At 34.4% G+C, this 109,581-nt stretch overlaps 14 protein-coding genes and 5 pseudogenes across 17 annotated transcripts in view; 10 read left to right on the top strand and 9 right to left on the bottom strand.

Annotated features, from left to right (window-relative positions):
* Positions 1-14,615: 14,615 nt before the first annotated feature.
* On the bottom strand, positions 14,616-17,223 carry LOC145612509 (cytochrome P450 CYP82D47-like; annotated as a pseudogene).
* Positions 17,224-19,329: 2,106 nt separating this feature from the next.
* LOC145610833 (cytochrome P450 87A3-like) lies at positions 19,330-22,089 on the bottom strand. Its single transcript, XM_081666112.1, has 9 exons — positions 21,887-22,089; positions 21,402-21,723; positions 20,990-21,139; positions 20,640-20,891; positions 20,463-20,552; positions 20,260-20,338; positions 19,817-19,923; positions 19,600-19,727; positions 19,330-19,441 (listed from the first exon to the last, which is right to left on the bottom strand). Exons 1-9 carry the CDS (start codon positions 22,087-22,089, stop codon positions 19,330-19,332), a joined length of 1,443 nt encoding a protein of 480 aa, XP_081522238.1.
* A 2,058-nt stretch (positions 22,090-24,147) lies between these two features.
* LOC145610831 (quillaic acid 3-O-glycosyltransferase CSL1-like) lies at positions 24,148-27,912 on the top strand. The gene is made up of 8 exons (XM_081666111.1): positions 24,148-24,747; positions 25,009-25,107; positions 25,427-25,567; positions 25,679-25,891; positions 26,009-26,114; positions 26,355-26,536; positions 26,829-27,176; positions 27,316-27,912. Exons 1-8 carry the CDS (start codon positions 24,157-24,159, stop codon positions 27,910-27,912), a joined length of 2,277 nt encoding a protein of 758 aa, XP_081522237.1. The 5' UTR covers positions 24,148-24,156.
* Positions 27,913-28,754: 842 nt separating this feature from the next.
* On the top strand, positions 28,755-29,846 carry LOC145612071 (24-methylenesterol C-methyltransferase 2 pseudogene; annotated as a pseudogene).
* A 1,538-nt stretch (positions 29,847-31,384) lies between these two features.
* On the top strand, positions 31,385-33,902 carry LOC145611438 (large ribosomal subunit protein bL34c-like). The gene is made up of 2 exons (XM_081666769.1): positions 31,385-31,654; positions 33,533-33,902. Exons 1-2 carry the CDS (start codon positions 31,459-31,461, stop codon positions 33,793-33,795), a joined length of 459 nt encoding a protein of 152 aa, XP_081522895.1. The 5' UTR covers positions 31,385-31,458; the 3' UTR covers positions 33,796-33,902.
* A 1,050-nt stretch (positions 33,903-34,952) lies between these two features.
* LOC145611265 (uncharacterized protein YNL011C-like) lies at positions 34,953-47,489 on the bottom strand. Of its 2 annotated transcripts, none has more exons than XM_081666578.1 (14): positions 47,246-47,489; positions 45,584-45,700; positions 44,993-45,125; positions 44,505-44,601; positions 43,361-43,404; positions 42,322-42,478; positions 40,849-40,920; positions 39,977-40,054; positions 39,493-39,594; positions 38,680-38,727; positions 38,132-38,257; positions 37,009-37,101; positions 35,699-35,865; positions 34,953-35,608 (listed from the first exon to the last, which is right to left on the bottom strand). In XM_081666578.1, the coding sequence occupies exons 1-13, from the start codon at positions 47,475-47,477 to the stop codon at positions 35,773-35,775; spliced, it is 1,392 nt and encodes a 463-aa protein (XP_081522704.1). In that variant the 5' UTR covers positions 47,478-47,489; the 3' UTR covers positions 34,953-35,608; positions 35,699-35,772. The 2 variants fall into 2 exon arrangements, with proteins under 2 accessions (XP_081522704.1, XP_081522705.1); XM_081666579.1 differs by having other exon boundaries at positions 34,953-35,610; positions 35,721-35,865.
* Positions 47,490-48,241: 752 nt separating this feature from the next.
* LOC145612193 (uncharacterized) lies at positions 48,242-53,769 on the bottom strand. The gene is made up of 2 exons (XM_081667571.1): positions 53,193-53,769; positions 48,242-49,299 (listed from the first exon to the last, which is right to left on the bottom strand). Exons 1-2 carry the CDS (start codon positions 53,720-53,722, stop codon positions 48,444-48,446), a joined length of 1,386 nt encoding a protein of 461 aa, XP_081523697.1. The 5' UTR covers positions 53,723-53,769; the 3' UTR covers positions 48,242-48,443.
* Positions 53,770-56,752: 2,983 nt separating this feature from the next.
* On the bottom strand, positions 56,753-62,885 carry LOC145611314 (ubiquitin-like modifier-activating enzyme atg7). Its single transcript, XM_081666634.1, has 14 exons — positions 62,567-62,885; positions 61,196-61,413; positions 60,921-61,112; positions 60,778-60,832; positions 60,548-60,642; positions 60,260-60,446; positions 60,027-60,132; positions 59,772-59,916; positions 59,532-59,690; positions 59,213-59,401; positions 58,416-58,601; positions 58,195-58,310; positions 57,792-57,951; positions 56,753-57,148 (listed from the first exon to the last, which is right to left on the bottom strand). The coding sequence occupies exons 1-14, from the start codon at positions 62,715-62,717 to the stop codon at positions 56,975-56,977; spliced, it is 2,133 nt and encodes a 710-aa protein (XP_081522760.1). The 5' UTR covers positions 62,718-62,885; the 3' UTR covers positions 56,753-56,974.
* A 990-nt stretch (positions 62,886-63,875) lies between these two features.
* Positions 63,876-68,477, bottom strand: LOC145611489 (transcription factor bHLH30-like). 2 transcript variants are annotated; one of them, XR_014106393.1, is made up of 3 exons: positions 68,344-68,477; positions 68,088-68,189; positions 64,545-64,684 (listed from the first exon to the last, which is right to left on the bottom strand). XR_014106393.1 is itself a non-coding variant. In XM_081666819.1 (2 exons), the coding sequence occupies exons 1-2, from the start codon at positions 66,422-66,424 to the stop codon at positions 64,202-64,204; spliced, it is 774 nt and encodes a 257-aa protein (XP_081522945.1). In that variant the 5' UTR covers positions 66,425-67,597; the 3' UTR covers positions 63,876-64,201. The 2 variants fall into 2 exon arrangements, 1 of the variants encoding a protein (XP_081522945.1); XM_081666819.1 differs by lacking the exons at positions 68,088-68,189; positions 68,344-68,477 and adding an exon at positions 66,134-67,597 and having other exon boundaries at positions 63,876-64,684.
* Positions 68,478-68,530: 53 nt separating this feature from the next.
* Positions 68,531-70,983, top strand: LOC145611488 (cytochrome P450 CYP82D47-like). The gene is made up of 2 exons (XM_081666818.1): positions 68,531-69,430; positions 70,006-70,983. The coding sequence occupies exons 1-2, from the start codon at positions 68,735-68,737 to the stop codon at positions 70,648-70,650; spliced, it is 1,341 nt and encodes a 446-aa protein (XP_081522944.1). The 5' UTR covers positions 68,531-68,734; the 3' UTR covers positions 70,651-70,983.
* A 1,390-nt stretch (positions 70,984-72,373) lies between these two features.
* LOC145610830 (cytochrome P450 CYP82D47 pseudogene) lies at positions 72,374-74,205 on the bottom strand (annotated as a pseudogene).
* Positions 74,206-81,513: 7,308 nt separating this feature from the next.
* Positions 81,514-83,469, top strand: LOC145612503 (cytochrome P450 CYP82D47-like). The gene is made up of 2 exons (XM_081667862.1): positions 81,514-82,428; positions 82,846-83,469. Exons 1-2 carry the CDS (start codon positions 81,514-81,516, stop codon positions 83,467-83,469), a joined length of 1,539 nt encoding a protein of 512 aa, XP_081523988.1.
* Positions 83,470-84,048: 579 nt separating this feature from the next.
* LOC145612572 (cytochrome P450 CYP82D47-like) lies at positions 84,049-85,710 on the top strand. Its single transcript, XM_081667921.1, has 2 exons — positions 84,049-84,978; positions 85,090-85,710. Exons 1-2 carry the CDS (start codon positions 84,049-84,051, stop codon positions 85,708-85,710), a joined length of 1,551 nt encoding a protein of 516 aa, XP_081524047.1.
* A 1,400-nt stretch (positions 85,711-87,110) lies between these two features.
* Positions 87,111-88,999, top strand: LOC145610829 (cytochrome P450 CYP82D47 pseudogene; annotated as a pseudogene). The gene is made up of 2 exons (XR_014106309.1): positions 87,111-88,082; positions 88,373-88,999. The product of XR_014106309.1 is annotated as a cytochrome P450 CYP82D47 pseudogene (transcript).
* Positions 89,000-89,681: 682 nt separating this feature from the next.
* LOC145612576 (cytochrome P450 CYP82D47-like) lies at positions 89,682-91,443 on the top strand. The gene is made up of 2 exons (XM_081667923.1): positions 89,682-90,635; positions 90,823-91,443. The coding sequence occupies exons 1-2, from the start codon at positions 89,682-89,684 to the stop codon at positions 91,441-91,443; spliced, it is 1,575 nt and encodes a 524-aa protein (XP_081524049.1).
* A 666-nt stretch (positions 91,444-92,109) lies between these two features.
* Positions 92,110-94,381, top strand: LOC145610828 (cytochrome P450 CYP82D47-like; annotated as a pseudogene).
* Positions 94,382-95,676: 1,295 nt separating this feature from the next.
* Positions 95,677-97,514, bottom strand: LOC145612466 (senescence-specific cysteine protease SAG12-like). Its single transcript, XM_081667835.1, has 2 exons — positions 97,049-97,514; positions 95,677-96,429 (listed from the first exon to the last, which is right to left on the bottom strand). Exons 1-2 carry the CDS (start codon positions 97,503-97,505, stop codon positions 95,870-95,872), a joined length of 1,017 nt encoding a protein of 338 aa, XP_081523961.1. The 5' UTR covers positions 97,506-97,514; the 3' UTR covers positions 95,677-95,869.
* Positions 97,515-103,334: 5,820 nt separating this feature from the next.
* LOC145612097 (cysteine proteinase COT44-like) lies at positions 103,335-104,988 on the bottom strand. Its single transcript, XM_081667467.1, has 2 exons — positions 104,462-104,988; positions 103,335-104,232 (listed from the first exon to the last, which is right to left on the bottom strand). The coding sequence occupies exons 1-2, from the start codon at positions 104,931-104,933 to the stop codon at positions 103,664-103,666; spliced, it is 1,041 nt and encodes a 346-aa protein (XP_081523593.1). The 5' UTR covers positions 104,934-104,988; the 3' UTR covers positions 103,335-103,663.
* Positions 104,989-108,098: 3,110 nt separating this feature from the next.
* Positions 108,099-109,581, top strand: part of LOC145610827 (uncharacterized) — a 3,112-nt gene continuing 1,629 nt past the window's right edge. The window contains exons 1-3 of the mRNA XM_081666110.1: positions 108,099-108,434; positions 108,540-108,749; positions 109,515-109,581. The exon at positions 109,515-109,581 is cut by the window's right edge and continues 426 nt beyond it. Of these exons, the coding sequence (XP_081522236.1) occupies positions 108,099-108,434; positions 108,540-108,749; positions 109,515-109,581 (613 nt within the window). The remainder of the gene's footprint in view (positions 108,435-108,539; positions 108,750-109,514) is intronic.

The following is a 109,581-nucleotide window of genomic DNA, read 5'->3' as shown; positions in this document are numbered from 1 at the left end:
AATGCTCTTCGAGAATGGAAAAGTTCAACCTCTCAAACCAAGACCATTTGAATCACTGAAAAGAATAGACAAATATTATTGTTCATATCATCAATCAGGGGGACATACAATAGAACAATGCTTCAAGTTTAAGGACTTGGTCCAACGTTTGATTTATGAGAAGAAGCTAGTTCAACTTCCACTGGGTACTGTGATTAATGGAGTATGGGACAGTGATGATGAGGATGTTTACCTTAAAGATATTGAGGAGACTCCTCTATCAACAATATACCCAGTAAGTGACATTTGGGACGAGGAGGATTCGCCCATAGATGTCCTCACTAGGTCCGGGAGAATACAACCTCCCATTTCAACACAACCTATACCTTCTATTCAGCAAATTCCCGTGCCTATTATAGAAGACAAGGATGTTGTCAAACAGTTAAAAAAGACTAAAGTGGAAATGAATGTATGGAAACTTTTAGCCACATCTCGAGAACATAGAGTTGCAGTCATGGATGCGTTGGCTAAAGTAGGCATAGATTCGGACACTACTCCTGAGGGACTTGCTAACTTCCTCACGAGTGACCTTCCAAGTCCAATCAATTTAGTCACTTTTTCGGATAAAGATCTACCACCGGAAGGTGACAAACACAATAAAGCTCTAAACCTCACAGTCATATGCAAAAGAATGAACGTCCCCATGACTCTTGTGGATAACGGTTCAGCAATCAATGTGTGCCCACTTAGAACCGCAAGAATGTTGGGAATAAGAGATGAGGATTTATCCCCATCAACTCAAGGCATAAGAGCTTATGATAACTCACGTCGTCAAGCACTAGGGACAATTACCATGAATATAACGGCGGGTGCAATTGAGCATGCCACTACATTTCAAGTAGTAGATATCAAGGCATCTTTTAACTTGCTATTGGGACGCCCTTGGCTTCATGATTTAAAGGTCGTCCCTTCATCTCTTCATCAACAAGTAAAGGCCATAGTTGGAGGCATTCCAATTACCATTGATGCTTCATCTATGAGAATCAAAACAGTAGAAAATCCACTAATTAATGTGGAACATGATGAAAATGATGAAGATTTGTGGGGCTTTAGCGAAGAGGTCTCCTTAATAGAGGAAGATGAAAGGACCCCTCTTCATTACGACCTCCATTCAAACATGACAACGAATGCTATCCTAAGAAAGCAAGGACATTTTCCTGGAATGACTTTAGGAAAGAAGAAAGGAATAGCTAAACACATGGGCTTACCTGGCCTCCCTAAATTGGATACTTTCGGACTTGGTTTTGAACCAACTCGCGAAGACCTTAAGCGGGCCCAGGAAAAATCAAGAGCACGAAGAAATGCCCGCACACAAAAAAGGGAGATACCCATGGATCAATATCCTCTCACTTTAAATGGACAATTTATAAGAGAAGGAGAGGACTATCCTTGTCATGAATTTCCCGAACCCTTCGTTGTAAATGGTATAAGACAACCTGGGTTCGAAATCTTTTTGGATTGTTGCTTCCTAGACGAGATCCCAGCTCCAATTTATAAGGAGAAAGCACCTCCTTGTTTCGACTTTAATGTCATGGGACTCCTCTTTGGAAGAGAAAAGAATGAATCAAGATACACGGAGGATGATTCTTCACTTATCCAAGCGGTTCTCCAAAGTGAAAGTTTTGACCCCTCCGAATTTATCACTCCAATAAAAGATCAAGAGCGTGGATGGCGCAAGACGGTGAAGGTAACCATTACAAATGGAAAGAAGATTTCAATGACTACAGGACAAGGACCAATGTTCGAAGAATCGTCTGAGTCGGAGTCTGAGTTAGAGTCTTCCCCTATCGAGTCTTCTAAGTCTTTAGTTGTAGCACCCTCATCTTCTATTTCTATTCCTAGGATAGTTAGCAATCAAGTCCCGACGGACATTTCTTTATTTGATGTAATGATTTCTGAATTTAATAATATGCCTTCTTCCCCGTATTCTTCTTGTTCTTCTTTATCTAAAGATGACGAGCATTGCTTAACTAATGATGAAAATGAAGAAATAATTAAAGCAATGGAAACACTTGAAAATAAGACTCCAATAATTGAGGATACAGAAACGGTTGATATCTCAAAAGATCCAACCATTAAAAGAGAAGTTAAAATCGGACTAATACTAAACAAAGAAGAAAGAACCGATTTAATTAATCTACTTAAAGAATTTATCGATGTATTCGCTTGGTCATACGAAGATATGCCGGGCATTAATAGAGAAATAGCTCAACACACAATACCATTAATTCCAGGAATGAAACCTGTAAAACAAAAGTTACGTCGAATGAAACCCGACATGGCTCTTAAAATAAAAGAAGAAGTACAAAAACAAATAACTGCAGGTTTTATCAGGGTATCCAAATACCCCGAATGGGTCGCCAATGTTGTCCCGGTTCCGAAAAAAGATGGTAGAGTTCGAATGTGTGTCGACTATCGAGATTTAAATAAGGCAAGTCCAAAGGACGACTTCCCTTTACCACACATCGATATTTTGGTAGATAACACAGCAAATCATGCACTTCTCTCATTTATGGATAGGTATGCAGGATACAATCAAATCCTCATGGCTGAAGAAGATATGGAAAAGACAACATTCATAACACCTTGGGGTACTTATTGTTACACGGTAATGCCATTCGGGTTAAAAAACGCGGGTGCTACTTACCAACAAGCAGCAACTGCCCTACTCCATGATATGATGCATAAAGAAGTGGAAGTCTTTGTGGATGACATGATTGTAAAATCAAAAGACCGCCAAGGACACCCAATAGCCTTAAAAAAGTTCTTTGAAAGACTAAGAAAATACAACATGAGGTTAAACCCCTCCAAATGTGCTTTTGGAGTTACCTCAGGGAAACTCTTGGGATATTTCATAAGCTCTAGAGGAATAGAGATAGATCCCACCAAAATTAAAGCAATCATGTCCATGCCACCGCCCAAAACCGAAAAGCAAATTCGGGGATTTATTGGCCGGTTGCAATACATAAGTAGGTTCATATCCAAGTTAACCACGATATGCGAACCAATATTCAAGAAGCTTAAGAAAAATGTACCAATCATATGGAACGATGAGTGTCAAAAAGCCTTTGAAAAGATCAAAGCCTATCTCTCGAATCCTCCTGTATTAGCTCCAGCACTCCCCGGAATACCCTTAAGACTATACTTAACCGTCACAAAGGAAACAATGGGAGCTATGCTTGCACAAGAGGTAGAAAGCAAAGAAAATGCTATTTATTACCTAAGTAAGAAGATGCTCGAGTATGAAACACGCTACACACCATTGGAAAAGCTGTGCCTCGCACTGGTGTGGGCCACAACTAAATTAAGACATTACATGCTCGTGCATACCGTTTACGTAGTCTCACGAATGGACCCCCTTAAATACCTATTCGAAAGATCTACACTTAACGGGCGTATCTCAAGATGGATAGTAAATTTGGCCCAGTTCGATATAAGGTTCATGCCTCAAAAGGCGATTAAAGGATCAGTGGTCTCGGATTTTCTAGCAGATTTCCCAATAGAAGATTCGACACCTTTAGAAGAGAATGAATTCCCAGATGAAAGTTTAATGATGACAGAGGATGATACATGGACTCTATATTTTGATGGAGCCTCAAACCAAAAGGGATGCGGCGTAGGAGTCTTGTTAGTATCACCTAAAGAAGAACATGTCCCTATATCCATTAAATTGGATTTCGACGTCACCAACAACGCAGCCGAATATGAAGCATGTGTGGTAGGCCTCGAAACCGCTTTAGCCTTAGGCGTAAGAAAACTCCGGATATTCGGAGATTCCTCCCTAATTATTAATCAAATTTCCAAAAGATGGAAGGTTAGGAGTGAAAGCTTAGCTCCTTACCAAACGTATTTGGAAACTCTCACCGATCAATTGGAAAAAGTGGAATACACTTACCTACCTAGAGAGGAAAACCAATTCGCCGATGCCTTGGCAAGACTAGCCTCAATGGTCAGAATACCTAAGGAAATTGAGCAAATGCCTTTAACCATAGAAAAAAGGCATAAACCAGCATATATTCAAGCTATAGAGGATGATGAAGTGATTCAAGAAGAGGAACCTGAAGAAGAACCATGGTTCACAGATATATTAAATTATGTCACCAAAGGAGAATATCCTCCTCATGCTGACAAAAGAGCGAAAAGAACATTAAGACTTTTAGCTTCCTAGTTTGTACTCATAGGAAATGAACTACACAAAAGGGTACCTAAGGGTCGAGCTCTATTATGTGTAGACAAAAAAGATGCCCAAAGAGCTATGAGAGTAATCCATGAAGGAATATGTGGAACACATGTTAATGGCAAAATGCTAGTCCAAAAGATAATGCGAGAAGGATATTACTGGACTACCATGAATAGAGATTGTCATCAATATGTAAAAAGATGCCCAAAGTGTCAAATTTACGCAAATTTGCAACATATCCCACCTTCTCTTCTCTACACCTACACTTCACCATGGCCTTTCTCTACATGGGGAATAGACATAATTGGAAAGATTACACCTCCCGGAACAGGAGGTCATGAATACATCTTGGTTGCAATAGATTACTTCACAAAATGGGTGGAAGCACAATCATATGCCAAACTCACCGCCAAACATGTAGCACTCTTTATCGAAAGAAACATAATTTGTCGATACGAAGTCCCACATGAAATGATAAGTGACAATGGAACTCACTTTCAAGCCGAATGTGAAGAATTGCTACAAAAGTATGGTATTCAACATCACCATTCTTCCCCGTATAGACCTCAAGAAAATGGAGCAGTTGAGGCCGCTAATAAAAATTTGAAAACGATCATTGAAAAAATGACCGAAAATTATAAGGACTGGCCTGACAAACTTCACTTCGCATTGTGGGGCTATCGCACGTCAATCCGAACATCAACAGGAAATACGCCATTCAACTTAGTATATGGAATGGATGCCGTACAACCTGTAGAGTTAGAAATACCTTCTCTACGCATTGCGTTAGAAAGTAAACTCGATGAAGTCGAATGGACTAGAGCACGATATGAAGAGCTAATCCTACTCGATGAAAAGCGACTAGAAGCTCTACATCATAATCAATGTTATCAAACCCGCATGGCTAGACATTTCAATAAAAAGGTCAAGACTAGAAATATCAAGGTTGGGGACTTGGTATTAAAAGCATTAAGAAAAAATGTTTTAGATCCAAGAGGCAAATTCAGGCCTAATTGGTCCGGACCATATATTGTCAAAACAATCCTGTCAGGAGGCGCGGCTAAATTAACTGATATGGATGGCAATGAATTTTCAAACATGACAAACCTTGACCAACTTAAGAAATACTACCCATAAGTACTTGAGTGAAATACTCAAGAGAGCTACGTTTGGCCTGATTCCTTAAGCAAAGGATACGTAGGCAACCCAGACAGGGTGCGACCACTTTAATCTCTTCAAATTCTATATCCCCGAAGTAAAAAACGCATGTCTGCAAAATTTCAAAACTGGCGCCAGACGATAGCCTCTGTCGCCAGACGATAATTTTGTCGCCAGGCGACAGAGCCAAATGGTCAGCGACAGTGAATCAGATAGCAGCGCCAGCTTTCTGCGAGTGTCTAGACCAGTTTCACATATTCTGGAAATTTATTCGACTTCCGTACTCGAATTAATTCTCCGAAAAATAAATATTGTAATAGTTTTCATTGCTTTAATTGAAAGTTAATTAAAATAAAAGCTGAAATTTTATTAATTAATAAAGAAAGTACATTATTGATAAAATAAAAGCTAAAAAATTAACTAAAACAAATTAACTTTGTCTAATAAGTCAAAGGAAAAGCAATGCTCTAGTCTTTTTTCTCTTTCTTGATTCTTTTCCAATTTGTGTCTTCATTTTCCTCCTCTTGATCCATAACCTTTGCTAGGAGACAACCATTAGAAGACCTACACTCTATCTTAGTATAGATGGTTTCTCCCTCCGCTAGAACTCCATGTTTCTTTTCTATCCAAGCTTCCTTCTTTGTAGAGTCAACTTTTCTTTTTCCTTGATTTTTCTTAGAACTTTTCTTTCCTGGCATAATAGGAGTTTTGAATTCAATCCTTTCCCCTAGACGTTCTCTAGCAGGGACCTTTTTGTCACCTAGACGATCCTTCACATTGGTATTCTCAATTTTGACTTGAGATTTTTGAAATCTTCCATCAAGCCATTGTTTCACTTTATTTGACAAACAAGGTGGTTGCTTGTGGGTAATCACTTCCCATAAGGGCCTACCACTCCAATATCTGTCAAAACGCTCGATCTCTTGTGACACAGGAAATTCATAAGGACGGCGGAGATCTCCTATAGGGATAGTTTGTGCAAGACCATATTGTCTCATAACTCTACAAGGAAAATAAAAGGTTAATCTTGACAAACTCGGGAGACGACAATATGCTTGGTTACTGCAACCAACCATTGCCTCAATCTTCCACCAAGGAACAATCCAGCTTATGGTAAAGTCACCGGCAGCAAACACCTTGCTCCACTCACGACGACCTATTTTCAAAAATCGTTTCTTTCGCCGGACTATGCAATTTGGAACATATGTGTGTATATCGTCAGGAGGATTAATAAGCTTTAACCTCTCCATGAGCCATATCTGTAAAATATGTATTTAATTAGTATTACAGTGAAAAATAATATTCTTTAATTCTTGGTAAATTAAAAATAGCATTATTTTATACCTGTAATAAAATTGGAGAACCTCGAAAAGGTGCTCTTGGATTCTTTCTTAATGCATCCAACCATAGCATAGTCTCTCCAACAATTAGCGGCATTGGATTTCTCCCAGATTCAACTTGTTCTATAACAGATATAATCATTGATTGGCCTTCATTATCCTTACCACTAACTAAGAGTAATTGGTTAAACAAGCAATAAAGAAAAGCCCTTCTCTTATAGACACGGAAATCGGGATTAGGATTATCATAAAAATAATGTGCAAATTCCGTCAAATCAACTATATTACCATGCACTATTTGCTTTAAAGCCGTACCCCTCAAATAAAAAAAGCGTTCAAAATCCTTATAATAATATTCATTGATTCTAGGCATTACCGCAAGACCTGTGGAATAATAACCTATAATGGCTCCAAATTCTTCCGGTAAAGGACATATTTCATCATGGAAAAATCTAAAACAATGAGTATCAATATCCCAATAGTCTATGGCAGAATAAATAAAATCAATGTCAAGACTCATCCCCTTGATTCCAAACATACCCCCCATATGACAAATATCTAATGCTTTTTTATCTTTAGCAGTTAAATGACGACACCATTCATCCATGTATCCACAAAAAGTTCTTTTAGCTAAAGGCATGATTTCTAGTTAATTAGCTAAGTAATAAACTGGTTAAATTATGCAGTAAACGGATGATTCGGGGGCTAATTATAACTTTTTTTTTCATGGCAGACTTCAAATCCTGTAGGAAACAGGAAAGCGCGTCTGTCGCCAGGCGACAAAATTGTCGCGTGGCGACAAAGGCTGTCGCATGGCGACAGGATGATTTACACGACACCGGTTTATTTCTTTGCAGCGACCCTTATTACGCGTAGGAAACCGTGTTTTTACATACTTGATTTCGACTTTGACTTGACTTACTGTTCTATTCCTATTCATACACCCTTCTTATCATTATTATTATTATCATTATTATTATTATTATCACTATTATTATTATTATTATTATTATTATTATTATTATTATTATATCATATTAAGCTTAATTAATTTTTAGGCTTGTCATATTTTCTTCCTTCATTTTTCTTTTTTTTATTTCTTTTTTGGGGGAGAGAGTCGGTACCCTCCACTAATATTAAAAATGACGGAAATTTTGCGCAAAAATTACACTTTCTCACACACTTACATGCACAACACATTTGTTACAAAATAATAAATCAGGCAAATAAAATGTTGATAAATAATAAAGTGCATATATATACAAGTGTCTAATACATGAGTCATACGAATAAGATAGACAAAGTCCTACAAAAGTCAAAAATAAATAAACACAGGTACATCATCGTCCGAGGGATGCCGAATGTATCGAAAAATGTCCTACTCCGTGGAGTATGTCCATCATCGTCCCCTGAACCACCAGGCGGCGCGAACTGCAACTCAGGGCCAGGCCACCTAACCTCACCCTAAAATCCGACGGAAAGAGGCTGAGGCTGCAAAGGCTACTGCGACGACGAGCCAAACTCAAACGTCCCACCACCCATCCCACCTCGAACGGTCGGCCCGGTCGGAACCTCCTCAGGTGACGACGCCGAGTCCTCTACCGCTGCGGCCTCAGAACGAACACCCCGGTCACCTGAAGTAGTATGGTTTTGTGGGTCTAGTTTAGTAATTTGGGTTCCTTGGTACGCCAGTTAGCCCCTTTAAGCAAATTGACATGATTTAGTCAGCTTGATTGCAATACACTGAGTGATCGACATGATGAAAGATCGTCTCACTTAACTTAAAGTGCCTAAGTATTGGCTCATAATAAAGCGCCTAAGTATTGGCTCATAATAAAGCACCGAAATATTGGTTCAACAGATATACCGAAATAATGGTTCAATAGATGCACCAAAGTAATGGTTTACAAAGGCAAAAACACCGAAGTACTGGCACAAATATACAAAAGCAATAATAACAACGGTATATTAAGGGTCAATAGGCAAAATGATTCTTTGGCAATGTCTCAACATAGAGATGAGTTGTCTAGTGGCGAAGCACGGCCGTGGCGAGGTAGTGTCACAAATAGTGGAGATGGCGAAGCAAGGTCAACTTCGACGGTCCCTCAAGGTAAAGAAGAGATTGTCTATAGCGGCGACGTACTGCCGTGGCGACATACGACCACAACCTAGAAGATGACGACATACAGTTATTTTCGACGATGTTCCCGAAATACTGTGGAGGATTGTCACCAAGAATATTGAAGACGACGACATATGGTTATCTTCAACGATGGCGTTCACGAGGCACTGTGGAGGTTGTCACAAACAACAAATGAAGCAACAGCAAAACGGTTACGCTCAGAGACGTGTGCTCGACGGTGCAAGATACGCGTTTCTTAACTCTTTTATCTGTTTAACTAATGATTGTTTTACAGGTATCGGCGTTATAAGAATGATTTGGAATCGCAGAACGTTTTGAATCATTCTCCGTCCCTATCGATACTTTGACTCTCGTTTTTCGAAACTTAAGTTTCTTCAAACTCAGTCAAAGTGGGGGCTTCTGTAGACACCAAATTGTGTCTCCCCAAAACCAAACCCAGTGATGAATGCCTTTCGCGTCGAACCATTATCGAATGAGGTGAAAGTGGTTTGGAAGTCGAGTGTTGCGGTTTAGTTTTAATTAAATTCTTTTCTCTCTGTTTTTGAAAATGACTTTATTTATTTGAAAATAGCCGAACCAGTTTAGTTTGGTCCATAGTTAAGGTCCAATAATAGTGTAGATGGATGGGGCTCGAAGAGATCTTTCCAACGATATATTATAAGCCCGATTCCGATGAATATTGAGGAGGTTATGGCCAAAATACTAAACTGGGTCTGGTTAATTATTTTGAATACGGCCCAATGATCTAGAGGAGGGCCCAATGTTAATTATTATTCCTAAAATTATTAGGATTAATTATAGTTTTCTAGAAGTTTCTGGAAGGTTCCTTTTAATTCAAATATTATTAGATTTAATAATTAATTATCTTTAATAGATTTTTATTTGGGATAAAATATCATTTTATTATCTTAAAATATATATTTTATCTTCTGTACGGATTCCGTAGATCAAGTTGATTAAAGATCGGATTCCGCGTGAAGAAAAACGCGCTAATACAGGTTGTCGCCGCGCGACAGACTCTGTCCCCGTGCGACAGACATTGTCGCGTCGCGACAGAGTTAATTCCTGGCGAAAGCGTGGAGTTTTATTCCTTATCAAATTCTATGATTTTCCGGATTATTTTCATTATAAATAGCGTCCGACTCCCTGTTTTCAGAATCATCAATTCACATTCAATTATTCTTTAATTTTCTCAATTCACATTCAATTATTCTTTAATTCTCTCAATTCACAAACAATCAATTCTCATTAACTCTTCCTTAATTCTTATTTTTCTCTCTATTTCTAAACTACCTTTTTACAAACACAATATTCCGCATTCACAAGACTTAGAGTCTCTTAGCCAAGTTCGAAGTTGCCTTCGCCCTAGACGTGAAAGGTTGATAATTTCTGAGGGTTTGGTCCAAAACTAGTCTAAACTTTATTTAATTTGATTTCAATTTAATTATTTAATTCTTTAATTATTTTTTATTATTTTCATTGAAGTTACTAACTTGTGTATTTTGTTATTAGAAAGAGGTACGAGGCTTCAAAGTATGTAATCTTATTACTCTCTTTCAATGTAGAAAGCATGTTTAGATTTGTTTATTATTGTCTTATAATTCCTAGTATCATGTTAGGATGCTTTTAATGCTTTCTAGTATCATGTTAGGATGTTATTTTATTGCTTTCTAGTATCATGTTTAGGATGCCTTTACTCTTTCTAATATCATGTTAGTACCATGTTAGGATTAAAGCTTTGATCTTTATTGTTTAGTGACATGCTAGGGTTTGTTATTAATCTTGTTAGTATCATGCCTAGGATCTTGCTATTGTATTTAAGCTTTATTATGCCTTATCATGCTATTATCATCATTATTGTTATTGATTATTATTATTATGTTGCTTGATTTATATTTATTGTTATTGCTTGATCACGCCTTTTATGATTGTTAAAGGGAATTTGTACTTGAAATCATGCTTAATAAGATAATTAATAATTTGGTTTAGGCTAATGTGATTTTAATTCAAGTGATCACCAATAATAGATTTGTTTGTGCATTAATTTCAACCAACATAGATTAAACAGGGTAGGTTCAATATAATGTTTGTATGTTATTCGAAAAGCGCACATGAATACGAGCAGAACAAAGTAGAGGCCTATTTTACAGGGCGGGTCCTTTCTTTTGTAGATTGGATTCGTACCCTCATCCCCGGACCCTGTTTGGTTCAAGACCTTATGGAGTAGTTGATGGTCCTTTTGGATTGTCTTTTGGGTTTACAAGTTCCTAAAACTTGTTGGCGACTCTTTTTGCTCTTTGTCTTTCCCTTTGGAACGCCACCGTACTTTAGTGTATGATCACAGTGGGGTTCAAGTTTGGGGTTCAGTTGCTAATTTCCCTTTTTCTTGTAGTGTAGGTCCAAACTCCCAACGTCTATCAAACCCATCGGTACGACGACATTGATGAGTCACTTCTGCATGCAAATGATTTATTTTAGTGAATATCAATTAACAATGTCGACATCACTTATGTGTGTGGTTAAGTAGCTTGGCAAAGTGGTTACCTCTCCTTCCGACAATTTGCTCATCAGGTCTAGCATCATTGTCTATCCCTTCATTAGGTGAGCTTTCTGGAATGAAAGGTTTTAAAAATTTAATAGAATCCTTAATGCAAGGTATTAGTATTACTGCTATAAAGTAAATATTAATGGTTCTTATAAGTACCATTTATATTGATCTCATTAGGAAATTGCTCCACTTCACGTGTCACATCGTGATATTGATGTGTTGATCGACGTAATTGCATCATTAATAGTCGCAAGGATCGTGCTTCTTTCTCCAATAAGTAACGACGTTGCTTGAAAATAGGATCTTCATGGTTTGTAGTGCGTTTGAATAGTAACCTTCGCCTAACAACTAATCTAGCATGTTTGTGTTGCAAATTCTCTCTGAATCGATAATTACTTGTATGTATGTCCATTCTAATCTATTATATAAACAATAATCAAGACATAAATATATAAGAATCGATATTATAGTTTGAACAACATCAATTAATAGAGGTAAGTTGTAACAATTTACAATGTTATAATCCTAATAGAGGCAAATTAATATATATGTATGTAATGTAGTGTAGTGGCAAATTAATAGCATGTCCCTCTATGAGCAGATAAAATCATAAATTTATCTAAATATACATGCACATTCACATTAACAAAATTAAAGTAAAATAAATTGTTCATACCTGTAGGGTGTAGAAATTTAAGCTAAAGGTGAAACGCAGTCAACGGAGTATTTTATGTACTGCAAAAAAAAATGGAACAATAATTTGAATTAATGAACAATCTCCAATACCAACTCCATTTCTACTTACATAAAAAAAAATTAATAATGAATCATGTCTAACTCTAATTAACTTCGTTTCCATTTCATTTAAAAAATGTTCAAACCTATTATTGAATTCTACCTTACAGGTATGAAATAGTAGTAGAATCATGGTCAAGGGATCAACATTGTTATTGCTAATCCTCAATTAATGATAAATGTTGTTATAGACTTGTATAAAAAAAGTTGTTCATATAAGTTATTTTGTATTTTTTAAAAATAAAAAAAAAAAATTCAGGTGGCATAAAAGAGGAAATGATTTTTTTTTTTTTTTTTGGAAGGAAAAAAAATGCAATATATATTCTATGTGTGCGTTTTTTTTTTTATTTTTTTACAAAAAAAATTTAGGTGGCAAAACAGAGGAATTTTTTGAAAAAGATATCAATTGCCATTTATGTTAAAATTGAGTGCACTGTAAAAACTATTGATTAGCAGAGAGAAAATTAGATTTTAATAATATAAGATTAGTAAAAGGGATAAAATTATCTTGTCAAAAGAAAAATGAGATGAAATTAGAACTTAATAAGATATAATTGAGAGGATTGGAATGATTAATTAAGATTAATTTGTAATGCATTCATAATATTTATACAGTGAACAAATACAATCAAATAATCATCCACAACCGATAATGAAAACTATCAAAAACCTTGAAATGTTTAGTTTTTTTAATCAATGTTTTTATAGTGATCAACATCTTTCAATCCATTTACATTTACATATGAATTTAATATTGATACATAACAAATTATAACCAATTCGAGTCCATATTGAGATATTGACACAAAAGTCACTGTCCAAACACTCGAGCAGGGCATATGCGGCGATACCATGATAGTGGCACTACATGCGTAATTATATTTATCATAATCCTATAGTACACATCTTATCATTTTTTATATACATCGTTTGATTTTTACTGCCACCATTAGTTATACATATACGAAGTATTACATACCAAGTACAATAAAAAAAAAAAAAAAAAAAAAAAAAAAAAAAAAAAAAAAGTTATGGATGGAGTAAATTGGATCCAACGACTTAAGTGGGAATCCAACCCCATTGAGTGCACATAACATTATTAAAAGGTTTTGCTCTTCTTAACAAACATGAGTTCAGCATGATGACACATTATTTATTCACTTTCCAAATTACAGTATTTATCTAGCAAAAAAATTACATATTCAAGGTAGATTGCGTGTCCATCTCCATGAAAACTCTTCTGTTTCTCCAACAACCCACGAAAACTCCTGTTTCTCCATTATATCGTGTTGAAAACTCCCATTTTTCTCCATAGGTTTGCCGGAACTCTCAAGTTTCTCACCAACATGTCGAAAGTTTAACCCGTCTCAGATCATATGCGATTGCTTCTCCATTGTTTTACCTCCCAAAATCCCCACTTTCTCCATAATTAAGCTCCAATTTTGTTCCTAAAAGACTCTTGTTTAATCTGCTAAAAAACCCCAATTCTATTTTTAAGAATTTATCTCTTGTCAAATTGAAAAGTGCCCATTTCAAATATCAAATCATACTAAAAAAAACTGGCAATCAAATTTGCAGAAACTCAAATTCAACCAAATCCCATAATAACCCACATATTCAATAATCAATTACACAATTCAAATTATGTTTTAAGAGGAAAAATTTCACCTTTCAGCTCAAACCATTGAAGAGAATTGAAGATATCACCAAACCCGGAATTATTAGAGTAGAGACCAAAATCAACCTGTATTGTTATTATCAGAGCTACGAAAGTATCATCAAAAATCAATACTCCAAACACAAAGTTAACACAAAATTTGTTTTCAATCCAAGTTTTCGAATATTTCCACTCAATCCCTATAGATGGATTAAAAGACAACAAATAATTAACAACGAATTAACACAATATTTCCAATACCAAGTTGACTAATAGGATGAAAGACAACAATTAATTATTGTCTTCCACTCAATCCCTATTGGAAATATTCTACGCTTCATCTTATTATGCTCAAAATTATCGTTTTCGAAATGTGTAAAATGCATTCCCACTGATAAATCCAATCAAATAATTAACACAAAATTTGTTTTTACCTTGAAATTAGGGAAGAAGAAGATGAATTAGTAACACCAAAAATCACCAATCTCAAGTGAATCCACAAAGAAAACAACGGTCGACGGCGTAGATGTATGACTTTGCCGGAATTGTGTGAGCTAAATATTGGTTACCTGATTGAAAGCCCAAGCAATCAGATTTGTGATTTTTTTTTTTTTTGTGTGAGTGAAATAAGTATTGCAGAGTATGTAGTATATAATCCATACTCTATTACTCTGTTGTAGTGTGTGCAGATATGGAGTAGTGTGGTGGAGTATAACTGCCTACCACGATTTGAATCACACACTAACATTTAGCTACTAATAAAGGTTGTGAGGAAGGCGATGTGTGAGGACACAAGTGGTGTTTCTTTGACGTTGGTTAGTCCAAAATGCTCAGTCATGTCGACAGGTTCATCTGATGGAGTCGTGATCTCAAATCCATGTAGTAAACTAGCTAGCGTAAATTGCATTACCTGAAGAGCAAAGGATATACCCGGACACATCCTCCTACCACTTCCAAAAGGCAAATATTCATAACTTTGGCCTCTAAAATCGTAGTCCTTGTAAGTCGTCAGAAACCTTTCAGGGTCGAAGTCTAGTGGACGTTCCCACACTTGAGGGTCTCTGTGAATTTTGTAAAGATTAACAAAGAGATGAGTACCTGCTGGGATTTGGTAACCGCTCACGGTGCAGTCTGTGATGGCTTCTCTAGGGACTGAAAGCGGCCCTGGAGGGTAAAGTCGCATTGTCTCTTTGAGGACCGCTTGTAAGTAGACTAAATTTTTGAGGTCTGATTCATCGACTTGTCTTTCTTTACCCACCACATTGTCTAGTTCAGCTTGAGTTTTCCTCAGGACGTCCTTTTTGTTGAGTAGCAATGACAGTGCCCATGTTAGTGTCACTGATGTCGTGTCTAACCCCGCTAAAATCAATGTCTAATGAGTGAAAAAAGAAAAGGGGTCATTAAGGTTATATGAGAGGTCAACATCAGAAAAAAGTCAATTGTTGTCGAATTCTGATCTCAAGGTCCCCCAAAATAACAAAATAAATTTATAAGGTTCTTTTAAACCACTTAAAATATATAAGGTCTTTCCAGACAAAATAGTGAACATATTGGCTTTGTTTGGCAATTGACTGCTGGCTGTTGGCTGGTTTGACTGGCTGTTTGTATTGGCTTTTTTGTTGGCTGTTTGACTTTTTATTAGTCTAAAACCATGTTTGATAAAATTGGTTGTTGGATGTTATTAGGAACTTAGATAGCCAAAAGCTAAAGCTACTCCAAGTAGCTTTTTTATTTTGGCTTAAATACTAGCTTTTCAGCTGACTGTAAAAGTCATTTACCAAACACAAATTTTGGATGTTTGACCAAATGAAAAAGCCAAAAGCCAATAAAAAAGCTAGTAAAAAGCCATTTACCAAACAAGCCCATTGCTGGAATATTTGCTTCGAATTGTTAGCGGTTAGTTAACTCCTAATATTTAGGAATATGCTCTACTAAGTATTAGTTTGTAATAGTGGAGTCATAATATTAGTGGGTTAATGTTAGCATGATCAATGATCATGGGATCATGTTCTTTACTTATATCTTAGTTATTTTGCCCTATATATATGTTGCTATGTAGTACATTTTTCATTGGATTAAATACAACATTTATTATTCTTTCTTATCTCTCATCTCTATTTATTATTTCAACACATATATGTCTCTTCCTATTGAGATATTACCGTATATTAGGAAGATTTGGAAGAATATTTCCATATATTTATCTCCTATATTTTAGTTAATTTCCTAAGATCCTACGATATCTTTTGATACGAGGTCTAGGAGTTTGTAACTCTATATATTCTCAATTATTATCAATGAGAAGGCAAGCAATTCTACTCTGATTGTTTTCTATTTCTCTTTAATTTATCATGGTATCAGAGCAGGTTAAATATTGGGACTGTTCACAAAAATTTTCCCTAATTATATGAATATCAATGTAAAAGTTCTTACCATGGAAGCAGCTTTGATGATAGTATCTTCATCAAATTCAGAAAGCTTTTCCTGTTCTGTCTCAAATATTTTAAGCATCACATCTATAAAATCTTTTTCTTTTGCCGCTTTCGAGCTTCTTGTCTTATGATCCTCCAACCACATTTGTGCTACTTGATCAATTTCTTTTGCAACCTTTTTCATTTTCTTTTCGTACCCTCCGATATCCAACCTTCTTAGAAAGGGAAGTGCATCAGCAGGAACAAATGCACCTGCCAATTCGAAGAAATCCCTGAGTGCCTGACCACACTGATTGCATTTCTCAGCTTGGTAGAATTCCTTCAACAACTTCCCCGAAATCAGTCTTACCAAAATGTTCAAGCTTACGTCGTTTAACCATAGGTTCATCTCAACTGACGAACTTCCCTTGATCCTACAATCATCGAAAAGAACTTTTAAGGCTGATCGTACTTCAGAGATCCTGACATCTTTGAACATCTCTATCCGATGATTGGATAGGACCTCGATGGTGGTGATTTTACGCATCTCACGCCAGTACTGGCCATATGGACTCAAACCCCACATAGCCGAATTGTAAGTCATGAGTTCAACAAAAATCTTCTGAGGCCGGCTTAAGAATACTTTGTCATTCGTACCTAAGCACTCTTTAGCCGTCTCAGCTGAACTCACAACCAAGGCTCGTGTGAAACCGAGCTTGATCATAAAGATTGGACCATATTTGTCTGCTAATTTTCCCAAGGTTATGTGAGGAAGTCTTCCTAGAAGTGGTAGATGGCCAATAATAGGCCATGAACCAGATGGTTGAGGTGGATTAAATTTGGTATTGTTATCGTTCATTATCCATCTTACTAGGCAGTAAAGCACTAGTATGAATGCAAGCACGCCTGTGGCGGCTTCAACCGAGAGCTTGATGGGGTTGTGAAACTCCATTCAGAGCTTTTATCTATTTGGTTTAGTTGTCTGAAACTCTGAATGTATATTTTGGTTGTAAATAGTTTTAATTGTTTTCAGTCTTAAACAAAAAATGTGCAATCAATTCCAACCACAGTAAGAAAAACCAAACTTGTGGCTATGGTTAGAAAAATGTGCAATTTGTTTTCTTTATTTGATTTGATTTTTTGTGGGGTTAAATGTTGGTGATTTCCTATAGTTTTTTTTAAGGAAAACATGACAATATTTGATAAGCTTTTGATTTGTATTGCTGTGATGGTAAATGTTCCCAAGTGAGCATGCCTTAGTTTGACATTTACTTCATTAAAAGTTATGTTTATGTAAATTTAGATATGACATTTAGATCTTTGAAAATTCTAATCACTTTTCGTTTTGTCTTGTATCTTGTTTTGTTTCAATGAATTTCTACTCACTTAGCATCTTTCATAAGCCACTTTGTATTTTCTCCGTTCATTTTAGTTGGTTGCAATAGTTTGATAAAAAAGCTTTCACAGTTGTTTTAGTCAAATGTTTTTTGCAAGTAAAAGTGAACAGAGGAATTCATTAAATGGTTAGCTTGCTGACATTTTGTCTTTCATGCCAACGATCTATTCAGTAACTCATACCATTCTCATTAAAATATATATACAAATGTAGGATGACTATTCAATGGCCACAATAAACTTGTAGCTATTGTAATTAGTTTTTAATCTTGGCCCTATATTTTTAATAATCAATCTTGTCCATTCATCCAATTGACTTTAATTTTTAATTTTTTAATAAGAAAAAAAAAATAAAAAATAAAAAAACAGTTTTCTTGATTATGATTAAAAAAATTTCAGTTTCTAAAACAAAATACTGTACTTTGCCATTGATTGACGCATATACTTGCAATTTACAAGTTCAAAAGATTCTCCCATCTCCATTAAAAACCAATTACTCAACATTATATATTACTAGGCCCATGATTTTTGCATCAGTTTATCCAAAGAATGAATCATCTTCCGTTAAAGAAGAAAAAGTAGCAAAATAGAAGTAGATCGAATAAGAAGATAAAAGTTGTGAGATTTGTCTCTAATCTTTAAGAAACCAATCATTTGACATTAAAGATCAAAACAAAAATTGAAAACAAGATAAATTATAAGTTTCATCAATTCATCCTTTGAACAAAATTTCTAGTATTATAAAATTTGATATATATTTTTTTAATCTCATTTAATTTATTTATTTATTTATTTTTTTTTTTTTTTTTTTTGTGATAAAGTGTATTTTAAAGTCAACTAAATGGATGGATATGATCAATTTTGTAAAATAGAGGGTTGAGATTCACTAGTTACAATGGCCACAATTTTATTGTAGCCATTTGAAAACTGTCCTACAAATGTAACCTTTTTCTATTTTACAGAAAATTGATGTATAGGGACAATGAAAGTTTTATGTTCTATTTTAAACATTAGAAAAAAAAAAATCTACAATCAAATAAGATTTTAAACTAGTTTATTCAAGGATGACAATCTTAAAAGATCAAAATAATAATAATAATAATAATAATAATAATAATAATAATAAAAATAAAAATCAATAAAAATTAGGAAAATTTGTGAAAAAGGTCATTTTAAGTAGGTCTTTTTATTGTAAAGGTTCTTTTATATAAAAGGTGGCACAAAAGATCCTTTTGTCGCACTTAGGTTGTGGTGAGGGTCCTTCGATCAGATTCCGACAATTGACTTTTTTTTTTTTTTCCAACCAAAAAAGTTTTATTAAAAGACCTTTACAACAAAAAGACCTACTTAGAAGGACCTTTCTCACAAATTTTCCCAAAAATTACAAATTTTTCTAAAAATTATAAAGAATTTTTTTTTTTTTTTTTGAAGAATTATAAAGAATTTATATATAGAGTATATATGTGATGGATTTTAATTTAGGTGAAATTTGTTATTTTGTTAATTTTAGCCAAGGTCAATGAATTGAAGACGTACTTACATGTAATTTAACAGTTCAATTAAAACACAATCCTATATGTAATTACATGAAATCAGATGACTAACTGATTCATAAGAAATAATATGTAGCACATATACTCTGTACTGAATTCTTAGTGCACTTCTAAATTTGCCCTTTAACTGATGAACTCTTGGCAGAAAAACGAACATGAAAGCCATCAGGAAATTGTAAGCCTGGAGTGCGAAGAATGTTCCCTCCATTTACTTGCTGCCACCTGAATTACAACCGCGATATGTACCTTAAAACTTATACAAAGACGAGTGGATTATATATATGACTATTGTAAGTGGATCAACTCAACCAAAAACTTAGACTGATGGTTGAGATCCAGGAATATGTTTTATACTCTATCAACTATAGGTTTGCATTTACCTGCAGTTGGTAACTAAGTAGTGCAGAAACACGGCCATTTGCACCTTGCTGAAATCTGCGCCGATACAAAATCTCATACCTCCCCCGAAAGCCATGAAATGTTTGGATGCTCCATTTATTTCTCCTCCCTGTATGCCAATATAATTCGTGTATTATTTGTATTGTATTTATTTTTCTAAGAAATGATGGTAAGAATTGGTACATGTATGGTACGTACCTCCCATCTCCATGGATTGAAGTCGAGGGGATTTTTGTAAATATCAGGATTTAAGTGTACTGCTGGAGGACAAACCATCACAGCCCAACCCGCCGGAATTGTATAGCCTGAGTACAACCAATGAACTATCCTTCATCATGTATGTTGACTTATATTTCAATAAGAAAAATAGGGCTTGAATGATACTAAGTACAAAGCATATTTAGATGACAATTTAAGTTGTGTAACAGAGTATTTTGATTAGCCTGTATTAGTACATATTATCCAATTACAAGTGGAGCTGTGGTGGTAGGTAGATTTGAACACGTCACCTATTGTTTTTGGGCGAATATACATACTAGTATTTGGCATGCAATTTATTTACAGAGTAGTAACACACATTGACTTAAAATCAATCTCACAAAATTTAATTGAACGAAGTACAAAACATTTCAGGAACATACCCTTGAAGCTAACATCTTTAAGAGCTTTTCTAAAAATTCCCGGAACAATGTTTCCATGCCTTACTATTTCGTTGATGAACTGCAAATAAAGCATTAAATTAAGCCAATCTTGCTAAAACATCAAATGTTTTGTTTGGATTTCATATTATAAAGTGATGGAAATTAATACAAGATTCAAATAATATTAGGACGCCTTAACAAACCTTAAAAGTAAAAGTCATTGACTTGTAATCTTTCCATGAGAGTTGAGAATCCAAATTTTGACGACTCTTCAGAATTAAATCATGTTCTTCCTGTTAGTTCATTTGACAACGTGTAAATTTATAGTTGTATATCAAAATATTAAGTAAGATCAGAGTGAAACAGAATAATAAGACTACCGTCAATGTTTGCAGCACTAAAGGGTTGTCTGTAAGATATTTCATAGCTAATGTGAGTGCCTGAGATGTCGTTTCGTAGCTTGCAAAGAGGAGTACAAACATCAGATCTAAAGCGATCCCCTCGGTTAGAAGGGTTCCTTCCTTAGATAATTCCTCTAGGACAAAATCAAAAAAGTCCTTATTCTGTTTTCTTGGGTTCATCCTTCTTTCTTGAAGTAAATGTTTCAACAATTTCATTGCCTTCTTTCTTCCCTATGATAAAAATGTAAGTTTGTTAAAGTTATTTATTACTGATAATTTGATTATTTAGAGGATTTGTATGAAGGATTTTTTGTGAAATGTAAAATTACTTGTAAGCACTTGTGGTATGTTGTGCCAGGAATGTTTATGGGAAAGGATACTAATCCCTTCATAAAATCGACGAAATTCTCCCTTAGATTCTCTGAAGAGCTTTCGGGGTCATGACTGATTAGCTTCTCCGCTGTCAGATTAAATATCATCTGCATAATAATACAAGACACAAACTTAAACCATCATTATTAGTGCTAACTAGATCTCAACCCTCACGGTTTTGTTGGTCTAGTATTTATTTACGCGCCAGTGCAGACACTTGGAAGTGAGGAGCAATGAAGGGTAAGAGATCCTCACCCCCAAGTACCGTAGCTGGGATGATTCAACCTTGTGACCTCAAGGTTACAAGGAGAATCCCGAACCAACTACACCAAACCTTGCTTAGTTATAACAAATTAATTAATTAGTTACCCTTGCTGTTGCATCTTTGAGCTCAACTGAGTCCATTCTACACCACTGATGTAGATGTTTAAGTACTGCAACTTCAACTTCAGATATCATATTCTTTAGGCTTTCTGTACCAAACAGACTCAACACCATGTTTTTCAGATATTTGTACATGAATCCATCTAGAGAACCAATGTTTTGGCGTCCAAAGATTTCAATAAATGTGTCTGGATACCAACTTTGAAAAGATTGACCCTCTTGCTGGAATATGATGTAGTTCAGCTCTTGATCTGCAGACACTATAAGTGGGTTACCCACTATACTGGTTTTGAATATTGGTCCATACCTTAAAATGACAATCACAAGATATGTTAATGAATGAAAATAAGAGATTTTACATAGTTTAGTAATAAAATGTGGAGGGAGTACGTCATTTAGAAAGGATGCAATTAATATTATTGAAACGGAGAAAGTATAATTATGTTTAGTGTTTGCGTTGACATGTATACCTAATCATCCTTTGTTTGACAAAAGGCGGTATGTCATAGGAAGTACTAGAGCTGAAAAATTGAAAACTTTCACCAATAAGAGGCCATCCCATCGAACCGGGTGGTAGATTGGGTTTGTGTTTTGGGTTCCACCATTTGTAAAGCAGCAGATTTGTGATGCTAATGATGATCACTGTCAACAGGCCAAGTACAAACAGAGACATCAAGGAAGATTATTTGTGTTTGACTGTGGAACTTGAGTGCTTTAATTTTTTGCTTTTTTTTGAGAGAGTGCAAACTAATAGAGAGTTCAATTCACCAAACGTGCAAGCCTTATATATAAAGGATATAAAGGCTTGTTGATAATGTTTGTTTTTTTAGTTATTATTGGAGAAAAAATGGAATAATTCGAGGAAACATGAAACATGAAACATGTTCAGTCATTGCAAGGTTGAGTTTAGAAGAGCAACTCCATAGGTACTGAAAACTACTGACAAGGACCTAATTCAATTAAGAAAATATTGTAACTTCAAGGTTGTAGCTTAAACAGGCTACATATATACTAATTTAATTGAAGAGTAACAAAAAAACTAGCTTTACTTATAGTGTGACATTTGTAACATAACTTTAATTACTAATTTAAATTATTGACAAGCTACATTGTTGAAAATTTGCAAATTGCAGCCATTTAAAGTTCGTATTTTGCAAATTGCAGCCATTAAAAGTTTGTATTTTGCAAATTGCATCCATTTCAAAAAAAAAAAAAAAAAAAATTGCAAATTGCAGCCCAAAAGTTCATATAAATTGTAAATTGCAGCCCGATTTAACTTTTTCATCGGTTTACATGTCGAAAAATCTTCGATAAAGGTTTTAGGGGTCAATTTAGGTCTTATGGGTCCGAATTGAGCTCAGAATTAGCAAAAAAATAACCGAAGTGTCTCATTTTTATAGTTTTTCATAAATCGATACATTTTTGTTACGCAAACGAGGAAATAACGTTATTTTTTTGTTAATTCTGAGCTAATTCGGACCCCTAAGGACTAAAATGGTCCCTAAAACCTTTACCGAAGATTTTTTGACATATAAACCAATAAAAAAGTTGAATCGGGCTGTAATTTACAATTTATACAAACTTTTGGCTGCAATTTGCACTTCTTTTTTAAATGGCTGCAATTTGCAAAATATGAACTTTAAATGGCTGCAATTTGGAAATTTTCCCTACATTGTCTTAAGCTTATAAGTAATTTTGTTTAATAAGTTATACCTTATTAAAGTACAATATCTCAGATAAAGTACAACACCTAAGGGTTCGTTTGGCATCGTTGTGGTTTTCTGTTTTTTGGTTTTTTGTTTTTTAAAAGTGTATTATATATGTCACATAATGAAACAAAAATTATATAGACTTATTAAAATCATAATAATTTTGAAAACTGACAACAGAAAAGTGAAAACACCTTTTTCTTGTTTCCTGTTTTTGGTTTTTGGTTTTCAAAAAAACAGAAAACTGAAAACCAAAAATGATGCCAAACAAGCCCTAAGTTATGCTTGGCATGTTTTTTTTTTTTTAGGCAAGTTATGCTTCGTATATAGCTTACCGTTTGAGATGTTGTAAATAATTTTTTTTAATTAGTAATTTTTTTTTCATTTTTTATTTTTTTATTTTTTTATTTTTTTTTTTGTTGTTGACAACAATAAGTAATTGAGTTCAATAAAAAGAACTCCCTCAAAAAGTCAATTAAAGGATTAGGATATTTTTTTTTTTTTCTTGAAACCAATATGGTCCCTCTTTTTTTTTTTTTTTTTTTTTTTCAAGCTAGATCATTTGATAGTTGTGAATTGAGTCATATACGCTAAAAGAGTATGTAGTTAGTTGTAGTATAACTCCAAGTAAATTTGTTACCCTATAATTTTCTCATTCATTGCCTCATTGGTTTCTCGCTTTGTTCTATTTAGAGTATGTAAGCTGAACGAAACTTACAAACAATCCAACACAAAATAAACATGATACTTGAAACTTGGACTAATTGTTACTTGAGTTCGTTCAATTTTTCAGAGTTTTATTGCTAATTAATTAATTAATTAATTAATTAATTAATTTAGGGACGAGATAATTAAGTTGTTAATCTTACTTATCCTTATCATTTTAATATTTTAATATTTTTTTTTAGTAGTTATCCTTATTATATCAGTATAAGATCTATTTCTATTCAAAAAAAAAAAAAAAAAATCTATTTAATTAAGGAGCAAGCTAAGTATGCTAATGTTCTTCGCCCAATTTGAAATCTAATCAAATGGCGAACACTCAATATCACCCTCTTCACCATTGCCATGTTTACAAACTAAGGGCAATCCTTAATCGAACTTATATAATTTTTCATATCATAGCCTTAATAGCCATTTTCTACTATAGAACAACCTTTTTTCTCAACAAAAATGGTGCACCTATGTTACCATGGATTATTATATTTTCAGCCGAGGTTATGTTCTCATTTACGTGGATTCTCCGGCAACCCTTTTACTGGCGGCCAGTCACTCGAACGGTCTTTCCAGAGAATTTGCCTAAGGATGAGGAATTACCTGGACTCGACGTGTTTATATGTACTGCTGATCATAATAGAGAGCCTACTTTTAAGGTTATGAACACCGTTGTATCGGCTATGTGCTTAGATTATCCTAGTCAAAATTTGAGTGTTTATTTATCTGATGATGGAGGTGCATCTGTTACTTTGAATGGTATGAAGGAGGCTTGGGTTTTCGCGACTTGGTGGTTACCTTTTTGTAAGAGGTATAATGTTAAGCAAATATGTCCTCAAGCTTATTTTGAGGGTTCACAAGAAGCAAGTCAAAGTAAGGAGTTTATTGAAGATAGAAATATAATTAAGGTTAGTTCTTTATTTTAGGGTTAATTATAATTTTAAGGTTTCTTCACTGTGAGGTAATTATATACAGCCAGGTGTACCGTACATCCATGAGTATATGTTCTCATTTTGATGATTGTTTTCCATTTTATCATTAAATGAAGAGCAAAAACTAACCTTAGGTTAGTTAGTTGTACGGTACACCCGGGTGTATATAACACATTCTATTCTTCAAACCGAAAAGGATTATATATAATGATTATGATGATGATGATATGTATGTAGAATAAATATGAAAGTTTCAAGCGGCGAGTGGTCAACTGGAAGGAAAGAGGTGACATTAATGCTAAGGGAAGTGCAATTGATCATCCAGCCCTTTTACAGGTTTTACTATATCAACTTTTTTCTTTAGATCATCTGATCTTGCCCTTATACTCTGTATATATGATGGTGGAGGCATATGAATAGTGTGCTAACTGTGCATCCGTTGAATATCAAGCCTAAAACCGAAAAACATGAAGACTAATTCCAGTTAATAAAAACTCCAATGAGCATAAGAGCTATAGCTAAGATGATGTTATGTTCATGGGAGTTCATACATGTTATGTGCATTGTGCTTTAAACATGGTTTGTCTCAAATTTCATGGCAAAGTTTACAAATTACAAGTCTTTAATTTGGAGATAAATTTGAATTAAATGTCAGGTAATAAATGAGAATATCTTAGAAGATGATGCAGCAACAATAAATACAGAAAGTATTCCTATGCCTCAACTTGTTTACCTTGCTCGAGAAAAGAGACCTACTCATCCACATCACTTCAAAGCTGGAGCTCTTAATTCTCTGGTAAAATATCATATAGTATTATACATACTTGCATAAGAATTGTTACTTCCATGATTATAATAACAATATCAATGCATCTTACACAAGTGTATATTTGTGCATGAATAAAAGCTAAGGGTTTCAAGCACATTGAGTAACTCTCCTTACATCTTAGTCCTAGACTGTGACATGTACTGCAACGACCCAATATCTGCCCGCCAAGCAATGTGTTATCACCTTGATCCTAAGACGACGACTTCTTTAGGTTGGGTTCAATATCCTCAAAAATTCCATAACATCAGTCAGAGTGACATCTATGACAGTCAGATGAGAGTAGCATGGCCGGTAAGAACATTGATCTAAATTTACCTTTTAATTTTCCTATCTTTTTTATTACTTGTGTTTATTTCTGAATTTTTGAAAAATTAGGTTCAATTAATCAAGCTCAATGATAAATTTTAGGTACTTTGGTCAGGGATGGATGGACTTCAAGGGCCAACTCTATCTGGTTCAAATTTTTACATCAAGAGGAAGGCCTTATTTGGTACAGACATCTATGTAAACCATGGTGTGTTCTTTTTTTTATTTTCCTTAATGTTAAAATGGTTAACATTATAAGAAACTTTCGCGAGTCAAAGGAAGCATGTAACTTTATTTCAGTATCTCTTTCAATTCCCCTTGGTTTAAACCCATCTACAAGGTGATGATAAGACGGTCTTATTTAAAATTTGTACTGTATTATTGTTCAGAAACATGACATCCTATATTCAATGCTAATCCATTTTTAAATGTTGTTTATTTCATGAAGGTAATGACATCAAAGAACTGAAAGAGACTTTTGGTCTTTCAAATAAGTTCCTTAAATCTCTTGGAAAATACTGCAAGCCAAATGCAACCAAAGAAACAGAGCAAATTTCCTCTGGTTTTCTGCAAGAAGCTCAATCCTTAGCCTCTTGCTCTTATGAAGAGAGCACACAATGGGGTAAAAAGGCAAGTTATGTCACCATTAAATGTAAAACTCAAAAAATATATAAATTTTATTTTATTCCGTCCTTGCATGTTACATCTATTCAGAATTAGTTATCACATTGTCCAACTCGCGTGATTTTGATATGCCAATTTTTTGCACAAACACCTTTATATAATATTCCGTAGTTGTGATAAATGTATTTAATTCTTTCTTTATGTTACATACATGTAGAAAATCTATGCTAGTAACATAATTAAGCTCTATCATTCATTGACAAAACTATGCATGTTATGTGTTTGTCGTTGTGTGCAGATTGGGTTTAACTATGAGTCAGTAGTAGAAGATGTGATGACTTCTTTTATGCTACAAAGCAAAGGATGGAGGTCTGTTTACCTGAATCCATCAAGGCCTCAGTTCTTACGTACCGCTACAACGAATCTGGATCAATCACTGGTTCAACTCTCCAGATGGACTGCAGGGCTTCTTCAACTTGGTCTATCCAATTATTGTCCTCTATTTTACAGTCCATCAAGAATGCAAATCTTTCAGCAGATGTTGTACTCGTCGATTTCAATTTTGCCCCTTGAATTTTTGCCGATTTCATGTTTTGCTATCGTTCCTCCTACTTGTCTCTTCTATGGCATCCCTCTATACCCTAAGGTAATTAAGTAGACGAGTTAAATTTAACATACTATCTCCATTTCATATTATTTGCAATGATTTGACATAAAGTATGAATAGAAGATGTCTCAGGTAGAATACCATTATATTCATTTTGATTGTTCATATGTGAATGTAGATTTCAGATCCATTCTTCGTGGCGTTTGCTTATGTCTTCATATCATCACTACTCAAGCACCTATATGAGGTTATATTCCTCAGCGGAGGCTCATTAAGCTCTTGGTTCAACGAGCAAAGGATATCGATTATAAAATGTGTAACATGCTATGCTTACGGATCTCTAGAGTGTGTCATGGCAAAGTTGGGAATCCGAGAGGCAAGTTTTATACCTACTAATAAAGTTGGAGATGATGATACAACTAAATGGTATCACCTTGGCAAGTATGACTTTCGTACATCATACATGTTTCTTGTTCCGATTGTGACATTAGTTACATTAAATCTCTTGTGCTTTGTTGGTGGACTAGCAAGAGTGATTGTTGCTCAAACTTGGGATGCATTGCTTGCTCAAGTGTTCATCTCATCATACGTGTTGATCATGAGTTTTCCGGTGATTGAGGGTATGTTGTTAAGGATGGACAATGCTAGTGTTCCTATATCGGCTACTTTGATATCAACTTCATTGTGTTCGATTGTTTTGAGTTTAGGATACTTTGTTTTAGAGAGAAAGTTTAGGATGCTTCATTATATTGCATTAGAAGGATGGACTTTATAGCTGCTTATATGCAGCCTCTTTAGGTCTATGATTAGTTGAAATTTACGGAGTATTTTGTTATTTTTATAATTTTAATTAGAATGGTTGAGTAGGTTGAGTTTTTTTTGAAAAAAAAAATTTGTGTATGAACAACCTTGTTTGATCATGCATTTATTGGCATGGAGTTTCTTTTATAATATCACGATTTCTGGACTTATAAAAGTTGTTACATCGTCTGTCAATCAATCCTTCAAGTTTTTATTTTCGGTTCAACTTGAAATTACTTCTTCAGCCAAACATTGTATGGGTATATCCGGTTCATTACATAATTTTTTTTTTCTTTTTCTATTTTATTTATATTTGAATTTGAACTAGATAGAAAAATCAATAAATCATCCTAAAGGAATGATGATAGTGATCAGGGAGATGATAAACATGGACAATCTATAGCCGAACAACTAATTTACTTTACAGAAGAAAAAAAATGTGGTTATCAAATCAATCTTTTATATTTTGAAAGAAATTTTCATGCAATGGTCAAAACCAACATAAAAAAAAATTTAAAAAAAAATTAAAATTAAAAAATGATCATTAAATCAATCGTTATCTTTCCTAATTCTTGATTTCTTCGTCATCAAACAAATGTATTTACAACATATATTCTACAAAATTGAAAGGCTACGATTCAACCCTAATACTATGGCTATAATGTTTATAAAAATTGACTTTTTACATTTTACTAAGTCAATAATCAAACCCATATTTTACTCTACCTAATTTTTAAAACTCCCTTTATTCTCACATACCGAATACTCCATCTCACAATTTCCCTCACTCTATCTTCTCTCTACAAACACACCACCATGGATTCCACAACACTACTATGCACAGCCGGCCTCGTCTTCGGAGCACTGTATTGGTTCATAAACATCCATGGAGCAGCTGAACAAAAAGGCAAACGACTCATCCATCTCACCGGCGGCGCTATCTCTGGAGAAAAGATCCAAGAGAAGTACCGCCAATACTGGTCTTTCTTCCGCTCTCCTAAGGAGATCGATACGGTCGAAAAGGTACCTGACTTTGTCGACACATTCTACAACCTCGTAACGGATATTTACGAGTGGGGTTGGGGACAAAGCTTCCATTTCTCCCCTTCCATCCCCGGAAAGTCTCACCGGGAAGCCACTCGGGTACATGAAGAGATGGCTGTGGATTTGATCAAGGTTTCCCCTGGGAAAAAAATCCTTGATGTTGGGTGCGGGGTGGGCGGGCCTATGCGGGCGATAGCCACCCACTCCCGCGCCAATGTGGTTGGGATAACTATTAATGAGTATCAAGTTAACCGTGCTAAAATGCACAATAAAAAAGCCGGACTAGACTCACTTTGTGAGGTAGTCCTTGGCAATTTTTTAGAAATGCCTTTTAATGATAATAGCTTTGATGGGGCGTACTCCATCGAAGCTACATGTCACGCACCAAAATTAGAGGACGTGTACGCTGAGGTATTCCGGGTTTTAAAACCTGGATCCCTCTACGTGTCATACGAGTGGGTCACTACTAAAGATTTCAATGTTAACAATAGTGAACACCGTGACATTATCCAAGGGATCGAGAGAGGTGACGCATTGCCGGGGCTTAGGAGCTACACCGACATTGCGGCTATAGCAAAAAAGGTGGGGTTCGAGGTGGTGGACGAAAGAGATTTGGCAACAAAGCACCCGTGGTGGAACCGGCTTAAAATGGGTCGGATCGCGTATTGGAGGAACCATATTATGGTAACGGTTCTTGCTGCCCTAGGAGTAGCACCAAAAGGAACGGTGGATGTGCATGATATGTTGTGTAAGACCGCTGATTATCTTACACGTGGCGGCGAGGCTGGTATATTTAGTCCCATGCATATGATCTTATGCAGAAAGCCTATTGATGCTAATGGTGTGGACAAGTTGGATGCTTGATTAATGTACTAGTATGTTTGATTTCATTTTAGGGTAATTCAATTAAGATTATTTCAAATAATAAGGAAATTAGGTGACTAAGTTAGCTTTATCATAGTTGCTAAATTTAATAATCAAAGTTGTTTTTAAATTGTTCTTTAAAATAGTTGTGTTCGTTTGTGTTTTGAACTTGATGAGTTTTATATGCATCTTTAGCGTGATTGACTGGTTCCATATTTGCATAATTGATTTTTTTGGAAATAGATCAATACTATATTATTACTCCGTATAACAATTTTGGTACTATACTAAAGAAATTAACTGTATTTTAAATTTTAGAATAGCCCCGTAAATAAATAAAAAATAATAATAATAAAAAAAAATAGAATGGCTATTGTCTTGTTAAAATTTGATGTTGATTCCTTAATTTTAGGATCTTTTCATTGAAGCTGTTTTTTTATCACGCTTATCAATGCAAAATGTTAACAATTAATAACTTTAATTCTAAAACATCTCACATGAATATGTTATAAAAGGTATATATTATGATAGTACTTATTGAGACGAATTTAAAAAGATCTCACATGATTATGTTTTCCTTACATACTATTCACGAAAGACGGTCAAAGAAGGAATGGTAAATAGTGTAAAAGTCAAAGCGGGTCAAGTAAAAAAGAACGGAGAAAATACAAATCATTTAGCTGATTGGAACAACAAAGGAGAGAGGCTTGGGGGGGGGGGGAGAGAAGGGTAAGTTAAAGGGAGGTTATTCTGTGGTAGCACATGACTCTCACGTGAAAGAAATATATTTTAGTAAAATTATAAAAAGTTGACATTTAAAAAGGTATACTTTAAAACAAATCTAACAATATCCCATATAATGCGTATATTCTATCCAATGTATAAATCACTACGATTAAAATAATAAGTGAATATTGTAAAACTCTAAACGTTGTGGTTAAAAAAGAACACAAGTAGTATATTACTCCGTAGTTTATACTAAAAATAAAGTCGGATTCGAATCCTAAGTAGAATTTGAGTCCGAGCCTCCTTTGAATCGGAGTTGGATTCAGATTTTATTCTCTCATATTCAGTTCGAATATTTTTTTTCTTACATCGGATCGAATTAGGATCGGATTGGAACTATGATGCATGTTTGACTATTTGTGAATGTAAAAATTACACCAACATGACTATACACGAATATACTTCCTCCGTTTCTTTTTACTTGCAACACAGCCTTGTGGCACGTGTTTTGAGGTTGGATTTATGTAATGCAAATGGATAAATTATTCATTATAATTTTTACAAATGATACTTAACCATATTCTAATATTCGTGTAAAAATTATATTAATAAAATTGCTCGTTTACCCTCACTAATCATCTCATAAAACTGCGTGCCTAAAAGGTGTGTTGCAAGTAAAAGAAAACGGAGGAAGTATGACATTTTAACCCCTTCAAAATTGGCCCAAAATTATGTGAATTGAAAACACAAACTTGACAAACCCAAATATGAAAGCCCAGCTACAATAACTCGATAAGGTTCCCTCTTCACATTCATCCTTACAAAGATAAGAAACACCCACAAATTTCGCTAATTGCAATAACAAGAAAAAGGAGATAAACCAACAATGGCGACGCTTTCATTGCTATCAACTGGAGCAGGAGCAGCCATAACCAAGCGTAGTCCATCAGCTTCCCTCACTTTTCTCACTGGTTCAAGAACACCCACAAAAGCTGTTTCCTTCAATGGCGGTTCAATTCGTTCTGGGTCACTCCATTGCTCCTTTTTGGCTCCTTCATCTTCACTTTCTTCCTCCTTTTCAGGTGATTTTACTTGCATTTTCTTAATTATTTAGCATTTCTAATTATAATTTGTTTCAATTAACCAAGAATTTGTTAAATGGGTTTGTAAATTTTATTAGTTGGGTACTTTTCTTTTGTTTGTGGATTGGGAATTGTGTGTAACTTTTGATTTATAGTTGAGTGGATGTCAGCTAGCATAGATGGTATAATTTATGGTAGTATCGAGGATTGAATTCCGTCTACATCATTGCCGTTTGTGACTCCCTATATTTCAACAAAAGGTGTTGTTATCTTTGTGTGTAAGCAGGTTTGGCCTAAAATATAGTAGCGGAAATGTGATTTTGTTTTGATTTTTTGGGTACTTATAGTCTTTAAGACTCTGAATTAGGCAATGCACTAGATAATAGACGATAAGATGAAATTAATTGCATTTTTTTCCTTGCAAGTGATTGTCATCTCACTTATATTGTGTTAAAAGATGGAGGTTTAAGAGTTTCTTTGCATATTAAAATTCCAATGTCACTAATTTCTACCTGTTGCCTTTAGTGCAAGAGTGTGGACTGCTGGTTAGGTTTGAGAGAAAGAGCGCGAGGTTATGGCCTTCTTCTTGGATCAATTTGTATTGTTTATCATATGATAAGTTTTGAGAGACTTAGGTTTGAGTATTAATGTATTACTGGTTGCAATTAAGAATCCAAATAGCAATGCAATCCTTTATAAGTGTAGACTACTCGTGAAGTCTTTTATACGTAGTATAATAGTTTACAGGCTTGTTTGATGATACTGTATTCTTGAAAGAGGTGGAGAAAATATCACTTTGTAACAAGTTTTCCCCAGCTGATTACTTTGCTTGGATGATAATGCTATTGTAGTATACTTGATTAACATCCTGTTGGGAGACTCACCCACCACCATAAGCCAGGTCTGCAACCTGGGTCGGATTTGGATGTAGTTGGTCCCGTGAACCGGGATGGGACATTTTTAAAAAACAGCTTGACATCCTGTTTCTCATGGGAAACTTTTGTGTTAAGGTCCTTGGTGGATGCCTCAGCAGGCCAGGAATAAGTACATTTGGATTATCTGGGGAGGGTTTCCTCAATTTGTCACCTCTCAATCAAATGCAGGGTTATTTCTCTTTTTGAGTTGTGTCCATGGGATAGGTGCCTCAAGTGCGCTCATGTCTCATACTAAAATTAAAAGTTAAAACGTCTTCTTCAAATCAGTTCATTCATAGAACAAGAAATATGTGATTGCTTAGTGAATGTTGAAATATGTAAGTGGTTCATGTTTCAAATAATTTTGATTTGTTTGTTTACTGAACAACTGTCTCCTACTTCCTGCCAGAGATGGTTTAGTATCAACCTTACAGGCAGCAAACTAGAAAGTTTAGCTATGCCCTGCATTAACCCTTGTTAGAAAAAAGTTGGGTGTGGAAGAAAACTTAGTGTGTTAGTATCCATTTATATAAAAGATCCATCTTCTCTTCCAATTGGATCAATCTGAATGTTTCCAATTGGATCAATTACTGGTCTGTTGTTTCAGACAGGATTAAAATCCATGGCCATCTTTTCCCAAAAGAAAGTTCTAAGGTACTAATAGCTGTATTATGAAGGTACATAAGAAGGTTCATTTAGGACATTAGCAAAGTTAAAGCAGCCTTTAAAAGCTAGAGCTCTCTAGTCTGCTTTCGCCTTTTGGAACTATCTATTTGATGTGGCACATTGATTAGCTTCTCTGTTTGCACAAACTATGGTTTTGTATTGTATGCTCAAATTTTCAATTGACCAAAATTTGCTTAGAATTACACTTTTAATGTCAATTTTTTGAGTTAATGCACATCCATGATTTGCCTGCATTCAATGGGATGATTAACTATGAAAGGCTTTCTGCTAATTACAGGATTGTCCTTGGGATTGGACTTAGCATCAAACACTGGAGTCGGTACTGATAGATGCCGCAGATTCGTGGTGAGAGCTGGGAAGGCAGCTCTTTGTCAAACCAAGAGGAACAGATCTAGGAAGTCATTGGCTCGGACACATGGTTTTCGACTGCGAATGAGCACTACTAGTGGAAGAGCTATTCTAAAGCGTAGACGTGCCAAGGGACGCAAAATTCTCTGCACAAAGACAAACCCAAGCAGCGGGAAACGAGTCAGTACTTAAATATAAGTAATGAAGAATGTAATTTTTTTTGCCTGCAAACCTTTCTCAAATTATTTCTTGTAAACTTGTTATTTGAATATGAAGCCTTTTGTTTTCCTTCTTTGTCAGTTCATGCTTCCCTCATTCTTAAAATCATGTTAAGGGGCCGTTTGGTTCGTACAGGGGAATCGGAATGGAATGAACAAAGGGAAAGACAAGGAATGGAATGAAAATCCCCCAAAGTTGGGGTGTTGTTTGTTTTGAATAACAAAGGAATGGAATGAATTAAAGGCCACCAGTCCAACCACCTTCACACCACATCACCACCTTCACACCTACCAACACCACCGGAAAACCTACCCTGACCACTGCCGCCCCTCCCCTAAGCCTCGCCGCCCTCCTCGAAAACACCACCCCTAGCCCAGCAAAACCCTAGCCCAGCCCTCCCTCGACCCCCAAAACACCACCCTCGAAGAAGAAATTACAGTTTTTGATGAAATTGGATTGTTAATTGAACTTTTAGGATTAGAATTATCTGATTTTGACTTAAAATCGGATTATGAATTGGAAACCTGTGATTTTCGTCATTGTGGTAGTGGGTTTTGGGGGAAGATTGCTGGGGTGAAGGGTAGGGGTGGTGTTTTCAGGGGAGGGGAGGGCGGCGAGGCTCGGGGTAGGGGCGGCGGTGGTCAGGCTGGTTTTTCGGTGGTGTTGGTAGGAGTGAAGGTGGTGATGTGGTGGTGTGAAGGTGGGTAGAGAATGGGAATGGAAATACCTAGGGGGGAGGGGGGGAATGAAGTTAGAGGGATTTGGGGGAATGAAGGGGGTAAAGGGAATGAAAGAAAGTGCTTAACAAGCAACAACAAAGGGAATCAGTTCAGTTGATTCCCATTCCCTTTCCTGATTACCCCCAACCAAACGTAAATTTGTTTTTAAAAGTATACAGTAAGAAATTTGTTAGATTCACTTACCGCTTTACACCTCAATGCTTATTACTGTTTACCATAAATCACTTCTTTGTTTCTTCCCCAAAAAAAAAAAAAAAATAAAAATAAAAATAAAAAAACACTCTCCTTTGTTGCACAATTATTTTATTTTATTTTATTTTTGTAAAACACGAGTATTTCAGTAAATTTTTGCATATAAAATGGTATAACAAAAATCAATAACAAAAAAAAAAAAAAAATGCAATTACTTAAAGTGTTTTTTTTTTAATAAATTATTTACAAAGTTGTCATTGAATATACTAAGTACTACAGCATATTTTATATTTGAAGACTTTAGAGGATATCTAATGCAGAAATATAAACAATGTTTTATTACAATAATGCCCAAACTCAACATTTCTCTAGTCTTGAGCCCTTGGTACCATCATATTAGATCAACTCATTCGAGTGAGAGTAACAAGCAAAGGACAATCACCTATTACTGAATTGATCATTTATGCAAATAAATATACCAAATACTAACTATCAAGCAAAACTTATAGCTTACATCAAGAATTCAAAGGTAAAGGAAAGATGATCATTACATACAAGCATGAACATCCTAATTACAACAAATGGTAAGTCGCACATTTCTGTGGGATAGCCTATGTGGCGTTGCAGATTTACTGGCTCATTGCTTGTGATCTAGCTTGCCAGTTGCTCAGACGATCCCAGATTAGCTGTTATCCGTACAATTAAAAGCTGGGAGGTCTGGGACATCAAAAAAGTAAAAATATCCTTCTCTAAAAGCTTCTCACTTAAATGCGTACCAAAAAATAAAGTCCCTGCCTCTGAATGCCAAAATATAGCAACTTGTAGCTCAAACAATGCCATTGCAAGTTTGCAACCTGAATATTAGTCATGATCAAAGATATATCAGCAAAGTTACTGAACATGAAATGAGCAAACTAAATTTCATGGACTCGATAAAATTTAACCTCGTGATGAATGATCCATGCTCAGTAAGCCCTCCAATTAACAGGGTTAAATGTTACTTCCCATAACATTTGAGCTAGGGCCTCAGTATATCAGCCAATGTTTGAATTAATGAGTTGGGATCAAAGGTTATACCAACTTTTGGATCCTCCAAAGAATCAACAGTGACCTGCCAAAAATGAAAGAATACAAACCTAAGCTAGGATTGCACAAGAGATCTTAAGCCAATAACAAATATGAGTAATTGGCATGCTTATAGCTACCCTTGACTCAAACCCTCAAAGTTGCAAGATGGGAGGATAAATGTACAATTAATATACAAGTGCACTAGCAAAAGCACTTTGGATGCCGTGAGCCAACAAAGGCTCCATACCACCCCAAAAAATTTTAACTGCTCCACACGTAGTAACATTTTTCTCTTGATTAAATTTTCTGCATAAACCTGCACCATTAAGGCAACCTTTGCAAGATAGAAGTCGCCTGATATAGAATAGTGAAACAAGGTATTATGGATTTGCGATGGAACCTCATATACTCGGAATCGATTTTACCATATTATTCTTTTCAATATAGTGGCACATTATCCCTTTACTCATACTCCGTCTCATTTTGTTTACCCCAGTTTCTTTTTTGGACCATTCCTTGTGAGTTTTCCCGATACTCCTTACACCTTCACTACGTTGGTCCCACTAATTTTGTGTCTCATTAACTACACCCAACCAAAAAATAAAGCAGTAATAAAACCCCAATGGGGCAAACAATAGGGGAAGGAGGGAGTATTTTTGGATGAAACACAATTAAAAGAACCTTTATTATAATTTGGACATCCTCGCACTCTCTACTACTCAATATTTTAACGACTTCTAGAGTAATTTAAAACTTAAACTGTTTTGCAAAAAATGGCAATTTTTTTACGGACATCCCAAACAAGTATTTGTAGCTATTATTTCCTGATGGAAGAAGTGTTCGACGTAGATAGTATTTCCAGCTTCCATAAAGGAGAGGCAAATAACAAAAATATTGCAGCACCCACTATGTTATAATACACAGGCCTAAGTAAAATCTAGATCAATGAATTTGTAAATCTTGGAAATCTCTCAGATAAATAATCTAATCTAGGATAGTTTCTTCATATGTGTGCCAGATTTTGAAGCACCTTCATCTTATGGGGGAAACGGAGAGGGTGAGGAAGATATGTTAATTAGAAACCAGTACATTGCAAGTGAGCCTACTGTAAATGCTATAATCTTCTTAGTGCTTACTTAGTACTCAGTGCTCACCCAAGATGCTATAATAATATATGATAACTTACCACATTTAAAATTCCTTGGTCCTTCAAGGCATTTAAATCCACTGGGATTTTACCATTTCTGGGCACCAAAATTGTATTTACATACGCGCTTGGCTGCACAAAAGAAACAAGGTAACAATTTTAAAATCTAATTAGTACAAGGGAGTACTTTCAAGGGTTTATGATTATATATTACATAAACAACTGTAGGTTGTTATGGATCAACTAATCACCTTTGAACCAAAAACATCATGTTTGTGCTTGTTTTAACGTCCAGCAAAAAATGAACTTTCAGAAAACATATATGATTCCAATAAAGCAGGATTGAACAAGAACTTCTAAGTGAAATTTTAAATAAATTCTTTTTGTTCACAACTTCATATTTTTATTTCATTTTCTTCAACCAACACAGATACAGTATGGAAATGATACCACAAACTTATTATAGGGAACAATCTGTTCTATACCTATCTCACTGAGTGAAAAAGTTGTTCAAGAAAAGGTTCAGACCTTCATATCAATAAAAAGATTACACAAATGCTCCTTCAAGTTGAGGGAAAGACATAATTGGTCAAGATAATGTGTGACAAGGGTCTGCACAGAAATTATTTCAATTCTCAAATAGTCATGTCACAGTCATCCGATCAAAACAATCTAGTAGAACATTCAAGACTTACCATAAGAGAAAGTTTGTTACATGCATATGCTCAATCATTTATTTAAAAATATCTCAGTATGGAAATTTTGATGATTTTTATCATATAAATTTGGTCAAAGCTTAAGTGAAAACAATGAAACTTAAGAGGAATCTCCTGTTACTCTGTAAAATCCCACATAGTCCCATGATAGCATATGAGTATCAAACTTCTTCTCCTAGTTAATCAGTTCTTGAAAAAATTTAGTTTTAGTGGCAACTCTTTCTATTCGATAACCCCCTACCTAGTCCCATGATGGAAACCCAAAAGGTAGACAGCAGCAATATGCAAACTGAAAGGTTGAACAACTTTTAATAAACCTATTGACAGAGCTTGTACTAATACCACAAAATAAATAAGGATCAACAATTATACGTAAAGTTGATCCTTTTGACTTTCAACAAAGAATGATTAAGCAAGTATGTTGTATAACACATTCACACACTTACAAGATTATTAAGACAATATTTGGAATTTCCATAAGTTCTATTAAGAGCATCAGTGATTGCAGTCACAAAGCATGAAGCTGAGAATCCACTTGTTTCTCGATCATGTGTCCCATTTAACAAAAGTATCTGCACACAAATAACTAAATTCAGCACCTATACCAAAATGTACAGCCAGCATCAACAGCTAAGGATTCGTTGGTATTGGTATCGCTATGGTTTTCTGTTTTTTGGTTTTTTATTTTTCAAAAGCATATGATATATGCCATATAATGAATTAAAAATTGGCCAAATTTATTAAAATCATGATAATTTTGAAAACTGACAATAGAAAACTGGAAACACCTTTTTTTGTATCTTGTTTTTGGTTTTTTGTTTCAAAAAATTCAGAAAACTGTAACGTCAAACAAGCCCTAAGCAATCCAATAGACCAATACTTAGGGGAAGAATAACACCGCAAATGCTCTAATCAGAAAATCTCACAACCACAAGCATTGATTTCTTGCATGACTGCATGTCGTAAGACATATCAATTTTAAGATAAGTCATACCTTAGGACAAGCCCTTGAGGAAATGATTTCCCCTATCCCATTTAAAACCTACATAAAGCAATGCCTGATATAAGAATAGAGAACAGAAAGCTGACACCAAAATTAAAAATAAAGTCCTCAACAGCATACAAGAGAATAACCATGCAGATTATTGCTTCTTTTTCTGGCATTTTCATTGAAACAGGAATTTATTGTATATACTGGACTTTTAGTGTCCTTTTACCAAGAAAAGACTACATGTTTGATATCAAAAAATCAGTATCATCAGTTAGTTCATTAACAGTACCAAAGGACACTACAAGATATAGCTTGCTGTCAGCATCATAGCCAGCATCCCAACTTTATAAAGAAGAAAGATGGTACATGCAACACGAAATTCATGTAGTTGGAACTTGGAACCAAATAAAAAGCAAAAGAAATTAGCCAATATACCACCACATTTAATGGAAGCTTGAAAATTACATCATGTAAGAACTGACCATCACATTAAAATAATCAGACATTCTTTTGGTTCAAGACACGATTTTTTTAGCATCATATAAGCTCAGACATGGTGACCAACAGGAAACATATCATCAAAAACTAGCAAAAGGTTCTTAGTCAATTGTGGAATCACGTAATTTCAATTGTGAGGCACATGCAGCAGATTTTCCGTGTTCTGGCTTGCTCCATGCTATGCATTTAATACATACTGAATGAGAAAATTGGAACACATAATACCACAAACTGACCAGCAGTAAAATGCAATTGTATGTATATATTCAGTTATTAACTGGACAAAATATCACAAACAAGCTTATGTAAATAATTTACCAATGAAGGGCAGATGGATGTAAAAAGAGATCCCATGGCATAAACGATGCAATTAACACTGCGTAACTGGTCGAGGACAGCTGGATTTGGTGGAGGGAAGACCTGCCCTATATCAAGTAAACATCATTACAATAGTAAAATCCTTGCACTTCCATGGTTCAAAAGATATGCACGAGCCACTTATAATAAAAAAATTACTGGAAAAAAAAAATCATTTCCATTTCTGCAAATAGTTGAATATCAAAAGTTAACAGCAAAGTAGTTGAATCTTCTAGTAAAAATAAAAACAGGGAAAATTGAATGTCGACAACAGTATCAATAACAGATGGAAGAAATTGTGTGTTTGTGTCAGGGTGGGAGATTTTAAGAAAAGATGCACAAAGTTTATCATATGAAAATAGAGAACCAATCACCATGAAGTCATGAACCAACATGAAATCCCCTTCATAAGCAGGCAGTGTAGTAGTATAAGAGTAGCAGTTACCTCATGCAACAAATTTTGTCCCTCACTTGACATGTAGAATACCCGCTTTATTCTTGATGGAAGTACAGAGCAGCAATTCTATTCACAAATAACAAAGTTGACAAAAATAAGTTTTAGGCAGTCTTCTATAGCAGAAAAAAATTAATCGTGACTATTTACAGTAGGTATTTTCAGCAGCTTTCTCTGTTTAAGCATTTTATATATTAAGTCCAGTGTTATCAGACATCAAGAATACTGCTTTAATTGGCTTAATGTATCAAACCAAGATAACAAGTTAACTACACCTCACCTATTTGTCGTTGTATGTCTTCTGTTGATACATAAGATATTCTGTCTAGGGATTCTGGTCAATTTATTTATAAAAGACAAGCAGAATCCGTTAACTAGAAAAACATGCTATAATTGGTTAAAAGTGCGGAAAAATGAGGAACAAAGAGGTCTCTGGCGTATAAATTTCATTAATGATGAGACAAGCATTTGATAAGAGCCAATCCACATGGACCACATCTAAGCATTGAAACAAAAGACATTTAACAAACTAGAGTACTAGACAGTCCTGCTTCTTAAGCATATGTAACAAAAGCTTCTTGTTTTTTCAAACTACTTGTACAAGGGACGGAAATTAAGGTAGAGACAAAATCTATCTAAATCAGAAATAAAGCATAAATTCCTATTCACCTGACCACCAATATAAGGTTGGTTGGTTAACAATTTTGTTTTCTTCTTGTGTCTTTTTTTCTTTCGAGGGGACAAGATTGAAACAATTTATTGATCAATCACTGAGCATTAAGCATTTTTACATATTTTAATAAAGCACACATCTATTTCCAAAACAAAAGAAACAGTTTACCCATAATAATAACATTGTATACCTTATTTACAGGATCCAACAGTCCATTGGTTGGATGAGATATTTCATTTTGACCACGAATCGTTCTTCCATCCTTGTAATAAACATGAGAAAAAGTAAGAGCCATAGAACAAACTTTATGTTAAAAAGGACCAACACCTTAAAGGTTAATGCATACATATTACAGCATCAAACATCATCAATCATGACAAAAAAATTAATTGCCAATGATCATAATACATTCCAAATTTCCAAGCAAACAGAGAGTTAAAAAAAATAAAAAAATAAAAAAAAACCGGGCAAAGCAGCAATCTCACAAAAGAATCCATATCCAAAACACTACAAGACAATAGATCGCACATTAATTTTGTGTAGACCAATAAAAAAAAAAATGCCCATCAATAAGGTTTGTAGGATCTTAGATTTGTATTGTTAAGAGAATACCACAATTCCAATTCTTCCAAATGAATATCTACTATTGTAAATCTGTTTCAAATTAATCATTTTAATGCCTTGTTTAACTCACCTCCAATCTGTATAGATCACTTAAAATCAGTATTTAAAATGTTCTATCAGTCTACCCAGTCACTTTCTTACTCTCACTACTTAGACATACAAACATGTCGAAGTGCCAGTGAAATTCTGGCACAATCCAAAGACAAACATATATATACATATATACATACACTATATATTCCTCTGAAACTCTCAAAGGTACACAAAAATACAGATGGGTTTCTAACAGATTATTGATTGAGCTTGGGTTAGACTATTAGAGTAAATGAAACAGAGAATTAACATTGTAAACAAATGGATGAACTTGAAGAGCTTAATATTGATGGTATGGGAGCAGATCACTGAAAAACCATATTAATTCTAGGAGTAGCTATTTTTATTTTAAATAAAAAAAAAAATGATCAGTTCCCGTAGTTAAAATTAAAAATAAATTAAAAAAAAAAAAACTCTAAGGAATCACAACAAACACTGACGAACCCACAGGCCACTTACTCCCTAGTCACACAGCCTTTCACTCAAAAAGAAAAATTTAGAAGGGAAAGAGATATCCAATATCTTCCATAATGAGACCAAGGATTTTCACCAAATAACATAATGATCTAATGGAGTATAAACCATATTCAACCCCAGCTATCTATTTATTATTATTTACCAACAATTACTTTTCAAAATAAAAAATAAAATCACTAACAGCACAATATAACTTTTTTAAGTTTCAAGTATCTTGAGTTTTTCCTTCAGGAATTAGGACACCTTGTATAATTAAACTTTTGTACCCTTAGCCAATCGCAGGCATTTATGCTTTGTAGAAGCAACAATTTTCAAATTTACACTAGGCCTACCAAAAATACAAGTAGAACTTCTCAATTCATGTGACAAATCCAACAGAGAGGAGATCCCCGATATAAAATGAGGAAATCATGTAAGTATGTAGCACAAACTAGGTAAAAAAAACACCAAGTGTTATTTAGGATCATACCCACAGCTCACAGCCTAGTGTCAATCTGTCATTGGTGGATATGACTGGAAGAACAAGACTTTCTTTAGGAATCTCTGAAACACGTGAAAACAAAAATATTGCTGACTCTAGTGACTGGAAGAATATCCGGGCTCCCGCGAAGAAAAAATTTCCAATGCTGTAGCAAAAGAATTTGACTGAGTAAAATGTCATATGGATCAACTAAAAACATAAATTATCAGTTGCCATGTTGTAAAACAACAATCAAAGAGTACAGAGCTATATATCTGACAAAAATTAGTCAACCAAAGGTATAGTATAAACTGTCAACATTCAATCTCTTGTTGAGAATTTTATTTTTTTTGGCAGAATTCATAATTTCAAATTTACCAAAATAATGTCCTGATAGATTCTGTTAAATGTACAAGCGTACCACACACACACACACACACACACACACACACATATATATATATATACACACAAATGCTTTCTATGTAACAACATCAAAGTGGCATACACATAGATTCAACCCCCCCCCCCCCAAAAAAAGAACATTATTTTACCAAAACAGGAGACATAGAAAACTGAGAAATATGATGCCTTCATATAAGTCTCAGGGAATAACAGACAAATGGAAATTAAAAACATCAATAATCGAACACGCTTGCCAAAACACGAGAACATAAATTTACAACCATAAGTGATTCAAGTAACTGTACAGCAAAAGTCATGACTTACATGTTAATTCTAATTCCCAATAAGGGGTGGGGATTTATAAATGAGGCAGAATTGCAGAAATGAGAATTTGGGATAGATGTCACATAAACATGCACAAGGATTAGAAAGATTCCTTGAATACAAATATTTCTATGCATTTTGTTTTTCGGTTTAGGGCTACAAGTAACACTAAATATCTGATCATGATTTTGTTTTAGCAAGAAGAGAGAAGCTTCCTCAGTTGCACTTTCAGTGAAATTGCATATTCATTCCCTTATGCCACAAATACTGAAAAGAAGAAAGCTTTAAATCTATGTCACTACGAAAGGGAAACTTGTACCTGCCATTGCTGAAACAGAATTTCACTTCAGATCTCATGAGAATCTGCAAACATATTTTAAGACATTTGATACTGTATCATCATTAAAAATATAAATGAATAACTACATCAATGTGTGTCATCAGTAAACTTTGACAAATCAGCACAGGTGCTACAGAGAAATCAAACAAATCAAATGTAATATCCATGTATTTACTAAAGGTAGGTATATGAAGTGGCATGAATAATACATTATTTCGACAGACAATAAACATTATCACACACTACAAGCTCTATGTACTGCTATGTTTACTCTTTTAGTCTTATACATGAATTGTGTATTACTATTAACATCATTTTTTGTTGGAATAGGTGAAGAAATAGAAATTTATGACAAAATAAAAAAAAAATTAATAAATTAAGGAAATTCATAGAAGATAGTAATATTGATGCGATTAAATCATCAAACCAACAATATGTTATTTATTTTCTAATAGATCACTTTAGTAACATCACTTAAGAAGTTATTATACTCTTAACCCAAAAAAGAAAATACAATGAGGTCATATCTCCTATAAATCTATAATAGTTTATCCAATCAATCAAAGCCTTACTCCCATAAGAAATGAGGTCATATCTCCTAAATCTATAATAGTTAATTCAATAATATAAAAAATAGTAATGTGTATCCCATTCAAGTATTATATGGATAAATTCAATTTCAAAATATCCACAATTCGGAAAATGAGTTTCTAGATGAAGCATGGAGTTCAAAAAAAAAAAAAAAAACTCCGTAATCAGTAGAAGAAATTCCCCTGGTGATATACCAAATGCAATATCCTATATGTATTTTATAGCTATAGCACTCATACTATGCCTCCGCACTTCAATATTAATATATGCCCCTGTCACTGAACATGGAAAGTGGAATGGATCATGGGAAGTTGTGAATTGAAAGAGGTGGGGCGCTGGCGTGCTGCCCGGGGGGGAGGGGGGGCGTTTAACATCCTTTCAACTTTTAAACTTCTTAGAAGAAAAATTAAAAGACTAATTAGGATGCCCATCTCCCAAGTTTCATGGGCTGCCTACAGGATTGGAGGCAATTGCCAACCTCAGCTATGAACTACATTCTCAAAAAGGTTGTGTAGATAAGCATTCATTCTACCTGTTGCTGAAAGTAAACTAGAAAGGCTCGAATTGTTTCCCTATATGGTACCGATACTTCCTCCCATAGTGAATGCTCCCCTTCAACAATGTCATACCTGTCAAATACTCCTATTAGCATATCTATTAATCCTATTATAGAGGTTCCAAGAAAAATAATTGAGACTTCAAAGTAAAACAATAGAACCTGTGAATGCTAGACAACCACTCAATTGCAGAATAATAGAAAGCACTAAAGTCAGGTTGCAGAAGACAAAACATTGAAAACATAAATGAAGTAAAGGATTTATTCCAAAAACCTGTAGATGTTCAATGTATCAGCTATAACAATATAAAGCAATCATATTGCCACAAATCAAAGGCTTAGGATTTTCAGCAAGAGACTGTTTATGAATTAATATCAGTAATAACTGACAAAAAGAAACGCATCAGCAAAAGAAATAACATGCAGCATAGCTGATGATTCTACTGAACGACTATCCATCATACCATTCTGATTTTGCATCTTTAGCATGTAGAGGTAAACGATGACCTAATAATTGTCTAACAGCAAGAGCCTCTGCAGTACTTTCGTCAGAGAGCCTCAAACATCTCGATCTTATGTCTCCAACGGCTGGACCACCTTCACATTTCAGATATCTGATCTTAACATAAGATAGATAATGATTTGACGAGTAAAGACATAATTTCATCATTATACAAGCAACCATTACCCAAGTACCTAACATAAACTCATTTTACTTATCGCATTACATGTATTCAGTATAAACTGCTGATCACATACAAGAACATGCCAAAAATATGGACATGCTGGGAGCTTACCAATCTTTTTTTGACCTCAAATCCTGATAATCAAACCCAATCAGACCCTTTGTTCTCCTTTATGGGAATTAATAGGACATTTTACTTGATCTTGTAAATTAATTAGCATGAGTTACTGTTTCACAAACAAATGGAACCATAAGCTGAACCTCAAGATTCTAGATTGAATTTAATGGATTAAATATTCACTTTGCAATCTCATTTGGAATAGGAATATAACAACTTGGAATAATTGCATCTGTGAGCTGAATACCATACCAAGCACACGGACAATCTCAGCTGTACTTCCTCCATCATCAGAAACAGGAAGAACATGCGCAACACGAGTTGTAAGCTTTTTCAGCTCCTCCACTACCCCGTTAAAGGCAGTGCCCCCTACAGAAATTTAAAAGACAATAAAAGGGGTAACAAATGACATGTAAGCAGAAGAACATTTGACGGATAAACATGTACACATACAGATATGTACAGAGGTAACATATGATAGCATTAACCCCAGTAAGCTGTATCATGATCAATATCACTCTAATTAAAAGTGTTTAATACAGCTTCTTCTATGGAACCTTGGACATCCATTCACTATTGTGGACAAAAAAATTCACAAAATACATTTTTCATTAGCTCCTACTTCAACTGATTGCTCTAGGTCTTGTAATACCATTTCTAGGACATAAGAGATAATCACAGTTTTTTTTTCACCTATACAATAAGAAATATCATTGCTCTAGGCCTTGTAAGATCAGGAAGTTGCATCAGTTACACATCTCAACCCCTGTTAGTATGCCAACCTCCGAAAAATTTTAATCTAGCCAGCAAGGTATAATCTTCAGACAGTTATATCAACTAACAAAAAATTACTACTACACAGGATCAACTAGGCAACTAGCTTTGCAGTAAATAAACAAAATTGGCCTGTTTGGCAATACGTAACTTGTTGTAATTAGTGTATTATAGTAGTTGTTTGTGCAGAGGGGTTTGGTTAATAGATGTAATTTGATGACAACTTTATTGTGTACAATGACCAACAAACCTCTCTTCCAATCCTCACTCAACCAAATACCCCCATTAGAGGCTCGGACTAGTGAAACCTTTCTTTTGTCTCAAAATCTCTAATGTTGCCCCAACCCTCTTCCTGTTCATCACTAGTACTTGCCAGGATCTGAGAGAACTCCATTACTTCCTTAGTAACACTCCTTAGAAAATTAGTCTTGACTAGAGATGTTCACAATTCACAATACTCCATTCCAAAACAAGTACCTTAAGACTAGGCAAACCATTCAAAAATTACCGGTCATTGCACAAGTATTCAAACAAACCTAATAAGAAAAACTTGCATTAGGAGTCTAAATCGGCTAATAATAGTGCACCGAAAATTTTAACTTTCAAGGGACTAATGATCCATAATTAAAAAACTTAATGAAGCGAACAGATAATATAGGTGCATACAGCATTCTTTTCCTCAATCAGCCCAACACTAACACCAACAACACACAATCAACCAAAGTGGTAAAATTAGGAATGTTACGAATCGATCCTCGACGATAAAAGCATACATCAAAACCCTTGATAAGCTGAATTTTCTCAAAATTTCAGCTACATATACAAATTTTTACAACACTAGTGAGTCTCCTACACTCTTAGTTCCTTCCAAATTCCAATAATTTGAAAATGGGTCATACATCAATATCTATAATCACACAAATCCCACAAATTTCATGGCAAATTACAATCCTAAATCAAATTACACATAACATCAACTGTAATAAGCAAGATAACATTGCAAAGCGCAATAACTATATACTGCATCAATCAATCAAAATATAATTGTCACATTACAAGTTCAAATTACACGATCAAAAGTGTCAATAAATCCCGTAGTAATAAATAAATTACAAAGAGAACAGGGTAGAGAAAACTCACCAGAAAAAACAAGTAGGGAAGGTTGAAAAGTGGTAGAAGATTGGGAAGGAGAAGGAGAAGTTGAGGAGGAAGCCATTAATGGAGGAAATTGAGAATTACAAGAGGAATTGCATTTGAATCTAATGGGATTGCTAGAAATGGTGGATTTGAAGTGGAACGAAGAAGGTTGGAAAGGTAAAGGATTGCAAAGAAGAGAGAGTGAAGGGAAGGGTCCTAACAAAGTGTCTGCCATTTTTATGTGAAAATAAAGAATGATTGTTGGTTCACTTGAAAGTTTTGCAAACCCCAACTATTTGGGAGCTCGGATAACGCTCTTGTCCTATACTCTCTCGTTTAAGGTCATGTTCTTTTGAGCGTAGAGTTGTTCGGACCCGATTTCAGAATCTGATCAAAATCGACAATGATTCATATTCGATCCATACATTAATGGTTAAAACTAATGACACGTATCCTAAGTCGAACTCGATCCATTATTAATTGATAATCATTTAACCTGATACTCTATGACCCGAACTTAAATTTGCAACTGACCTTTTTTTGACAACTAACATTAGTAAAAAAAAAAAAAAACTGATTTCGCCAAACACATTATAGATGTTGTTTTCATTGATTTTGAAATATAAACCCGGTAAGTCATTCCCCATGACTTTCTTTAATTTGTTGGATTTTAATTGGTTTTTTTAATTAAGGATTAGAGTGTTGGTTAAAACTCAACTCTACAATATAAGACCATGGGTATAAAGATTAATTGTCATCACTGTTAATTTTTTGTGAGAAAACAATAGCGATCAATAATACTATGATATGGTACTACTACCACATCATTTTGTCAAGTGATGGCGACACATGACAGGATGTCAAGCATTGCTAGCAATTGAGTCTCAATAATAGTGGTTTTAATAGTACTATAGCTTAGATATTATTCCGTGTGATCAAAATTACTTTCTAAACAGTGAAAAGTCTATATATTACAACATAGTATGAAGGAAATTTACTTTAATTTTTTGTGATCATATCAACAATTCAAATTTACAGCCAAAATAATACACAAGTCTCCATCAAAAGAAACTATAACCTCCTCCCTCTATTGAATTTCTCTGAGCAAGAGAAACAGAGGTTTTACAAACTATGTGCAAATTGAGCCATTCTTGAATTCCAAAATTTTATATTAAAAACTCCTTGAAAATTAATCTCTTAATCAATAAGGCAAGCTCTTAGAACTTGAACTAATGACCAAAGACTTAAGCTTATAAGTCTCCCCTGTAGCATTTGCTCTTCTAGTAATCACCTCCATATTTTTATGTAAGCTTTGTTGTACCATCTTCTTCATCAACCTCTTCCCTTCACTTGTTTCGCCTTCACTCATAGGCGATCCTGGTGCAACAAACCTCGTTTGTGGCCCGGAGTGCGGTCCAACCCTAACTTGCCTCTCATCTTTGAACCATTGTAGCAATTTTAAGGCTCTTTTTTGAGCTAAAGGACTCCCCAATAAGGCAAGTTCAAGCAATGTATGTACAATTCCTGATTTCGCCATCTTATCTCTTTGTTTCGAGCTTTGGTGAGCTAAGATCATTAATATATATGCTGAGAGCTCTTGACATTTAGGCATGTTATCCCATGTTAGTATCTCTATCAAACTCTCTGGCATCATCGCGCTATCTTCTAAGGCCTTTTCGCCCATTAATGTTACCACTAAGTTTCCCAATGTTGCAAGAGCTTGCTCCGAAATAATTTCCCTAGATGAGGATAGTAGGCTTAAGAGAATGTCCACGACTCGATTTGAGATCAATGGTCTTGAGTTCTCCAACATGGTAGAGAGATTGTGTAGGGTGCCAAGGCATGCTTCTTTCGAATTTTCGGAGGTTATCTTTGATTGGAGAACGTTTAGTAGGAACGAAAAAAGTGTGGATTGGTTGAAAGGGAATTGAGAATTTAATAGTGAAGATATGGACAAGAGTAGTAAGGAAAAATCATGGCTAAATTGTTCATCAATTTCTTCAATATTTGTTGGTAGTTTTGCTAAGATTCCTGCCTCTAGTATTAGAGCTTTGTTCCTGCAAATGCAACTCAAATTCGTTAGCATGCATGCAAACGAACAGGTCATTTGACCTTTAAACCCAATATATGCTCTAGCTTAATAAGTGTACTTGCTTATACACTGCAATAATTCAAAAATTCTACAATGTGTAGAATACCAAATAATGGAAAAAAAATGATCTGATCAATAAATTCATGACTTGTATAGGAAAAATGTTTGTATGTTTAATGTATTACTTGAGTCTCAAATACATACTAAGGGCCTGTTCACATTCACTTAATTTTAGTTCAGTTCAGTTCAGCTCCAATCAGTTCAGTTCAATTCAGTTCAGCTCCAATCAGTTCAGTTCAGTTTAGTTTAGCTCTTAATTTCCCTTTCACATAAAATATTCATTTCAGCTCAATTCAGTTCAGTTCAGTTCAGTTCAACTTCAATCAGTTCAGCTCCAATCAATTCAGTTCAGCTCAGTTCAATTAATATGAACGGGCCCTAAGTCCTAATTGTTCTCAACCATTAGTCTTATTACACCATCTTTTATATACATTCGGTGAACATAGAGACACGTACAAGTGCAACCAAATCAGGTACTCCGTATATATATACGGAGTATATATATTTTTTTAGCATTGTTAGTTTAACGATGCGGATGTCAAGGAAAAAAAATCCCTTTTAAAAAGTTTAAAATGATTACGGAGTATATTTTTTGAAATATATTTAAATTAAAGTTCAAATATTTATTATTATTATTATTATTATTATTATTATTATTATTATTATTATTATTATTATTATTATTATTATTATTATTATTATTATTATTATTATATCCTAATTAAAATCAATGCATACTTGTATTTTGGTTTGAACTCTTTTTGGAATAAAGTAAAGATGAGAATAAATTGTCTTCATAAAAATTAAAAATAAAATCCAAACACAAGAGACAAAATTTAAATCCAAAAGCATTAAACATCACAAAACTACAAAAGTAATAAAAAAGATGGATCTATATCCTACATTAATCTACTACATACAAATTGATATTTTAAGACAATATTATCAACATATATAATTGAAATGGACCATTAAGTCCACAACCATTATATTGGTGTGGAATAATATAAGGTCATGTGTGACGGTTAAATAGTATGATCTTTCTTGGAATTATATATATTTTGATTCATAAGTCAACTAAATGCCCACCATAAAATGACTTTAAGAGATCAGGATCAGAAAACTCATGTACACAAATGACCCATCATCAAATGATAAAGTTATTAATGATTAAATTAATTAGTGCCCTAACTTAATGTTACTAGTTAAGTATGAATGATAGATATAATTATGTATGTGCTTGTTGGAGTGTGCAAATGTCAGCCTGGTGGGTGTCATTCCACCACCCCAACTATTCCAACCACATTAGGTCCTGGTGGACAGCAGCCGCACCTTGCGGTTCCTGTCATTATTCTTAAATATTTCATCTCATTCTCTCTTTAAATCTTGGTGGCTTGAAAGTCGACAATGTAGACGAAATTCAATCACTGATTATAAAAGCCCCATATTGGCCATTTATATTAACTGATTAAGGTAGTTAACATTCATATCTTATTGATCTGATTGCAATTCATGAGCTAGACACTTTATTATGTTATAGTTTCTTATGCACTAATATAGCCTATATACTAACTAATAACATATCAATTTCAAGGCTGTGTATTGAAATTAGATAATTGCAAGTAAATTTCTTTTACACATTTTTTTCAACTAAAACATCGAAACAGTTTATTTTTTAACTTTAAAAAATATCACTTGCATACCTAATATCAAATTACCATTGAACACCGATACAATTCCATTGCAACTATCTTTACGCATGCATGCACAAATTATATACGGAGTATCAATAGTTATTTCAAAAATAAATATTCATATACATGACTATTATTTTCAAAGTATTCAATTATAATTTGAAGAAGCTAAGAGATAAATCTCAAACAATTGCAATGAATGAACTAATTAAATCTTCTTTCACCATCAATTATGCAATTTGTACATTAGTGGTACAAAATTCTTTGTGATATGACCATCATTTATCGACCATTACTAAACACATGAAAAAAGGAGTCAAACGAAGTGTCTTTGAATTTTCACTATATTAACTAGTGCTTTTGTTTATCATCAGTTTGTATCTTGACAACCTAGCAAAAATGTGTGTTTCGTACGTCGGTGCTACAATTTTCCACTTAAAAATACTTTGATTTTCGTACCTCTTAATTGAAGCTCTAATTAATTTAAACTCTAAATTACTGTCATTACCTAACTTGTCAGTAATTTTTGGTGATTATAAGGTGGCGTATAATAGTATAAGGTGGATTTGTTCTTTAATTAATTTTGTTTAATAGTGACATCACCTACTCATTGTGCCTAAAAGATAGTATTAGTAGAAAAGTAACCAATTTTTAGGCGATTTCTATTTCAATCTAGACCATATTATAGTTCTCATATTTGATTAATGTTAAGTTGGTAAAAATTTAGGTGGACTTCCACTATATCATCTGATAATGCGATTTTCACCAATAAGATTAGAATTTTGAATGTGTCAAATTAATGTTTGATGATGAAAGCTGATCACACAATCGGAGGAATATCCCCAAAATTGAGTTTTTATTGGGTAATCTTATACCACCTTTTTGTGAAACTTGGGTGTACAACAATTTAATTTAATGCTCGGATTTGGGTAGGTTTTTAACATTTAGAGGGACTTTTAACCTATTATGATAATCGTTTTGTATGTTGGGAATTGATCTTTTACTGGTAATTTCTTTAGCAAGTAATGTATTACCCTTTATACATTACAAGTAATTAATTTTTTATGAGTTTAGTTTTGTAAAGAAAGCAAACTTCTTTTTTTTTTTTTTTTTTTTTTTTTTTTTTTTTGGTGAAAAGAAAGCAAACTTTATCCGTGAATAATTAATTTTTTTTTTTGAGGGGAACCGTGAATAATTAATTAAATTTAACTTTACGGTGACTTTTAATTATAAATAGTCATTTTACACATTACACCTTATGTAAAAGTAGTGATCTTATACGGAGTAATATTTATGAGATTAGCATCAAACAATTTCAAGAGATGAGAGAATATCAATAAATTACAGGCGTTTGTATTGTTTTATTTAATTGTCATAAAAAAATGAAACTAAATTCTCTTGATAGCTTAGTAAGCTTGTCAAGCATCTATTATCCTTCGAATGTACTCAAATTAACAAAAATAGCATTCAAAGCAAATTGTATAAAACCCCACATCATAAATACAATTTGGCTACATAAAAAAAAGGACTACTAAAAGCCAATGACCCACTTTCTACTTGAAACAAATAATAGAAAGGGAAATAAAACAAGAAGCCAAATAGAGCAAGCGCACTACCATGTCTTATTGCTCATTAGTCATATTCTCAAGCTACACAACTTGCTCCAAATTTGGATCATTTTGCATTGTCATTAAAAATGAAGAGCCTAGTTATTATATTAAGTTGATCAAACTAATTCTAATATCTTCTCGTACATAAAATACTGATGGTGGATAGATGTCATCTAACTTAGTATTTCGTATCATATCTAATTATCTACAATTACTATCATTTGTGGTCACATATACACACAACAAACTAAAATTCTAATTATAATGCTACATGATATACATGATAAAATACCTGATCATCAAGTAACGTCAAAAATTTAAGTAGTTCACTAAGAATTAAGACGAAGATGAATATCATGTGTAATCATCAAGTAATAACATTCAAATAATTATCATGAATATTATAAATACTTGTATTCTACGTGCTATATATAGAAATTCGAAAAATGATATATGCAACTCTAAGGGAAGAAACGAAAGAGAAGAAGACTTACGTGAAAGTGCCATCAGCAAGGTGAGTCAAGGCTTGAACAGCCAACAAGCGTCGAGAAACAACCTCAGAACCAACCATACAAACCAAAGGAGGAATAACACCCAACTCAGCTAAACACTTTCTCATCTTAACACTTTCCGACGCCAAACACTTTATCTTTTCGACGGCGCTTTCTTTTTCCTCCCACTTCCCAAATAAAAGCTCCTTCACCGCCCTTTGCAACACCGCGCCATCGGCCCGATCACCATCATCCTTTTTCACTTCCATCACCACCTCCTCTGCTTCCTCCGCTTTCGGCTCTAATACTAATTCATCATCTATGTCATCTTTGTTGGTAGTAGGCTTATCATAATCACAAACTAAAGCCGGTTTCTTGGCGGGTTTTTTTGGTTGAGTGAAAAACCGACGCATTTTGAGAAAATAACGGAGTTTTGACGAATATATGATGACCCATTTAGTTGAAGAAGAGGGTTGTACTTTTTCTTGCATGTTTTCAATCTTTTTACTTACTTTTGTGGGTTTTTCTGGCATGTTTGAAAGTTTGAATTGAATTAAAGTTAGGTGATATATATAGTGAGGAAATTGAGAAATAAATAAAAGTGTCGAAAATAATAGAAATAAGAGAAGGTGGGGGAATTAATTTGAGGGGCACATGCAAGGGAACAACAGTGTCGCAATCTGAATCGATGAAAGTGTGACATTGAAGGATTTTTAATAATTAATCAATTTTATCATAAAGAATTATTTAGAATTGGAAGTTATAGCTCGTTTTTCGGTATTGCCTCACGTGGAATTCCATTGTATTTCAATTTTGTTTCGTCAGATGTTGATACTTCTTTCTGGATTGTTGATTCTCATAATCACTTACTTAATGTCTTATTAATTAACCAATAATAATTTTTAGTTATCGTGCTTGAAATTATCTTATTTGAACTTATTAGGCTAAATATACATGAAGTCTTGTTTGACACTATTATTGATCTAAAACTTATTTTGTTAGAAGTTGTTAGATGTAGAATATAAGTGAATAAAGTGTGGTAAATGAAGCTCTGAACTTATAATTCCTAAACATTTCTAAACATTTTAGCTATATAGTTCGTATACTCTATATATAAGGTAAAGAGAACAAGGCCTTAATTGTGTAATTTGGCTGGCAAAAGCCGAGTAAAGTATCGTATTCGATACAAAGTGGGCAGGGAGTTAGCTGTGCAGACTGGATGGAAGAGCCTAAGTGTAATGAGTGTATCCTCAAGATATATAGTGACAGCAAACAACCTGGCAACACTTACTAAGCTGTGTAACTTGAATCTCCTTATTAAATTCTCGTATCTTTGATTAGCTTATGTTTAACTATCTTAATAATCCTGACTTTATAGTTCCTTTAAACTCTGAAATAATGGATGCATGATGTAACTGTTAGCACCAATATGCATGGTTCATGCTTAATCTAAAAATAAAAGGATGCGTTGTGTGTATAATTTTATGATCAATGTATATGAACTTTTAATAGATAGAGATATTGGACGTGGTCTCTCTCCTCTATTGGATAAGTTTACAAGGCCAATATTACAAGTATATAACCCAATTAGGTTTGCACAAAATTGCATATACTACATGTCTATTTTTCATTTAGCTATTTTTTTCAATCGGAAAGATACACGAATCTAAAGATTCTCTGTATCAGAGATATTTCATTTAGTTAACATAAACATTAATTAACTACAAGATAATATTTGATTTAGCTCGTCTGGTATACTCCCATATTAAAAGTTTAACTTTATTAATTAGCAAAATGAACTCCAATAATATAATCCAAGCACAGATCATATATGGAAATGACATCTATATCTATATCTATATATATATATATATTAAAACCCAAGGCAATAATTGTAATCATGCCACGTGTCATCATTTTTGCCACGTATCATCATTTTTGCCACGTGTCGTCATGAATTGATAAATGATGTGGGGTCATGTGATTCATGTCATATTAAAACTTTAAGAGGTTTGTTCACTTGACACGTCATCATTACACAAATCTCTTCCCTAACAAACCTTTGATCAATAATAGATAAACCTATTTACAGGTTTATGTAGGGGACCCACTATCAATACAACTCATTAAATTCATCCCTTTTTTTCCTTAAAAAAAAAAAGAGAAAAGCTTCACATTTTTGCCAACTAAGCAAAGACAAACCGGTTTGTCTACACAAACCTCTTCACAACAAACCTCAACCCAACAACAAGAGGTTTGTGAACAAACCTCTAAATTGTTCCCACAAACCTCTCCACAAATCTCTTGTTACTATTGCCCAATCATCAATTTTCCCTCACAAAATATTAATATTCATAAATGCTAATTTTTAATCTTTATTCTTTCTTCATCTATACTTTGAAGAAATTTATAATGGTAGATAAAAATTCATTTAACAGATAACGCAAAGTAATATGAAGTATAAAAGTTAGGTTAATGCATATTTCATAATGAATTTTGTTAATGTTCATAAAATTATAAAAAATAATTTTTTTTTTTAAATTATAAAACCATCAATAGATTTCACTTTAATTTATTAAAGTTATTTTTAAAAATAGTTAACTATAGTTTTTTATACACAAAAAAATTGGCCTGGGGTATCGCCAATAAATTACTAAAATCACCATATTGCACGACCAAAAAGGAGTTACTAAATGCCACCAATAAATTACTTAAATCACCATATTGCACGACCAAAACACATTTACCTAACGACGTACCATAGTCATTACATCCCTATCTTCACAACACCGCGGTGTCACGTCCTCGATTTGTCACCGAACCACCACTTTCCCCACCTCCGTCACTATTGCAACAAGCCAGGGAGATGTCAAGAGTATTTTTTTGATGGCAAATAACAATCACATAAAGCAGTCCGTAGAAGCTAAGATTCACGTGGGAATATAACTGTAATATCACGATAAAGTTAGATATCTTTTGCCACGATAGATGATGCCATCATATTGCTGTCGACGTTAACTTGTCTTATTTGTTGCCCATAATTTGCCATGACAATGCACTTGCATAGTGCTACTATGAGGTGTGCCATAGTTCTATAACTGTTGTGATAGTACCATTGTCATTGGTGTATTAATAAGAGATTATATTTTAATGAGATACAAGTCATACAAGAGTTGTCTGTTAGAATTGTAGCTCCCTAGTGTAACAATACTATAGTAAGCAATAATAATGTAGAAAGTAATGCAAGAACACACAAAATAACAAAGATACACAAGTCAAGTGAGGTTCCATCTTAAGATCATATGTCGCTAGGAAAAGAGTCCAGAAAAACCTTATAAACTAGTCACCTTGTTACTACTCAGTGCTCATCCAATGTGACACAATTGTTTTCACACATATGGAAAATTAGTAACATTATCTGCGAGACAGATGTAAGAAATGGGAGAATCGTAAAAGGAAAGGTATATGATTTCAATAGGACATTAGATGGGAAGTATTAGTGAAAAAGGGAGTTGTAACTTTTTTTTCTTTTTTTTTTTTTTTTTTTAACCTAAAAATCCAAATTAGTATGAATGACCAATATTTGCAGATGGAAAGAGATTAGTACAGGTTATTTTTGTTTCTTTACAACATTTGCTAAGAAAACAAACTTGTGGTCGACCTAAACGATCAAGAGACATTAACATCCTTTTCATAAAGGAAGTGCTTTGTACTTCCTTTTCAATTTACAGAGAATACAAACTACACTGCTAAAGTAAACACCAAAAGAAGTGGGGATTTCAACTTCAGATTTCTACACAATCATCATCATCAATTTCATCTTCAATGTCCCAGTCTACATCAAATGAGTTAGCCGACTTTTGTAACTCTGTTAGTCCAGTGAGATCTTCCAAATATGTTGGGTGGTTAATAGCCTTCAAAATGAAATCCATTCCATTCTTCTGGAATTCTGATACTATCTGAAAATTTCAATTTTAAGAAAGCAAGATTCAGATTAGCAAAATACAAACACAAGGTTGTCGCCTACATAACCTACCTCCCAGACGATACTTTCTATTAAATACTATATGATAATTAAGATTAAGAGACTGTTTGCTGCAGATGATAATACTAGTTTCCAGTAGAGAAAAAAAAAAAAAAAAAAAAAAAAAAAAAAAAAAAAAAAAAGAGTTTTATAATGGATCTTCTAATCGATTCAAGGTAACCTTATGGATTATCTGCAAAACTACTTTTGAGCTATAATCTTTTGGGTTGATCAACAGGATCACTTGACAAAGGTAAGGAAAGGTCCAAGTTATTCTACCATAATGTTATATAACATTGTCAAATGTGGAAGCACAAGTAATAAAAAGTACTTAGTAGTTCTAAACACTTTTCCAAAGAACAGGATGATTGGTTTCAGAAAGGTCTTAGAAATTCAAGGGGAAAAAAATGGCTTTCTAAAATTAACTCAAGCAGTCAACTTTAGATAGAAATAACTTAATCATCAATCCACATTCCTAAACTCAGTGGCTCAGATAATTTTTTAGGGAAAACAAACCACGTAGACAAACATGGGGAGTAAGATGGGAAAGCACATTGCATGGGTCAGGCATAACTTACAATTCTACTACAAGCTGTGCAGCTATTCGAAGCATGACCAACAAGTGTCATCTGCGTAAATTGAGAGAGCGAGCCTCGAATTTGGTGTGGAATTATACCAAGAGGTTGCTCACTGCTTCCACTTGCACTTAAGCCTGAATTTTCAGCAGGTGCATACATCCTGTGCAAATTCATTCATTATACACCATATATTAAATCCCAATATGCAGTTAAAAGAAGTCCTTTCCAAAAAATTTAAACGTGATTTAATCACACAATCATATGCATAGGAGGATATGCAATAGAAGAAAAAGCAGGGTAAAAAAATGATATTTCTCGACAAAACAGAGATCCTCACATACTGAGCTATGTACGAGTTCTCATTTTATAATTCATAAAAGAGCATTTCTGGTAACATCATTACCCAAGAGGATGATGGAGAAGTCCCACTAAAAGCTCAACTGCAAGTGCTGAAGCAATTGGAGCAAGACCTGGACGTGTGACAGTACATTGCTGGTCCAGAGTGCGGTTGGAAGTTGACTGCAAAACAGAAGGCATAAACAAAGATGCATTACAAAAGGTATTGATATAAACAAAGCATAAAAAAGAAAAAGATTCCATTACTACATCTAAGAAGAAAATTACATCAATTGGTGCAACCACATCATTGCAGAAATAGCAGCCCAATCTAGTACCCTTGTCTTCATCCTTTACAGACAAGTTCCCCATGCCAGACGGCAAAGTATTAGCCACTTCAGAGGAACTGACAGCACCAGCTCCATGGCGCATAACCAAGAAGCTCTCAAACCCCAATGCAGCATTCACAGTAATCTGAATTCACATAATTTTTATAAACATTTAAAACCAAGCAAAAATTAGCTAATGCATTAGATTGATTCTTCAACTACACATAAGACAAAAAATCTCTCTGAGGAAAAAACGGCAAATCATGCATCATTTGATTCTAAGAAACAAAGCTGATCATGTTTCTAACCCATAGGGATATAAATATACTATAAAAGTTACATGTAATGATGTGAAGCAAGGAATAAGAGAGCATCGATGATAACAATTCTAAATCAGCTATTTTCTATGCACTAAGAACCCACCTTTCCCCTTATATATTTCAATACAATTACAAAGATATATACACTTATCCTGTTGTTTGACTCACAGATAAGCAATTAGGATATTATTGATAGATAAATGTCCTTCTACTTGGGAACTTCTCAGGAGTACAACCAAACATATCTGCATGCTTTAACTTTGTACATGTTTTTTAAGATAGTTATACACAGTTCATTTATGGAGCATGAAAAGGAAGCATTTAGAAGTATATGAGAAATCATAGACAAATGTTTATGACTTTATAAGAATTATTACAACAAATGGTCAAAATGTCAGAAGAGAAGAAGAAATAAGTATGTATATAAGCTAACAACCTTGTTAGAATTGGTGCTGAGAAGCGTTGGAAGCCATCGACTTTCCCTTGTATCAGTTAATAAGAAAATTACATCATGGGAATCAATTAATTCCTGTAGTTGTCTGCAATCATCCAACACCTTGCTCTCTTCCTGAGTAGAAACTGGATGCCCAGGCATTGGAATGGCCATCACAACACCTTTTGCATCCTACAACACGCAGGAAAAGACCAGACATGCACCAAATTAAGGGAAGAATCCAATCATGCAGCCAATATGACATAATTGACAAAAATGAGTATAGTAAAAAGTCATTTTACAAAAGTTCAACATTGTATACCACTGCTGGGAATATAGACTTGAGACTTCTCTCTGCAGCCATGGCTTTATATTGACCACCATTGAGACAATCTTCCAATGTATACAATGATTGCCTTAATGGATTAGACATGGCCACCTTGCCACTGTCTAACAGTGTAATCTTCCGCACACCCCAAGCCTGTAAAGATACTATAAATACATTAACTAAAAGAAAAAAAGTGAATACAAGGCATACAGATCCTGTGATCAAGCAACTTACCATCAGTGTTCGAGCAACTTGGCAACCTAGAGTGCCTGCCCCAAGAAGAAGACACCTAGTAGCAGATAAAAGACCCAAGTCCAGAGAAGGTAAAGCCCGCCATCTCATCAACTTCAAATTCAAATCAGCAGCAGATTCAGCCAACCTGTGAATGTTGACAGGAAAAAATAAAATTCATGATATGATTCACATGATGACATGATAACTACAAGTATAATAGCAATATATATGGACATGAGTTTATTAACATCATACCTAGTAGGATCCATAGATGTAGCAAGGTTAACGGATCTTGTTAATTTTTTCTCTCTATCAAGTTCCCATCCAACAGCTTTAGGCATATGAGCCTGATCCTTCCATCCTACAAAACTAATTTTTAGATGGATACTAGCATATAACGAAGCCTATACATGTGAGGGAGGGGAGGGGATAGAGAGAGAATAAAAAGAAGTGACCATAAAGAAATGTTACTCATTTTCTTCCACTACCTTGTGGAGATATCAGCGCTTCACCAACAAGTGACAAACCCATATCAGCAAAACCACGATTTTCACGATAGCAAAAGAAGGGGACAGTTTCCAGGTTCCATCTTGTATGCAAAAAAGCAAGAAAGTTGCGAAGAGGCCAACCAGGATGATTTGTAAGATGACAAGGATCATAAAAACCAAACAAGACCTGCATATCACAGAATATAAGCATCAAAATAGACTAATTTCGCTAGAATGTAGCTTACTTAAGTGGGGAAAAAACAAAGAAGTTAAAGTACATTGCCAAACCTTCTCACTGTCTTGTTGGCAGGATTCCCACTCACTAAGTTGTCTAACTGTTGCATTTGAATTTGAAGCAATAGTAACGAGAAAGAAGGGAACACCTACACAATATAAATAAGCTTTATCAATGGATATAAATGGAAAGAGGATTTGATTAATGTATAAGATTATGCAGAAAATTAGTAAAGGCCAAAAATAATAAACTTCCTTTCTACAAGAGAGAGAGAGGAGATTACCTGCAGTGACTGTTGAACTACGCCATTCATTGCAGGCAGCAGACACAGACTTAGCCTATGAAGCATTGATGCCAGCAACTCAAACATTAAATAAAGGCAATAATGAAAATCCAAAATAAAAATGACTTTCGTTTTTTACACACCTCTTCCACGCTGAACCACTCTGAAGCAGGCTTCAGATCAACCAAGGCTGCTGGAGGATCAAGCACTAAAGCAGGAAATGCAACAGAGTAGTAGAACCTCCATTTTTTTAGGTCAGCAAATGAGATAAGAAGAAATCTAGAAAGTAATGCACAGTCTTCCTCAACCTTTCCGTTACGAATGTCATCCCAAATCTGAAAGTCCAATAAAAAATCTTACTCAGAGAAACATATTAGGCAATCAAACTTACAATAAAGGCAATGGAAGTAAGACACACCTTTTCTGCTTCTTCTTTCAATAATTTTTGTTTGTCAAGCTGACGAAAGCCCTCTATTGTATTTGTATTATAGAGGGTGCCAGGGATAGCGCATTTATTTCTATTCGAATGGCTTGAATTTTTAGATGATAAATCCTCATTAGTTTCAGATGGCAAAGATTCGGAAAGAACAGTTAAGTGGTTTGATACGCGATGATGTGAACATGGTGCAAAAAATCCTGCCAATTTGAGTATTCAAAAGGTCACACAGTTTTCAAACCTTACAGCAATTACTAGCTGGGAGATCAAGAGAGCAGAAAAATGAAGAGAGTAGGAGACCCAGATTAAACAACAACAACAACAACATACACACACACACACACACACACACATAGGTTTTGTGTAACACTATAGTAGGAACCTCGCCTTTCCTCTAATAGCTTAACATCAAATAAGGATTGAGGAAAATAGAATTCTTATCCTCTTCCATGAACCATTTCCCTTCAAATCTCCTTCGAGAAGAAAAAAAAAAGACGGACTAATCATGATCAGACGTAAAACATGTGATAGACAAGAAAGTTGAGAGAGAATCAGATCCCAATCACTAACCCTACCTGAATCCCCTGTTCCACCCCCAAAACGAGCACAAGATCCTTCAATAAACCCATTCTTTTTGTATATAAAATCACTCAAAACCATGCCCGATAACAGAATAAGTAACAGTAAAACATCAATCATCCTAAGTTCATAATGGCACCTAAAAATCCTAACAAAAGTTGTTTCAAATACACCAACTTCCACACTTTCATATCACAATTGGCAGCTCATAACATGGCTTTACCTATATCATAGAATACGAAACATCTATCCTAGTCACTCCGCGTGCATTTGTTCAATGGACTCACCCTTTCACTCCCAGAATCGGTTGAGCATAAGTGCCTGTCCTAATTGGTATGCTCATAATCATGATCAAGCTGAACTGCTAGTTTTCGAATACGAGACATCCATCTAAATCACTAGTCTCATAACAGGCGTATATGTTCAATCATCAACACACCTAGGAAGAATGCAAAATTCTAATTATAATACCAAACCATGTTATTTGTGGAAAGTCAAAAAACAGTTTTTTTTTTTTTTAAAAAAAAAAAATTAAAATTAAACCTCTATTCAACAAAATCAACCATTAACATTGTACTAGAACAATTTCAAATTTTGGGTAACAATAATCTTGCAAAATTACATTGAATCCCTAATGCAACTTAACTTCCCACCACATAAAATCAAATGAAGGCCATGTTCCCAACTATAAATTTGCTTAATTTCAGAATGAATTAAACAATACACAACAAAAATCCCAAAATTATTTCCAGAAAATTGAAAAGCAAGATTTACCGGAAATGGAAACAGCTGATTCATCGGTTTTCCAGTGATTGAGCTTGAAAGAACAAAGACGATGCCAAAAACCCTCATCAATTGAACTTTGAAGAGGTGCAAATTGCAGGATTGATCCGCTGTTAGATTTATCAATCGTTTGATTTTCCATTACAAAATTCAAACTTGTTTATTTGATCATAAACCTTCGCCTTCTTCCTTCTTTTCTACTTTCTTTTTCAAGTCTACTTGATTTTTAGTTTTTATTTATTTTTATTTTTTTGGCAGGAAAAATTCAATTAAAAGTCAATTGGTGTTCTTGTACATCAGGTAGAGTTATTTGATTGACTCCTACTAGCTTCTGGCTACTTTTTTTTTTTTTTTTTTTTTTTTTTTTTTTGGACAAAAGGCTTCTGGCTACTTAGACCAAGTTCAATGCTCCGTCGGCCCGTCCCAATTTAATTTGCTTACTCCGTACTCCCTCCGTTTCACTCTAAATTAGTTGTGGACCGTATGAGTATTATACTATAACGGGGTGTTAGGTATATGGAATAGGGATAAGAAGGATAAAAACATAGGATAATAAAAATGGTGAGATAGGGATAAAATAAAGTGTTATCCTTTGTTTGGTTTAATTTAAGGATAAAAGTAAGATAAATAACAAAGTTACAAATATACCCTTATTAACTCTACGTTTATTATTTATTTTTTCTTTTCATTAAGGGTATATATGTCATATTAATTATAATCCCGATCCCTCCATCCTTATATTTATACCAACCCTAAGTATAGAAATTGAAGGAAAAAGAGGGGTTTTAATCCTTGTCCTATCTTCTCTCAAATCCCTATCCCTATAAACAAACATGGAATTCTAATATCCCTTTTCCAAAATCCTTATTCCTTTTCTTTAATCCCCTAAACAAATAAAAAGCAGTATATTGTTGACCACCACTTGGGATTTATGCTAAAAAAATTCATTTTGTCATGTGTAGTGTTGTTTCGTTCATCATTATACTTTAATACAGTATATTTTTTCGAACAATATAGGTAGTACATTGGATTATTTTTAGAGAAATAGGCAAAGGTTGGATTAATCTAGACAATTTTTCCGAAATAGAATGAAGAAAGTAATAGCCATTTGTTTCTTTTAGTCTTGCTATGTTGATTTGCTATGGTGATTTGAGTTACAACGATATACCAATGTTTGGTATGTTCAACCACAATAGTTTTATTTACAGCATCCTTGTATGTAACGATTTTACCAACAATTTTCCCCTTTTAAAAGATAGCAATGAACTACTTCGTATTATCCGTTATATATAATTAACAAAGGAAAACATTATTTATTTGCTAGTATTTAACTATTTACGATACAGAACCATAATTGCCTAGACATCTTTGATCATTAGAAGAATCAATGTCCAAGTACTGAAGTACATGTTCTTGTTACAGAATCAAATTGCCTAGTACATTTGTTTTTCTTACATGGCACAGGAACAAAGCGTCTATGCTCCACATTAGAAACTTTTCAAAAATCCTACTTTTTTTCTCAAATTCAAATTATCCGATGGTATTAGGCCTTAGAGATTTGGGAGTACATCTCAATTCACAAGGGTGTTAGGCTTATACATTACTGCATCACATATATGTATTGACTCACAAAGATGGGCTCAATATTGAGGATTCAAAGCAAGAGACCTTTCGTCTCTTGTTTGGTAATGTTGCAGATGGCAAGTACTCTTCTGATGCAGAAAGTTTCTGGAGTACAGAACACAGGGCTTCGTGTATACACTTTGCGAATTTGTCTGTTTTGTCATCACCATTGTTCTCTTTGTATCCAGTGACAATAAGAACATTCTTTACCCTGCCCTCTAAGGTAGAAATCTCCGCCTTAGCTATAGTGAGTTGAAGATAATTGATGGCTTGCCTCATATCTGGGATGAGTTCTGGCTTGTAACGACAGCATACTGAAACCCTGAATGCGAAAGAGCCATCTGCTATGTCTTGGTCATTGTATGGCTCAACTACAACTTCATCAGCATCTGTTGGTACGAGCAGCCCCTTGGAAGCCTCGTATGCTTGCTTCTTTAGCACTCTGACTTGGGAAATTACTTCAGCTAGCAGTGTTGCTTTGTCAATCTGAAGGGTCATATATTGATGCAAAATTAATAGGCATTTCAAAATCATAGAACATTGTATTGTACATACTTAAAGGCAAGATAGTCACCAAGAAGACGTTCAATAAATCTTGTATGCAATGAGTGAATTGTTATACAACAGGCTCAGTCACCCACTTTAATGCCAGTATGCAACAGGTCGGTCTAGTATCTCTTGTCTGAGCCATACAAACTAAAGTTTGCAAAACATCATAGCACGAGAATACAATGCTAACAAGGCAGAAAATAGACGTGTTTTTAAAATTTTCACCCAGGGGTTAACAATCTTAACTTATTGATCTATATCTAATCAAATCAGCAAAATTGAAAGTAGTTTCAGACTCAGAGTACTCTTGAATCTCAATCCATCTATGTGAACTTAAAACAAAGCCTGTCACAACTTGTTCAACAACTCTTTATTCTAAGAGATGGCTGTGAAAGCCATCAAAATCTAGCGGCTTCAAGTTTTCACCTATACATCATCACCAAATATCATACTCCCAACATAATAATGAAGATTCGCCGATGGAAAAGTCCAAATGAATAGTACAAGCATATTAATGCACTGAAAAGCACATATTTGATTAAACAAATAAGATAAGACATAAACTTTTGTTTCAGTTGCCAAGTCCCTTGAATCTTGATGCTTACATCAGGAACAGATTTCTAAAATACTGATAAACATGATTTGGTAGTCTGCAGGCGTATAATTTAATGCCCAAAAGGTTCAATTACTTCAATAAGCTAAAGAATTATCAGAATATTCATAAGTCTTTAGCTAAACCTTGAGATGGGAGTGTCATGGGACCACTAAAATGTCTATACACGAAGCCGCCCATTAACGACGTCGATTACAGGTACAGCACAGCCACTATTTTGCCTTTTTAAATGAATGGTTTACATCATTAATTATTGTAAAAGCAACTCCATGTCTATGGAAGGAATAGTCAAGCATCTCTGAAAATAACATTTTAGAATATTTGTGGAAAATGGAAGCAGGTTTTTTCAGAAGGAATCACAAGCTAATTGGTGATTATTCAATTTATAGTCACCAAACCAGAATAAGTAAGGTAAAGAAGTAAATTAAACACGACGAATCAATGGAGAACATTGACCTCAGAGATGTTGATCTAAGGTAATGAAGTAAATTGATCTAAGAGCTAGAGCAAAAAACTATGATTGAATTCTGAATGTGCTGCTAATCACAAATCACGGCATTATGCTGCAGTCTGAAGTCTAGATTTCATAAAAACAGTACCAAGAAAATAGTTTTAAGCTGAAGGGTGTAATAGAAAATATGATCAAGAAAAAATGGATTTATTGGCAGGAAACACACTAACAGATAACTATTTTCATTATTTCAACTATCTAGTACCCGATTAACAAAGCCTTCCGATTTTACAAGCAGGGGGAAGGAGAGATCATCTCATACCTTATCATTTGAAGGAAGGAAATTCCGAAGGGTAGCAAAATGACCATTGATTCTCTCTCTTCTTCGCCTCTCAGCCTCACAATGGTTCCTCAAAGCAATTGAATTCTTCCTCTCCGAGGTAACTTTTTTGCCAAAGCTATCAGGTTTCTTAACAACCTCATCCATCTTACTGTCAGAAAGTGGTGACTCTCCTACCCATTCTAATGATTTACAATGTAACTCCAGATTATTGGGCATAAACAAGCCAAAATCAGGAAACTCTGGACTTTGGACTAGAAAACTCGAGTCCATTGCACCAAAAAAATGAAAGAGAATAAAAAGAATTAGAAAACGTAATACACGACTTAATAATCTATGAGAGAATTAAGGATCGAAGATTGTTCTGAGACACGGATTTCTGTAGCTTAATGTTTTGGCAGTTGGGATGATCAGAGACAGATCAACAATGGAGCTTAATGTTTCTTTCTTGTACTCGAAGCCGTTGTATATGACTAAACTCAGGATTCAAGGAATATTCAATTGGTTTAAGATTCTGAATAGCTATGTTTTGAATGAAGAGACAACAAATTCTAGAACTTGCAGATTACCAGTAGTATAGTATATTGTATATAACTTAAACTTTCAAAGAAAAGTTTATTATACCCCTTAATTAAACTATATAATACTTAGAAGAGGGCCAAGTTGAACATATAATAAACCTATTTACTCATCAGTCAAGAATAAGACAGATTAGTGAGGTTGAGTAACAGGATTAAAGAAACAAACAACACATCATCAACTCTAAATATCAGAAGTTATTTTAATCATGGTGATACCATACATAACCAATCACTCTATCTTTAATATATGAACAAAAAATAAGAATATAAAACAATGGAAAATGACCAAGAAAAAACAAAAGGTTGCTCTTTTGTACAATTAAAAATCCCAGATCAGCTAATTAGTGTCAATAAAGTTAAGTTTTGACCAATGCCACAATAGTGACTAGTAGTATGTAGGGACTAAGAGTGGTCACCAACAAAGCCGATTTTGAGAAAATCAAAATCAGATTGGCTAAATGTTCAGCTCAACTTAGTTCTTTTTTATGAACAAGCCAGGTTCAAATTCAATATTGCTGTTTTAGTAATCAATAAGCTGAGCCCAAAAACAGTTATTTTTATAAATAATTCATCTATTAAATGTAATGAGATTCTCAGCATGGCTTGCGTGCTTGTCTGAGTTAAAAACACCAGAACATTGATGCTGAGTGGAGGTCGGGCTCACGAGCCAAGCCTGGGCTAATACACCTATGTAGCTTAAGATGAGAAATTAATTTAAATTAAGCCAAGCCCTGTTGAAATACAGCTTTGCTAGGATAGTGGTCTTGTGGCTAGCCTTCAGCTTAATTTCAGTTCAGTTCAGTTCAATACAGCTCCAATCAGTTCAGTTTAGTTCAGTAAATCAGAACAGACCCTAAATGAGCAAATTGTCCTAAATGAGCAAATTGTCAAACTTCCATTTGGCAAGAAATAGATGTTACCACAATTCATTAAAGTTATTGGACACTATACAACTAATTAAAAGGAAATAACTTTCTTCTCATAGCCTAGTTTTAATGAAAAAAAACATACTTTATGATGAGGAAATAGCTATAAGCTAACAGTATACGCACTCCTTGTATTCCCTCTATTTTATTTAATTTACTCATTCACTTTTCACTATTCACATAATCTATTTTGACACATATGAGTGATTTACACATAATAAAAAACATAGTCAAGATCAATCTTGATACAATGATTTCAATGTCAAGTATATAAAATCAAACTGTTATAATTTTTTACTTGGTGATAACTAAATATATTAAAGTCAAGTGTGAAGAGCCGGAAGAAAGAAAAAGAACGTAGGGTGCACAAGATAATAATCTAATGGCTTAATTTCACAAGCGTAACAGATAAATTCAATGAATGTTCACCTCTGCAACGGTCCAAGCCGCAAGGTCAGACGATTTTTGAGATCTTTTCTGGCTTATTCACATAGCATTTTGCTCAAATTTGTCATCCCATACGTCATATTCCTACAAAACCAAGGTTGAAATTCAGAGAGAGGCAAATACATTACATTTTAAAATACTTTTTTTTAGTAAAAAAAAATTAACAAGTGGAAACAAAAGTCCAACACCAATAATTTAGTTTTTCAAAGTACACAAATCTAATAGAGTTTGCACTCACATTTTTAAATATGTTTCTTCAGCATCTAAACCAATTGATTGATCTAGTATTTTAATCATATCATATAAATAATCCCATCACAAAACTATCTTGATGAAGTCTGTAAGCAAAACTTCAGAAACACAAGTCTCAGTTCATCACCACAAAAAAGCTGTAAAACAACATGGAATCTTAATTTCGACTACCATTTCAGCTCTCTGCTGAAGCTACAAGCTTTCTTGCCTTATTACTATTTTTCTGCTACCTGTTTCGACGAAAAAAGAGAACTGACACCAAGGCAAAACCTCCCCAGCCATCTGGTTCTTGGCCTGTTATTGGCCATCTACATCTTCTAGGAGAACTTCCTCACATAACTTTGGGAAAATTAGCAGATAAATATGGTCAAATCTTTATGATCAAGCTTGGTATCCACCAAGCTTTGGTTGTGAGCACAGCAGAGATGGCAAAAGAGTGCTTAGGCGGCACCAATGACAAAGTCTTCTTAGACCGTCCCAAAAAAATCTTTGTAGAGCATATAGCTTACAATGGTGCCATGTTAGGCTTAAGCCAATATGGCCCATATTGGCGTGAGATGCGTAAAATTACCACTGTCGAGCTACTGTCCACCCATCGGGTAGAGATGTTTAAAAATGTCAGGATATCTGAGGTAAGATCAGCGATGAAGAGTATATCAGTTGTCAGGTCTGAATTAACAGACATGAAACAATGGTTTACTGATATAAGCATGAACACTATTGTAAGATTAGTTTCAGGCAAGTCATTGAGGGAATTTTATCAAGGGGAAGAATATAATAGGTGTGTAAAGGCTATCAGGGATTTCTTCAAATTGGCAGGTGTATTTGTCCCTGCTGATGCACTGCCCTTCCTGAGGTGGTTTGATATTGGAGGGTATGAGAAAGAAATGAAGAAAGTGGCAAAAGAGATTGATCACATAGCTCAAAGGTGGTTAGATGAACATAGAAACAAAAGCTCTGAAGAGGCACAAGGAAAGCTGGACTTCATGGATGTGATGCTTGGTAATTTCGAGTCTGGACAGGAAAAGCCTTCCAAATATGAAACAGATACAATTATCAAAGCCACTTGCATGGTAAGAACTTCTACACACAAATTAATTAAAATTAATTTTTGTATTATGAAATATCAGTGTCGGATTAGTTCTTGAACAATCTAATATTATGACAAGAATAAAAAATAAAAAAAAAATTATAAGCAACCATGTTTTCATGATAGCTTTGTTCGAATCTGAGCTCATTTTAGTTATGAACTAAGCTTGCACAGCCCTTAATCTGAATTTATTTTTAAATATTTAATTTGGGAAAAAGAGCAATTCTTATACAGTTGCTAGAGGTGATTACAGGTCAGTGAGTTCGGCTGATTGATAAAAATGAACTAATATGCAGAACTATGTTTTATCATCATCTTACTCACTTTAATCTCAAAACAAAGTGATATTAGAGATAATCTATACAAAACTAACCAAATAAGGACATAATACAGCTTATTGTCAGGCATAAAAATCTCTAGTGAGATAATAATGGGCCATTGCGAACCCTACTTGATATCACTGTCTAGCCCCCTCTAACAAATTCCATCAAATTTTACAGTTGTCCAATTGTTAGATGAGATATTTTCAAACATTAATTAATTTCTTGTACTTGGAAGGCATTGATTTTAGCAGCAGCAGACACAACAGCAGTAACCTTAACATGGGCACTATCATTGCTACTCAACAATAAAGATATCCTGAAGAAGACTCAAGTTGAACTAGACACAATAGTGGGCAAAGAAAGGCAGGTGGAAGAATCAGACCTCAAGAATTTAGTCTACTTGCAAGCAGTTCTCAAGGAGACTATGAGACTATACCCTGCTGCACCCCTTTCAGTCCCTCGAGAAGCTATTTCAGATTGTATCGTGAGTGGTTACAATATTCCAGCTGGGACACAACTCTTTGTCAATCTTTACAAGATACACAGGGATCCAAGAGTGTGGTCAGACCCATTGGTTTTTCGTCCTGAAAGGTTTCTCACAACTAGTGAAAACTATGATGTTAGAGGCCAAAGTTTTGAATTTATGCCTTTTGGAAGTGGAAGGAGGATATGTCCTGGTATATCATTTGCCCTTCCAGTCATGCAGTTTACACTGGCTAATTTACTCCATGGATTTGACATCTCAACTCCATTGGATGAAACTGTCGACATGACTGAGGGTTTTGGACTAACCAACCTCAAAACAACACCACTTGAGGTCATCCTCACCCATCGCCTTCCTTCCAACCTTTATAATGACTTTACAATGGTTATTGATTAATTATCATCTGCATACCACCTTTTCTTTTCTGCACTAATATGTTGTGCAGCAATCAGTAATTATCTAGACAGAATTTTACTACAATTATATGTTTTACATTAAGCTACATATTTTATCTTCTTATAAATCTGTTTTCAACCCTAAACAAATCATCCTTAACAGTGACTCAGTTAATGAAGGACATGATGAACCTGATCCATTATTGTCATTCTTCAGTAGTTATATACCCTATGGTTTTTGTCTGCAAAATTATTTATATAGCCGAAAGTAACCTACAATACAATAATAAAGTATCAACAGATAGTATCCAAATGATAAATTAATAATAATATAGTATACATTTAGTGCTAGTCAAACATTTTTAAATACTTGTTCCATTTTTTTATTTAGAACTGTGACAAGTATTGTGGGACGGTTGAGAGAAAACTTGCTCCACTTTTCTTTTGCGACCGTCTTTAAATACTTGCTCTATTTCCTTATTTGAAAAGCTTTTGTATTATTTAAATCATTTCTCTCAACTAATAAAACCCAATATTAGGACTTTTAGATTATTTATCCTCCAATTTACCTTCTACTAACTCCATTATCTCTATATTTTAAAACTTTACCCAAAATCTCCTAAAACTCCGCGCATAGATAAATGAAGCAAATATTTAAAAACAGAGGGAGTATTTTATTAATTTCATATCCTCTTTTCTCTAATTTTCTCACATACTTTTGCTTTTTACAAATTTTTATCCTTCCACTAACCCCACTACCTCCATATTTTATTATTTTTCTCTCATTTCTCCTAAAACTCGGCGCATGGAGATATGAAGCAAGTATTTAAAAACGGAAGGAGTATAAAGTAAATGATCGAATACTATTAGCGCATAAATTCACTATTAAAAAACTTGAATATTTTTATCATTTTCTTTTCATTATTAGCGATATATTAAACTCTGAAACATTCTACTCCAATAAAAATAGCACAGGGTCCCTAATTTGCATAAGACGGCCCTAATCACAAGCATGGTTTAGCTCATAATCGAGGTTTAAGTTGTGAATTGAACTTATGGGGTTTGTGATTTGATGTAATTTTGAAACTTTTACAACGAGTTAAAGAACAAGTTCTTCAGAGTTGTATAAAATTCAGAGATGACAACTCTATTGATTGGTATAATTGGAAAACTTTAACTAGGAAGCATAACTACAGTTTATTGGCATTCATAACAGAACAGATGAAACAGTACCAAGAAAATAGCTTTAAGCTGAAGGGTGTTAAAGAGAAAATATGATGAAGAAAATAATGGATTTATTATTGGCAGTTAACACACTAGCAAATTTGATTATTTCAACTGAATGTTGTATAAGCGTGTTATTTACAATAATCAACTACGGGGGAATTTCTACTGGGGTAATTTTCACATAACCTTGCAGTTTCCATTACAGTTCAATCTGTTCACTTCTGTGAGATATGGCATTCACCCTATTACATTTATATTCTACCAAGTTTCCAAAGGATATAAGGCTAATACAATGACATAAATATTGTTAAAATAGCTAGGGGTATGGACTCTATTGCCCAAAATATTTCAACAACACCTTCGACATATATGGAACCAACGAATCAGGGGACTTGGCTAAAAAACAAGGGAGTTAAAGCGAATAACAACATTATTAAGTAGTAAGACTTACATGGTGAGGTGATATCATAGGTTACAATCGTACTAGCTTAGGATAATTACAATTTATAAACATGGTCTGGAAGACGAGGTTTGAGGCAGACTTCAAGCGGTGTGGCTTTAAGGTTGGTTATTCCTAAACTCTCAGTCATGTCGACAACTTCATCAGATATAGTTGAGATATCGAAACCATGGAGTAAATTAGCTAATGTAAACTGAGTCATCTGCAGGGCAAAAGATATTCCAGGACAAATTCTTCTACCACTTCCAAAAGGAATAAGGTCAAAATTTTGCCCTCTGACATCATAATCCTTGTGAGTAGTAAGAAATCTTTCGGGGCGAAAATCTAAGGGGTTAGGCCACAATTCAGGGTCCCTGTGTATCTTGTACATATTGATATAGAGTTGGGTGCCAGTAAGGATCTGATAACCACCCACTGTACAATCCGCGATGGCCTCTCGAGTCAATAGTGGTGCAGCTGGATATATCCTCAGGGATTCCTTCAGAACAGCTTGTAAGTAGACTAATTTCTTGAGGTCTGATTCATCGACTTGCCTTTCTTTGCCCACGTAATAATCGATTTCAGTTTGAGCTTTTTTAAGAGATTCTCTGTTATTCATTAGCAAAGATAGTGTCCATGTTAAGGTTACCGCGGTGGTGTCTGTTCCTGCTAGTAGCAAAGCCTGTTAAAAAATTGAGCAAAAATGTTATTTTTATGATTATTGACACTAAACTGGTGTAAGAAGCAACAATTTGATGAAATCAGTAATATGAATGTGACAAAATAAAATTCATTTCAAGGATGCAACCAGCCTATGCTATTCTGTTTTCGCTTATAATGATGCTTGGACTTTGTTGCGAAGCAAGAATATATCATGTTTTATCTATCAGTCTGTTAGTGTAAAGGTTAAGTGCTTACCATGCTATTGGCTTTGATGATTCTATCTGCTTCAATTCGCGAAGGGTTATTCAATCCAGTGTCGAATATACCAAGCATTACATCAATAAAGTCCTGTTTTTCTTTCCCCTGATCTTTAGAAAGTTGTCTGGTTCTATGCTCATCCAACCAACATTGAGCTACATGATCGATTTCCTTTGCGACTTTTTTCATAGCTTTTTCATACCCTCCAATATCAAACCACCTCAAATATGGAAGAGCATCAGCAGGAACAAAGGCTCCTCCCAAGTCGAAAAAGTCCCTCAAAGCCTTTATGCACCTGTTATATTCTTCCTCACCTTGATAGAACTCCTTCAAGGACTTTCCAGCTATTAATCTTACTGATGTATTTAAATTTATGTCACTAAACCACTGTTTCATGTCCACTAATACATTATAATCAAAGTCAGGACATGATTTTTTCTTGACTAAGAAGCTTTCATGTGTACCTTTTATGACCGATCTTACCTCAGATAATCGAACATGTTTTAACATATCTAGCCGATGACTGGACAGTAGCTCAGTCACGACTATCTTACGCATCTCACGCCAGTAAGGGCCATAAGGGCTGAAACCCATCATAAGAGAGTTGTAACCCAGATGCTCTATAAAAGTTGTGTAAGGCCGGTTTAAGAATACTTTGTCATTGGTGTATAGGCACTCTTTAGCCATCTCTGCTGTGCTCACAATCAGGGCTCGGTGGACACCGAGCCTGATCATGAAAATTGGACCATATTTGTCTGCTAAATTTCCCAAAGAAATGTGAGGAAGGCTTCTTCCTAGAAGAGGTAGATGGCCAATGAAAGGCCATGAACCAGATGGTTCGGGTGGGTTAATTTTGGCTGTATCACGGTAAGTTTTCCATCTTATTAGACAGTAAAGGAATAAAAAGAAGCCAAAAATTGTCGCGGCTTCAGTTGACAGTAGGAGCTTGATGGGGCTGTGTAACTCCATTCAAAGTTAGCTGATTCACTTTTCTGGCCAGATCTGATGAGATTTTTGTTGTGAAAATTTATGGTGCTGAAATTTTGCCACAGATTTTACTGGTAAAAATATCTTATGAATTGGTTGTCGCGGTATCATTTCTGGTAGCCTGGTAGGTACTCTGATGTCCATGACAGTCACTAATCATATTTCAGACGCACTAACACATATTTAGTGAACAAAAGTCTGTAGTATTTTCGTGAACGTAACTTTGTATACTTTAATTGGTAACATTGCATTAGTATTGGAAAAAGGATTAAGCAATTGACATTACTGCAATATGCCTAGTGAATGTGAATGCTGTAGATGTTCAAGTACACTAATAAGATGTATGTCTTCAGAGTCATTTGATGTAGATAGGTGAAGATGGCATGAACGGCTAGGGAATTATAACACTTTAGCAAAAGATTAAATTTTTATTGGATGTTTTACATGAAGTAGTAAAGTTTGTATGTCTTCTGAGTTCCGAGTCATTTTCCTTTGAACAAATAGGCTACTAAAATTCGCAAAATATGTTGATTTCATTAGCAATTCTTAATATGATTTCATTTGCTCTTGTATCACATCAATATTCCGAGTACTGTACTAACTTTCAGAAATGGAAATGTCATATAACTTAACTAATACTATACTTGGTAATCTTTTGATTGACAAATTTTCTAAATCACCCTTATAAAATGCAGCTAGGGACAAAAAAATTACATCACAAACATGATTTCACTATGGTTCAGCTCATAACGGGTTTAAGTTGTGAATTAAACTTATTTGGTTTGCGGTTTGAAGTAATTTTGAGACTTTCACAACGATGTAAAGAACAAGTTCTCCGAGTTATCTAAAATTCAGAGATGACAACCGAGTTCAAACCTTTAAGAGTCGAGCTTTGACTGAGCCGAGCTTTGACTAAGCGTTGACCGAGCCGAACTCGAACTGTTCACGAACAAACTTGATTTATTCTTATCCCTAGTTTACTTGTCTTCTTTATTGTTTATTATTAATTTTTTTTTATTTTACAACAAGTTTATTTTTTTAATAATGAAAACACTAACTTATTATTGTGTAATATCTATTGATAAATACATTTATATTTATATACATGATTTCTTTATATGAAAAAAATAATCGAGCTTGTTCACGAACTTTCGAGCCGAACTTGGCATAACTCAGCTTGGCTCGTTAAGGTCTCGAGCCGAGCTCAAACCCAAGTCGAGCCACCACGAATCGAGCTTTGACCGAGCTTTGACCGAATCGAGTTCGAATAGTTCACGAATAGCTCAATCTCATTATCACCCCTACTCCGAAGTAAGGTAATTGTTAGCTAGACCTTCTAACCAAACACTCAAATCCATTTTCAGAGTAGAAAGGCACCTTTACCAAACATGCACTTAAACTAGTGTAGTCAATGACGGATCCAGGATTTTATGAGTGCAGAGTCACTGCCAACCATTGAACGATTAAGTTCTCCACATTCCAAACCCCTAAAGCGGAGGTTAAATATTGCAAGGCAATCAACAATCCAAGATAATTAAACTAAGTAATTGCATATTTATTTATCACAACTAGTAAAATTGAACAAAGAGCATACCCAATTTGTGGAATAGTGTTTGTCAAAAATATTACAAGGCTACTAGTTGCATAATATTGCTTTGTAGCCTCCAAATTAACAGGAATCATGGTCACAAAATTTCACCTAATTTGGGTCCAAAGTTGACGAATTCCTATAAAATTTGATACTCCGTATACCCATATGAAATTTCTTGTTCTAATTGACAAAATGTAAAATTGAGATTAATGGGTGATCTAAATTGCAAAAAATCACAACCAAATCTGACCAACAAAATTAGAAATACTTTGACAAGACTTGGTTAATCAAAGAACATCCCTTAATGCCCTTACAAAATTACCTATAACAGTATTGCATAAGATAATTTAAATTAATTTTTTGATGTATATAATAAAATACATGTACAAAATAAAAAGTGACAATTATTTTTTAGGTAATGCTATATGTAGTCCTTAGGGTTACAAATCAGCATTAAATATATTTTCTTATTTGGTAATTCGTATTAGTTTAGGAATGTATAACAAAATCACGCGCAAACCAATATAATTAATGAAGCTATTTTATTTATGCTTTCTTTTTTAGCTTTTTATACATACCTTATATTATTTTCCATTTTTTTTAAAAAATAAATAAATAAAGTGTTTGGATTGGGTTTTGATCCCGGTACTTGTAGGAACTGTGGTAATGGGAATTAATTTGTACTTTCATACTTTGTACTCCCTCCGTGTTTTTTTAAGTGATACATATTGACCGGCACATAGTTTTAGGCAATTTAATTGACTTAAATAAAATAAGAGGTAAGTGGGTTAGTGGAGTATTAAAAAATTGTTAAAGAAAGATAGTGGGGTTAAAAGTTTATTGAAAAGTAATATATGTGAGAGGAGAAATATAATAAAAAAGTAGTAGTGGGTTTGGGTGGGGACCATGAGAGGAGAGAGATATAATATTTTAATGTATTGTTTTGCCAAAAAAGGAAATGTATCGCTTAAAAAAACACGGCCGGAAATGGAATATGTATCACTTAAAAAAACACGGAGGGAGTATATTGCAGTATACATTAAAATGTTCCTTTAGTTATCAAATTAAACTAAATTCATTCTCATTACCACTATTTATAAACGGATTATAAATGAGCCGTAATCCCATAATCTATACTTAGTATTTAAAAAAGCAAACCAAAAAAGACATATGTCATCATTCTATTACACTTCCCTATCATCTTTTTCAACTCAATGTGCCCCATGTCCTTATATATTTTTTATTTTTAATTATACAATTCTTTTTAACTCTTTCATTAAACACTTTATCTTCATCTCCCCTCTTTAATTCAACCTTTTTATTTTCTCTCTTTGATTTTAGTCCCTCCATCTTCTTTCTATTAAGTCTCATTTCAAATTAAAGTTCCAAAATTTTAATTTCTTTAATTATGTTTTCGGTTACATATTACACTCATAATTATTTATTGGTATTTCCTCACTCATCTCTCAATGCAATTTTCTATGAACAAACCGTGCATTGCACGGGCCAGAAGGCTAGTTATATATTAGTAAATCAAACAACTAAACAAGTGAATTGAATTAGTATTGAGCATTGAGCAATTATTACCTTGTCGAGCCGATCCGAGCTGGGTGATCCTTTCATAACAAATTAGGGTCCACGATTTTATTTATAGCCGATTCTTTTAGCTTTGCAGGAGCTTTGATCTTAGCAGCGGCAGAAAGCTTCGTCTGTTTGTAGTTGTTTGGAAGAATTGGAACAATGAGAAAATTACAAGTTTTAATAAGCTTTTGTTTATCAAGGGCAAAATTGACATGTTTTTAAGTAAAAAGATAAAATCGCTACGGGTATTTGCTAATCAGTAATCACAAATTATGTAAATTTGAAGATCAGAGCTTTTTCAGTGCGGTAGGCCACATGGTGCGGCAGGGTTACTTGTATTCTAGGTTACTTGTTTCTGGAGTTACTTGTATTCTGAGATTACTTGTATTCAGGGGTTACTTGTATAAATTACTTGAATGGGTTGAGTAACACCTACAAGTAACCCCGGACCAAAACCTCGTACCAAACCAATAACACCCTACAAGTAACCACTGACCAAAACCAGTAACACTCATACAAGTAACCCCATAATACAAGTAACACCTACAAGTAACCCCTGACAAACACAAGTAACACCCATACAAGTAACCCCAGAATACAAGTAACACCTACAAGTAACCCCTGACAAAATCAGTAACACCCACACAAGTAACCCCAAAATACAAGTAACACCTACAATAACACCATACAAGTAACCCCTGCCGCACCATGTGGCCAGCCGCATACAAAAATTTGTATTTGAAGATTGTTTATCAGCCTAATTAATGGGGGCTTCTCTTGAACAATGCTAGTAATGCCACAACCTTTTTTGTTTTGATTAGTTTCCTGGTGTACGACCCGTGCGTTACTCTGGGTGTTAGTTTAAGTATTTTTATTAATATTAAAGGGCTTTAAAGAATTTTTTAATTGTTATGACAATAATAAATAGTTTTGAACAATTTTTGCTATTATTTCTAATAGGAAATTTTGACAATTACCACCATCTGTTATGTCCATTTTAGCAATTACCACCTTCTATTTTTTTTTTTTGAAAATTACCACCTTCTATTTTCAAAAACATCCAAAGTTACCACCTTCTTGTCCCCCAACTACCACGTGACTTCATTTTGGGCCCATTCTTTCCCTTCCCTCCTTATTTCCCTCATATTTCTCATTCCTATTTGGATTCTCATCTCCTCTTTTACTTTTTTTTCCCCCAAACCACCAATAATTGTTCGTCAATTTTGATTTGGAGGAGTGAATTGAAGTGTTTTTGATTGTTTGGGGAAAAAGAAGTAAAAGGGAGGATGAGAATCGAGTTAGGAATGAGAAATGTGAGGGAAATAGGGAGGAAAGGGAAAGAATGAACCCAAAATGACGTCACGTGATAGTTGAGGGGCAAGAAGGTGGTAACTTTTGATTTTTTTGAAAATAGAAGGTGGTAATTTTCAAAAAAAAAAAAAAAAAATAGAAGGTGGTAATTGCTAAAATAGACATAACAGAAGGTGGTAATTGTTAAATTTTCCTTTCTAATACAAATATGTATTTATATATCAGAGCTTTTTCAGTGCGGCAGGGCCGGGATACTTGTATTCTAGGTTACTTGTTTCTGGAGTTACTTGTAGAATGTTACTTGTATTATGGGATTACTTGTATGGGTTATTTATATTGTGAGGTTACATGTATGAGTTATTTGAATGGATTGAGTAACACCTACAAGTAACCCAAGACCAAAACTTCGTACCAAACCAATAACACCTTACAAGTAACCCATGACCAAAACCAGTAACACTCATACAAGTTACTCTATAATACAAATAACACCTACAAGTAACCCCTGACCAAAACCAGTAACACCCATACAAGTAACCCCAAAATACAGGTTACACCTACAAGTAACCCCTGACAAAACCAGTAACACCCATACAAGTAACCCCAGAATACAAGTAACACCTACAGTAACACCATACAAGTAACTCTTGCCGCACCATATAGCTAGCCGCATATAAAAATTTGTATTTATATATTTATGTACATAGACAGAACATGGTTAGTTCTAACTTAGATGTTAGATGGTACAGTAATAAGTTGGTCAATGAGATGCACATGACACATTGATATTTTTAGGAACGTTTTTTTAATACTTTCTCCATTCTTTAATATTACACTACTTGCTTTTTAAAAAAATTTCACAAATATTACACCATTTCATTTTAGGACAAAAAATTATCTATGTTCACACTGCAAATACCCAATATACCCCTAATTTTTCACACTTAGGCCCTGTTCTCTTCACCTTAAAAAAATAATATTAAGTAGAAATAATTTCAGTTCAGTAAAAATAAGTTCAGTTCAGTAAAATTAATTTCAGTTCAGTAAAAATAATTTCAGTTTAGTAAAATTCAGTTTTCTTAAAGAAGAGTTATAATAGAAAATCAGTAAAAATAATTTCAGTTCAGTAAAAATAATTTCAGTTCAGTAAAATTAAGTTCAGTTCAGTAAAAATAAGTTCAGTTCAGTAAAAATAATTTCAGTTCAGCAAAATTAAGGTGAATCAAACAGGGTCTTATTCTTTAGTTTATATATTAACATCACATGGACACTTTTGTATTTTACCTTTCTCTCTGTTTCAATATCCCACCCACCAAAATTATTGTGCCCAACTTGAATGATATATAAAGTATAGATTTGCAATTTACTCTCATTTGACTGCTACTAAATGCTTGCCCCTAACCCCTTTAAATTGTGTTGAGTAAAAGGCAATTGAACATGAGAATCGAAAGAAATGGATGTAAAAAAGAGGAAAATCTGTCACTGAGCTACACTGGGATGACATTTTCCGCGCCACGTGAGCGCTTGTAAAAGAACAAAGTAACCCTTAAAACACTGATCGGGTAACCTTCTTAACAATGATTGAGTAACCCCTATAACACTGATAAATTAACCCTGATGATCGACTAACCCTTATAACACTCAAGAAGTACCCTCATAATAACTGGCCACACCATGTGGCCAGCCATGTATAAGAATTTGAGTTATTTAGTTGTAAACACGAAACATATATTCCGTAATAAACCATTTTCTTTAGATGAAACATTTTCTTAAATGAAAAGTTACATTTTTTTAATGGAAAATTATTAGAAAAAACATATAGCAAACGTTATTGTCAAAATAAACCTTATAAAAATATATTGGCAAGTTAAAACCTATTTTTTTTTTTTTTTTTTTTTTTTTTTTTTTTTTTAAGACAACCAAGAACCTTTATTTCATTTATCTACCCTCTAATTCAAAGAGGCGGGCCCTCAATAAGAGGTCCAAGCTATCACAGGCTGGCCACATCGTGTGGTCGGCGTTACTCGATTAGCAGTTACTCGAGGTACTTTTGACCGAGTAACCCCTCAAGTAACCCCTGACCGAGTAAGCCCTCGCATATCCCCTGGCCGAACCCCTCAGGTAACGCCTGACCGAGTAACCTTTCAAGTAACCCTCTAGTCGAGTAACTCGAGTAACCTGGCCACACGGTGTGGCCAACCACATATAAAAATTTGCCTCGGGGTACTCCTTTTTGACAAAAAGGCCGGGCTTATAATCCTTAAGGGATCCGGTTGAAAACAAAATTTACGGATGATATAATTTAACATGACTCAATCTCAAATGACCAATCCAACCCAATTAGACCAATCTGAACCCGAATAATGACCCAATAATTAGCAAATTTGTTTTTGCTTGAATTTGTCATTCCATCCAAGTCTCATAGTTCTCCCTGATCTAAGCTGAAATTTAAGGAAGAGGCAATGCATTACATTATTTGTTACATTACTGTTTAAATGTATTTTTTATTTTTTTTGGTGAAAAACTGTTTAAATGTATTTAACAAGTTGTAATTATCGTTTATCACGCTGAAACAAAAGTCAATACAAATGCCAATAATCCTAATTTGCTATTCAAAGAAACAAAAAGTACACGCATCATCATGTTAAAAGATGTTTCTTCGCAACTAAATATCATTGGCTAATAAATTATTTAATAACTAAACATCATATCATATAAACAAGGAATACATTCATACATAGAACAATCTTATTGATAAGTTGTCAGAAAGAACAAAAAAAAAAAAAAAAAAAAAACTCTAAATGCAAATGGAATTTAACTTTGGACTGCCCGTTCAGTTCCCTACTGAATCTGCAAGCTTTCTTGCCTTAATACTATTTCTTTACTGCCTGTTTCGACGAAAACAAAACAGAAAACTCCCTGAACCATCTAGTTCATGGCCTTTAATAGGCCATCTTCATCTTCTGCAAGGACTTCCTCAAATAGCCTTGGGGAAATTAGCAGATAAATATGGTCCAATCTTCATGATTAAGCTTGGTGTACAACGAGCCTTGGTCGTGAGTACAGCAGAGATGGCGAAAGAGTGCTTAGCTGGCGCCAATGACAGAGCTTTTTTAAATCGCCCCCAAACAATCTTTGTAGAGCATTTGGCTTACAATGGTGCTATGATAGGCTTCAGTCAATATGGTCAATACTGGCGTGAGATTCGTAAGTTTACCACTATCGAGTTATTGTCCAACCATCGAGTGGAGATGTTTAAAACTGTCAGGGTCTCTGAGGTAAGATCGGCCATGAAGAGTATATCTACTGCTAGGTCTGAATCAACTGACATGAAACAATGGTTTACTGATGTTAGTATGAACACTATAGTAAGAATAATTTCGGGCAAGTCAATGAAGGAGTGTTACCAAGGGGAGGAATATAATAGGTGTGTGAAGGTATTCAGGGATTTCTTCGAGTTGGCAGCTGTATTCGTCCCTGCTGATGCACTGCCCTTCCTGAGGTGGTTTGATTTTGGAGGGTACGAGAAAAAAATGAAGAAAGTGGCAAAAGAGATTGATCGTATAGTCGAAAGGTGGTTGGATGAACATAAAAACAGAAGAAGGTCCAAAGAGGCACAAGGAAAGCTAGATTTCATGGATATGATGCTTGGTATTTTCGAGACTGGACAGGAAACCACTTCCAAATTCGAAACTGATACAATCATTAAAGCCAATTGTACAGTGAGAACTCTTACTCATTTTTGAAATTTTTGTTTCAATTGATAATTCAACATTATTAATAAGTATGATAGGATCTTGGATACTCTAATTTTCTGACAAGAACAAAACAGATTACATCAGAAGCATGCATGTTTTTCACTATGGCTTAGTATAGTTCTTAAATCATTATGTGGCCTGCAATTTGAAGTAATTTAACTCCGTTGATTGGTACAATTGGGAAAATTTAAATAAAAACAGGACTATAAACTTAAAGCAGTATTATCTAATTGTTAAGTTTCAAACCTTGACACAAGTTAACATCTGTGTTAATTGAATGACTCATACTTTACTAACCAAGAAAGGACTTATTGCTTCCTAATGATGTCAATTTTAACAATCAAGAGTAAGATATATGATATATATTCTTCTACTTGGTAGGCTATGATTTTAGCAGGCGCAGACACTACAGCAGTAACCTTAACATGGGCACTGTCATTGCTACTCAACAATAAACAAGTTCTGAAGCAAACTCAAGCTGAACTCGACACCGTGGTAGGCAAAGAAAGGCAAGTGGAAGAATCAGACCTCAAGAATTTAGTCTACTTGCAAGCAGTTCTTAAGGAGACTATGAGATTATACCCTGCAGTGCCACTTTCAGTCCCTCGAGAAGCCATCACAGACTGCACTGTCCGCGGTTACAACATCCAAGCTGGCACACAACTCTTTGTTAATCTATACAAAATACAGAGAGATCCACAAGTTTGGGAAAAGCCTTTAGATTTTCATCCTGAAAGGTTTCTCTCAACTCACAAAGACATTGATTTTCGAGGCCAAAATTTTGAATTTATGCCCTTTGGAAGTGGAAGGAGGATCTGTCCTGGTATATCTTTCGCCCTTACGGTCATGCAATTTACACTAGCTAATTTACTCCACGGATTTGACATCTCGATTCACTTAGATGAACCTGTTGATATGACTGAGGGTTTCGGAATAACCAACCTCAAAGTGACACCTCTTGATGTCATCCTCAGGAATCGCCAACCTGAACACCTTTATAATTAGTCTTTATTTGTGTGAAGTTACATACTACCTCCGTTACATATTATTTGCAACGATTTGACATAAAGTAGAGAGGAAATCTAATCATTGCAAATAATATGTAACGGAGGTAGTATGTCCTGTCATTAGTTTACTGAACTGCTAATATTCATATACTTTCAATTATTATGTATGATCTTTTAAGATTGACATCCTTGTATGAACCAGCTAGTTTGAATGCTTCTTTCATTGCATATTTTTTATTTTTATTTATTTATTAATTTTTTTTATCGCAGATTTTATTTCTAATGTCATGGCAAAAAGTTGATCCCAAATTCTTATCAAATCATGTCATGTTTTCCAGAAAAACTACAATAGATCACCAACATTTAACCCCACTACGAGTCTACAAATCAAATCAACTAAAGAAAAAAAATCTTCAAAATATATCAGCCACCAAGTATGATTTTTCTTACTCTGTTGTTAGAATTGCACTTTGCACATTTTTGTTTAAGAGTGAAAAATTAAACAGTATAAACTATTTACAACAAAAATCTAAATTCAGAGTTTCAGACAGCTAAACCAAATAGAAAAAAGCTCTGAATGGAGTTTCACAACCCCATCAAATTCTCGGTTGAAGCCGCCACAGGGGTGCTTGCGTTCATACTAGTCCTTTACTGCCTAGTAAGATGGAAAATGAACGATAATAAAACTAAATTTGATCCACCTGAACCATCAGGCTCATGGCCTATTATTGGCCATTTACTACTTTTAGGAAAACTCCCTCATGTAACTTTGGGAAAGTTAGCTGACAAATATGGTCCAATCTTTATGATTAAGCTCGGTTTCACACGAGCATTGGTTGTGAGTACAGCAGAGGTGGCTAAAGAGTGCTATGGTACGAATGACAAGGCATTCTTAAGCCGGCCTCAAAAAATATTTGTAGAACACTTGGGTTACAAATCGGCTATGTGGGCTATGGGTCCATATGGCCAGTACTGGCGTGAGATGCGTAAGATCACCACCATCGAGGTCTTATCCAATCACCGGATAGTGATGTTCAAAGACGTCAGAACCTCTGAAGTACGATCAGCCTTAAAAGTCCTTTCTGATGATTGTAGGATGCAGGGGAGTTCATCAGTTGAAATGAAACAATGGTTTAACGACGTAGGCTTGAATATTATGGTAAGACTAGTTTCGGGGAAGTTGTTGAAGGAATTCTACCAAGCTGAGAAATGCAATCAGTGTGGTCAGGCACTCAGGGATTTCTTCGAATTGGCAGGTGCATTTGTTCCTGCTGATGCACTTCCCTTTCTAAGAAGGTTGGATATCGGAGGGTACGAAAAGAAAATGAAAAAGGTTGCAAAAGAAATTGATCAAGTAGCACAAATGTGGTTGGAGGACCATAAGACAAGGAGCTCGAAAGCGGCAAAAGAAATGGATTTTATAGATGTGATGCTTAAAATACTCGAGATAGAACAAGAAAAGCTTTCCGAATTTGATGAAGATACTATCATCAAATCTGCTTCCATGGTAAGAACTTATTTATATTATAGATTTGCTCATACTCGTTAGCAAAATTTGATAGTAGCGAAACAGGATTGATCTTTTTTTTTTTTTTCCCTTCCATGTTCCATTCATTAGACATTGATTTTGGCGGGATCAGACACGACATCAGTAACACTAACATGGGCACTGTCATTGCTACTCAACAACAAAGATGTCCTGAGGAAAACACAAGCTGAACTCGACAACGTGGTGGGTAAAGGAAGACAAGTCGATGAATCAGACCTCAAAAATTTAGTCTACTTACAAGCAGTCCTCAAGGAGGCAATGCGACTTTACCCTCCAGGGCCGCTTTCAGTCCCTAGAGAAGCCATCACAGACTGCACCGTGAACGGTTACCACATCCCAGCAGGTACTCATCTCTTTGTTAATCTTTACAAAATTCACAGAGACCCTCAAGTGTGGGAACGTCCACTAGACTTCGACCCTGAAAGGTTTCTGACGACTTACAAGGACTACGATTTTAGAGGCCAAAGTTATGAATTTATGCCGTTTGGAAGTGGTAGGAGGATGTGTCCGGGTGTTTCGTTTGCCCTTCAGGTATTGCAATTTATGCTAGCTAACTTACTCCATGGATTTGAGATTACGACTCCATCAGATGAACCTGTCGACATGACTGAGCGATTTGGACTAACCAACGTCAAAGCCACACCACTTGAAGTTGTCCTCACACATCGCCTTCCTTACAATCTTTATTAGTAGCTATGATATTGCAATAAATTTTGATCTTCATTTGTGTAGCATTATCAATGTTTTAACATTAGCATGCTGTTTTTTTTCGCAGTTGTCAATAAAGCTATTTTGTGAATAGTAAAACATTCATAATGTTGCAAATATTAAGAAAAACATATGGAATATCTTTAGTGATTTTTGATTTTTTATAATTAAGATAAAACACATATGTGGAAATGAATCTTATTAATCATGTCATCTTAAAGTATACGTACTTTGATTTACTCTATATCAACTCTTTATAATTTTTATTGATTCTTACAATTGAACTCATGCATTAACAAATATGAAAATAAAAGTAAGGAAATTATTAAGAAGTATAATAAGTATGAATCAGTTCAGGTTAATTCCATACGTTTTATAACACTCACTCTATCCTATAACATAGTTCTCATCATCAATTCCAATTATATATTATGATAGAATTCTAAAAAGTATGACAAAATTTTCATTAAAATATACCAAAAAAAAAAAAAAAACATAATCATGTGATATATTGTTAGATTCAATTCATCGCAACGTATAATTTTATATATAATATCAACCTTTTATAATTTTGGCTATTACGAAATCATAAAATTTAATGCTTAAAAGTACGTATTGAAGACCGTGTTAGTGGAAATCGTCACTATAATATGCAGAGGGAAAGAGTGGTAGTTAATTTTATTGGATTGTACCACTTTTATTCTCTAATCATATTTGTTAGCATGTCATTATGCAGATACATTTTTGAGGTACCTATTTTTGAGATTGGCAAATAACGTGGTTCAAAAACTGCTACTGGTTTCATTCAAACACATTTCTAGCATTAGTGGCATAGTTGGATTAGTTGGAAGTGGTTGTGTTGGGAGTTTATCATATATCATGCATTGCTTAGTGTTAGTTTGGCTCTATAACAAATTTGAAAAATTCTGTGGGAAATGCAAGCCAAAAGTTTTCATATTTAGTCATAAAGTTTGAGTTTCCTAGCAGTTCATGTATCTTTATCTATCTATTAAATGACACAAAGATTAGAAACTTTAGACCTATATTTATGTAATTTTCTAGCCTCACACGTCTTCTTATTAGTGTTCTTGGTAACATTCTCATAAATAGTCATATTGCAACAAATATAGTTGCTTAATCTGTCATTATTCAATGTAATGTGCAGTTGCGCTCACGAAAGTAATACATAATTTGATAGTTTATACTACCATTCTCATATAATGTGTTTGTCTCATACCTCTAAAATGTGATGGTGACCATCATAGGACACCAAGATACCAATGAGCAACGATCGCTTCAGTCTTTTTATAAGAAATGTTATCACTACAATTTGTAAGATGATTTAAATCTAACATCAGTCCACAAAAGAAATTCACCTAGAAATGGAATTACATAGCCCCATCAGTCTATCAGCTGTTTCGGTAGGCACAAGCGTGCTTGCATTCATACTATTTCTTTGTTGCTTAGTAACACAAAAAAGGAAGACTGATAATCCCAAGCGAAACCCACCACAACCATCTGGTTCATGGCCTATTATCGGCCATCTACCACTTCTAAGAAGAGGGCTTCCTCACATAATCATGGGGAATTTAGCAGATAAGTATGGTCCGATTTTCATGATGAAGCTTGGTGCCCACCAAGCCTTAGTTGTGAACTCATCAGCGATGGCTAAAGAGTGCCTACTCACTAATGACAGAGTATTTACTAGTCGGCCCTGCTCAGCAGCTGCAGAGCATTTGGGTTACAATTCTCTTCTACTTGGATATAGCCCTTATGGCCCGTACTGGCGTGAGATGCGTAAGATAGTCATGTCTGAGCTCCTGTCCAATAATCGGCTAGAGATGTTAGAACGTGAAAGAACATCAGGGGTAAGATCGGTCATAAAAGCCATATATGAAAGTTATTTAATCAATAGAAAATTAAGTCTAAGTAATGAAAATAATTTCATAGTAGACATGAAGCAATGTTTTAATGACATAAGCAGTAATACTTCAGTAAAATTAATTGCTGGAAAGTCACTGAAGGAGTTTTATCCTAGTGAGGAAGAATATAATAGGTGCACAAAGGCGTTGAGAGATTTTTTCGACTTGGGAGGCGTCTTTGTTCCCTCTGATGCTCTCCCATTTTTGGGGTGGTTGGATATTGGAGGGTATCAAAAGGCTATGAAGAAAGTCGCAAAGGAAATCAATCATGTAGCTCAAGGTTGGTTGGATGAGCATAAAGCAAGACGGCTCTCTAAAGATCAGGGGAAAGTAAAACAGGACTTCATTGATGTAATGCTTGGTATCGTCGAAATTAGACAGAATGATCCTGTATTACTTGAAGCAGATAAAATCATCAAGGCCATTAGCATGGTAAGTAGTATTAATGCACATTAAAACCTTTTTTTTTTTTCTTTTTGGGAATTTGGTCAGATACAGCATAATCCTAACCATCATTATAGGTAAATAATTGCAATGGAGTTAAAGATATGTTAGCGACGCAACAATGACTAGTGTTAAACAATATAAGTGATAACAGAATGTACATAATGCATCCTTTTTGTGCTTTATAACACTAATTTCATCAAATTATTACTGTACTTCTTAAGACACTTGATGCAAAAATTTCAAATAATTTGGTTGCATTGATCAACTCTTAATAGGCAATGATACTAGGAGCAACAGACACAACATCAGCAACCTTAACATGGGCATTTTCATTACTATTGAATAACAGAGAATCTCTGAAAAAGGCTCAAACAGAGATAGACAAACAAGTAGGCAAAGGCAGGCTAGTCGAAGAATCGGACCTCAAGAAACTAATCTACCTGCAAGCTGTACTTAAAGAGACTATGAGGCTATACCCGGCTGTGCCACTAACACAACGCGAAGCCATTACAGATTGTACTGTAAGCGGTTACCAGATCCTTGCAGGGACTCAACTCTTTATCAATATTTCGAAGATACAAAGAGATTCAAATCTGTGGACTGATCCATTAGAGTTTCGCCCTGAAAGGTTTCTTACTAAACACACAGAATGTGATGTCAGAGGACAAAACTTTGAGCTAATTCCTTTTGGAAGTGGCAGAAGAAGTTGTCCTGGAATAACTTATGCTCTTCTGTCCATGCAATTTACATTAGCTAATTTACTTCATGCTTTCGATGTATCGACTATATCTGATGAAGCTGTCGACATGACTGAGGGTTTTGGAATTACCAACTTGAAAGTCACACCACTTAAAGTCGTCCTCAACCCGCGTCTCCCGGACCACGTTTTAAAACTGTATTAATCCTAGAATGGTTGTGGATTCATTGCCACCAATAGATTTTAAATGTACTTGTCAAACTAGTAATAATAAGATTCTGTCATCATGCATTGCGCGGGTCTTACATTGAAATTATGATGAGTATGAGGATGACTTAAGTGATATCGATTAGGTGGGATGAATTTGTACAATATACACTTATCACCAACAATGCAGGTCAAGGTAATTGGTTATCGGATTTTCGCCTTGGGAGTAATGAGAGCAGAGAAAAGACTTTGAAGGATTTGACAAGGAGAGAAAAAATGTTCTTATTAGTGATAATGATAATTGACATCTACAGATTCAGATATCTTAGTACTACTAACAAATTATACCACATAGTAGATAAACCGTCAAAATTTGACCAGTTTTTTGTAGTATACAATGTTCAAAATGTACACCAATTGTCAAAAACTAACATGCATAATTTACAAAATTTCAAATGAATTATTTCTTATTCTCCACTCCAATCAAATGAGATGATAAAAGTCATGAAAATAATCATTTTTAGCTCTAAATTCGCAACCCCTTGGCAAATCGATCATGTCGTGTTCCCTAATCAAGCTAATGAACATAACAATATAACATGGAACGGTATTTAGTTATCAGGTAGATACCAAATAATATTAGCAACTAAAATCAAAGTTGAGACCACCAAAGAAATTTTATGGAGTTTCATAACCACATAAAGCTTCCGGCTGAAACCATAAGCGTGCTAGCCATCATACTAGTCCTTTACTGCTTATTAAGATGGAAAAACAACACTAATAAGGCCAGAAAAATGCCACCCGAACCATCTAGTTCTTGGCCTTTTATTGGCCATCAACATCTTCTAGGAAGACTTCCTCATCACATAACCTTGGGAGAATTAGCAGATAAATATGGTCCAATTTTCATGATAAATCTTGGTGTCAACCGCACCTTGGTTGTAAGCACAGGAGAGATGGCGAAAGAGTGCTTAGGCGGTACCAATGGCAACGTCTTTGCAAATCGGCCTATAAAATCCTTTGCCAAACTTGTGACTTACAATGCTGCCATGTTTGGCTTCAGTCAATATGGCCAATACTGGCGTGAGTTGCGTAAGATTGCTACCATTGAGCTCCTGTCCAATCATCGGATAGAGATGTTCAAAGATGTAAGGATCTCAGAGGTACGTTTAGCCATAAAAGTCCTCCATGATAATTGTCAGATGACAGAACTATCACCTTCTGGTTCTGCATCAGTTGACATGTCAGAGTGGTTAAAAGACTTAAGCTTGAACATTATAGTAAAGCTAATTTCAGGAAAGACTTTGAAGGAATTCTTCCAAGGTGAGGAGCATAATCGGTGTAGAAAGGAAATCGAGGATTTCTTCCACTTGTTAGGTGCGCTTGTTCCTGCTGATGCAGTTCCCTTCTTGAGGTGGTTCGATATTGGAGGATATGAAAAAGAGATGAAAAGGGTTGCAAAAGAGATGGATCGCGTATCACAAAGATGGTTGGAGGAGCATAAAAAAGCAAGAAGCTCTAATACGGCACAAAAAAATCAGGATTTTATAGATGTGCTGCTGAGTATGTTTGAAACAGAACAGAAAATGCCTTCTGAATTTGATACAGAAATCATCATTAAAGCTACATGTATGGTAAGTATTTGTATGTATGATTTCATATTTATCAGTTAACAAATCTTGATTAATTTTTACAGAAAAATAATGAGATCAATATTTGTATATATGATTTCATATTGATTTATTAGTTGTTACAGATTGAAATAAATCAAAATAAGATTAATTTTGTGAGAAATGATTTAATTAAATTGTTTTCTCCTAGATGATGATATTAGCAGGATCAGAAACCACATCAGTGAGCTTAATATGGACACTGTCATTGCTACTCAACAATAAAGATGTCATGAATAAGACTCGAGCTGAACTAGACACTGTGGTGGGCAAAGAAAGACAAGTCAATGAATCAGACCTTGCAAATCTAGTCTACTTGCAAGCAGTTCTTAAGGAGAGTATGCGACTTTACCCTGCTGGACCACTTTCAGTCCCTCGAGAATCCATTACAGACTGTACCGTGAATGGTTACCACATCCCAGCAGGCACTCAGCTGTTTGTGAATATTCACAAAATACAGAGAGATCCAGAAGTGTGGGAGAATCCATTGGACTTCCAACCTGAAAGGTTTCTGACGACTCACAAAGAGTATGATGTTAGAGGCCAAAATTATGATTATTTGCCTTTTGGAGGTGGTAGAAGGATGTGTCCTGGTATATCCTTTGCTCTTCGAGCCATGCAGTTTATCATCGCTAATTTAGTACATGGATTTGAGATCTCTACTCCATCAGATGAACCTGTCGACATGACTCAAGGTTTTGGACTAAGCAACCTCAAAGTTAAACCAGTTGAAGTCATCCTCACTCACCGCCTTCCTCACAACCTTTATTAAACACACATTTAGACCTTTTAATTTGAGGAGCACTATATGTATGTTCTGATATTAGCATGCTAGCTATTATTAGCATATACGAAGTATTTAATAAAAATTTCAATGGCTTCTATGTATTCATATCAAATTTAATTTCACTGCTCCTATTCGATCTACTTCTACTCTTTACGTAGTAGCTAGATAATAGTAATGAGTTTCAATTTAGACAGGACCTGAAAGGAGTCATGTTTTACTATTTTAGTAGCATTAAGATAAGTTCTACCAATTAAGTCTTTTTTTCCTTTATCGAATTTGTGGAAAGGCACACTATAAACATGATTTGTCATACATCAATATAATTTCATGTAAAGTTTTGGAAAATTTGAAAAATACCTCCAAGTAAAGTAGTGAATTTTGACATTACTACCTCAAGTTTTTTTATTTAATTGTACCATCTAGCTTTTTCCAAAACATTTAAAAGTACCGCCACTTTTCTGCGTGACGTCATCATGGGTCCCACTTTTTCATTTTCCCTCTCTTTCCCTCGATTTCCCCTATCTTCTCCCCTCTTTCTACCTATTCATCTTGCAAATTTGATTTCAATTATAGCATTTTTGCAAATTAAGGTATTAATTTCTGCAATTAAACCTTCAACGAATTGAATTGATTAGTGTAAACCAGTTTTTCATGTCTGTTAATTCAGACCTGGCAACTGAAATACTCTTCATCGCTGATCTTACCTCAGATATCCTGACATGCTTAAGCATCTCTACCCGATGGGCAGACAATAGCTCGACAGTAGTAATCTCACGCCAGTATTGGCCATATTTGCTTAGCCCAACATGACACCATTGTAACTCATATGTTCTACAAAGATTGTATGAGGACGGTTTAAGTATACTTTGTCATTGATGCAGCCAAAGCATTCTTTCACCATCTGCTGTGCTTATAACCAAAGCTCGGTGGATACCAAGCTTAATCATAAAGACTTGACCATATTTATCTGCTATTTTTCCAAGGTTATGGACAACTTACCGTGATACAGCCAAAATTAACCCACTGGAACCATCTGGTTCATGCCCTTTCATTGGCCATCTACCTCTTCTAGGAAGAAGCCTTCCTCATATTTCTTTGGGAAATTTAGCAGATATATATGGTCCAATTTTCATGATCAAGCTCGGTGTCCATCAAGCCTTGGTTGTGAGCACAGCAGAGATGGCTAAGGAGTGCCTAGGCACCAATGACAAAGTATTCTTAAACCGGCCTTACACAACTTTTATAGAGCATCTAGGTTACAATTCTCTTATGATGGGTTTCAGCCCTTGTTGAAACCCATTGTAGCCCACTTATGAGTGTCCCACATTGGAGAAAGAGGTGAGATGGTTTCACTTTATAAGGTAGAGGAGTACCTCCTACTATTGCCAATTGGTTTTAGTATGGAAGCTCCAAAGCCTTGTTTGTGGACCTAACTCTCCTCCTCCTTATTCGGGTTGCCCAGGCCCATTTCGCATTGTTTCGAAATTTAACAGCCCTTATGGCCCTTACTGGCGTGAGATGCGTAAGATAGTCATGACTGAGCTACTGTCCAATCATCGGCTAGAGATGTTAAAACATGTTCGATTATCTGAGGTAAGATCGGTCATAAAAGCTACACATGATAGTTTCTTAGTCAAGAAAAAATCATGTCCTGACTTTGATAATAATGTATTAGTGGACATGAAACAGTGGTTCAGTGACATAAATTTAAATTCATCAGTAAGATTAATAGCTGGAAAGTCCTTGAAGGAATTCTATCAAGGTGAGGAAGAATATAACAGGTGCATAAAGGCTTTGAGGGACTTTTTCGACTTGGGAGGCGCCTTTGTTCCTGCTGATGCTCTTCCATATCTTAGGTGGTTTGATATTGGAGGATATGAAAAAGCTATGAAAAAAGTCGCAAAGGAAATTGATCATGTAGCTCAAGGTTGGTTGGATGAGCGTAGAACCAGACGGCTTTTTGAAGATCAGGGGAAAGAAAAACAGGACTTTATTGATGTAATGCTTGGTATATTTGACACTGGATTGAATAACCCTTCGCGAATTGAAGCAGATAAAATCATCAAGGCCAATAGTATGGTAAGCACTTAGCCTGAACACTAAGACTGGTAGATATACATGATATATACTTGCTTATAAAGTCCAACCATCATTGTAAGAAAAAATAGAATAGGCTGGTTGCATCTTTTAAATGAACTTTTGTCATATTCATATTACTGATTTCATCAAATTGTTACATCTTACACCATTTTAGTATCAATAATCATAGAATAACATGTTTGATCAATTTTTTACTAGGCATTGCTACTAGCGGGAACAGACACAACTGCGGTAACCTTAACATGGACACTATCATTGCTAATGAATAACAGAGAATCTCTGGAAAAAAGCTCAAGCTGAGATAGACTATCACGTGGGCAAAGAAAGGCAAGTCGATGAATCAGACCTCAAGAAATTAGTCTACTTACAAGCTGTTCTCAAGGAATCCACGAGGATATATCCAGCTGCACCGCTATTGACTCGAGAGGCCATTGCAGACTGTACAGTGGGTGGTTATCATATTCCTACTGGCACCCAACTCTATGTCAATATGTACAAGATACACAGGGACCCTGAATTGTGGCCTGACCCCTTGGATTTTCGCCCCGAAAGATTTCTTACTACTCACATAGATTATGATGTCAGAGGGCAGAATTTTGACCTTATTCCTTTTGGAAGTGGCAGAAGAATTTGTCCTGGAATATCTTTTGCCCTGCAAATGACTCAGTTTACATTAGCTAATTTACTCCATGGTTTCGATATCTCAACTATATCTGATGAAGCTGTCGACATGACTGAGAGTTTAGGAATAACCAACCTCAAAGCCACTCCGCTTGAAGTCTGCCTCAAATCCCGTCTTCCAGACCATGTTTATAAATTGTAATAATATCCTAAGCTAGTACGATTGTAACCTATGATATCACCTCACCATGTAAGTCTTACTACTTAGGCCCTGCCTGGATTGACGGAAATGGGCCGGAATAATTTAAGGCTTAATAATTACTGACCATGGTACACTGCCTGGAATAGGGGGAAATAATTTGGGCTGAACATTTTACCCCCAAAATGAGGGTAATACATTACCCAGGTCCCCCCTAGGGTAACAATTCAGGGGTTAAAATTTATAACCCAAACTTCATCCCTTTCACATTGTACTGATTGTAGCCGCTCACTCATTTTCTCTCCACTATTATTCTCTCTCTTTGAAATTCCTTTGTATTTTTTTTTTTTAAAAAAAAGTCATATTTCCTCTGTATTTTTTACGGGAATTTCCTCTGTATTTGGTTAATGATTGTTCTTATCATCAACTTTGAATTTTTTATTTTTTTTATTTTTGAAGAATAATCGAATTCGAAGTTTGACACATTCGTGAATTGTTATTTGATACTTGATCTGTTTCAAATGAATAATTTAGTTTCAAATTTATAAGATTATTTGGTTTCTGCCTTTTTTTTACTTTATATTTGGATTATTAGATGGGCTTTTCTTGTTTTTGTTTTGTTTTGTTTTTTTTTTTTTCCCATTTTTTTTTGAAATTTTGATAAATTTTAATATACTTCTTAACATTTTGATGTGATGTGTGAAGTTGATCCGTAAAATCCAGTGATATATGTCCTGAATTTCAATACTACTATTAATTTGATATCAAAGTGTATTTAAATTTTATTAATTTTTTTTAAAAAGCATGTTTGTTTTCAAAAAAAAAAAAAAAAAAAAAAAAAAAAAAAAAAAAAGCATGTTCATATGAATCTTATTTCAAGTGTCTGAAAGAATCATCCGTTTCCCATTATTTGTTTCACTTAAACCAAACCTTGTCTGATTTTACTTCCTTGAAATCTTCTCCCTTAATTAGTCCTCTAGTATCAATTTCCCCAATACAATTTACCCTTGTAATGAGTACCCCTAATACAGGCAAGGCCTTAATAATGTTGTTATTCGCTTTAACTCCCTTGTTTTTTAGCCAAGTCCCCTGATTCGTTGGTTCCATATATGTCGAAGGTGTTGTTAAAATACATTGGGCAATAGAGTCCATACCCCTAATTATTTTAACAATATTTATGTCATTGTATTAGCCTTACAACCTTTGGAAATTTCGTAGAATATATATGTAATAGGCTAAATGCCATATCTTACAGAAGTCAACAGATTATATAGAATAAAAGGCTTCAATTACTTCATGACTAGAGCAACTGAGCAAGTACATACAATACATATTAGCAGAATTACAAGTACATATAGTAGCTAGATTAATTCTTTGTAACAAAACAGAAAAATACAAGTAGTTATAAACTTATAACATAACAAAACACATAATATTGATAAATTCCATTCATGTAGAGAGAGCCTGGGCTCACAGCGAGCCGAATCATGCTTATGTTGGAATGGAAGCATCCATGGCAATTCCACATAAATTGGTTCCTCTCATTAACCTCATAAACCCGTCCTCTCCCCAGGTTGTTCCCCAGGAATTCTTCAACAACCAATAGTCAGTCCCATCGGAACTGGTTCCGTACCCAACGACAGCAACAGCATGATTTAACTCTGAGCCACATGGTTCTTGGAAGACACCACTACCATATTGCTTGAACTCTAACGAGTCAGCAGCAATTGCAACCGAGACAGGCTGTTGCGAAACAGCTTGCATCAAGGCGTTCTCATCTTGTGGGAGTTGTGAATAGCCACTGATGGTTACTACACCAGTACTAGCCTGGCATTGACCTTGAGTACCCTGGTATGGGTATTGAGACTCCATGGTTATGCCTTGGTTTTGTTTTATGAACTCGAAAGCGCTTTCCGGGGCACCGCCATTACAACCATTGCTGTTTTGATCGCAGTCTACGAGTTGCTGCTCTGAGAGCGAAATTAACTGTCTTGTTCTTATTTGATTCATCCCTTCAACTGCCGCTACTGCAGAGAATGCCCAACAGCACCCTGGAGAAAAATTTTAACACAATGTTAAAAACGCTATTTTTCAGTTTTATTTTAATTGACACGTTACTCAATTCACATGTTTTGTTAGTTAATGCATGTTTTCAAACTTTATAATATTCATTTTGCAATAAGCAAAAATCATAACAAGTTGTAAATAGAAAAAAATGTTGACTAAAACAAATCTAATAAAAATTTCAAGTCATTATATATCTATATTTTTATAAGTATTGATTACAAAGCAAAGTCAAAGTAACTTATGTGAACACTATATCTTTACTAAAATATATATATATAAAATGAAGAAAGTATATATACTACATATATTGAATGAACAATATAATGCCCACAATTTCATGTTGGTCAAGTCTACTTGTTCAATATTATAACTTTGACTTTTATGTTTGTCAACGCACGACTTTGATACAAGTAGTATTTATATATCAATATACCTTAATTAGGAAGGATAGGCAATGCAAGTATAATACTTTTAAGTTGATTTATCCCAATTATTCCCAACACTAAGCTAATTAAATAGGTAATTTAAATATTTAATATATTGAAGATTAATGTATGTATGCATGAACAATACTAGAGATTATATATTTCTTTTGTTCCTTACCACATTGCTCTTGGTCCTTTATAGGAGTGACAGCTCCTGCGTATCTCCAATCTACTGAAGGCTGTACATCAGTGAGATTGTTGTACTGGAACGTGGATTTCATGGAGCTGCTGGATGGATGAAACGCCCTCTTATAACCGGTACGAGTGGCTACAAACTCCTCGGTAGTTAAATCGACAAAAGCATTAACACGTAACTTAACTTTGTTAGAATTGTTACCATTAAAACTCTCAATACGCTCAACATTTTCTTTAAAAATGTTGAAACGCTTCTCCTTCTCAATTTCATCTTCATAGACGCGTCCATGTTGGACCATCCATTGCTCGTGCCTCTCTCTCAATGACAAGGTGTTGTGATGGTCGAGAGGACGAGCTGAAGCTTGGGAGGCCCAATACCCTAAGTTAAGGACCAAAGTCACCAAACATAGGAGTTGGAAGTGTTTGTTTGAGGGTGCCATGAAGCTAAGCCTAAGAATGTATATTTGTTGTATTTTAGATATAAAAAAAAGCTCTTAAAATCTTAGGATGTTGGTTTATGCATAATACACTATGAAATGGTTCCACCTTTTATAGGCAAATTTTGGTATCATAGTAGAAAAAAATTTCTATGTAACCTAAATTATACGGGAAATTCAAAGTACATAATCCTTGTCTTGAACTAGCTCCTTCTCCATAACTTACGGGATGTTAAGACAATCTGTATTGCGTCTAAAATGGTTTGGACTGAAAATTTGTACATAGATGAGATTTAATTTATGCAAGATATTTTAGTATGTATGAAAGGGTTTTTACTTTTATTATCATAAAATACATGTATAAGTTTTAGTAAAAAAAAAATGATATTATGAAGCTTCATACTAATACCTATTAATAGTATATCCTAAAAATTTTTTAAAAAAATTAAAAACATATTTTATGATATTCTATTTTATACCTTACTAAGAAAATTATAATTAAATTTAGGGAAATTCTCAACGGTAACCTCCAACTTCTGCTACGCACCAATGGTGACCTCCCTTTTTTTTTTTTTATTATACAAAATGACCTTAGTTAACAATTTCATTTCACTCATAACCTTATTTCACTAAATATTAACTATGGTTAGATTTCTATTTAAAAAAAAAAAGAAAAAAAAAATAACCCCAACCACCTAAAACCAGCCACCATCTCCCTTCCGGCGACACTACCCCAGGTTCCATCGATCGCCGACGACGCCACCCAGATCCCCCTGACCGCCCGACCACCGCCAAGATAATGAGGTTCGAACCTCGACCTCGTGACCATTTTGAGTTCGTGTCATGAGTTTCATTTGGAGCTTTTCACTCACTGTTACGCTGCGCCTCTCTCTCCTCCATTGAAGCATATTCCCAGGTTCCCTTGAAGCGGCTTCTGATCTTTCTTTTCTCCATTGAATCATCTCAATTAAGATTCAATTTTAATCATCAATTATCAATTACAAAATCTAGGGTTTATCGTTGATTTATTATTTCAAATTGGGGTTTTTCTAAGGTGGAGTATTGAACTATTGATTGTTATTACTGTAATTATGAAATTTTATAGAAAAAGAGCCATTTTGTTGATTTTCTTATGCTAGAAGTATTTTATGTGATTTTCGGAGCTTAATTTGATAATGGATTTTCAATTGGATTGTCAATGCGAAAATGGTGGCTGCGGTGGGAAGAGGAAAGAGATGGAGGGTCGACGGGGTTTGGGTTCTGGGTAATGGTGGGGTTGGGGTACGTCGTCGACGGGGTTTGGGTTCTGGGTAATGGTGGGGCTGGGGTAGCGTCGCCGGCGGGGGTGAACGGGGAACCCTGGACGCTGGCAGGAGGTGGTAAACTGGTGGTGGGGCTAGCTGGGTTGGTGTTTTCCTTTTTATTTTATTTTTTTATGTTTTTTTTTTCAAAGCTAACCATAGTTAGTTTTTTTTAATTAATTAACTCTCATTAATGTCATAAGTGAGATGGAATTTTTAACTAAGGTCATTTTGTATAATTAAAAAAAAGAGAGGTCACCATTGGGGCGTAGCAAAAATTGGGGGTTACCGTTGAGAAATTCCCTTAAATTTAGTACATAAATAGCGATAACTGATAAATAATCAAACATGCTGTATATTCTGGAATAAGGAAGTACTTTGTATTTTAGACATATGCATGTAATTGAATATTGCTTCAGGATATACGAGTTAAACAAAGTTTTAAATGGACCTGGTTCACACTAATCTATTGTGGACCATTAATATTATAGACACTATGGTTATTCTGTTAATTAAAAAAAGTCATTGTATTAAAATAAAGGTTAAAAAAAAAGGTTATCATGTTGAAATAAAACTCATTATATCATTATAAAGGATATAAGAGGTTATTTAGTTTTTAATGAATTTTTTTATATAATGATCAATATAAATAATAAAAATCACTATGTTAATATTAGGGTCATTATATTTAACATAACGTCATACTTTAAATTCGCAATGATATTAAAAATCATACAAGTTTTAATTTATGTTACTATGTTAAAAATAAGGTTATCATGTTAAAATTAGGGTCATTATATTCTATATAACACTTATTTCGTGTGAATAAACATCGAATTCACAATATTAATACTAGATTAAGTCTCGTGTCACGCACTGTTTTTACATAATTTAATAAACGAATTATAGTGTTAATTCAAAATCTACCAAAAATAATCCCCATATTTTTAAATGAAATGGAAACAGTTTGAATCTTAATTTATATCCAAAATTGAGTTTTGTCTCAAAAAATAAAAGATATAAAATAATATTATATAAAATAAAAGATATGGAGTGTATGTGAATATTTTATTAGGGAGTGAATATTACAATTATATGATTTGATGAATATTTTATTAAGGAAGTGAATCACAATTACATAAAAAGTGATTTTTTAAGGAAGTGAATAACAAATACATATAACAAAAAAAAAAAAAAAAAAAAAAAAAAAAAAAAAATTGAGGAAAAAAACAACACCAAGAAGGCAAGAAATGACACGTGGCAAACTTGGTGTCTGTTTTAGTATTATGTTAATTTTTGTATGTGGCTGGCCACACCAGCCACAATTTTATTAATTTTTTTTTAAAAAATAACATAAGTCTTCTCTCTCCTTTATCTCTCTCCTCTTTTTTTAGCTTCTCCAAGCCAAACCACACATCAGCAACAACCATATCTCTACTCCACCCATTTTCTCTCTCCTCTTTTCTTAGTTTCTTCTTCAAGTCAGATCACACATCACCAACAAACATATCTCTACTCCACCCATTTTCTCTCTCCTCTTTGCCAATGTGATGCAATTAAAGTTCGAAATTGTAGGATTTGGGTGTCAAATTGCTGTGAAAATTTCGATTAATTAAGCTTAAGATCATCAACAACATTTGAAGTAGTGAAATCAATGAGAACCGGAGAAATGTGAGCTCGTTTTCTTCGTGGAATCTTCGATCGAACATTCTTCGTAAAAAAAATCAGCAACAGAAACAACAGTAGTAGTATGAGCAGATTATAGAGTACTTGTAGGGTGTGATTGGTTTGGTCAGGGGTTACTTGTAGGGTGTTACTGGTTTAGTTAGGGTTTACTTGTACGGTGTTCGTTACTGGTCAGGGGTTACTTGTAGGGTGTTACTGGTTTTGGTCGGGGGTTACTTGTAGGGTGTTACCGGTTTGGTATGGGGTCTACAAGCAACTCTTGAATACGTAACTCATAAAAGTAACCTTGGATAAGTAAATCATCATATAAGTAAATCATCATAAAAGTAACCCCATAAGTAACCCATACAAGTAACCTTTGAATAAGTAATCATACAAGTAACCCTTTAATTAACCCATTCAAGTAACCCCTGAATAAGTTATCCATACAAGTAACCCCTGGAAAAAAAAAAAAAAAAAAAAGTAACCCCTGAAAAATACAACCCCTAAATAAATAATCCATACAAGTAACTCTTAAAAAAAAAAAATAATACAAGTAACCCTTAAATATATACTCCCTCCGTGTTTTTTTAAGTGATACATTTTCCATTTCCGGCCGTGTTTTTTTAAGTGATACATTTCCTTTTTTGGCAAAACAATACATTAAAATATTATATCTCTCTCCTCTCATGGTCCCCACCCAAACCCACTACTACTTTTTTATTATATCTTTCCTCTCACATATATTACTTTTCAATAAACTATTAACCCCACTATCTTTCATTAACAATTTTTTAATACTCCACTACCCCACTTACCTCTTATTTTATTTAAGTCAATTAAATTGCCTAAAACTATGTGCCGGTCAGTATGTATCACTTAAAAAAACACGGAGGGAGTAATCATACAAGTAACTTTTGAAAAAAAAAATACAAGTAACACGTGAAAAATACAAGTAACCCTAATAATACCAATAACTCCTACATGCGCGCGTCTAAGTTAGTTATTTTTGTTGACTTGGTAGCAGGTCACACGGTGTGGCCTGCTGCACCAAAAAGGCACCGATTGATGATTTATTGTGGACTAGGTCCTCCAAGATTTTTTTTTGTACAATTTATGCCTAGAATTAGTGGCGGAGTCACTGTGTGTCCTGGTAGGGCATGTGCCCTACCGATTTTTTATTTTCTTTTAAATAAAAGTTAGTTAAAGATTATTTAAATAGAATACAAAGTGAATTATATTGCTTAAACTTACTAGTAGCTTAGTGAAATTTACATAATACACAAGGGTGTACAATGAGCATGGTACACCTTGCCTTCCACGTTGGATTTTACATCAAAAATAGTAGCTTAGTGGTTGGAACATTAACTTATCTATTAAACGTCAAGGGTTATAATCCCTCACCCAACATTCATTATTTTTTTTTTTTTTTGCTTAATTTCCTTATTTATTTTTTTAATTTCTTTATCCTTTGCTTAATGCCCTATTGCGGTAAGGAAATGAGTCTTTTTTTTTTTAAAAAAAAAAAATAATAATTAAGACCTTGATATAAGTGTTCTGGTGCCCTAGCATTGTTGAAATTCTGGCTCCGTCACTGACTAGAATAATTTGATTTACATTAACATGATGTAGTTTATGATAATTAATTTTTCCAAGTTTAATATGAGAGTGTATCATATAATAAATAGATTATTTTATTTTTTATGATTTCGTTGTTGACTGAATCATTAAAATGAACTAAATTCCACATATCACCCAAAACCTTGAAAAGGGTCGAGTGCGCGACGCAAGTCATGCAACAAAATGACAAAAAAGATTACTCGCTTATAGCCTTAAACCTTAAGTTTCAACTGACCAAAGACCGTGTATAAAAGTCACACATAGTTGATTGCGGCAAACAATTTCTACAAGACTCGAAGTCTATAAAGTTTACTACTCTTGCTCATATAATCTTGTGTTCCCAAAACCCGATTGGAATCAATCAAACCTAAGATTGACTTGAATTGAACATGTATTATTGAAAAGAACTAACTTAAGCCCAAAACCATAAGAGATCCAGATTCACCCAAATTTGAAGTGATCCAAATATATCCAATAATACTAAAGGTGATCATTTGCATGCTTGGACGGATAGCGGGCCGGACTTATGCTTATTTTTTTGTCCAACGGACTTTATGTAGCAAACCAAAAAACAGTACATACACTAAACCAAGTTACCAACATTACTCAAATCCAATGTTCACCAACTCATCCATGACCAATTCCAACTCAAAACATACACATACAAATTACAAACACACTACCTCCATTCTTTAATAAGTACATCTATATCCCCTTGACATATTTGAAGGAGGTGATAGGTAGAGGTAAATAAACAATCAAATTAACAAATATATTTAGAACACTAGCTAGCCTAGTATTGTTAGAAAGACGTATGTTATTGGTGTTTAAGTTATTTTTGTTGATTTGTCTGTTTATTTTTTCTAATCTCTTTAATGTGTGTTGCAGTGACATATATGTATCAAAAACATAAGGAAATAATAAAATTGATATCTCTAGGTATACCATATAGTATATGTGTGCGTTTGGAATACATAATGGTATGATATTAAAATTAGGAATGAAATCAAGGTGATATAGCTCCAAGTTAGAATTGTACTTGATTCTTCATATCTTGTGTTTGGTTGTTCTTTAGAGGAAAAAAAAAAATGCTCTCTTGTTTGAGACCTATAGGCTTGTTAGAACTTGATTCTCCATATTATGGACCGATGGAGTAAAATTTTAACTTCAACAACGTAAAATGCAAAGGTTCATAGAATTAAGTTTCACTAATTAAGATATTTCTTTGAAAAAGAGCACTATTTGTATAAAGCTATCACGACATCACATGAAACAAAAATCCATTCACACTTACAAAAACAAAACAACCTGATAAACACACCCACAAAAAAATGGCCTTAGAATATTGGCAAAGTGACCAAAACTCACATACGACAAGAAATGATCAGAATGAGAGTGAGGGATAGCTCAAGTGGTTAGAGCTCCCTTCTCGATTCCAAATGATTCTGGGATCGATTTTCATCACCTTCCCTTGTGGCTATTTAAACACCAAAAAAGCAAGATATGATCTGAGTACGTACATTGTAGCTTACCTAGCTAGTTTGCCGCTCATTCTTTGTGCAAATTTTTCGTAAATTATATAGGATAAGAAGCATAAGAAGTGATACCACATTTGTTCTGACCTCGAATAATCCTCATATAACCATTTTCACCCCAACTTTCACCCCACGAATTCTTCAACACCCAATAATCAATCCCATATGTATCAGTCCCATACCCGACCACAGTCACAGCATGATTAATGTTGTCGCGGCCACAATCCCCATTATAGATACTATTGCTGTAATGTCTGAAGTCAATCCCATGAATATCAATACAAACCGCGACAGGCTGTTGTGAAACTGCTTTCATAAGGGCGGTCTCATCGTTAGGAACTCTCTGAAACCCGTCTATTGTCACTGCATTGCTTGCACCAGTACTAGCCTGACACTGCGACTGACTGTCCTGATATGGGTACTCGGCTTCTGATGATATACCTTTGTTTTGTTGGATAAATGTAAATGATTTCGTCATCTCTCCACCACCACACCCGTAATCTTGAACACAATCGAGAAGTTCTTGCTCTGATAGTGAGATTAGTTGTCCTGTTTTTATTTTGTTTAGCCCTTCTACTGCTGCGACTGCTGAGAATGCCCAACAACTTCCTGTAAATTTAAACACTATGAATAAAAAAATAAAATAAAAAGGAATATAACAGAATAATAGTAAGTAATCACTTAATTTTCAACTACATTTGCCTGAGAGTAGAGGGATTATATTCCCTAACCTCCCCTCTCTACTTTAAGCGTTAACCTGCAAAGCTGGACTGGTTTAACCTATGAGAGGTGTCGATTTAGTATTAAAAATAAAATAAAATAATTAATGTGTTCATACCGCATAACCCTTGGTCCTTAACCCCCATGACAGCTCCGTGTTCTCTCCAATCTATTGAAGGTACGATATCATCATCGGTAAGATTTTCATACCTAAACCGGGTTGTCCTTGTGGACATGGATTCCGAAATAAACTCCTTTTTAATACCGGTATGAGTAGCTATTAGCTCCTCTGTGGTTAAATCCGTGAAGGCGTTTGTACCTAACGTGTACAATTTATTTGATTCATTAGCATTGAAATTATCTATGTATTCAACATTCATCTTGAATATGTTGAAACGCTTCTCCTTCTCGTTCTCATCCTTGTAGACACGTCCATATTCAGCCATCCAACGCTCGTGCCTCTCTCTTATTGACAAGCTGGCCTTGTGATCGTCGAGAGGACGTGCCAAGGGTTGGGTCGCCCAAAGCCCCAAGACAAGGACTAAGGAAAAACATAAGAGGAGTTGGAAAGGTTGGTTTGTGAAAGCCATTAAGATGATAGCAAGGGAATATAGTATGTATGTTGTGTATAAATGCACTTACGATGATATTGTAAGTGATCTAATTTTATACGCAATCTCAAGTATAGTATTCGATATAATTAGCTAAAATCCATGTTATATTAATGTTCACTAGAATTTACGTGGTTGATGTAGAATCATACTTTCTCTTCCCTCCAGTACTTGTGGGTCTATAAGTATGTTGTCAATCTACTTTCTCTTGCTGTTTTAAATTGTTTGCATACACAAAATATCATTGGATATAATAAACCGTCAACTTCAGTATATCAATAAGGTCTTGACTTAGTGATTGGTACAAATTAAGAGCCTATACATCTGGTTCAAAATCATCCTCTCCCATTTATAACTAAATTGTTAGGTATTATGTTTATATAGTTCATTCGGACCAAAAATAGAAATTTAAATCGTGTTACTCAAATTTATGATTTGGAGCTATGCCAAAAGATCGAGAAGACAAGGAACAAATATGTAATTCTTTTGTTCCTTAATTAATGCACCTTAATTAACACATTTTACACTATTAATTTAAGTTTTATAAATTAAAGAAAAAATAGTCATATTAAGTCTTATTAAATTTGTGTTGATATCTATTTTCATACATCATATGTGTTCTTTTAATGGTTTCAGTTGCCGCTGGATTATTAACCATTTTTATTTATAATTATAAGTCTTATATAATTGATGACACTTAAGGTTGATAATGTGCATTGGGAGTTTGGGATGTGGAAATCCCCCACCCCACCCCCACACAATATCTAAATGCATTATGTAGGAAATGAATATAAATTTAATATAGTCTACACCCGAGTGTGTAATGAAAGTGATTTAATAATAATACACCTATATGAAGAAAGTGATTATATTTATATTTTAATATATTGATGGAGTTCCTGGAGGTTCAATGATCACTCATAGTTGAATAACGCAAATGTACACCATGTACAAAATACCATAATAAAATAAAATTGCGTAGTTGTATTACTTGTATAGGTTGAGTGTTGTCCGTTCACGTTTTAAGAAGACAAAATTGTGTTGAACCAATTAGAAAGGACATAATAAGTCTAAGAAAGGGTGGTGATGACTAGTACTATTCACACTATTTAGCATTTGATATGATAACAAGATGTTAAGTTGCAACGCTCCATCGCCGAGCCCATTAGCATGACATGATTTGTCTGGATAACAGAACTTGGTTCCTTTATGTTTGGATGTTTTCGGCAATTAACTGGCTATTGTTTTTATTGAAGAAATGGAAAGAAAATAAGGAATTAAATTGAAGAAGATATGACAAATGTAAGTGGATTATTAGCCTATAACCATCCTAAAATGTAGGGTCTATTCTCATGAGTCATGACCATCCCAAACTATATAAAAAACAAATGATGAAATGAATAATAATAATAATTTGCAATTTTTTTTAAAAATTAAAAAAATTTAATTGCCATGTAAACAGTATAAACGAATTAGATTTTATACTTTAAATTGATAGTTCAAAATAATTATAAAAATAAAATATTATCTTATTTTATTAGAAATTTATTTAAATATCTAACGAAAGAGAAAAGAAATTGACAATTTATTTTTTTTTAAAAGATATTGACAATTTATTTTTTTTTAAAAGAAATTGTTAGAAAAAAAAATGAATAAAATTACGTAATTTATCCTATAAAGTATTTGATTTAAAAAAAAAACGTGCATCACATATGAATATATGATTCATCAAGTAATGATATTCCCTTCATCCTAGAATATATAACTGACATGGTTAGACATTTTTCACTATTCATATATATTAATTTTAACAATAATTTTTTATCATAACACATATTTTTTTTTTTTATTTACTTGTAACATTGTCTTGTGACACACACTTTGATGTCAAGATTATGTATATAATGTAAACAAACACTAATTATTTAAATTATTCTTACAATTTTTTTTAATAATTCAACTTCACCTTATACACATCAGTTTATACTCAAGTCAATTAATTTGCCTAAAATTATATGCCGATCAAAATATAACACTTAAAGAAAAGGGATTTGTATCATCAATTTGGGGAATTAGGATTTTATATATCAGGATTTATATAAACGAGGATTATAGTAATATGAACCTATAAATTTGGGCATTACAAGGGTGTTAATCATTCTTTTTTGCTTTTTTAAGGGGTGTTAATCATTCTAACAAGCCATTAGAATCTCCCAAAATTTCAAATGGCACAAACAAAAGAAAAAAAAGTAAGGGCATGTTTACATTTACTGAACTGAGCTGAACTGAACTGATTAGAGCTGAATTGAACTAAACTGAAATGAATATTTTATGAGAGAAGGAAATTAGGAGCTGAACTGAACTGAACTGAACTGAACTGATTGGAGGTGAACTGAACTAAACTGAACTGAACTGAAATTAAGTAAATGTGAACAGACCCTAAGTAGTTTTGGTGAAAAAAACCTCTTCTAAAATGGACAAAACTTCTCACCACAACTCTCCAAAAATCTGTTTTTTCAATTTTGTTCACTCATTTTTTATAATGTATTGTCCTTCAAATAACTTTCACCCCTCCTAACAAATTTATTAAAAAAAAAAAATTAAAATTAAAAAAATTTATGACTTTCATTTCTGCTCTTTTTTTTTTTCCTCTCTCCTAAATGTACATACACTACATATATTCTGTGCATTAACGCAAATACACTCTAGATAGCACTATAAAGGAGACGACGACTAGACGAGTAGTAAGAGTAAGACTCACTCTTTTAATAAGATTCTAAGTAGTTACAACTCTCCATATCATGGTTCTAGACTTCTAGCCCATTGACATACTTTGTCTTGATTCTTATTCATTTCGAGTAAGTACTCGGTAATTATTGGAGGATATATTTTAGGAAATTAATTGGATATATTTAGTTTCCATATTTTATGCTTAGTATATATTTTATGCTTAGCATAATATCTTTTTGATATCTTTTATTATTTCCTAATTCTATCGGGTTAGGGAAACGGTGTATTATTTATTGACCATGGCCATCATCATTATGAATAAAGTGATTGAGTTTATTCTATTTATCATATTCTCTCTATAATTTAGCATGGTATCAAGAGCAGGTTAAATTTTTTTTTTTACACCCTCATACAATGACTGGAGATGATGAAACATCATTTTTATCACCCCTTATCCAATACGGCCGTGAGGATTTTTGCGTCCAGGGGGGGAAGTATTTGGTTTCTGACGTTAATGCAATTACGGGATTGTTTGGTAATGTTAATGTTCCAAACAATTGTTTGAATGGAAAATTTGACGTTACTTCTTGGATTATTGACACAGGGGCAACTCATCATGTAACCGGAGACAAATCTTGGTTGTTTGATACACAGAGTTTTGAGTGTCCCGTTGGTCTTCCCAATGGTGACACCGTATTGGCTTCTTTAATTGGTTCTGTCCGTTTGTCGGACAAGCTCATCCTAACCGGGGTTCTTTATGTTCCTAATTTGAGTTGCAATTTGCTTTTGGTGTCACAAATTACAGATAACCTTAATTGTATTGTCCAATTTAATTCTTATATGTGTGTTGTACAGGATCAAACGAAGGAGTTGATTGGAACGGGAGCTAGGAGAGACGGACTATACTATTTTAGCAATTCAAATTCGGTGAATCATGTTGATGTGAACAATGCAAAGTCGACCTTGGAGTTGTGGCATCGTCGAATGGGTCATCCTTCCGAAAAAGTGGTTAAGTTACTTCCTCATGTTAATGGCAATAAACATAATCTTTCTAAAGGGTGTGAGGTATGTATGCGTGCTAAACATCCTAGAGATAAATTTCCTTTGAGTGATGGTAGAGCTTCTAGGATTTTTGAGAAAATACATTGTGATTTGTGGGGTCCGTATCGACATGTTTCTTCATGTGGAGCTCGTTATTTTTTGACTATTGTTGATGATTATTCTCGAGCTGTTTGGATTTACTTGCTGGTTGATAAAACTGAGGTTTTTCGAATGTTTTTAGCATTTGTTGCAATGGTTGATAGACAATTTTCTCAAACCATTAAGGTTGTGCAAAGTGATAATGGCACTGAATTTAATTGCTTGCGTGATTATTTTAGTGCTACTGGAATTATTTTTCAAACCTCTTGTGTGGGGACTCCACAACAAAATGGGAGGGTCGAGAGAAAACATAAACACATTCTTGAAGTTGGGAGAGCTTTGAGGTTTCAAGCTAATTTGCCTATTTATTTTTGGGGGGAATGTGTTCTTGCCGCTGCTCACCTAATTAATCGTACACCCACTCCCTTGTTACAAAATAAAACTCCATTTGAAATTTTGTTCAATAAACCACCCTTATTTGATGCACTTCGTACTTTTGGATGTCTATGCTTTGCTCATAATCAGAAAACAAATGGAGACAAATTTGCTAGTCGCAGTAGAAAATGTGTGTTTGTAGGATATCCGTTTGGTAAAAAGGGATGGAGGTTGTTTGATTTGGCTACAAAAGAATTTTTTGTTTCAAGGGATGTGAAATTTGTTGAAGAAGTCTTCCCTTTTGTGAGTCCCGAGGTTGTGAACATTGCAAATAATGAGTATGAAGAACATAATATTCATGATGATTTTTCACAAATTATCT

The sequence above is a fragment of the Chenopodium album genome, chromosome 24 (genome assembly GCF_948465745.1).
Source record: "Chenopodium album chromosome 24, dcCheAlbu1.1, whole genome shotgun sequence".
Classification (NCBI taxonomy): Eukaryota; Viridiplantae; Streptophyta; class Magnoliopsida; order Caryophyllales; family Amaranthaceae; genus Chenopodium; species Chenopodium album.
Note: the sequence above shows the minus strand (reverse complement) of the source record. Positions and strands in the feature narration are given on the sequence as shown.

Bases quoted from the DNA above. Each gene is read 5' to 3' on its own strand.
- LOC145610833 (XM_081666112.1), bottom strand. From the start codon at position 22,089: ATGTCTCTGTTTGTACTTGGCCTGTTGACAGTGATCATCATTAGCATC. The intron at 21,724-21,886 runs GTATACATGTCA...TGTCATTTTAAG, and splicing joins GTCAAACAAAGGATGATTAG to GTATGGACCAATATTCAAAA. The intron at 21,140-21,401 runs GTAACTAATTAA...ATTATTATGCAG, and splicing joins TCAAAGATGCAACAGCAAGG to ATGATATTTAATCTGACAGC.
- LOC145610831 (XM_081666111.1), top strand. From the start codon at position 24,157: ATGGCGAACACTCAATATCACCCTCTTCACCATTGCCATGTTTACAAA. The intron at 24,748-25,008 runs GTTAGTTCTTTA...ATATGTATGTAG, and splicing joins AAGATAGAAATATAATTAAG to AATAAATATGAAAGTTTCAA. The intron at 25,108-25,426 runs GTTTTACTATAT...ATTAAATGTCAG, and splicing joins ATCATCCAGCCCTTTTACAG to GTAATAAATGAGAATATCTT.
- LOC145611438 (XM_081666769.1), top strand. From the start codon at position 31,459: ATGGCGACGCTTTCATTGCTATCAACTGGAGCAGGAGCAGCCATAACC. The intron at 31,655-33,532 runs GTGATTTTACTT...TGCTAATTACAG, and splicing joins ACTTTCTTCCTCCTTTTCAG to GATTGTCCTTGGGATTGGAC.
- LOC145611265 (XM_081666578.1), bottom strand. From the start codon at position 47,477: ATGGCAGACACTTTGTTAGGACCCTTCCCTTCACTCTCTCTTCTTTGC. The intron at 44,602-44,992 runs GTATGATGGATA...AGTATTTGACAG, and splicing joins AAAGATGCAAAATCAGAATG to GTATGACATTGTTGAAGGGG. The intron at 43,405-44,504 runs GTAGAATGAATG...ATATGTTTGCAG, and splicing joins TAGTTTACTTTCAGCAACAG to ATTCTCATGAGATCTGAAGT.
- LOC145612193 (XM_081667571.1), bottom strand. From the start codon at position 53,722: ATGCCAGAAAAACCCACAAAAGTAAGTAAAAAGATTGAAAACATGCAA. The intron at 49,300-53,192 runs GTAAGTCTTCTT...TTGCATTTGCAG, and splicing joins CTTGCTGATGGCACTTTCAC to GAACAAAGCTCTAATACTAG.
- LOC145611314 (XM_081666634.1), bottom strand. From the start codon at position 62,717: ATGGAAAATCAAACGATTGATAAATCTAACAGCGGATCAATCCTGCAA. The intron at 60,833-60,920 runs GTGTGTAAAAAA...AATGCTTCATAG, and splicing joins AGTGGTTCAGCGTGGAAGAG to GCTAAGTCTGTGTCTGCTGC. The intron at 59,917-60,026 runs GTATGATGTTAA...CAACATTCACAG, and splicing joins ACATCTATGGATCCTACTAG to GTTGGCTGAATCTGCTGCTG.
- LOC145611489 (XM_081666819.1), bottom strand. From the start codon at position 66,424: ATGGACTCGAGTTTTCTAGTCCAAAGTCCAGAGTTTCCTGATTTTGGC. The intron at 64,685-66,133 runs GTATGAGATGAT...ATGACCCTTCAG, and splicing joins TCCTTCCTTCAAATGATAAG to ATTGACAAAGCAACACTGCT.
- LOC145611488 (XM_081666818.1), top strand. From the start codon at position 68,735: ATGATCAAGCTTGGTATCCACCAAGCTTTGGTTGTGAGCACAGCAGAG. The intron at 69,431-70,005 runs GTAAGAACTTCT...TGTACTTGGAAG, and splicing joins TTATCAAAGCCACTTGCATG to GCATTGATTTTAGCAGCAGC.
- LOC145612503 (XM_081667862.1), top strand. From the start codon at position 81,514: ATGGAATTTAACTTTGGACTGCCCGTTCAGTTCCCTACTGAATCTGCA. The intron at 82,429-82,845 runs GTGAGAACTCTT...TCTACTTGGTAG, and splicing joins TCATTAAAGCCAATTGTACA to GCTATGATTTTAGCAGGCGC.
- LOC145612572 (XM_081667921.1), top strand. From the start codon at position 84,049: ATGGAGTTTCACAACCCCATCAAATTCTCGGTTGAAGCCGCCACAGGG. The intron at 84,979-85,089 runs GTAAGAACTTAT...TCCATTCATTAG, and splicing joins TCATCAAATCTGCTTCCATG to ACATTGATTTTGGCGGGATC.
- LOC145612576 (XM_081667923.1), top strand. From the start codon at position 89,682: ATGGAGTTTCATAACCACATAAAGCTTCCGGCTGAAACCATAAGCGTG. The intron at 90,636-90,822 runs GTAAGTATTTGT...GTTTTCTCCTAG, and splicing joins TCATTAAAGCTACATGTATG to ATGATGATATTAGCAGGATC.
- LOC145612466 (XM_081667835.1), bottom strand. From the start codon at position 97,505: ATGGCACCCTCAAACAAACACTTCCAACTCCTATGTTTGGTGACTTTG. The intron at 96,430-97,048 runs GTAAGGAACAAA...ATTTTTCTCCAG, and splicing joins AAAGGACCAAGAGCAATGTG to GGTGCTGTTGGGCATTCTCT.
- LOC145612097 (XM_081667467.1), bottom strand. From the start codon at position 104,933: ATGGCTTTCACAAACCAACCTTTCCAACTCCTCTTATGTTTTTCCTTA. The intron at 104,233-104,461 runs GTATGAACACAT...TTAAATTTACAG, and splicing joins TAAGGACCAAGGGTTATGCG to GAAGTTGTTGGGCATTCTCA.